Consider the following 144,179-nt stretch of genomic DNA (forward strand, 5'->3'; position numbering starts at 1 on the left):
CTCCAAGGACCCTTAGGATTGGTGTCACGTAGGACTTAGGAGCAAAGGACCTGAGAATCTGATTGTAGAACTTATACGAAAGTGTTGATGACTACTTATTTTTTAAAACTATTTATTTATTTACTTATTTTAAAAAACTGAGGATCTCAAAGAGGCCCCTTGTCGGTATGATGTAGGAGTGGTGGTGTTGACTGAGCTGGGGGATGCCATATATACCAGTAGCCTAATGAAAGGCTACCTTTCTCCTTCCACAGCCCTATTCTCTGCTCTTTACAGATGTTCTAGGTCCTTGAATTTCCCTTTCTCACTCCTCTTATGACCCTCTATGTTCTCGTTCTTCCCTGTCTCTCACTTAATCACAGTGAGAACCAGTCCCACATTTTGTCTCTGGCACCTTACCTGGGATGTGACTTCTGGTATTTGCTCCCTACCCCAAACCTGTGTTGGAAGGACCAGCAAGAGATGTCTCATCTTTGGTCCATGATGCAAATCAGCTGCACCCAACATGTCCAGCCTCCCCTCCTGGACCTCTGTGGGGTAGGAGGGACAGAGGAGGAAGTGATGAAGACTGTGTGGTCCTTTGGGATCCAGGAAGACTCCTCTTCCTCCCAGCTGACTGCTCCTTCTTTGGAAGAGGCAAAGGCCCCACCTGATAGTACAAAGTGACCCATGTAGGTAGGCCACCCTGCTCCCTGGGGTCGGGAACCCTCATCACCTCCTTGGTGCTTGTCCTATGGTCCTGGCCTATTGTGAATTCTGACACTGTGATCTGGCTATCCCAAATGGAGAGGCCAGCCACAAAAAAAGCCATGGGGAGAGATGAGGGGGGCCACTCCTCAGTGGCTCTCACATGTGGTGTTTATTATTCCCAAACCCCAGTGCTGGGGTCAGCCATGCTGGGGGTCGGCCGTGTTGGGGGGTGACCGTGCTGGCCTCTGCCTGCAGCTGTGGCTGCCTATCTCTGTTCCACCAGCTTCATTCCGCCTAATGACTGCTGGCCACCTGCATGGGAAGATAGATGGCTGCTGTCACTCAGGCAGGTGTGCGATGCAGAGGCACAGACTGTGGGCCACAAGGGCAAAGGTGGCAGTTGCAGTGAGGTTGGGAGCTGGCTTGGGGCTTCGGCGAGGACAGAGGCTCTAGCATGCCCGTCTGGTGGAATGCAGTTGTCACTCTGGCCCTCTCGCTTTTTCCTCTTCACTTCCTTCCTGGAAGCCAGCCAGCTCCCCCTGTCCGGACCAGGGAGCCAATGAGGCAGAGGCATCGTGGGCTGTCCACAGTTCCTCTACTTACCCACTTCCTTCTTCCCAGGGGTGAGAGGGGAGGCCCCCCCCCCCAGTCTCATGTGACCCAAGTGCTGGCTCTGGCCTTCCGTCTTTAGCCTGTTGCCAGCATTACAGTGTCCTCCCTGGCTGTTACCAGGAGGGGAGGAGGAGGAATAAGAGAAGGAAGAGGGGAAGGAGGAGGAGCAGGAGGAAAAAGAAGGGGATGGAGGAGGAGGAGGAGGAGGAGGAGGAGGAAGGAGGAAGAGAAGGGGTCATTGACTCCCAGGAAGCACTGTGGTGGGAGAAATCCCCCCACTCCTTGAGTGACCAGCAGGTTAAATTTGCCTGGGACCAAGGGGGTGCCAGGAGGTGGGACTTTGAGGTTTAAAACTGAGAAAGTTCCTGGTAAGCTAGGATGAGTTGGTCACCCTGAATGGAAAGTGAGGTTGGATGGGGCTGGAGACAGTACCTTGTTACCCCAGAAAAAATACCTGCTTTCCCTATTCCCTGGACTCTCTCCAGGAATGCAGCTTTTGGGTCACCTGGCTATGTGAGCCCAGGTATGGCTCCTGTAGTGGAGGCCGGGGTGGGGCGGGGGGTGGGGGGTGGTTGGTGATGAGGTCTTGTCTTTAGTTGCCTCCACATTGGATAACTCTCTGGTGAATTCCATATTCCAAGAACTGATGCTCTTGGAATCTTGGCAATGCCCCGAGAATGAGATTGCCCCATTTCACTGGCACCTTCCCACCCGGGGTGGTGGCCCAGAGCCTGTCCCTGAGACCTAAAGTTCCGATGCACTGTCAAGTCCAAGATTAAGGGTGGGAGACGAAAGAGTCAGGACTTCTGAGAACATGAGACAAAGCCAGGGTCAGGACTGTATTTGAGACTTATGTTGGTGACCGTCTGGTTTATGAAAGTCATTGTCACCTCCCCAAAACATCAGAGTGTCTATGGAGTAGGTGCTAGCACAGAGGACAGGGAAGAGTGGGCTGAGCAGTGCCTTTGACACTGGCTTTGCAGAGGATGCAGCCAGGCATCCAAGCTGGGCTCTGCGCAGTGTGGTCAGCTGGGGTGGCCTGCTGTGGCCTTTGTTTCTGCGAATCAGCTCCCTGCTCACCTGAAGCTGAGATGAGGATTTCCACCTCTGATGCTTGCCCACTGTGGGTGCTGTTCTGGATGACTCCGTCTAGCCACCCTCCCCCAAATTAGCACGCCTGGTCATTCTGTCACAGGGAACATGGAAAAGAAAGTCCAAGACCTCAGGCAGAGATGTTACCAGCTACACAAACAAGCTTCAACTTTACTCACTAAAAAAAACAAAAAACAAAACAAAACAAAAAAGCAGATTTCCGGTTTGCTTCAGTGAAGAGGAAGTTGCAACTTCTCAAATCTTTTAGGCCCTAGGGCTGGCTCTTCTCCCCATGAGGCACCTGCAGCCTCAGCCCCGGGTTAAGATGTTCCTTTATACAGTGGGCATCAGCCACATTCAACCTCTTCATATATAAGAAATATATATATTTCTGAGAACATGAAATGGGAATGTATATCCACACAAAGCTTGTACCCAAATGTTCCTAACAGCCAAAAAGTAGAAATAACCCAAATGTCCATCAGTCAATAACTGGGACAAAATCTGGTAGGTCCATACAGTAGATTATTCAGCAATAAAAAGGAATGAAGTACTGACAAATGCTACAGTAAGGAGGAGCCTCGAGCACTTTATGCTAAGTGAAAGCAGCCAGTCAAAAAAGAGCCACATATTCTGTGATTCCATTTATATGAAATGTCCAGAGTAGGGAAACCTATATAGACAGAGAGGAGATCAGTAGTTGCCTGGGAAGAGGTAGAGGAGAATGGGGAGTGATTGCTAGTGGGGTTACAGCTTTTTCTTTAAGGGTAATTAAAATGTTCTAAAATTGACCATGGTGATGGTTGCACAACACTGGGAATATACTATAAGCCACTGAATTTTATGCTTTAAATGGGTGACTTATATGGTATGTGAGTCATATCTCAATAAAGCTGCTTTCAAATGTCTTCCAGCAAGACACATATCAAAGACAAATGTCTTCCTGGCACATATCAAGCACTAAATAAGAGTGAGCTAGTATTATTTGGAGCTAGGAAAATAGGAATGCAAAAGATGAGCAGATTCTCTGCTTTGTGAAGCTTGCACTCTAGAACTCACCTCTGTGTCCCATGTATCCTGGAGCGTAGGGCTGGCACATGGCTCACACTTGCCATTGTTAGGCTGTGTGCATTCCGTAAAGTCTCATCATCTTACTTTATGTGAAGATGTGACTTTTAATGTCTGACTAACACTATCTGTTCCTTCTTGTCCCTTAATAAAGCTAACCACCCTCTCATGGCCCACACAGCTGACTTGCCAGTTTTGCTTCTAGATTTTCTCTACTCTTGACCTGGTTTTGTCCTCTTCTGTAAAGCAAGCTCCAGGAACTCAACGTTTCCTATAGCCTTGCTATTCGAAGTGTAATTCTGGGACCAGCAGCCTCTGCAACACCATGGAACTTGTAAGAAACGCACCCAAAGCTCAGGCATTGCCCTAGAACTACTGAATCAAAACCTGTGTTTTGACAGGATTCCCAGGTGATTCATTTGTACATCGAAGGTTGAGAAGAAACTCTGAAGCCCCTTCTGGCTATAAAGCTTTATGATTCTGTGGGAAGGCATCCAGTAACACCAGCCAAAATACATGGAGCCTTTTCCTCTGTGCCAGGGCCTCTCCCAAGATTCCATCTCATTTCCACACAAGCTCAAAGCAGGGGCAATCAAACTGCTATATTGCAGGAGAGGGAGCTGAGGCCTGGCTCAAGAAAGCTGAGCTTTTCTGCTGAGGTCACCTAGCTAATTGGGGACAGAGCTGGATCCCAGATTATGTGGGCCTGACTTCAACTACCCTTCATGCTGCGTTGCCTCTGGGGTCCGAGTGATGCTTCAGAGAGGCATTAGACATTAGAATTTTGCATTGCCAGATGATGAGGAGTTTGGCGGGCAGTTTGCCAGTTTGCCATGATGGGAGACAGCCATTCCAGGGGAAGACAAGAGCAAGGGCAGTGGTCCAGGGCCAGGAGAGAGTCTGGCAAATCCAAAGAGCAGCCTGAAGTTTTGTTTTAATAAAATGAATGATAATTTGGCAAGAGCTGGTTTCTGCTGAGCACAGCATGGGAGGAGGGGGAGACAGTCAAGTTACCTAAATTATCAGCAAGTTTCAATAAAGTCTAATGACATTTTAATGTGTTTTCTGAAGATGCTATTTACTGAGGTGAACTGCATCATAGTGAGCAAATGTATCATGCTCACTGTGCTGGAGAACGAGCTTGTGGACTGAATTTGCTTTTTATAATTTAGCTGCTACTCCTTAAAAAGGGTCAACTTCACTATAACCAGGTAAAGCATCACCAGGGTCACAGGCCCAGGAGTCTCTCCTTGGGTGAGGAACCATCACCCAGGAATGCCAGGCTTGTTGGAATACTCCCTGTTTTTGCTCTATCTGCCCAAGGTTCTGAAGTTCTCCTCAAGGGGTCCCCACATCCCTGGGCGAAGCATCATAGAGTTACAGTGGTGAGGCCAGAAGTCATTTTATAATGGATTGTAGCATGGTGAAAACCCTCAAAATCAAATCTCAGAGGCATCCATTGGAATGAACATTTTAAAGCCCACCTTTAACGATTTTGTTAGTCTTTGCTCCAGTGGTGAATCACTTGGCAAAACCAAAAGAAAGAAAAGATAATCAACACATCCTTTTCTTAACTTGGATTTTCTTCTAAAGAAGTAACTGAATCAGGAAGAATTGAGCTGTAAGGCATAGAAACTGCAAGGAAATGTGGTCTAAACAGGAAAGGGTTGTGACAAGTAGCTCCAAATTAGGGCTGCTCCAAGGGCTTGCAATGGGATGGCTTCTCAACAATACCCTAGCCTCAGGCTCTTCCCAATGTCTGCCTCAGAATATTGGTTTGTTCTCTTGTGGCTTCCCTCGTGGTTCCAAGATGGTAGCAGTGGTTCCAAAAATCTAGTGATAAAAAAAAAAAAAAAAGGAAACATCACTTTATGGGTTTGTTTTAAAAAGGATTGAAGCCTTTCTAGAAAACCTCTCATCAGGCTTCTAACATTTCACCGGCCATAACTGTGTTATATGCTCTTTCTCAAACCAATCACCAGCAAACTACAATTGGCTTTGATCAGTGGAGATTTATCCCCTGGGAATGCACAGAACACTTTCTCTGATCACTTGTCTGGGCTGGGCAAGGGTGAGATCTTGGAGAAAAACAAAACAAAACAAAACAAAACAAAACACCCAAAGCTCTACCAGGAGGAAAGAATAGCAGGGGTCATGGACTTGGGTGGGCAATCAATAGGATTTGCTAATCACTCATTCATGGCAATGAAACATTTCTTGAAATTCTGACAAGGGATGTGATACTCAACTACTGATACAAATGTGCTGTATAACCACAAAATTCCAGATGCTATCAGAAAATAACCATTTATTTAACTCACTGGTCTGTTGTCGAATCTAGCCTGTGTTTGGCTAGGGTGGCTCCTCTATACCTGACACTTACCTTCCTCCTGTGACCAGTGACTAGCTTGAGCACATTCTTCTCATGGAGGTGGCAGGGGTATGAGAGCCCAAGCCCCAGTGTGTAAGCCTGTTTCAAACCTCTACTTGCATCATGCCAGCTAATGTCCCATTGGGCAAAGCGGGTCACTTGGCCAAGTGCAACCTCAAGGGGGGTTGCTTAGTGGGAGGTGCTTCAGAGTCAGATGGCTGAGGGCTGGGATGCATACAAGGGGACAAATTGGAGTCAATGATGCGATCTTTTTTTTTTTTTAAGATTTTTTTTTTTTTTTTTTTTTTTTTTTAATGATAGGCACACAGTGAGAGAGAGAGAGAGGCAGAGACACAGGCAGAGGGAGAAGCAGGCTCCATGCACCGGGAGCCCGACGTGGGATTCGATCCCGGGTCTCCAGGATCACACCCTGGGCCAAAGGCAGGCACTAAACCGCTGCGCCACCCAGGGATCCCAATGATGTGATCTCTAATGGGGAAATAAAATATTAAATCAAAAAGGAAACAAAGGGTAACTTTAACAATATTTTTGCTTTTAAACTGCACTTTATTTTTAAGATTTTATTTATTTTTTTGACAGAGAGATGTGAGTGGACAAACTGGGGAAGAAGAGGAGGAGAAGCAGGCTTCTCACTGAGCAGGGATCCTGACGTGGGGCTGGATCCCAGAACCCTGGGATCATGACCTAAGCTGAAGGCAGAAGCTTAAACGACTGAGCCACCCAGGTGCCCCTAAACTACACTTTAAAGATTCAAAGTTTTCTTTTCAGAATATAAAGGAATTTAAGGATATTCAAGTGAACATAAACGTTAAAAAAATTATGTGTGTGTAGATAGCAAAGAGTCTCAAAAAGCATATTTTTCTAGCTCTGAATATCAGCTTCTGTGGTTGTATTAACATCATATCTGAGAGTACTAGTTTCCTCAGAGCTAACTACTCTCATTGCCCCATCCTTCTCTTAAAAAGTGGTACCTAGGGACACCTGGGGGGCTCAGTGGTTGAGCGTCTGCCTTCGGCTCAGGTCACGATCCCAGGGAGCCTGCTTCTCCCTCTGCCTGTGTCTCTGCCTCTCTCTCTCTGTGTCTTCCCTGAATAAATAAAATCTTAAAGAAAAAAAAAGCAGTACCTATGGCCTATACTGAGGAAATAAATGCAGACCACATATATGAGAGCAAACAAGCCATGTACTTAGAGCAGACACGCAAAAGCAGGCAGGGGAATGGGAAAGCTTTATAGTGAGGAAGAAGGAAGGCTCAGAGTGCCCCCAGTTGGAGATTGTTCAGGGAGCTGGAGGTCGGTAGCTGGAAATGAGGTCTTTTGTGCCATTGATCCTGAGCTGGAAGCATTGGCAAAAAAAAAAAATAGGGAAGCTGGCAGGCATCGACTGAGCCACTGGCCTTCCTGGCTGGATTGCTGCAGAGGCTGTGCTCTGGCTTCCTGGGCAGGTTGCTGCAGAGGTCATGGTCTGGCCATCGTCTAGCTGTATATTAGTTTCTTGGGACCAATGATGGGAGATAGCCCCAGCGCCTCAGCATGGTGAAAAGAGTCCTTCACTCCAGACTCCAGACTTTTTCTGTGCTGCCTTCGGACGTCGGCACCAATCAGCACCCCCAGAGATATGCACAGCTTGCACCTCTCCTACCTGGCCACAGGGGCAGCTCCATGGTCCCAGAGTACAGTATGTTCTCCATACCATGACCGCTTTACGTCTGTCCATTCAGGTTGTGCTGAAGAGCCTGACCCCTGCACCTCTCCAAAGCTTTTTTCCTCTTTCCCCCCCAAGAAAGAATGAATTGTTCTGCTTTTGTGTCACCCAAACAGTTTGTGGGAACATTTATTAGAACGGGGATGGATCACACTGTGTGAAAGGCATTTGTGTAACAGTTTGTCTCCTTCCCTATGCTGTGAAGAATACCTTGGAAGAGAGTGTCCAGTTTTATTTGTGTCTAGTAAAGGACTTTCCAGTGAGTAGACTCAAAACAAAGTTTTTTTGGAAGGAAGGGTAGGAGAGAAGGCCATAGAGAGAGTTGACAGATAAAATGCAGGATGCTCAGTTAAATTTGAAGTTCAGATAAACAATTTTAAAAATATATGTTCCAAATATTGTATTATGGGGCACTTGGGTGGCTCAGTTGGCCAAGTATCTGCTTTTGGCTCAGGTCATGATCCCAAGGTCCTGGGATCTAGCCCCACAGGAGGCTCCCTGCTCAATGGGGAGTCTGCTTCTGTCTCCCTCTGCCCTTGCCCCTGCTCATGGGCACATGTACTCTCTCTCTCTCTCTCAAAGAAATACAATCTTTAATAAAAATTTGGGGTGCCTTGGTGGCTCAGTGGATGAGTGTCAGCCTTTGGCTCAGGTTGTGATCCCGGGGTCCTGGGATTGAGTCTCACATTGGGTTCCCCACAGGGAGCCTGTTTCTTCCTCTCCCTATGTCTCTGCCTCTCTCTTTGTGTTTCTCATGAATAAATAAATAAAATCTTTAAAAATTAAAAAAAATATGGCATTATATGTTGATCGAAAAAAATGGATGGGGGCATACTTATACTAAAAAAACCTACTCATTGCTTATCGGAAACACAAATTCAACTGGGCATCCTGCTTTCTTATTTGCTAAATATAGCAGCCCTGACCACAGGGCAAATGTCTAGTTAAACTTCAAAATGGTTTGACTTTGAGGCCAAGAGGAAATCTCCCCAGTCCAACTCTTCCCTTCCCTGTGGGACCAGAACTCTGCCCCTGGGGTTGGCCAGGCTGTGCTCCTATTGTGCCCACTGATAAAGCCCCAAATGGCTGGCTCCTTCCCCAGAGATCAGAAGCCAGGCTGCTAGTTTTCTGGAAAATGCTTTGACGATTCCTAGAGGAGAAGAAATGCATGGAAATGGTAGTGGAAAGACAGGAGGAAGGAGCCTTATGATCCTTAAAGGGCAAGAAATCGCTTCACATTTCCTTCACGTGGGAAAACAGAGGCGTTAATCCTGAACAATGATGAGGAAGTATTTCTTTGCATGGGGAAGTCTTCTGTGGTGAAGCATGGTGTTCAGAGGAGCCCTGCCTGGTCCTGAGAGAGGAAAAGGCAGAAGCTGGTCCACACTGTACCTTTGACTCTCGTTCCGGGATCCACTTTATCTGTAAAAATTGTGGGGAGGAAAAAAAAAAAATTGTGGGGAGGATGTGCACAGTGGGTTGAACGGTGACCCTCAAAACCTGCAAATGTGACCTTATTTGGCAATGGGGTGTTTGCAGATGTAACTAAGTTAAGGATTTTGAGATGAGAAGATCATCCTGAATTATCGGGGTAGACCCCAAATCCAACGACAAATGTCCTGATCAAGAAGACAGAGAGGAGAAGAGAGACCCGTGGAGGAAAAGGCAATGTGAAGGCAGAGCCAGGTGACACAAGCCCAGGAATGCTGCTGCCACCAGAGGCTGGGCAGAGTCAAGGCGGGGGATTCTCTCCAAGGGCCCCCAGAGGAGGCGTGGCCCTGCAGACACCATGATTTCTGACTTCTAGCCTCCAGAACTGTGAGAGACTAAGTTTCTGTTGTTTTAAGCCATCAAGCTTATGGTCTTTGTTATGATAGCTGCTGGAAACTAATACAACATAGGACTAGAGTCCTAAAGCCTGGTGCATGGAGTTAAGGCTGGAGGTAAGCCTGGTGGGCTGGAGTTAAGGAAGTCCTCCAAGAGGGCCACACACTGATGCTAATAGGAAGCCTTTCTTGGTTTCTTAGGAGCAAATGGCCTATGATCCCACAGACTTCCAATTTTATCTAAGACCAAGCCCTTCTTAACCAGATACTTTATATGAGCTATTCAGTTGTTACAAATATTGGTTATAAGGCATTGTTTTTTTTTTTTTTTAAATTTTTTTTTTTTTTTTTTTATTTATGATAGTCACAGAGAGAGAGAGAGAGGCAGAGACACAGGCAGAGGGAGAAGCAGGCTCCATGCACCGGGAGCCCGATGTGGGATTCGATCCCGGGTCTCCAGGATCGCGCCCTGGGCCAAAGGCAGGCGCCAAACCGCTGCGCCACCCAAGGCATTGTTTTAAATTTGAACATCATGTGAAAAATTTCAGATGTACATTTTTAAAAAGATTTATTTATTTATTTTAGAGAGACGGGGAAGGGGCAGAGGGAGAGAAGAATCCCGACCAGACTTCCCGCTGAGCGTGGAGCCCGACAGAGGGCTCCATCTCACAGCCTTGAGATTATGACCTGCATCAGATGCTCAACCAACTGGACCACCCAGGCCCCCCTCACATGTACATTTTTAAAATCAAGTTTAAATATGTGTCTATGGGGAATCCACATGAACATGAGATTCTCATGTTGGTTTTTGACAAAGCAAATCAGTGGTCTCCAAGTCGGGGAGTTCAGCACAATCCACTGGGTTGCAGGAAAAATAGTAGAGCTTTAGGTCAAAGAAAAAAGAAAGCAATTATACCTTCCCAGTCTTTTATATTGAAGCCCTAACCCCGAATGTGATTATATTTGGAGATAAGACCTTTAAAGAGGTAATAAATGTTAAATGAGGTCATGAGCATGGGGTCCTAATCTCATAGAATTGATGGCCATATATGAAGAGAGAGATGGATCTCTTGTAAGCCTACATTGAGAAGGCAACTGTCTATAACCCAGGAGGAGAGCCTCACCAGAACCTGATCACGTTGGCACCCTAATCTTAGACTTCCAGCCTCTAGAACTATGAGAAATAAGTTTCTGTTGTGGAAGCTTCCCCGTCTATGGTATTCTTGCAGTGGCCTAAGCTCACTAACACGGGGATGTGTTATCAGAAATATCTGGGGACTCCTGAAGTACACAATATGGGGTTCCTATATATTCCTTCTCTAATTCTTCCCAAATTCTTTTCCCTCTGGAAAGTGGAAATGGCTTAGAAAGATTGACAGTGGCAGTGATGGCTCCTGTTTGATCTTGTTTCCTTTGTTCATTACCTGTGGATGGTCCCCTCCCATACAGACTTTGGCCTTGGCCTTGTGACTTCCTCTGGCCAATACAACGATACGTAATATGTCATAAGGAGAGGCTTGGAAAATGCTTGTGAATTGGAGCTTGCTTCCTCTCTTACGTGGGACCTTCCACCACTTAGTGAACAAGCCTTCTGTAGTCTCAGGAGCCTGAGAGACCACGAGGAGGGTGGCTGTGGACATCCCTGCCGAGGCCTGGGGACTGTGCATGGGGCCACCCTGGACTACCCCAGTTCTGACCAGCTGGACCTTATCAGAAGAACTGCCCAGAGAACCCACAGAGTCATGAAAAAGAGGTTTGTCATTAGAAGTCACTACGTTTTAGGGTGGTTTGCCATATGACAAAAGCTAAGTGATACATAAGGTAGGTAGACCCTATAGATTATAGGGTCTTCACCCAGTTTAGAAGAATTACAGTCCAAAATATGGATGGTCACCGGATGGGATAATTTCTAAGTCTTTCCAGCTTTGTTATTTGTCTCTGCAGATGTTAGCGCATATTGAGCACATATTAGATGCTCAACAACAGTTGTTGAGTGAAGATGGATCTTAGCAAACACGCATCAAGCATTTCCTAAAGATGCTTACATGGATGATTTTACTTAATCCTTCACCCCAAATATGCAGTAGGTACTATGATTACCACACTCATTTTAAGATGGGGCAACCAAGGCTTAGGGAGGTTAAATAACTTGCCCAAGACCAGACCATTGAAAGCAGCCACATTGGGATACGATCTCTCCCATATGTCTGCCTTCACAGTACCCACTTCGGTCCCATGCAACACTGCAGATTCTAAACTGCCTATCCTTGTACACTGGGTGAATTCTGATGAAAGCTAGAAACAGAAGTTTCAGAGTCCCTCTGTTGCTTATGTTGTGTTCACTACACACATCCTGCCCCTGCAGGCATACAGTGGTGGATGGGGTCTGATCACTTAGCTCCGAGAACCCCGTTTCTCATGACGGTGCAGCTGTGGGCCTGGTGGGCCCTGCCTGATTGAGAAGAGGTCACCAATGGAGGTTGTAGGGGGAGATGACACACAGCCCAGGAGCTGGCAGGTTCCAGCACCACTACCTGGGAGGAGAGCCAGGGTGCCCCTGCAGCTTGGGCTCACTGAAAACTAATTGATGCCAACTGCCTTCCCTGGGACCCAGGTGGTACCCATTATGCAAAGAGACAAAGCCAGCTTGGTGGAAGGTCTGTGCCAGGCAGGGTCTGCAGCCAACAGCTTTCCCTACTGGTGGTCTGTGTGAGGCCTTCTGTCTGTCCATCCTCTTGCCATCCATCCTCAGATGGACAAAGCACAGATTGAGTTACTCTGGTTGGAGCTGTGCACAAGCTGCATGGTGGGAGGGTGGAGGCACTTGGGCTCTGTGAATGGCGGTTGTCCCTTTAAAGGGAGTAGGGCAGCTCCTGGGCAAGGGCTGTGATAGTAACTGGAAAGTGTGCTCAGAGCTTTAACATGAGGTTATTCTTTTAGTCCTTACAGGGGATGATTTCCCAGATTCCTGCGCCCCTGCACCGTGTTATTCTCCATCACGATGAACTGTTTACTATGATTATTTTGTTTGCTTATTCATTTGCTTTTTAAATCTATTCTTCCTTGTTGGATATGAAGCCCCATGAAGGTTGAAGCCTTGTCTTTTTCTCCATGGCATCTCCAGCATAATGGCACATAGGTAGCAGATGCACAATAAAAATGTGTTGGGTGGGCTCTTCAAGACAGACATTATTCTTTTTTTTTTTAAATACAGACATTATTCTTATTAAATAAAACCGAAGACTAAAGCTCAGAAATGCTGAGTAACTTGATTGAGATTACACAACTAATGAATCTTAGAAACCAAATTCTAACCTGGGCTTGCCTGACTTTGAAGCCTGTGAGGTTTCTCTGAAACATGAGGCAGGTACCACCTGTGGTAGGAGAAAGACTTTAGTGCCCAAACACATTTAAATGATATTGAGTCATAATGTGAAATTCATTTCCTTTCCATGTATTTTTCAATCCTGATTATCTCAGATAATTTTTCCAAAAAAAAGAGCAGACCCCAAGCTTAGAGCCAGACTATCAGCATGCTGTTTGGCTGTGAGAAGCAGAAAGTTTGAAAAGATTGAACAAATAAGGTATGTTTCTCTTTCACGTAAATGAACCATAGGCAAGTAGCCCAGAATGGGAAAGGTGGTTCTATGATTGTCAGGAACGCAGATCTCTACTCTGTGGTTCTGGCACTTTTATCACGTATAGTATACTTTATAGTCTAAAGTAGTTGCTGTGGCTCCAGCCATCACGTTCACCTTCTAGCCATCAGAAGGATGGGAAGATCCTGCCCCATCCATTAAGGGCCAAATTCCTGGAAGTCATGTGCAACAATTCATTTTTTTATTCCTTGGCTACCGAAGAATTTTATTTCTGGTGCTATGTGAGGAGCCTGGCTTTCACAAGGTCCAGGGGCTCATCACCTTTGGCAGAGCCTCCAAGCTTTGATAAGGGGATCAAGAAGTGCTCTGTTGTTGGACAGGCTCTAAAGTAGGACTTGCTCCATGGCTCTGCGCCCAAGACTGGTGAGGACAGGGAGCCGATCTGTATGGGGCTGTGTGAGGGAGGGCTGTGAGGGGCGATTTCCTTTCCTTCCCAAGGTGTATGTGGGTGCGGGGGGCAGGGAGCTGTTCCACTGTGTTGCTCCCCTCATTGTGCTACTGAGCCCAATGAAGGGGAAAGGTTTCAAAAGAATCCATTATGGGGACTAGGGTGCCTGCGGGAGGGGGAGCCTGGCACTGCCTCCCGATCAGATTGTGCTCAGGCCCTGGACATGCTGATCTCCAGATGAGCCTCATTGAACAAGGGGGAAGAGGGCTAAAGAGACACCTGTCTACCAATGTGTGCTCTGAACACCCACGTGTATGAATTTCTCAGGAGTCCAGGGGACGTGGTGGGAGGTGGCTGCCTCTGGGAAAAAGGACTCCAGAAGTAAAAGGCTGTGGGTATAAATGCCAGTGGGGGCAGCTTAGGTGCGTGGTGGAGTGGAACTGAATCACTTAGAGAACTGCCAAAGCAGACGACCCCACTGGATCCAGGAGAACTCAAGCCTACACCCACGCACTAGCATCTACAAGCTGCCCCCAGTAAGGATTAGCCAGGCAAGCAGCACCTACTGATCCAGAGAAGACTGCAATGTGCCAGCGACAGCAGGAGGCCTCTGTCCTCTCCCCTGAATTACCGAGTCCCAGCTCCCAGGCCCAGACAAGCTGGAAAAGGGAAGGGTTTTTTCAAAGGCACATCAAGTTCCCCTTCACTCCTAGGTGTGGGGAGGAGGAGAAAATAGACTGCCTGTCTTCACTCTCGTCCCCAGATCCCAAGCCCAGTTTTGACCAGGGAAGGGGTGGCCTTGGAATCACACAAGAAAATAGCATTCTAAATCAGACTGGGCTGTTTTATTTTTTAATTTAATTTAATTTTTTTTTGCTCAGACTGGGCTGTTTTAATAAGGAAAGGGATCTGAAAGCTCTGAAATATGCCCAAGATCTCATTAAGGGATGGGGAAGGGGCACTCAGCAGAGGCTAGTTCATTCTTTTATCTGCCTTATGTACTTACCACCTATTTACTATCTGCTAGCCATTGCCAGGTGCATAGGTCCTTGCACTCACCAGGGGTTGTGGGAGACAGGTGATAGAAGATAAAGCCACACTGCTGGGCTATGGGGGACTTTGGAAGGAGATAGAGGGAGGTAGCAGGCTCTTTGGAGGCAATCTTGAGCAAGGGCTTGAATGAGCAATGGAGGAACACCTGTGACTGTTGGGGGTTGAGATCTGAATTTTTCTCCCCGTTTTCTACTGGAGAAAGTCTAGCCAGCCTGGTGGGGTCTCCCCAAGGGTGTCAAAGCTGGTGACATTGGAGATGGGCCAGAACTGTCCTGAAAGCTTCTCATCTGATTCTGATCATCCGAAGGTCTGAGAACCAGATGAACTCAATGATCACATCAGCTGCTCACCATGTACCTGTGGGGTTGAGGAGGCAGCTGGAACCATAAGAATTGAGAGCTCTCACTGTGTCTCAGGAACCCCGCTAAGCACTTGGCTTGTAGTATCTTTTATATGTATATATCTATGTAGATATAGATATAATATTTGCAAGAACTCGGAGGTAGGTACTATCATTCTACCCATTTTGCAGATGGGGAAACTGAGGCTCATTGATGTTAAGTCACTTGCTTGAGATCACAAGATGGCACGTGGGGGTGCCAGCTTGTGACCCTGGCTTGAAACTGTGGTAATGCCTTCTCTCTGCAGAGATGAGATAAACACTCACTAAAACAGGACCCAGCCACACAAGGTGGTAATTCCAAGAGACTGATAGAAATGGACCATTAAAACTTTGAAGGTGACAAAGAAGCCAGTGAGGTCTGGATTTGGAGGAATAAGGGCTGGACTGTCCCCAGTGGGGAGCTAAGTCTGGGAGAAGGGAAACAAGCAGAAAGCAGTGTCTGCAGTGCAGAGCATGGACATTGCCCAGAGAAAGGAGAGACACTACATGGGCCCTGGATGGGAAGTGGAGATAGTACTGGCCTTGGTGATTTATGGCAATTTGGACCCTCAACCCAGCTTAGAAGGAGATAAATGGAGCCTAAGGGCCAGAGTTTGCTGAAAACAAATATCAAATAGTGTAAAACTAGAGGTTTCATGTTCAATATATGTAAAAATAATAACTCAGAATAAAACTGAAACAGGAAAAGTTGTCTACCTGTGTCTTTGTAACTCTCTCACTGACTGGCACTCAGGAATCTGTGTCCTTCTGCCCTCCTTCCCTGCCATGCCTCTGATTGTTTGCATGATGCTTGGATATACTTTTTCTGTTCCCAGAGTCCATGAGATCCCAGTAGTCTCTTGACAAATGCTTCTGCTAGTTTGAGTGGTTTCTGATCCCGGCCATCAACATATTCTTGTCTAGAATAGAAATGATGAATCTGGTGTCCGGTACAGGCCAGTTGAGATGTTGGGGAGGGATCATGCAGGGCAACCTCTATTAGGAAGCTGGAGATCAAGAGATGGAATTTGAGCAATATATTGAAGATAGTGCCGGCTGCTGTGACAGACAAACCCTGAAACCTTAGTGGCTTAACACGATAGAAGTTTATTGCTTTACTTACACCATTGTGTGTGCATGTTCCTGGTCAGGCAGGCTTTGTCCAGGGACCCAGATTCCTCCCTGCTGTGACTCCTCCCTCCCGTACAACACTGGAGTCTCCAGTGCTCAGCCAGGACTGCGCCCAGCCTGTGGGAAGCACCCCTGCCCAGACATGATGATGATCCCTTCCACTCACTTGCCATTGGTGAAAATGAGTCATCAGTTACACCATCTCACCAAAGTGCAAGGGGGCTGATGCTGTGGAAGACGGTCTGGCAGTTCCTCAAAAAGTCAAACACAGAATTACCAAATGACCCAGCAATTCCACTCCTGGGTATGTACCCAGAAGAACTGAACACAAATGTTCACACAAATGCTTATACATGAGTGTTCACAGCAGCACTGTGAACTTGGCAATAGCCCAAAGGTGGAAAACAGCCCACGTGTCCATCAACAGATGAATGGATCAGCAAATTGTACAGATATCCAAACAACAGAATATTATTCAGTCACAAAAAGGGATGAAATGGTTATATGCTATACAACATGGGGAACCTGGAAAACTTAGGTTAGGTGAAGGAAGCCAAGCATACTGGACAATTCCTCTTGTTATAAGAAATATCCAGAATAGGTAAATCTATAAAGAAAGCAAATAAGTGGTTTCAAGAGGTTGAGGAGAGGTTATATCCTTGAGAAGTAATTGCTTAATAGGTATGGAGTTTTCTTTTGAGACGATGAAATGTTTTGGAACTTGATCTAGGAGGTGGGTGTACAACACCGTGAGTGTTTGAAGCCCTGCTGAATGGTACATTTCAACATATTAATTTCATGTTAATGTGATTTTCACTTCAATTTAAAAAAATGCAAAGGGGCTGGGAAATGTCATCCCAGGGACAGCTCCACACCCACGAAGGGTGTCGGTGTCCTTGCTGACGGGCTAAGCATCTGTGTGCATCTTTCTCCATCCCTCCCCTAGGACCCATCTCCTACCCAAGACCTCCCAGGTCACCATCTCCAGCTTCAAGCTGAGGAAGTCCAGTCCTCTCTTGAGTTTAGGTGCGGCTTCCCTTGCTTTGGTGACATATAGACTAAAAGGACAAGGAGTCTGAATCCCCTACCTTCACAGCCAATATGCGGAGCAGGAAGAACAGACTACGATACAAACAGACGCAGAAAGGGGAAGACTGGCAGAGCAGCCCCTGGCCCCTGGCACTGCAGGACTGGGGAGGCTAGGCCGGTGGGAGGGACCGTGGGTGGAGGATTTCCCTGATTAGACCCTATTCTAATTCCTGGGAGGAGCTCTCTGGGCCATTGTTCTTTGTGGCCCTGACTCCATCCTCTGGGAGATTTTGCCTTGATCATTATCTCCTGGGCCACAACTGAAGTGAACGTTGGAGAGTTTGCCCTACTTTGCAACTGTGCAGCTTGCACAAGCCGACTTCCTGCCTGTGCAATCTCAGGGCCCCAGGGGTTGTTTAGTGCTTGAATGGTCAAAATATTTGCTGGTTTGGCCTCGTCAATTCTTTGGCAATAAAACATATAAAAATTGTAGCAGGCTTCTTACCAGACACAGAAAAAGTACATTGCGTTGTACGATGTCCCAGACAGGCAAAACGAATCCACCTTGTGTTTGATTGGAATCTCAGGGACAGGAAGACTCAGAGGGGCTGAGTGGTTTGCCTAAAGTCACACAGCCAGTTTGAGCAGAGGTGGGACAAGAACCCAGGTCTCCAAATGTACAGCCCGGGAAGCCCCCTCTCTTGCTTGGTTCACACAGGGAGTGAATAGACACAGCAGTTTCCGAACGCAGCTTTTTCTTTTGGTGCTTTTAATTAGCATATATGAAATACACTGCCAATCTAATTTAATTATAATTAGGTAACCAGAAGGCTGATTATGTTGTAAATTTAGATTAAAGAGCTGTTGTTTTCAATTAGGTTTGATTGTAAAGTGCTTTGACACTTTTCCTGGCCTCATGGAAAGTTCATTATATAACTTCCCACTCATTCACTTGCCTTTTGTCCACAGGTCTGGGGTGGTATTAACTGGACTAAAGTTCCCAGGACACCCCAGCCTGGTGAAGATTTGGACCTGGTAGCTACCCATTGGTGGCAAGGACCACCAGCTGCTACTGGGCTGCTGTATCAGGGTGCTTTCGGCTGCCTATAATACAGGGTCCAACTGGAAAAGCTCACACCTCCAGGGGACTTACAGTCTCACACGATAAGACATATGGAGGCCCGCAGGTCCAGGGTTGGTTAATTTGCTTTCAAAACATCCTTGAGGACTCAGGCTCATTTCACGTCCCTGCTCTACCAACTTCAGCATGCTGGCTTCTGTTCTCAGGCTTGTCGCTAAGTGGCTATGTGATGGTTGCTACAGCCCCAAGCAAAAATTTCCCATGGCCTCAGAAGGGGACATTCCTTCCTTGCATCCCTTGAGACTCCAGCAGCCCTCTCATGGCTCCTTGGCCAGGACTCCAGCACAGATCCATCCCAAGGTTAACCATCATTCCTGAGGAGTCATCCTGACAGGCACGGGCAAATCCAGATTCATTCTGTAGAGCTTTTCCTGGAGTCCATGGTTCCTGATGCCTCCCAGCGAATTAGTAGAGGCTGTGGGACAGGGAGTGGCTGTTGGCTGGGCTACCAATGGTCCTTGCTGGAAGCCTGTGTGGCCACACCCTAGGCAGATCTGACAGAACTCAGCGTGGGTTCTTGACTCTCCATCAGATATTTGCTTTCTCTCCATTCCTTAGGGCTAAGCTTTGGCATCGCTTGTAGGTGGTTTTGGCAGTACGAGGTGTAGTTAAGCAAGAATAAAGATGAAAGAGAGAGGATATTTTAGAAGATGCTGCAAGCCAACTAGAAGATGAAAGAGAAGTGCACATCATTGTGGGAGTGGCCAAATTGTCCCAGTTGTCTCTGGGGAACATGGAGAGCTCTGCCTTGGAAAGACAGCATCAGGGAGAATGGGTTTGACCTTCAACACCTCAGGTAATGCTCTCAGCAGTCCTCTGAGGTATTATCTGACCCAGACTCTACTGTTCTGTTGTACCAGGCTGCCTCCAGAAGTGACCATCCTCTTGCTGGTGGGTCACCTGAAGCTCCTACTTCCCTCTGCTGCCATGCATGGCCCACTCGTGGACAATGGAGTGTGGAGGACATATGGATAGGTCCTAGAGTCAGACTCCTTGTGCTCACATTCCAGTTCCTCTCATCCCTAACCTTGGGGGTTTAAGCTCTCTTAGCCTCAGCTGCTTCATCTGTAAAAACTCAATAGGGTTTGTTCTTGTGAGGATTAAATGAGGTAATACATAGAAAATGCCTTAGCACAGAGTCTGGCACCTAGTTAATGGGCAATGAATATTTGCTATTTTTATTACTGCTATTAGTAGCCTTAATATTACTCTTATTATTATTCATGGCATTCTGGGCCATGTGGAAAAGATGGTTAATGCTCTCACCATCATGACCCCCATAATCCTTTTCAGATTTGGTGTTAAGGGGAGTTCTGAGCACAGAGAAAAGGCAGCCCATGTGGATGGAAAAAGCCCTTGATATGGGCCTGGCACATAGTAGGTACACAATAACCATTAGTTGCTGTTTCTGTCTTAAAATTATACAAACAGCTCAATGGCCTTCCCATTCTCTCCTGTCAAGCCTCCAGAGTGATGCTTAAACAGTCGCCTTGGAGACAATGTGCTCCAGGAGAGAGGTTTCCATTTTGAATCTCTAATGACTGCTCAGGCAACTTCCATTTTTTAAAAAATCGTGTTCCTCAAAATGTTGGGGGCATTTGAATACATCAAAGTTGAACAATGGATCGCCATAGTTGTAAAAGGTTGTTCCATTCTCAGAAAGGTAGAAATATAAAATCCTCGATCATAACTGTCTGTTTCGACTGTCCTTAATGGTATTTTGTTGCCTTCTGAAATGAATTTTGTTCTTTTATTTTGCAATTAAACACACGAGTAACTGGCTGAAGTCCAGTGAATGGCCAATAGAGATTAGAGTCTCTGCAGCACTCCTAATGGTTTCCATCTGTGTCTAAACGGGATTAACTTTACAGCTTTTTAAAAATCACTGGTATCAGTTCATCCAGTTTTCCATTTTCCCATTTTTACAAAACAATAAGGCAAAAACATGCAATTTTCTAAACATATACCGTTGACCAGATAATGAAAGGGACCTGCCAAAACTGACCTGGATGGCTGGCAGGATGCACCAATCTTGCCAAAGCTGGAAATGTTTGGGTTGAGTATGAAAGGCAGTTTGGGGTATAATGTATGAAAGTGCAGATTATGTGTGAAAAAAATGGAGTCGAGACCCATTTGTATCTGCCCCTTCTTAAATATGACAAGATAGCTATTAACTCCTACCAGATGATCAGCATGGTCTCTAAAAGGCCCTGGCCTTTGCCCATAGCTAATCCACTGAGGATGCTGGCCCCATGATCATGATGCATCTTGGTCCAACCACCTGGAATGCCAATGAGAATTGCCCAGATTGACTGGCCATGAAGAACCAGGTGTTTCGTGCTCATTGCTGCCAACCACAGACATGCCCACGGCACCTGCCAGTGCTGGCTGATGGCGGAGGGCCAGTCCTGAATGTCAACCACAGGAAGGGTCTCACTTCCAGGCCACAGCTGAACTATGTTGGGCCCAGGTGTTCCCTTCCCCCAGGGCTCCACTGGGGTTGGATGCACTGGATCTTTCAAAGCTGTTTCATCACTCAATGCGCAAACCATGACTTTTAATAAACTTCTGAATTTTCATCTCCAAAGTTCCCTTTAACCTGCTCCCCTCACACAGTCCTTTACCTCACGTCTCCTTCACAAACCTCTTTCACTGCTACATGGTTAGCACATTCTCTTATATATTTTTTTTCTTCAACTGTTCCCTTCAAGTCTCTGCTTTAAACCAACATAGCTGTTTTCGGAGTACAGCTTCTCTGCGACCTCTTAAGGAGACAGGTTTCTCATACTTTGTATTTCTCTGATGGTGAGGTGGTGCTAGCACTCTTCTTCTTCCTTCTATCCCCCTTTGTGAGCTCACCTGGTAAGGCACATAGCATTGGAGTTTCCCACTCTGCTCCTGCATGGCGACCATCTCCTGGTTATTAGCATCCCTCACTGTTGTTTCTGGATGACCTTTATCTCCACGTCAACTCCTGCCATCATTCCCATGAGGGAAACTTCAACACACATGCGGGTGGCTCTTCCAGTCTTCTGAACTTTTACATCCCTAGCCCCCCAACCAGGCTGGATTCTAATATTTGCAGCAGGAGTACAAATGGAGGCTCATCTGTATGTCCCAATATTTAAACGATATATATCCAGGTAACCAACTGTGTGTGTTTTTTTTTTTAACACATCCTTTTCCCTTTCTTGATACAAAAAAAGATACATGTAAAGTTATGATAAAATATCAAAGATGACTGAATTGAGCTGCATTTGTATATGTCTGGGCACTCTTTTGAGGAGCTTATAATTTGGATAAGTGATAAAATAAAGTCATACATAATTCATAGATTATATTTATTCCATAAAAGTTAATTTTCTTGCCTTCATTTAAGTAAATTACTAATTATGTTGTTATAATAAAGAGTTTCACATAATTTGTGTTCTATTGAGAGTAATGACTAATTAGACAACTTTCTGAGGACATTGTGGTTCTTAGGGTGTTTTTCATTGATTTCAAAGTGGAGAAACTATGTTTGGCTGAGGTTGAAGCAGCTAGAATTGTCAATTAAATTCTTAAGGCAATACTCGGGTTGGCAGGGGACCATGAGTTTAATATATTACACTTGTATGATCATGATATATCATGAATTTGATATATATAACATTTTTGGTGGGGTTAATTTGTATATGAGCAATTATTGTCACTGATAATAGTACAAAATATTTTGATCTCATTATATAAATCACTAACCACCAATATCACAAGATTCATTGTCTCTTGAAAGAAATATCAAGGTCCATACAGTATTTTAAAGTATTTTCCTTATGAATTCTTCAGGACTGCCAACAGCACCATGTTTTTAATGTGTTAAAATTTTTCTCCAGATTACAGTTAGAACTGTAATGGCCCAAAATAGTCTCAAAAGAAATTCGCTTGGGGGAAGTTTTGTATGAATTTCCTTCATAATCATGTCAACTTCTTTGTTTCCATAAAAATTTTAAAAATTAATGCTTTAAAAAGTGAAATAGACAAACTTAACTCTGGTTTTCTTTTGTAAGCAACAGCGCAGAACAGATAGCAGTGGGTAGTGCAAATATACTTTCTACAAACACATTTTCTACTGAAGACTATACTTCACTCATAGATAAGGATCTTCTGTTTCACTTAACTCTTCATGTGCATCTTAAATATCTTGTCTAAATTACATCAAATTTCTTTAACACAGCGAATAGCTCTAAGACCGTGAATAAGAGCATGAAAATGGACAGTTGGCACAACTGGGAAATGTTACTTCGTTATGCAAGAATCCATTGTATTAATGCCAAGTGGAAAGGATTTCAGAAGTTAATTAATTTGTCTTCTCTTTCAGTTAAGTGCTTCTGTTGCTCAAATCCTCCCTGCATCCTGATATATCTCTGTCTTGTATGTAAGTGGTGGACATCACCCAAAAGCCGCAGGCATCCAGGAGTGGTCACTTGTTTTGAGGACATAGGGTGTAGAGAAGCAATACCAAATTGCTAATTCAAACATTCTACCTTTTGGTTATGACCTATCCTGCTGGTTTCTTAATTAAGGACAGACATCCTTGCAGTAGCTCTTCAACCTCACAGAGACTTCTCATCCATAAAAAACTTTACCTTCTCTCTAGCCATCTGCCCCATCTGGTCTTTATTTTCTCATCCAGCTTGAAGTCTCTGGCTGATTCATCATTTCTATCACTCACTCAATTCTCCTTCCATTGCATGCATCTGATAAAACCCCAGCTATGGATGAGCATGATCACCTACCAAGGTCTGTATCAGAGTGGCTGAATCTTCCTTAAAACCTTTCCTTCCCTCCCTTCAGCATTTAATGCATCGAGTTCTGTCCAGCCTAACTCCAAAATCAATCTGCCGTCCACCACCTCTCTCCATGCCCATTGATATCCCCCTGGTCCAAGACAGCATCATGACTTGCCTGAAGTATTGCCATAACTCTGTAATTGGTCTCTCTGTTCACTCTTTCCTTTCCTATAAGCCCACTCCCCATCATCCTTATAAAATGTAAAACACATCACAGCACTTCCCTACCCCTTTTCCACTCAAGCAGAAACACAAAATCCTCAATAGGACTTGTATTACCTAGCTATTACATCCTCTCCTTTACCTTTTCTCCATATGCCATATCCCCTTCCCTCTCCCTCACTCCACTTGAGTCTCATTACTTTAAGTTCCTAGATGATGACAAATGCCTTTTCTCACATTGATTCTTCTATCTGGAATGTTCTTTCCCTAAATTGCTGATTTATGAACTTCCACCCTCCTGTCATCTTAGCAGAAATATGCTTTCTCAGAAAAATTCTCCTGATCAAAGTAAAATAATTTTGTTATGTCTTCTCATTGCATCTAGTATTTTCCTTGTCATGCTTTGGGTCATGTGGTTAATTGTTTAATACTTGACATCTTGGTGGAATGAAAACTCCATGGGAGGCAGACACACTTTTTGCCTGTTTACTCTCCTAGCCCCAGCATGTGCCTGGACATGGAAAGATTTGTGAATGACTGAGTGAAAGGCAGAGGCCTGCAACAAGGTGCTGATATGAAGGACTTTAATTCTGCAGCCTCCTTCAGCCTAAGCCATTTTCTTCAGCTTCTAAATTCACCATGTTTACAGGGAGAATCTGTATCACTATCTGTTTCCCTGCCAAGATGAAATTTAGGATTCAGATGCTAAGATGTAAAAGGAAGGAACAAAATTCAACATGGAAAGAAATACTGAATAGTGAATACTCCCCCGAGTGGCTACACATTTTCACTGTAAGCAGTAATCTCAGTGAAACTATTAAGGCTTGAGTTATTTTCTATGTCTCTAATCCTCTTGCCTTCTAATCAAGATCATTCCAATAGCTTTATACATTTAGACTTCCAATTGCATTATACATCACAAGTCATTTCTTTGTCAAATGCTGTATTGGTCCATTATAATCTCCTAGGGATTAAAAAGAGCATTCTTCTTTATCCTGATATAGGTTATCTCTATCAAAGTCATGTTTTTAAGTTTTCCATGCTAATGTTTTCATGAAATTAATAGTAAATTTAAAGTAAAACAGCAATTAAAAGAACTCATTTATATGCTCTGTGTTGTCTACTACATCTTCTTTGATTCAATTAGTTCTTGGCTACCTAGATGAGGCATGTCTTTGGATTTTTTCACATATTTTTTTCTTGTCTTCTTTCCTCTTCTTGTTCACCTCTGAGCAATGTCTTCCTCCACTAACAATGCAAGAATTAGGAGGGTAGAATAGATAAAAAGATGTAAAAATGGCAATAATAAACTTTGCTTTCTCTTAGGGAAAATATATCTTACCTTACAGATAATATTTTAAGAGCTGACTAAAGAAAGAAGAACTGTTAATATGAATAAGATTTCAGGTAACTTCAGCTAGTCACGCATGTATTTATTCAAAAGTACTGAACAATCACAATGAACTATTCCACGAGAAAAGTGACATGAATGTACTTAAAACCGAACAAAGACTAATTCTTAATGACAAAGTCTCTGTGCTCCACCCTCTCCAAGTTTTAACTATTTTAGACAATTAGCCATATTTTTATCTAATTAGTTTGTACACAAGTTTGCATACATATATTGATTAGGGAGGTACTAATGGAGGGGGCAGAGTGGAGAGGCTTGGATGAGGTTATGTAGTGGATAGGCTCCAGGAGCTCAGGTACTTGGGCCTCTAATGGGCACTGTTGCATACCCAGCATCTATTTAAACCTCTCCACTTGGCCCCAAATTTTGTTCTGGTATCCATTCTTCATTTCTCAGCCAATGTACTTAAGGAGAAGCCGATTCCACTCTAGGATCCAGGTGTGGGCCTTGTTTTCTAGGAATAAATCCATACCCTTTCCAGTAAATGGCTCTGGAATATGTCTACATGTCATGTGAATCAGTTGTGGAAGAGGAGCCAGTTCAGCACTAGAGGAAGTTTGCAGGGGGCTTCTGGGGAAGAACTTGCTTGCTCAGAATAGACCGCTAACAGAAGTTATGGGTCCTCTTATTTTTTTAAAAGATCTTATATATTTATTCATTTATTTTGAGAGAGAAAGAGATAGATTGCAAGTGGGGGGTGGGGCAGAGGGAGAGAGAAAATCTCAAGCAGACTACAAGTGGGAGCGCAGAGCTGGACTCAGGGCCAAAATCACGAGCCAGTCGCTCAACTGACTGATCTACCCACGTGCTCCAGGCCCTCTTCTTCTTGGCATTTTATCCATGTTGAAGAGGCCCGGGGCTGTGACGGTCATTTTACCAATAGCCTGAGGATGGAACTAATGAAAGAGGAGAGCAAGACAAAGACCATGGCAGAAAATGGAGCTGGAGCCCTGGCTGAACTACACTTTTCCTTTGCCCTGCTTAGACCTTGTCAGTCTGGTAGTCAATGAATAATAGCCTTGATTTTTACACAATTTTTACTTGAGAATTGTGTTTCTGGGAGCCAAAAGGTACATTTTAATGTATAGAATCCCGATTTATACACCCCCCCCAATATATACTTTTAAAATGTTGTGTATTTACTATTTATTTTCTAAAATAATTTACTTTTTTGAGAGAGTGAAAGCACAAGCAGGGGAAGGGGCATGGGGAGAGGGAGAAGCAGAATCCCTGCTGAGTGGAGAGCCTGATGCAGGGCTCAATCCCAGGCCCCTGGGATCGTGACTTGAGCTGAAGGCAGATGCTTAACTGACTAAGCCACATAGGTGCTCCTGTTGTGTTTATTTTTTAAACTTAAAGGTTTAGAATTTTTTCTGATTATAAAAATACACATTCATTATAGAGAATGTAGAAAACATTGAAAGATACAAAGAAGATTAAATCCACCCATAAACCCATTATCCTAGATAACTGCTATTAGTATTTTGAATCAGCCTTCTCTTTGTGTATACAAACTTATGATGTAGGTTGGCCAGGTCAGAGGACCCAGAGCAGGTCCCACATGACCAGCCAAGGGGTCCTTGGCTTTGCACAGGATGGAAATCAAGTGCAAGCCAAGAAGAAAAGCAGAGTTTATTGAAGACATAGAACAGACACAGAGTGTTCAGAAGACTTAGAAAGTAAAGGGAGCAGGAGTCTTGTCTTTGCTCAGGGTTCTGGAGTTTTTATTAAGGCTGGTGATGTGGTGTACATGTGCTCCTAGGCATCCAGAACAGGAACTGGTAGATCAAGGATGAGTACTCAGGTGTCCTCTATAAATCACTTATGCCCTGGAACCAGGGGTCTTGGCATTAAAGGTGTTTGGAGTCAGTGGTCTTGGAGAAGTTTATAACCCTGCCCTGTTACCCCTTAGATGTTATGTATTGTGGTGAAGATTCCAAAGAAATCATTAACTCCTTGACCTTTACAAGAAGGACCTACATTAAGGCTTGTATAAGGCAGGGGTACAGGCCCTAGCAAGAATAGAAGCAGGAAAAGGAGCGAAGAAAAAGACGGCTTTTTTTCCCATGGGGTCCTTTTATGTATATATTTATAAATGTACATACATATATATGTATATATATAATTAATATATTTTTATTTATATATATGAATACATATATTGGCTTTTTTCCATGAGGTCCCATATATATACATATATATATATAAAATTATATATATCACATCAGGATATATACATATCCTGGTTTAATGAAACTGATAACCTAGTGGGAAATAGAAATCAACCAACCAGGAATCCCTGGGTGGCTCAGCAGTTTAGTGCCTGCTTTCAGCCCAGGGTGTGATCCTGAGACCCGGGATCGAGTCTCACATCAGGCTTCCTGCATGGAGCCTGCTTCTCCCTCTTCCTGTGTCTCTGCCTCTCTTTCTCTCATGAATAAATAAATAAAATCTAAAAAAAAAATCAACCAACCTAAAAGCCAAACGAATAGATTAATACCTGCAACTATGGGAGCTTGTAGTAATTATTAACCTGTGTTATAACTGTCCATTGTTGGGTCAGTGGCTGCTAGTAATGTTATTCCCTATCTTCATATCCTAGAACAAATTATCTAAGATTTGAAGTTAATAACTATTAAAATACAATATGCTTTTATGTGTAATTTAATAATGTCTCATAATGTCCATAAAAACAACCAGTTATCAATATATTCATTTGGTTTCTCTTTGGTAGGTGGTATTTCTTCTTATTTATGGCAAATTGCACCCTGTTAGTGATTGCTTAGCTCCAATCATCATTAGATTTTCCCCCAATGGTGCATTTAATTACAACTAAAATGAATGTCTTATACTGGTCATTTTGGCAGTATACATACAAAGGGTTCAGTGTTCAACAGTGTGCTGGGTAAAAACCTCTGGAGTAGGGCCTTGCTATGATGGAAGCTACTTTCCTAAGAGAGTACCAATCCCTTAAATTCTAAATGTTTTCCAATTTCCGTTATGATTTTTCTGACCCATGAGTTGATTGGAAGAAAGAGTAGAAATATGAAGGTTTACTAGCTGCCCGTTGGTTATTGATTTCTACTTTAAATACATACTGGTCAGAGAATGTGGTTGCTATGATACCAATCCTTAGACGTTGTAGAGAGACCTGCTTTATGACCCAGTATGTTCAATTTTTGTCAACTTTTCACATATTCTTGTGTATTTCTGTTCTACGGTTGTTGAGTGCAATGTTCTGTTTGTACTCATTAAATCAAGCTTGGTAATTGTGTTATTCAGCTCTTCTAGCTCCTTAAGGACTTTTTGTCCCCTTGATCTACCTATTAGTTTCCTGCGGTACTGTAACAAATTACCACAAGTGGTATGGTAAACAACAGAAATGTACTCTCTCACAGTTCTGGAAGCTAGAAGTCTGGAATCAAGGCGTTGGTAGGATGGAATTCTCTGGAAACTCTAGAGGGAGAATCCATTCTTTGCCTCCTCCAGATTGGGGTGGCTGTTGACATTTGAGTGGGAATGTGGCTCTATCACTCCAATCTCTGCTTCTAGGGTCACATTATCTCCTGTTTTGTCTTCTCACATCTCCCACTGCCTTTCTCTTAGGACACTTGTCATTGGTTTTATGGCCTACTTTGCTAATCCAGGAAGATCTCATCTCAAGAGCTTTAATTTCATCCTCAAAGACCCTGTTTCTAAAATACGGTAAAATTCACGGGCTCTAGGGATAAGGACAGGGACATATCTTTTGGGGTGCTATTCAAACCAAACCACTGCAATCCAAAGAGATGTGAAAATAACCTACCGTGATGGTAGATTTTTTTCTTCTTGTGCTCCTGTCAACTTTTGCTTCATATATTTTGTGACTGTCTTATTAGAGATATATTTATGATTTGTATTTTCCTTGTGTATTGAATATTACGTAGAGACCTCTATCTCCAGTCCACTAAGCCACTCCCCTAAATAGAAAGTCTCTTGATGATAAATGATCAGTTGCTGTTTGTCTGCAAAAGATTATGTTTGCCTTTTTCCATCCTCTTTTTTGCTGTGCACAGAATTCTAGGGTTACATTTTTTCCCACCCTTAGCATTTTACTCAATTATCTTTCACTTAAAAAAAATATTCTCCAAATTTCCCAGGGCCAGAAAATCAGTATAGTTCCAGGCCCAGGGAATTAAAAACAGGCACTGCTTCAAAAAAAATATGTGCCATTAGTATGTGGGAAGCACTGTCTAAAATTAAATCATCGTTAAGTGATTGGTAAACAGTTCCACTAAGTATAGCACAGAATATAGTGGGAAAACATATGCAGAGAAGCCGAAATAAATGTGGACATTGAAATACATCCGAGACCATGATTTCTCAGTGGCTGAAGTGATTCTTCACACTCATTACACATCTGTGGAAATACAGATTCATCACCTGCTAGAGAAAAATGTAACAACAGGCTTTTCTGACAACTTTATCAGCCAGTAGCCAGGACGAGCTCCGCAATAAACAATTATAACGTTTAACCTCATATAATATACTGCTATTGCTATAGCTCGGGAATGCAGAGAAATTCAAGAAATTATAGTTACATAACCTCTCCTTTTTTGCCCCTCAGGACTCTCATACGTAATCTCAAATTTGTAGTCACATTTGTTGAACACTGTGTGAAGCTTGGCATTTAAAAATTCAAAATTCCTGGCCTCAGTGTATGGAGAAGTTAAGGAACTTAAAAAAAAAAAAATCCACAAATAGCTCTAACGCCTTTTTTTTTTTTTTAGTCACCTTGCTATGTTTCGGTTTTTATTCTTGGTTTTGAGAGTTTCGGTAGTGTGGGCTGAAGCCCACGAGCTAGAGCATCAAGGGCCACCCAGAGCATCCCTCCCATTTGTCATGTGCGGACCCAGGCCTCTCGGGAGCCCCGTCGCCAACCAAAGGCCCGGCCGGCGAGACCCTTCGCGCATGTGGTGTGCGAAGACCCGGTAAACCCGGCGGGCGGTAAGAAAAACCCCACCGAGACGGGGGCCGGCGCCGCCGCGAACGCCAGCGGGTTCGGGGCGCATCTTCAGCTGCCGACCAGACTCCGGTCGTCCTGGCAACCGGGCAGAGGACGCGCGTGCGCAAACTCTCTTGTCACGTGGGTCCGGCCTGGGCGGGGGATCGACGTCGGCGCCTCCGGACCCGGGGCCCCTCCCCTCTCAGCGCGGGGCCAGCCGAGGCGGGCCAAACCTCTGCCCTTTTGCGTGGGGGTGACTCACAAGCTCCTGCCCCTTTTCTGCTTTCTCCTGGCTCGGTCCTCGCACCACGTGCCCTCCTGGCCGCGCCCCCAGCTGCCCTTTCCAACTGCCTGTTGGACGTTGCTGTAAAATGTCGTGAGGGGCGCTGCGCTTTACGGCTGCCTCTCCCAGGCTAGAGCCCGGGAGCGCCCACCGCCGTCAGCCGTGTCTCTGTAGAGTCGGCCCGGCGGACGCGGGGAGCCCCGGCGCGCCGCTGCCTGCCCCGCCGCGCCCGCGCCGGCCGCCGGCGATGTGAGCTCGCGGAGGCCGCGGTGCCCCCCGGCCCGGGGTTGCGACGGGCGGCAGGTGCCTGTGCGGCGGGCGGGTGCTGGGGGCCTGCAGGATGGAGGAAAGCATGGAAGAGGAGGAGTGGGGCAGCTACGTGGCGATGATGGACGACCAGAACCACAACAACTGGGAGGCCGCGGTGGACGGCTTCCGGCAGCCCCCGCCGCCCCCGCCGCCCCCCTCGTCCATCTCGGCCCCCGCGCGAGAGCCGCCGGGGGGGCCGCTGCTGGCGGTGCCCGCGGCCTCGGTGGACAGGAAAGGCCCCAAGGAGGGGCTCTCGATGGGGCCGCCGCCCCCGCCCGAGGCCAACGGGGTGATCATGATGTTGAAGAGCTGCGACACGGCCGCCGCCGTGGCCAAGGCGGCCCCCGCCCCCACCCCCAGCTCCACCATCAACATCAACACCTCCACCTCCAAGTTCTGTGAGTCCAGCCTCTCCCCAGCAGCCTTGGCTTTTCTCCTCCCCGCCCGGACGCCGAATCCACCCTTGTCGGCCAGCCCTCCTGCTTCCTTTGTTTCAGGCCTGGGGCTCCCCTCCCCTCCCCTCCCCTCCCCGCCCCCCCCCCCCCCCCCCCCCCCCCGGGTGTCTGCGACCAGCGCCGGAGCGGCCCTGGCTCCTTGTGTTACCTGGCCTAGAGAGGCGGCCTGGTGCGCACGCAGCCCCAAGCTCTCCCGCAAATGCGAGCCTTAGCACAGCTGGCTAGCTCGCGAACATTAAGGAGCTCTTTTCTTCTCCGTTCCCCCTTGAAAGTTTCGCCCTGAACGTAAGGGGGAAAACCAGGCCCTCTGAGCTTCGTTAGCAAGAGTCCTTTTTTTTTTTTTTTTTTTTTTTGTGTGGTAGCCGGAGAGAAATCTGGCAATTGTATTCTTGTGCTTTTAGCCAGTCTGCGTTAAACAACTCAGGAATCGGAGACCTGAGCAATGTCTACACCTCGTTCTTTTTCCTCCTTCGGTGTGCCCCTTCTGTGTCCTGATAGGGGAAAAAATGTAGGAGGTGCTTCTTGGGGGTGGGGGGGACACACCAGTGTGGTTGGGAGCGACATCCGTTTTGAAGCCAATAACGTATAAAATCAGTCTTGAAAGCCTACACTCCTAAGAAAAAGCCATTTTTAGCGTGTGTCCCAAGTCCAGGATCATGTTGAGGGTTGAACTTTATGTTAGTGAGCTGTCTTAGCTGTTCAGTTGCCAGCAGGAAGATTGAAGACCAAAATCTTGTTTTGTAATCCGAAACTGCCCCTGAGAGGTAGGCTTCTATAGCTAGGGGGAAAAAGTGCCTTTTTTTTTTTCTTTTCTTTTTTTGCTTTGAGTGGGTTTTCTGGAGGTGCTGGTAGTGGTGAAGAGTGACCATGGCAGCCAGATTTTTACTCTCCTATTAATAACTGCAGGTTTTGAATGGCATCTGGTAAAGCAACTGGAGATTTCATTTCTAGTTACTAATTTTATCAAGCAGTACCAGTAATTGTCCAATTAGCTGTGCAGAGAAAATATCTGCCTTGATTCAGATATACAATTACAGCTTTACACTTTTAGTTTTTTTTGGTGGGAACAGCACATAACCTAATTTATTTGCCTTCAGGATAAAGCTTTGGTCAAAGACATTTGTGTGGACGTATGGTTGGTAAGATTCGGATAGGCTTTTTTTTTTTTTTTTGTATTATGCATTTGTGAGAATAATACATAGCTTGTGTATTGAAGTCTATATAAGTGAAACCAGGCCTTAAGTGGCCTGGTGACTTATCTAAATGCTGACGGAAGCTTGTTTTAGTGCTTAAAGGGTTCAGTTAAAGAGTTCAGAAAACACCATCAAGTTGAGAGCAGAAACCAATGAAATTAGGAACAAAAGAAAGATTTGCTAAACCAAAGGATTGTTCTTTGGAGATTAATAAGCTAGATAGACTTCTGATAAGATGGATCAAGAAAAGAAGACGCAAATATAAAAAATGGGGAATAACTACGAGCATGAGAATTTTTCAGAAAAACTTAATGAACTCCTATAGGTTAATAAATGTGAGAGCCTAGATGAAAAGTGTAAATTCTTAGAAAAATACAAACTGAAAGTTGGTATCAGAAGGAGTGGATAGCTTGAACTAATAAATATTTAGCAAACTGAAATGGTAAAGACCTCCCCTTTCGAAAACTGGACAGAGGTCAGCGAGTTGCATTGAATGTTAAGTAACAATTCCTTTTTACAAGTCCTTCTAGGAAATAGGGAAATAAAAAGATGCCTAGCTCAGTTTACAAGGTTAGCGAAATCTTGATTTTAAAACTAGGTAAGGACAATATGAGAAAATTATAGATCTGCTTCGGTTATTAGCATAGATATGAAAACCATATGTCACGTTTAACAGTATGTTAAAGGAATCATGATCCGTGGAGTTTTAAGAATGTAGATATGAGTATCTCCTTTTTTTTTTTTTTTTTTTTTTAGATATGAGTATCTCTTTACTGTTATTGTATCTCATTAATAAACTTGAGAAAAATCATGGATATCATAAAAACATTAGATAAGATCCAACAACTGTATGTGATAAAAACTCTTAGCAAGCTTGGAATATGAGATAAATAGATCAAGGTCATTACCAAAAATCTATAGCAAATAATAATACTTAATGGAGAAATTATATAGATAACATTCATTTTGAGATCAGTAACAAGGATGTCCTCTCTCACTATTATTGTTTAACATGGTAAGAAAACGCCTAGCTACTACTACAAAGGGGAAAAATAATAAAAGGATAGGAAGGGAAGCATAAAAACTCATTATTTGTGAATTTTATTTTATTTTTTCAAAGATTTATTTATTTATTTATTCATGGTAGACACAGAGAGAGAGGGAGGGAGGGAGGGAGAGAGGCAGAGACACAGGAGGAGGGAGAAGCAGGCTTCATGCCAGCAGCCCGACGTGGGACTTGATCCCAGGACTCCAGGATCATGCCCTCCGCCAATGGCAGGCGCCAAACCGCTGAGCCACCCAGGGATCCCCTATTTGTGAATTTTAATACTTAACTAGAAGGACCATTAGAATTCAGAGAAACTATTAGAACTAGTAAGAGTTTAGCAGGGTTACTGGATTGAAAGGCAAACTACAAAAATTTGTAGCATTCACTGCACTAGCAATAACCAACTAGTAAAGGTAGTCAGAAGTAAATATTGTATACAGTAAAAGCATCAAAATTATAAAGTGTCTAGGAATTAACACAAGAGTACGTAAGAACTTTAAGAAGAAAATTTTAACAGCTTTGATAAGGAACTAGAAGAGGATCTAAATAAGGAAAAACTTCCCATGTTTTGGGATATGTTTGTTTATTATTATGAGGGTCAGTTTTCTTCATTTTAATCTGTAAAGTTCGATTAACACTGCCATCAGAATTTCAGTCGGTGTGTCTAAACTGGTTTGTAACCTAAATCTGAAATCCGTATGGCAGATGGAATAAAGTTTGTGAAGAGCTAAAGCAATCCTAAAGATTTGTTTTGGTGGGGCTTGCCTTATCAGAAATTAAGATACTGTTTGAAGGCTGTGGTAATAAAAACTGTAGTGCAAGCGTATGAACAGAAAAAATAGTCTTGGGGATCCCTGGGTGGCGCAGTGGTTTAGCGCCTGCCTTTGGCCCAGGGCGTGATCCTGGAGACCCGGGATCGAATCCCACGTCGGGCTCCCAGTGCATGGAGCCTGCTTCTCCCTCTGCCTATGTCTCTGCCTCTCTCTCTCACTGTGTGCCTATCATAAATAAATAAAATAAAATAATTTAAAAAAAAAAAAAAAAAGAAAAAATAGTCTTGGAGAACAAATTAGCAGAGCTTTACCCATATGTGTTCAGGAACTTAAGATAAGGGTAGCATAAATCATTGGAGAAAGGAGTCATGTTAGGAAGAGTGGCTCACTATATGGAGGGAAAAAATCTTACACTACAGACAGGATTGGTTATGGATAAATTTTAAACGTGAGAGAAATTATAAAATTAATGGGAGACATTGTTGAAGAGGCTCTTTGGAGGACTTCTTAGGACGACTCTTAAAACTTCAAAAATTTATAAAGGTAAAATAAATAATGACTGATTATATACAAATTAAAGATTTTTCACTCAGTGAAAGACAAGAAAGAATGAGAGAAGGTATTTGCAGTGCCCAAACTCGATAAGGAGTTAATATGTAGACCAGACAGGGAAGTACACATCAGTAAAAAGAGGGCAGCAACGTCTGTAGGAAAATAGGCAAAGGGTATTAATAAGTAGGTTACAGAATAGCAAATGTTAACATGCATAGAAAGATGTTTGGAATTATTAAGTAATCAGAGACCTGCAAATTAAACGAGTAATAGTGCCTTCCTACCTGTTAGGTTGGCAAAGAGTAGAGAGCTGGATGGCACCAAGTGTGGGTGGGGATACAGGATTTGCTGGCTGAACTAACAATGTAGTGGCCCTATGAGGTGTCGAGATTCCCACAGTCTCTGTGGACCAAATAATGAAAGCTGGAGTGTTGATGAAGCCCTGAGCTATGACAGTCAAAGTGAATTTCTGGATTGTAAGATGAAAACAGCTTCTGGTGGTCTGTTTTTGGAATAGGTAAAAAGAAAGCATTTTTTAGCTTGATGGATGCAAACTAGGTGCCAGGGATTGTGTTTATTTGTCCTAGTAGAGACCGTATCTGGAACGACTATGATTGTAGTCACCACTTCATTTGGTTTACTATAATCCACAGTCGTTCTCTAAGATCCATGTCCTCTGCACTGGCTCAGTAGGTTAGTGAAACAAGGTTCAGACAATCCCCATCCCACCATCTTTTTAAGCCTTTGAAGTTGATATTGTCCTCTCCAGTTTCAGAGATGTACTTTGGCTTTGGGTTTATTATTTTGTTAGGAAGGGGCGCAGCTAGGGGATTTTACTTGGCCCTTCTGACACTGATGATAACCCTTACTCCATAGTTTAGGGAGCCTTTAACTGTGTGTTCAAGGACTGGGGAAATTATAGGGTGGGTCCATGGATTCGCTGGGCCTACTGTAAGATGGATTGAAGCCAGAACAGTCTTTCTCGATATGACATCACAGCTTCTGATCTGACTGGTTTACCACAGTGACGATCTGGTCCCTAAGAGTTAGTTTGGGCTTAGAGCCAGTGTTGAGTAACCCCTAAAAAGCCCAAGTGATTTTGTTTCCCACATGCACTGTCTCCTTGATGAAAACTTCCATATTCTATTGGAACCTCCATTCCTCTAGGAGGAAGACTTCAAGTATGCTCCTTTATGCAAATTTTGTAGGGTCCTTCCTTAGTGGAACCCATTGTCTCCTTTTCTCCAAGGGCTCTGTGTCTTTGAACAAACTCAGCCTGTATATTAGGTGGCATGCTATAATTCTTACATTGTAGCCACTTAAGTCAGGCCTCAGTTTGATATAGCTAGGGTTTTTTTTTTTTTTTTTAAGATTTTATTTATTTATTCATGAGACACAGAGAGAGAGGCAGAGACATAGGCAGAGGGAGAAGCAGGCTACCTGCGGGGAGCCTGATGTGGGACTCCATCCCAGGACCCTGGGATTATGCCCAGAGCCAAAGGCAGATGCTCAACCACAGAGCTACCTGGGCATCCCGAGTTTTTTGGTTTTCTTTTCTTTTTTTTCTTCTCATCAGGTGGTACCTTCCCATCAAGAATATTGCCCATGTGTTTTTCTTTAGATCACCATGGTTAGGTACTGCCAGCGATCCAAACCATTCTAATTACAGTTTTGGTCCTCTTGCATATTATAACCATGCCTACTTTGTAAATCTCAGGATTAAGTGCTTCTACTTATTCTTTGTCACTCTGGGAATCCCACTATCCTGTTGAAATCAGGGAGCCCTTTTAATGGCACTATTGCCCATCTATAACCTAGAACTACAAAGGATAGCCACCACAGCAGTTTTCACTACATCCTTCACCAGTATATTTATTAATTCCTTGATGAAGGGTCTTCTTGGAGGACATTTAAGTGTGTGTGTGTGTGTGTGTGTGTACGTGTGTTGAATATGATAAAAATACACATTATTGTCTTTGTAAGTCTGGATTGATTCATTCTACATACTGAGGAATATCTGATGTTCCAACCCCTTCTTTCCTCTTCCTCATTCTCCTTCACTTCCTCCTCTTTTTCCTTTGTCCATTTCCTCCTTTCTTATACACCTTTTCTCCTTTGTCCATTTACATCCAATAAATTGTACTCATTTGAGGCATAAAATTTTATCTAGGATATAAGCAAGCTAAAAGCTAGCCTGTTACTGTTACTACTGAATGCTGGAATAAGCCAGGAGACCTTTTTTTTTTTTTTTTTTTTTTTTTGCCAGGAGACTTCTGAACCAGAGAAAGAAATATGTTATTCATGGCTAGCAAATAGTGTGAAAATGCATATTTGCATAGGTTCCCCTGCCCCCAAATCTCCCAGAGGCAATACAGTATGGCCAAGGTGGATGCTCCCTCATTGGGTTTGTGTTGCAGCTGAAGAATATTGAACTTGGGGAATCCACTGCTTTTATAGAAAGCAGTAAGCGATCTTGCTCTTTGTTCAGGGGAAGACATTACCTCATCTTTCAAGGTTACCAGCTATAGAATGACTCAAGTTCAAGAGCAGTTGGTCTGGGCTTTGCAATCTTAGCACACTCAGGAAAACATACAGGAGTGCAAGAAGCCCAAGGAAGACTATCTCTCCAACGGTAACCACTAAAACAATCAATAGATCATTTTCATCACTAAAATCCTTTTTATGCTCTTTACTTTCAGTACTCCTGCCCCTACCCTTCTGCTTTCTGTTACTGAGTTTTCTTATAAATGGTATCTTACAATCTATATTATTTTATGCTTGGCTAGTTTCCTTCACCCTGTTTTTGAGATTCATAAACATTCTTGCATGTTACTTTTTAGGACTAAGTTCTGTTTTGGCAGGGGTATAACACAAATCGTTGATCTGTTCATATGCTGGTGATCATTTGTATTTCTCCAATTTGGGTCATTATGAATAAAGCTGTTATGAACCATCATGTAGGTTTGGTATAGACCTATGTTTTCATACAAATACCTGTAAGTCGAATTGCTTGGTATTAGCTGTGTATTTAACTTTATGAGAAGCTGCTTACTTGCTCTTTCTCTCTCTGTCAAATAAAAAAAAAAACTTAAAAAAAATAAGGAATGTGTAAAAGTTCCAGTTGCTCCACATACTTATTTATATTGGGTACATTTCACATCCTTGGTATTGTAAGCATTGTGTATTTTAATTTTAGTCTTTTTAGAGGGAGAATAGTAATATCTCATTGTGGTTTTGTTTTGCATTTCTCTTTTATACATGCCATTGGCTTTTTCATGTGCTTATTGCCCTTAAATGTAATTTTGTTTGGGAATCTCTTTAAGTTTTTCTTGGGTTGTTTTATTGCAATAATTCATCATTAATTTTGGATATATATTTTTGTGAGGTAATATGTATTGAGAATGTTATCTCTGGCTTTTCTGTTTTAAAAATTTTTGTTAATTTATACATGAGAGAGACAGAGTGAGGCAGAGATACAGGCAGAGGGAGAAGCAGGCTCCCTGTGGGGAACCTGATTCGGGACTTGATCCCAGGACCCCAGGATCATGACCTGAGCCAAAGGCAGATGCACAACTGCTGAGCCACCCAGGCATCCCTTGTCTTTTTATTCTTGACAACAGTCTGTGAAGAACAGAAGTTTTAAGTTTTGATGAAGTCCGACATCAATTTTTCTTCTATGGTTGTACTTTTTTTTATCCTAAGAAATACTTGCTTACCTCACAGGGAGATTTTTTTCCTGTATTTTATTTTAGATGTTTTATGATTTTAGCTTTTATGTTTAGATCTGTGATCTAAGTTATGAGTTGTTACCTGGTATGTCGTATGAGATAAGGATTGAAGTTCCTTTTTTCTTTTTTTGGTATGGATATCCAGTTTCAGCACCATTTATTTATTTATTTATTTTTAAAATTTTTATTTATTTATGATAGTCACACACACAGAGAGAGAGAGAGAGAGAGAGAGAGGCAGAGACATAGGCAGAGGGAGAAGCAGGCTCCATGCACCGGGAGCCCGACGTGGGATTCAATCCCGGGTCTCCAGGATCGCACCCTGGGCCAAAGGCAGGCGCCAAACCGCTGCGCCACCCAGGGATCCCTCAGCACCATTTATTAAAAAGATTATCCTTTCCTCTCTGAGTTACTTTGTTGAAAAATAACTGACCATATATGTATGGGTTTAAATTCCATTAATCTGTTCTTTGGTGTATCATATTTAGTATTGTTGAGTCTTCTTAATCGAGTGGTTGTTTGATCATTATAGAATATCTGTCTTTGGGATCCCTGGGTGGCGCAGCGGTTTAGCGCCTGCCTTTGGCCCAGGGCGCGATCCTGGAGACCCGGGATCGAATCCCACGTCAGGCTCCTGGTGCATGGAGCCTGCTTCTCCTTCTGCCTGTGTCTCTGCCTCTCTCTCTCTCTCTCTCTCTCTCTCTCTGTGACTATCATAAATAAATAAAAATTAAAAAAAAATATCTGTCTTTATCTTTTGTAATATTCCTTACTGTGAAGCCTGCTTTTTTTTTTTTTTTTTTGATTGCCGTGCCAATTATTTTATTTTTTAGGATCATTTACACAATATGTCTTTTCCTATTTTATTTTAACCTGTGTATTTAAAGTGCATTTCTTGTATACAGCATATGGTTTTGTTTTGCTTTTTTAAATCTAGTATGACAACCTCTCTGCCTTCTTTAAAAAAAAAGGTCTTCTGTGTTTTGAGAGAAAGTGCAAGTCAGGAGAGGGACAGAGGCAGAGGGAGAGAGAAAATCTCAAGCGGGCTTCCCACCGAGTATGGAGCCTGATGTGGTGTTCAATCCCAGGACTCTTAGATCATGACCTGAGGTAAAATCAAGAGTTAGATGCTTAATCAGCTAAACCACCAGGTGCCCCAGCCTCTGCCTTTTAATTGGAGCATTTAGACCATTTATATGTAATGTAATTAACATGGTAGTGTTTAAAGCCACCATCTTTTGATTTCTTTGTTCCCTCTGTTCTTTTGTTTTTCATATTTTCTTTTCCTGTCTTTTTGCTTATTTTTTATGATTAATGTTTATGTTCAGTTTGGCTTATTATCATGCTTTTCTTTGCCTTTTTTTAGTGCTTATTTTAGTATTTATAATATGAAAAATAAACATATACTTTCAAATATCAGACCACTTCACATATAATGTAACAATATTATATCAATATACTTCATTTCTTCCTCCCATCCTTTATTCTGTATTGCCATTGCCATGATCATCTACATAAAACACGCATCAAATATACAGTTATTAACTTTGCTTAAAACATCCATTTATCTTTTAAAAAAATTGAGGTGAAATTCATGTAGCGTAAAATGAATGAAGCTTTTTAAAATGACCCATTCAGTGGCATCTAGTACATTTACACTGTTTTGCAGTCATCCCTTTATCTGGTTCCAAAACAATTTTAAAAAAATATTTATTTATTCATGAGAGACACAGAGAGACAGGCAGAGGGAAAAGCAGGCTACCTGCAGGGAGCCTGCTGTGGGACTCAATCCCAGGACCCTGGGATCATGCCCTGAGCCAAAGGCAGATGCTCAGCCACTGAGCCATCCAGGCGTCCCTGGTTCCAAAACATTTTTATTGCCATCAAGTAATGTCTGGTACCTGTTTAGCAGTTACTTCTCTTTTCCTCCCTCCCCAAGCCTCTGGCATCCACAACTTTCTGTCTATGGATACACCCGTTCTGGACATCTCAGATAAATGGTATCATCATATATGAAATATGTCTTAAATAATAAAAAACTGGAAAATAATTCTTTTTTGTTTAGTCAGATAGTTACTGTCTCTGTCACTCTTTTTATTCCTTTGTTTTGACACAAGTTTCCGCCGCTTTTCTTCTACTTTGAGAGCTTATATTAATATATCTTATAGCACAGTTCTTTTGGCCTTGAATTTGTTCAGCTTTTCTTTGCAAAACTATTTTACTTTCATTTACTAAGGATATTTTTGCTGGATATAGAATTCTAGATGGACAATCTTTGTTTTTGTTTTTGTTTTTCAACACTTTCAAGATGTTTTTCCATTGTCTTCTGGCCTGCCTTGTTTCTCTAAGAAATGCCTGTGTAGTCTTATCTTTGTTCCTCTCTCCAACTTGTCCTTTTTTTCTGGCTGCTCTTAGGATTTTCATTTATGGCTTAAGTTTTCAGCAACTTAATTGTTAGGTTCCTTGGGTTAGGGTTTTCTTGACGTTTATTCTTTTTATTGTTCACTGAGCTGCTTGGATTTGTAAGGTTTTAGAGTTTGTCAAATTTGGAACATAAATTATACATATAATTAATTACATATTAATTATAATTATATATAATTAAAAAAATTTTGTTTTAAATCATTCACCCCTTACACATATGTTAGACTAGTTGTTACTGTACCCAAAGTCACTAAGGTTCTGTTCATTACCTTTTTCAGTCCCTGGCCTCATGCCTCAGTTCAGATAGTTTCCATTGCTCTGTCTTCCTAGGTATCTAATTTGCTCTGTTAATCCTGCTTTTATTCAGCAGGAGTTCCAGCTGTTTTTAATGTAAGCTGTCATTGAGCCCAGATTTCAAGTCAGTTAACTGAGCAAACTGTTATAATCATATCTAGTTGCTTGAGGTAGTACAATAAATAATCTTTGGTAAGTGTATTCCTTTTGATAACTTAAATCTTATCTGAAGTTGTTTTCTTTCTTACTTGGTAAATCTAGAATCTGATCCCACATGCAGTTCTCTAAGTTGCTGTCAACATAAGGTATTAAAGTCTTTGGAAGTCTTTTTTTTTTTTTTTCTTTTAATTTTTTAAGTCTTCGGCCGTCTTGAAGTTTTCCGAAGTCTAGTTTTTTTGGAATGTAAGCTGACTCCTGTTGGTTTAAATTTGGTACTTGTTCTGCTGGGGAATCTGACTTAATTGGATGCTTAGGGGCAGTGGGCTGCTTGCATGGAAGGCATGAAGAGGATCTGCATTCCCTTGTCGGTTTCAGGTACTGTCATGACAGTCTTAGTTGGGTAAAGATTAGTCTCATGTTGTGGAGGAGGGGGGCTTAGGGAAAGCACAATGACTTTTGTGAGGTCAGGGTTCCCAGATTGATCAGATTCCACCAAACTGGTCCCGTTTCAGGTCTCAAGATGCTGCTGTTCCACAGTCATTACCCTTTCACTTAAGAGATTTGTGTAAGGCTTTATTTTTCTGTGGTAATGCTCTTTTGGTCTTTGTTCATTGAGCTAATCATTTTCTTAAAGTTCTCACCTGTTAACAGAATCAGTCCACTTCACAGTCTTTCTCATTTCCATCGTAACTGCCAGAATAGTCTGCCATGTTATTTCCTCAAGAAGAACTTTATTCTGGGTATGTACAGGTGACAATTTGAATAACTCTTTGCTGCTGCCTGCCATGTACTATTGCATTATGTTATCTGATGTTGGCACTGTCATCATTGCCGTTAAATCCAACTAGATTGGAAAACCAAAGCCAGCTTCCTGGCTTTTGAGAATGTGTCCTTCACTACTCCAGTAGTTCATCGATTATAGTTCAGTGCAAGAAATCACTCTTGATATCCAAAGCAAGAAGAGACTTAATACTGGAAATCAGGTCCTTTCAAAATTGTTAAAAAGGTTGGAGGTGTAGGAGTCAGTGGGACCTCTGCATCTCAGCTGAGGGCAGGCTCCCACCGCTGCTGCGCCACAACCATCTTTATGTCATAGCTGCCTCTCTCCTCCCTGAAGCGGATCACCAGATACCAGAACTTGGAATTTGGATGTCACAGACTCTCATATCTCTAACTTTACTTGCCAGAATCACCAGCAGCAATAATACGTCCTTTGCCTCACTTTGGCCTTCCAAATTTCCCTCAAATGTGTCTCTGGTGGAATCTGATTTGAGAAGTGTAATTATTTAGTTCAGCTTTCCATTCTCCATTGGTTAGCTTTTTATGATAATAACACCCCTCACTGCCTCAATCTCAGGAGCTTATGGAACAACACAGATTTTTTCTTGCTCATGTTTTATTTGTGGCTGACAGTTAGCTGTGGCTTTTCACATGTCCACATTCACTAGAGCAGCTCTTTTTTGGGTCCTGTCCTTAGCAGAGGCAGACAGAAGAATGTGGACAGAAGCACTAGATGGTTTTTAAAGCTTTTGCTCAGATGTAACATGTGTTACATCTGCTCGTATTGCAAATGTACTAAATAGAATAGAATAGTTCCCTGTGATGATGTGTTGGGGATGCATGTGGGACTGGGTTATGAGGGTGATAGGCAAGGAGTGGATAGAGACAAGGAGGGTGGAGGGATCCTGCATGGGTGCCAGGGGCTCAGGAAAATTATTAACCCAGTGCATCAAAAGTTTCTCTTCCTCAGATGAACAAAAGCTTCACAGTATTTTAAATTGAATTTAGTGAAATTATTGTTTTTTTTTAAATAATGATTAAAAGATGTATTAAAGTTGGCTTTTGAATTAAGTGAAAGTCTTAACTGATTTTGATAAATCCTGCCCTTTACATCTGCCAGTTTCCAGATGGGTTGATCCTTTTACAGTATGTCAGTTAATGCAGTCAGGTCTTAAAATATGCATTGTTTATAGCATCTGTGGTGGTTAATTTGGTATCTTCTTGCCTTCCGGCTTAGTGGAATTGTGCTGCAATAAGTGGCACTACGATATTGATTGATGGGCTGAATTTCAGGGTCTCATTGGGAATCTTGTCTTGCCATTTTTTTTGACATGTATTGCACAAAGTGACATTGGTGAAGCTTTAAGAGAAAGGCATTGTAATGCTTATAAAAGGCTCAGTCCCAAATCCCTAAAGGAATTGAATGCTTACTTGCCCTTTAAACTGTAGCTCTGTAAGCTGTAGACCATATGTAATCACATGGTAAACTGTTAGACACCATTACTGTTTGATAGTGTGTCTTAGTAGGACAAACTGGTCTTCCATTTTTCTTTCTACTTGTGTAGTCATTTGGCTGCTAATCTCTATAGATAGAGTTATGGATCTATAATTTGTAGTCGCATTCGTGCTGACCATCTGAATGGCATTTTATTCAACAAATGCTTATTTAGGATTTTCTGTATAGCAGGGTAATATTTTCACCCCTAGTGATGAGATAGAGTTTAGTGTGGGAGAGGACAGATAATTATGTGTTACAATTAAGCACTGTAGTAAAGTTACGTAAATACATGGTAGAGGAAAAAGAATCTTTAAAAAAATCAAAGTTTGTCAGGAGAGGGTCCTCTGGGTGGCACAGTGGTTTGGGCGTTGGGCTCTTGGTTTCAGCTCCTGTTACGATCTCTGGGTGGTAGGATCAGGCTCTGCATCCAGCTCCGTGAGGAGTCTGCAGGGTTTTTTCTCCCTTTGCCCCTCCCTGTTCTCTCTCTCTCTCTCTCTCTCTCTCACACACACACACTCTCTCTCTCTCTTTCTCAAATAAACAAATCTTTAAAAAAAATTTTTTTTGAGGAGGCGAGATTGGCTAAAAGAGACTTCCTTTGCAAAGGAGGCATTCTGTGCCTAAAACCCAGAGTTGACATTTTTGGAACGGAGTGGTGCAAATTAAATCTAAATAGAATGGTGTCTAGATAGTGAGGGACATGAAATATTTAAAGTAGGATTTTCTTTTGTAGGATAGGAGCCACTGAAGGATATTCAGAGAGTTAACTTGGCAAAATTTGTTTTACTGTGTTAATTTAGATTAGAAAGCAGAGTGAATAGGGGCCTTGAGATGAGTTAGGGGGTTGTAATTGTAGTCTAGATAAGAGATGATGACTTGAACAAATAAAGCATTGGAAGAGATCATGTTTCAGATTTTGGAAATATTTGGGGACTAGATTCTACAAAATTTGGGGGTGAAAGGAAGGATACAGATCTGGGATGGGTATAGGTAGGGGTGTGTGTGTGTGTGTGTGTGTGTGTGTGTAGAACATATGTTCTTGTAGCTTCCTGAGAAAATGTGTGTATATAATAAAGTTTCACATCTTCTGTGTCTGAAAATTCTGCCTTCCCTCTTGACAGTTTGAGTATAGAATTATTAACTGAAAATAACTTTTCCTCAGAATTTTTCAAGTGTTGCTTCATTGACTTTAAGCTTGTAGTATTACACTGGAGAATTCAGGTGCCATTTTAATTTTGGTTCTTTTGTATGTGACCTTTTTTCCCTTTGAAAAGGTTTCTGGGCTGTTTTCTCATAAAATATGTCAATATTTTTCTCCCTTTACATTTTTTCTAGAACTATTGATAGTTAGATGTTGAATTTCCTGTTTTTGACTTTTTTTTTTTTTTTTAAGATTTATTTTTATTTATTTATGAGAGAGAGAGAGAGAGAGAGAGGCAGAGACACAGGCAGAGGGAGAAACTGGCTCCATGCCGGAAGCCCGACGCGGGACTTGATCCCGGGACTCCAGGATTGCGCCCTGGGCCAAAGGCAGGCGCGAAACCGCTGAGCCACCCAGGGATCCCCCCCTGTTTTTGACTTCTATCAATTATCGCTATATTCTCTTAATGTTTTAGAAGAATTTCTTGATACTCTGTTTTTTTTTTTTAACAGCTGCTGTATTTTTATTTTCAGAATATTTGGATTGCTTCTTTTTCATGGCAGTGTCTTTAATTTTTATCTGCCTCTCCAAGGATGGTAATTACAGGGTTTTTTTTCAAGTCTTAAAATTTTTCTTAATTATCTTGATCCATACCTTCTAGTCATATGTAAAACTGAAAAAGGCTAATTGTGGTAGTTCTGTGTTTATAAGGGACCTTACCAAGTATAAGTATTGGCCTTCACTTTTGGCTAGTTAGATGCAGAGCTGCTGTTTTGTTGGGGAACTGCCACATATTATGTGAATGTCTCTTCTCTGGCACTGTTTACTTTCTCTAGGGGAGGATCTTCCATTCTGGGAGAATGGTTGGGTTAGCTTAAGTGGAACAGGAAGTTAAGTACATTTCTCTTGGTCCATGATATTCTACAATTTACGAGAGGAACAGAATTAGATGTTGAGTGTTTTTCATGTTGACTTTTGGCTCTTACTTAACCCACCAGCCCTGTGCTTCATACACATATGCTTGTGCATGTGCCTCCCCCCCCCCCCCCAATGTATCTGAAGGGGAATCCCAGATTTGTATCTTTAAGTTGTGCACAGATTAATCCTTCTCTTATCACTGTTTTGTCTACAGATTTGCAACCAGTCTTCACCTCTCCCTTCCCTACCCCCTATTCTCTGCCTCTAACCCACATTCATTGTATCCTGTCTTCAGGCCCTGTACTTCTCAGGATCCTGCAGGGCAAGATTAACTTGCTTACTGGTGTTTCCACGTCAGCACAAACTGCCTTGTGCTATTGCTACTACTTCAGAGTTAAATTTTCCTGGTTTTAACGCCACCGACAGATTGACTTGTTTAAATCTTGTAAGAAAGCAACAGACTTTTAAAACTATGGTAGACCTGCACTTAGCATGATTTACACAAGTATGTATTCAGTTGAGCAGATACTTTCTATATGAATTTAGGAGATTTTGGATTACTTAGGGTTAGAACTATAATAGATGATAGCCCTTGATGTTTTCTTTTCTTTTTTTTTTTTAAAGATTTTATTTATTTATTCATCAGAGAGAGGGAGAGAGGCAGAGACACAAGCAGAGGGAGAAACAGGCTCCATGCTGGGACTCGATCCGGGTCTCCAGGATCACATCCTGGGCTGAAGGCGGCGCTAAACCGCTGAGCCACTAGGGCTGCCCGCCCTTGATGTTTTCATATGCACTGTCATAACCTGTTCATTTTAGGAAGTCTGTCACAGTCTCAGGTGTGATGTAATTGTAGAATAATGTTGTGTAGTAACTTTCCTGAAGGTCTGTAGATTTTTTTTTTTTTTAATTTATGATAGTCACAGAGAGAGAGAGAGAGAGAGAGAGGGAGAGACACAGGCAGAGGGAGAAGCAGGCTCCATGCACTGGGAGCCCGACATGGGATTCGATCCCGGGTCTCCAGGATCACGCCCTGGGCCAAAGGCAGGTGCCAAACCGCTGCGCCACCCAGGGATCCCAGGTCTGTAGATTTCAGTCTTGCTGTAGGCCACTGTAGCTGGTTTTCTGAGATAGTGATGAAGGATGTTTGTACCATTACATTTTGTGAAACTGAGAAATGTGTGGATTTTTAAGCAGTAAAAACAATAATGAAATGTATTTCCTATACAACTTCTATAGTGTTTTGAGGATAGAAACATGTTATTTGAAGTAAGGCAAAGCAGATGATATCGTTTCATATAGTTAGTATGTTAACAAGCCTTTTGTAGACTAAAATGTATTCCGTTTGGGGAGGATAGGATAGGATGGAGTGGGAAGAACAGAACCCGTAAACAATGAGTTAATGAGGACTTACATGAAATAAGAATAAGATTAGTGTTATCTAATTGTTTATGTGAATGTAACTTCATTTTAACCTGGAATGATTTCTTAATGATCTCAGTAGACATTTTATATTGTCCATAGTATTTAATTGACTTAAACCACAAACTCTAAGACTTAGAAACTTCCTAAACAAATACCTGAAATCCGCAACTTTGAAAAGGTTTTTTGCCTGCTTTAGAAACAGTTGCTTCATTAGGACTTAACATTAGCCCCCTTCCTTTATTGGCAAATTGAAATATACCTGAGTAGTAGGGTGAGTTTTTTTTTTTTTCTCCTTCTAATAAAGAAAAGGATATTTAAAGTATTTGGTAATTCCTGTTTTGTTTTTTTTTTTTACTTTTTTTTTTTAATTACTAGTTCTGTTTACTTTTTTTTTTTAATTGCTAGTTCTTTTAGAAACACCAAAGTATTACTATCTCTTTTGTCAGTATCGAGTTATTTCCTTTGGAGAGAAAGAAATAATTGGATTTTTTTTTTCCAGTTTCTGTGTATGTATTGGAATATACTACCTTGTTCTGATTCTCCTGTTTTACTCTATTCCTTTTCTTCATTCCAAAGGCTTCCTCTCATTGCCCAGGCTTTGTTCTTGGCCTTCAGCTTCTCTGTCCATTACTTGAAAGTTCAGTCATCTCCTTGTGCTGCAGAGAATAGATCATTGTACCAGGTGGTAATGTTTTGGACAACATAAGCTTACCAGATTGTTAGATGGATGGACACACTGCGGCAACAAGAAGTCATAATTTTTTTTTTTTTTTTCCTGAGATCACATAATACTAGGCAAAGTTAAATAGAAACCTAGAGCTTTTTGTCCTGGTTCATTCTTTCATCTTACCTAGTTGTAATTGATTACAGTTAATCTAAAGTCATTGCATTTGAGACATAGTTTGGCATCCTAAATTTGGCTTAATAATTCATAATTGCCTTTGCTGTATTTTTTAGGAGTCAGTTCTGAATAAGGGCAGTGTTCTTGGTGGGGAGAAAAGGGATGTCGAAGAGTAGAACATTAAGGAATCTGATATGAAAACAGTTCCTAGCTGTTCTTTTACATTTTTCTTTTTTTTTAAAGATTTTATTTATTTATTCATGAGAGACAGAGAGGCCGAGACATAGGCAGAGGGAGAAGCAGGCTCCATGCAAGAAGCCCGATAAGGGATAAGATCTGGATCCTGGGATCATGCCCTGAACTGAAGGCAGACAACCGTTGAGCCACCCAGGCATCCCTAAAATTTTTGGTACATTTACACCTTTATTTGACTCCCAAGTTGTTCAGAACAGACTAACCATGTGCTGGCAATTGAGAACAGAACACACCTGTGACCCTGACTGTCCAGTGGCTCTCAAACTTGAGCAGGTGTAAGAATCACCTGGAGGGCTTGGTAAACAGATTTCTGTATTGTGAGTCACTCCCCATTCCTCCCCAAGTTTCTGATTTAGTAGTTTTGGGTTAGGGCCTGGCTTTTGGCATTTACAACAAGTTTCCAAGGGATACTGATGCTGTTCTGGGTATCCTCACACTTTAAGAACCACTGATACAAGGTTATGAGAGGTCTTTGCAGTACACCAATTGTAAATTAATAATATAGGGATGCCTGGGTGGCTCAGTGGTTGGGTGTGTCTGCCTTCAGCTCAGGCCATGATCCTGGAGTACCGGGATCAAGTCCCACATCAGGCTCCCTACATGGAGCCTGCTTCTCCCTCTACCTATGTCTCTGTCTCTCTCTCTCTATATTGAGAGATACAGAATAAACAAAATCTTTAAAATAAAAAAAGAAAAGTTATTTAAAAAAAATAATACCTGATATAATTTCTGAATATATTTTCCTTTTATAAACAAGTAACAAAGAAATTCAAAAGAAATAGGAGAGCTTCCTTGATTTGCTTCAGCCTGTGTGAAATAAAATATACTTTAAGCTTTAATTTCAGAATGACTAGTGGTAGGCCACCAATTGTTTTTATAGTAAGCATTATTTTGACTTTCATTAAATTAATTTACATATGTTATTGTTTATAATTATTAATTATAATAATATAATTATTATTGTAATTATTGACATATGTTATTGAGTACTTATCATAAGCTAGATGCTGTTTGGAGTTGGGGCTCTAGCAGAAAGTTTCTTCTCCAGGGGTTGTATGTGTCGTTTGAGGGAGATTGGTAATAAATGTTAAGTTTTAATAAATTACTCAGATAAAAAAGTATGAACATATTTACTCCTGCATGGTATAAATTATATATTTTTAGTGGTTTCTTAGTAACCTGCTAATAAATCCCTGAACCTTAGATTTCAGCTATTCCATGTGTTTTAAACTTTATTTCATCATAGTAAAGGTCAATTAAACAACTTTCTGAGGAAGTTTTAGGCTGCATGAACTTATCTTCTGTGTTACTAGGTTTAGGTTTTGTGGTATGATGTTTTGAGGCTGCCACTAGGGTTTTTACATAGTTTGAACTTAACTCTTTCCAGAGGGCAGTACACTGTTCAGTTCTTCGAGGTGCTCATTTTATTTTTATCTTTACATGAGGCTTCCTTTACTCATCTATGTTCCTGGTCTGGACCTTGTTGGCTTTTGAGTTTATGATATCTTCTTTAAACTGTTTGAAAAGAAGTTCATTATTTTTTTTTAAGATTTTATTTTTATTTATTCATGAGAGATACAGCGAGTGAGAGAGAGAAAGACAGAGAAAGAGAGAGAGAGAGAGAGAGAGAGAGAGAGAGAGAGAGGGGCACAGACGCAGGCAGAGGAAGAAGCAGGCTCCATGCAGGGAGCCTGATGTGGGACTTGATCCTGGGTCTCCAGGATCACGCCCTGGGCTGAAGGCGGTGCTAAACCGCCGAGCCACCGGGGCTGCCCAGTTCATTATTTTCAAGCTGGAAAATCTAACCTAGATAAAATTTAGTAATTTAGTGATAATTTCATTTTTGTTTCGTTTCCATGCTTTGTGTTTCTTTTGGTCAATCTGAACTTTTTTTGTGGACAGAGTTGGAAGTGATTGACTACACACACTTCTCTAACAACTAGTTTTAAAATTCAAGACTACACACCACACACATTTACATACATGCTTTGTATATATTTGTATATATTTTTAAATCAGGGGTGGGTTGAGATTAGCAAGGAAATAACAAATACCTTAAAGTTTTTTGGACTGTTATTTTAAGTGCTGACTGCAGATTGGTATGAAAAACCTTCCTAATCTTTGGCTAAGAATATATACCAGCAGGTGTTCATTCTTCAAACTACCTCTAGTTCTAATATCATCTTTATTTTCCTATTCTTTTGCTACTGTGGTGAAGATTGGCTGGTTTCATAGAAGAAAGTTATTAGCTCGTCCATTCAAGCTTATATAACCGTATCAGAGACTGAGTGGCTTGTAAACAGCAGAAACTTATTTTTCACAGTTCTGAAGGTTGGGAAGTCCAAGATGAAGGTGCTGGCAAATTCAAATCTGGTGAAGGCCTGTGTCCTGGTTCATAGTAGACTAGTCTTGCTTGTCCTTACAGGGTGTTGGGAGTGAGGAAGCTCTCTGCAGGCAGTAATTCCATTTGTGAGGACCTTACTCCCAAGACCTAATCACCTCCCAAAGGCCCCACTCAGTACCATCATAGAGGAGGTTAAAATTTTACCATATGAATTTTGGGGGAAGGGATACAAATACTCAGTCTACTACAGCTAGCATTTAAGGTGAACTGAACTGGCTACCTATTTATTTTTCAAGCAAAATCTATGTAGAAATAGATTTTTTATTACATATTATATGGAAATGTAGAGTAGAAATAGATATGACTTTTTTTGATGTGGAAATAGGCTTTAAGATTTTTACCCTGATCATATCTTTTTCATTTTGGTGTTAAAGTCTCTTTTCAGAGATACTTAAAAGCAGAACATAAAAAAGAGAAACAACCACACCACATGAAAGATACCTGAGAGGCATCAGCAATTACCACTTCTTTAGTGGGACTCTGTTCTGTACTTACAGCTGCAGGACTTTACATTTTAGATTCTTCTTCCTCCTTTGTATCTTTGACTTTGTAACACTAATCCTATTTTTATTTCATGTAAGTCCTCATGAAGTGTAAAGCCCATGCTTGAGAAGTAGGATTACTCCCCATCCTTGGCCAGGGGTGGAGTCATTGAATGCAGCACTCAGAGTGCCCATGAGATTATGTTAATTCTTGGCTTCTGTACTTGAAGTTTTCTTTTTGAGCATGTCACCTACCTTCTTCAAGCTTCAATTTTTGGTGTAGAGCTGGTATGTGATACGATTTAGGTGATATATTGATTGGAGATTGAGTAGCCTAGAATCCCATAGTTAGAAAGTGATGTTCTTTCCAGTTTTTGTTTTCAGTTTTCTTTGAGTCCTTCAGAAAGCAGAAAAGTGGTATTTTGGAGCTAGTGTGTAACACTTCTCAACATTGGTCCATCTCCATTTTTCACAGAGAAAGCAAACTCCAGGCTCAGAAGCTCCTTTTAGCAGGCAATAGGACATGGCTAGAATTTAATAACACTGTATTTATTTATTTATTTATTTATTTATTTATTTATTTATTTATTTTTTTAACACTGTATTTATTTTTATATCACCTTTTGTTTAATGGAAAACAACACTGCTTTTCTATTTTTGATAGATTGCTTTTTTTTCTCTCTTTTTTTAAGCACAAATAGTTTTAAGCACAAGAGGTGATTCCCCTGCACCTGCAGGGGAGTGGAGACATGAGACAGAAAAAGTAAGGAAGCCAGTAAAGAGGTCACCACTGTGGACAACAGGAGGGTAAGCCCAGTGGGGAGCTCTGGGAGTCAGCCTAGGACATGGCACCTTAGCCTTGTCATACTCCAGAGTAAAGGGAGATACTGGCAAGTATATACCCATTCTTGGTAGTTGTTATTGAAGCCGCCTGGGGTGGTTAATTCTTTAGAACTTCCAAGCTGCCCCTCCTTCATTCAGTCAGAGCACCTCTGACAACACCGCATTGGTGTTGACAGTGGCCTCTGTGGACAGAGTGCATGGATGGGACACCAATAATTTCTGCTGTCCTCTCAAGTATGCTCAGCTTCTCTTTCGTCCTCTTTGTCCTGGTGAACAACAGCCCCATCCTTTGGTGCTCAGGCCACAAACTTTGGAGTCATCCTTTACTCTTCTGTTACTTCCTCCATGTAAACCATCAGCAAATCTGGTTGGCTCAGCTTTTAAAATATATTCCAAATCTGACTTTCCTCATCCCTGCTGCTACCTGGTTCAACCTACATCATCACACAACCTCCTGACTTTGCCCAGTTATGCCTTAGCAGCTGGATGAGCCATAGAAAACCTAAGTCAGATCACGTCACTTCATCTAAAACCCTCCAGATGTCCCCATCTTACTCAGAGTAAAAGCCAGTCTTTAAAAGTGCTTCTAAAGGGCCGCCCAGGTGGCTCAGAGGTTTAGTGCCAACTTCAGCCCAGGGTGTGATCCTGGAGACCCAGGAACAAGTCCCGCGTCGGGCTCCTTGCATGGAGCCTGCTTCTCCCTATGCCTGTGTCTGTGCCTCTCTCTCTCTCTCCGTCTGTTTCTCATGAATAAATAAATAAAATTTTTGAAAAAGTAAAAAAAATAAAATTGCTTCTAAGGCTCTCTGTGCTCTGGCCGTCTCCATCCTTGTGTATGTGTCTTTCTTTGCACATGAATATACAGTTCCTTTGGTTTTTAGCCTTATACGTAGTCAAAACATTTGTTTCTTCATTCCTTTCAGTGTAGGAATTCATTTGTCAAGATTTTCATTCCATCTTTACTAGTACATCCTGGTTAAAATTTTTTTTTTTTTTTTTTTTTTTTTTTTAAGATTCATACAGTAAGTTTTTATGGTATGTTGGTTTTGACAAATGCCTGGAGTGCTGTGTTCACTAGGACGATTCTACGTAAGAGTTCATCCCATGCTGCCCTTTGTAGACAGTCCTCCCTACCTTAGAGCCTCCAGTCTGTTTTCCCTTTTTATAGTTTTGACTTTATTAGTATCATATAAGTGAGAATCTTATAATATGTAGTCTTATATAATATAATCTTATAATATGTGGTCTGATTCTTTCAGTTGGCAGAAATGCATTTAAGATTATTCTGTGTTGTATGAATCAATAGTTCATTCCTCACGTGTCCTTTAGAACAAATTTAAGCAAGAAAAAGTGAATTGATTTAAAGAAAATACTGAACAACAATGACAGAGATGGCATATACATGTGAGAAACATTTTGAACCTGAATCTGGAAATCAGTAATGTGATGGACAGGTGCTAGATAAGGCTTTCTTTATCTGGTACTCCTGGCAGTAATTAACCATGTACTTTTGAGGAAATCAACTCTTTGCTCTCCAGTTTTTGATAAAATACCTGATGTAGTAGTTGTTAGCTCCTGTCTCCTGAGATAGTGGTGTTTCATAAGACACAGAGTATTTTGGATGCCTGGGTGGCTCAGTCAGTTAAGCCTCAGACCTTTTTTGTTTGTTTGTTTTTTAAAGATTTTATTTATTCATGAGAGACACAGAAAGAGAGGCTGAGACATAGGCAGAGGGAGAAGCAGGCTCCCTGAGGGACTTGATCCCAGGACCCCCGGAATAACAACCTGAGCCAAGGGCAAACATTCAACCACTGAGCCACCGAAGTGCCCCAAGCCTCAGACTCCTGATTTTGGCGTGGAGTGTGATACCAGGGTTGTGGGATCAAGCCTGGCATTGGGCTGTGTGCTTAGCACAGAGTCTGCTTGTCCCTCACCTGTCTCTTAAATAAACATAAAATCTTAAACTAACGGGGGATCCCTGGGTGGCTTAGCGGTTTAGCGCCTGCCTTTGGCCCAAGGCCTGATCCTGGAGTCCCGGGATCAGGTCCCGCGACGGGCTCCCTGCATGGAGCCTGCTTCTCCCTCTCCCTCTGCCTGTGTCTCTGCCTCTCTCTCTCTCTCTCTTTCTCTGTGTGTCTCTCATGAATAAATAAGTAAAATCTAAAAAAAATGTCTTGAAATTTTAGGTTCTTTGGATAGCTCTTTTATCCATGGGAGGCGGGGGTAGTAGCTCTTTTTAACGTTAGCATTTCATTGTTGTGAAGCAGCTGACACCCTGGATTGTTAGGACCAGCTGTTATAAAGCTTTATGAAACCTTGATTAAAGGAATAAGAGCCAGACAGTAGGAATGAGGTAAGCCTCATTGTAAGTCTCCAGTTCGTTTATGTTTTTTCTGTTGGGCTTATCAAGTGTAAGATAGGTGGAATCTGAGTCAGAGCTGTAGTAGTATCTAGGAAGTACTGGAGGTCCAAAGATCCCTGCAAGTTTCTGACAACTTCTTTTGTTACTGTAGCATTTGGACTTTAATCCCCATAGTCCTATTGTTAGGTAAATTTGTTCAGGGATGCCTCTGAAGATTGATTGTTGGAGTTCATAGTTTCCTAGGACTTTATTGTGGCTCATGGATAGGCCATCTTGTCACATCATTGACAATGTATTTTGGAGGGTGAGTGTGTGTTTGAGACTCAGCCACTGTTAACAGATAACTGGAAAAGGAAACCAATGATACTTGCTTGTTTTGTTTTTATTTTTAAAGATGGACCCATGGTCATTCCTTTTTACATCATAATTAATGGCTGCTTTAATATCCCTGACAAGATTGCTGTATTCATTTTTTTGAAATAGGTTAGTAATTTAGTAGTATTTAGGTGATAGAGCGTCAAATTAGATTAAGTGAAAGGAATTTGAGAGCACAGAATTGCTGTGATTTGTGCTTACTTTACATGTGGTATATAGTAATATTTATTTTATGTTTTACTTTTAGTAATGAATGTTATAACTATTGAAGATTATAAGAGCACATACTGGCCAAAATTGGATGGTGCCATAGATCAGCTTTTAACTCAGAGTCCTGGTGACTATATCCCCATATCCTATGAACAGATATACAGGTAAGTCAAGATTTCATTTACCTGGGTTTGAGAGGGTACAATAGGGTTCATGACACCTTGAAATATGGCAGTATATATACATATAATATTCATAAGGTGACTTTGTAGGTTATTTGTATATTTCACACTTAGAGGCTAGAGGTTTGGTTTATACTTTCTGCTTCAGAATTGGCTTTCAAATCAAGGTAGAGTTAACCCTAACTCACTTAGACTTCCTCCCATCTCAGCCTGCTACCCCTGCTATACATAATGAAGAAACTTTGTAGGTTAGCGAAAAAGAATGACAAGTACCTGGTGTAAAAATCTGTATTTTTTGATCTCACAGAGAGACCCTAGCTTAGTTTGTTGATGTTTATTGACACACAGTTCTGTCTTTGGTTACTTTGTTTCCCAGGTCCTTGTAAGTGGAAGCAGTGAGGACTTGGGGTGGGACCTGAGTTCAGCGCAGTCACAGAGGAGGAGGTGATGATAGTTGTGTTGTTCTACACAAGTGATGCATAAAGAGGTTACATTACAAACCTAATTTTTATGAGTTAGAAGCTTGGTGTGAATTATCACTCTCTCTCCTTTATTTTGACATGCATTGAAATGAGAGAGTGAAACTGGTTTATAAGTAGTTATCATAGTCCCAGTTTCAGATTATCACCCAATACTAAATTACCTAGTACTGCCAAAATGTGTAACACAGTACTCAGAAAGATTTGCAGATAGTGGTAGTAGCTCTTTTATCTGAACACTGATTGGGGCAAGGTAAATTTCTGTTTAAAAGTTGTGATTGGTCGGGGTGCCTGTGTGGCTCAGTCAGTTAAGTGTTCAATTCTTAATTTCTGCTCAGGTCATGATTTTAGGGTCATGAGATTGAGCCCTACGTTGGGCTCCCTGCTCAATGCAGAGTCTGCTTAAGATCCTCTCCCTCTGCTCCTCCTCCTCTCAGAAAAAAACCACACTTCCTTGCTCTCTTTCTCTCTTTCGATTAAAAAGTTGTGATTGGTTACTTTTATTAGGCCTGAATTATTTGCCCCGTGACTGTGTATCCGAAGTATGCATTCATCTTAGGTTGAATGCTTCACCGTTAACTTGGTTTTTCTGTTTTGGTTTTCCCCCCACAGTTGTGTGTATAAATGTGTCTGCCAGCAGCACTCAGAACAGATGTACAGTGATCTGATTAAAAAGATAACTAATCACCTAGAGCGAGTCTCCAAGGAGCTGCAGGTAAAGAACTGATTGTTACTGATTTTTGCTTCCTTGAGATTTTTGGACTGTTTGGAATTAGTCTGTAGAATACATATTTGGAGGCTTGTTAATTTGATTATAGTATAAATTTATAAATATTTTCTAGATGAGTATTGACCAAACTGTCTATCCTTTAGAATAAATTGGTAGAAAATTAGAAATAAATTGTGGAGCTTTTTAAATTGAATAGATGTTAACTGATTCCATTTATTACCATGTCAATGTTTCTTTTATTTAAAACTTTGTTATTTCTGCTAACTTCAGATTTTGATGACTTTTATAATGTAAACATATGTATATTTTAAGTTTTTATTGTAACATTTTTTGGTATTCTCTGTGGAAAGTGGTGTTTGCCTGCTAGTTTCTGATATTTGCTAATATAAAAACAGTTGAAGTCAGCATTTTGTTGATAAGCCCTCTTTAGATGAACATCATCCCAGCTGTAAAATCTGGATGGGGCAAGCTGTAGAAACATTCTGTTTAAGGAAGCACTTGGCTTCTGCTCCCTGCCCCTCCCTGCCTTGGTAAAATTTCCAGTGCTTGAAGATCTGGGACTGTCTTTATGCCAGGGCCAGATAATATTTTAGTTCTGGTGTAGAAATAATATGTTGTGTAGAAAAGTCATTCAGCAATAGATGACTAGGGTCCATATCACACTTAGGAAGTGTTCCAGCAATTCTGAAATACCCAGTTTCTAGCAACTGTTGGGGCCTTCTTTGGCCTTGGATATTGTTCCTCACTTACCTTGTGCTCTGAGGTATCTTGGTCTTGTTTACCCGAAACAGTTGTTATACTAATGCAGCTTTTTTTTTTTTTTTAAATTATAGTGAGAGGAAAAAAAAATTATAGTGAGAGCTATGTTTATCATAGCCAAAAGTATACTTTTCCTATTGTTAGAGTGTAAACTGTTTTATTAATCTTTTTTCCACTTAAATACGCAGTCTTTGCTCATTTAACAAATATATTTAGTACCTAGGCTTGTATTTAAGTTGTAATTGAAACCCAAGATCTGTGCATTATAGCTTTGAGTTAATTTGCTTACTAATTCTTGCCTCTCCCTTTGCCCTTATTTCTCACATCCAGTTCATTACCGAATCTTATTTGCTCCTCATTTCTCCCTTGGCTCTTGTCTGCTTCTGTTCACTTGCCACTGGCAGTCCAGGCTACCATCCATCCTCTCGTGTTTTACTGAAATGCTAATCCTCGCTGGTTGCTCTGCCTCTGGTCTTCACGTCTCTTGCTTATTCTACATTTCTGTCAAAGTGGCTGTTTCTAAAGCATAATCTGATTATCTTTTTTCTCTTAGATTGAAGTTTAAACTTTTTAATATGCTTTAGGAAGCCTTTCATGATCTGATTCCCGCTTATTTCTGTGACCTCTTATATTACGTCTCTGCTCCTGCATACTGAATTTATTTCAGCTCCTTGAACAGTTATTTAGCACTCTCTCTCACTTCTTGGCTTTTACCATGTTAACTTCACCGCCTAAAACATTCTTTGTTTTTCTCTGCCCTCTTATTTTTTTGGTCAGTGTGAATTTACAATTTTGGCTGACCATTTATCTGTGCCTCTGTAACACCTCGTATATTATTGTAGTTCGTTTGTGTATTATAATTTCTTATTTAGCTGTGTCTGTACCTCCCTCTGTCCCCAGTATTTTCTGAGAGGGCAAGAAACATGTCTGACTTCTTTGTTACTGTGTTGTTAGTACCTAGCCTAGTATCTGATACATATGAGGCATTAAATACCTTTTGAATGAAATGTATATCACATGTTTACCAGTAAATAATTCTTGTTTGAATAAAATTTTTCTAGTAGAAATCTGAATGTGATCATGTTTTTTAACATCAAATATTAGGTGGGCTTTGGGGTTTAGGGAGTATCAGAGCTTTCCTTAGATCAACAAGGAACTCAATATCCTCAAAAAGGGTTGTTTTATGAACACTGACTTGGTATTATTGAAGTAATACTAAATAATCTTCTAAAACAGAAAGCAAATCATTTTGCTTCAAATTATCAGGACAAAATATGTAACTTGTCTTATTTGTATCTATGAAATGTGAATTGGAAATTTTATACTGTTTGTTATACTTTTGGGCTCTGATTTCTTATTAGATCATGAATTTGACCAACAGAATTGTGATTTGCTAAATTAATTTATCATATTAGAGTTTTTGGGTGAATTTTTCTCGTATTTAGTTTTACTAAGCACTGTAAGACCTCTTTTCATTCTTACAGTTAGAATGTTGTTTTAAAATATTTTGCGAGGGACACTATAATATGGTGTTATCAGTGATAGCTCAGTCTAACTGATAGTTTTGGAAGGCCCCTTGGCTACATTTTTGCCATGAGTTTGTTTGCCCAGTTGTCAGTAATGAAGGTAACTTGTAATTTGCCCAGCTGGGCTGTCTGGGGTACTAGTACTTTGGAGTCACTGAGGTTCAGAGAGTAAGTTTTGGATATTTTGGAGAATGAGCCCTGTCATTGTGCCTAGAGTTCCTTTATTCTTTATCATGAATGTCTGATTGTTCTGTTGCACCTTTCTTTATTGATGTACCTTCATTTATTTAACTGTTTTTTGATTGAGGAATATTTACATTCCTTCTAGTCTTTGGCTATTACTTACTAACAATGTTGCAGCATTGACTACATCTGACCATATCGTAGTTCGCAAAAGTAGTACCAAAGTAGCATTCCAACCAGTTATGTATTTATCAGTGAAGTGCCTATTTTCCCATATCCTTGCTAATACAGCTATATTATAAGAGTAAATAGTTTTTACATTACACAGTAGGAATTTTTATTAAAAACTAAAACATAAGAGTGCTCTCTCTTTTGATGTTAGTATTTTGGAAACTATCCTGATAAATGTAAAGGTAACCTATGATGTAAAACCAGGGAATTTAGTTGATTTTTAGAATCAACACATGTTCTACTTAGAATTTAGCAATATGGGCTATAAAAAAAAATCTTACTTCAGAATGGTATCTTTTGTAAGATTATAAAGTCTGACCATTGTTAAATGGCCTAGTGAAGTGGATAAAAACACGGGGACCTTGGTTTTCATCTTAATTCTGCTATGCAGCTGCTGTGTGCCTTTTGATTAAACATGCTAATATTCTTATAAATTTTCTCAACACTGAAATGAAATGGCTTTACTGAAATATCTGGTTTCTTTAAGCAGAGTTCTGAGATACTTTGTCTCCTACTTCCTGCTTGGCCAATCCTCTGTTGTTTCCCAGACTTAAACTCATTAGCGTCCACCTACGTGGAGTGTTCTGGAGTCCTCGTGCTGTCCTCAAAACAAAACAGACCATTGGAATTTCTTCTTTCATGGACTTATAGCATCTTGGCAGTAACAACCCTGTTAGCAGTGATTGTGTTGTATACAGGTCTGCATACATGTCTGGCCACCTTACAGGTCCTCCATTGAACGCAGGGACTCTGTCATGTGTGTCTTTTTATGCTTCATGTCTGGCACCATTACAGCTCAGCAAATGATTGTTGAGTAAATTGCTCAGCAACTAAATTTGACCTTTACCACGGAAAGAGTAGCATAATTAGCTTCACAGGATTACTAATCTTTATGTTCTCTAGGCATTTGGGCATTTTATTTATTTAGAGTTCAGTTAATTCGATTTATTAATTTATTCAGTGTCACAAATATGTGGCATAATCTTCACATGATCTCTACTTTTATAGAGACCTTAAGAGCACTTCTCATATGGAACAGAATGGGATCCATTAGCCAGAAAAGTTGTATTTTGGTTGGAATGTTTTGTTTGCTGCTCTGATTTTAGAAACAAAATACTGTTGTTATGAGCTAAAACAAGAGTGGGATGAGTCGCATTTGGCAGATAATCAGAAATGTAGTGCTGGTGTTGATAATCAATAAGTTGGACCTTCAGGGCATGGGCCTTTATCTTTCAAGGACATCTTAAAATAGCTGCTGGTTTGTATAGTTTACATGTCAGAGTGATTTATTCATCTCCATCAAAAGGCATATCCTGTTGGTGAGACTGAGTGAAGAGTATATGAAATAATATTCCATATTCTCCAGTTATTGACTTAAGAGCTTGATAAGACTATTTTCAGAGATTTCAAAAGATTTTAATTTGTTAAATCTAAATGTTCTTGTGTAAGAGTGTAATCTAACATGCCACCTCATAAAAATTTTGTTTCTTTCATTTTATTTTATTTTATTTATTTATTTTTTTTAAAGATTTTATTTATTTATTCATGATAGTCACACAGAGAGAGAGAGAGAGGCAGAGACATAGGCAGAGGGAGAAGCAGGCTCCATGCAGGGAGCCCGATGTGGGATTTGATCCCGGGTCTCCAGGATCGCGCCCTGGGCCAAAGGCAGACGCCAAACCGCTGCGCCACCCAGGGATCCCTGTTTCTTTCATTTTAAAAGAAACAATGACTTTTCCACCTTAGTAACTTTATTTTTCTTATTTTTTTAAAGATTCATTTATTTATTCACAAGAGACACAGAGTTGAGAGGCAGAGACACAGGCAAAGGGAGAACCAGGCTCCTCACAGGGAGCCCAATGTGGGACTCGATCCTAGCTCCTGTGATCAGGCCCTGAACCAAAGGCAGGCGCCCACCTGCTAAGCCACCCAGGCATCCCCACCTCAGTAACTTTAAAAAGCTTTTTTGTTATTAAGTTTATTAAGTTACTAAAATCACTTAAATAGCTAACCCCACTTAGAATTCTTCTTACTATTATGTTGTATGTAAATCTATACTTTTTAAAAAATCTGTTACCAGATTAGATTGTTTGAACTGTAAGCAGTGTATTTTGCCTTAGTGTTTTTTTTAAACCATTCTTCCCCGACCCTGTCCCTTGCACTTCTCTTTTTCTTTAAATGTGATAAATTCTCTGTTAATATATTTTCCTTTTTTCACGTCTCCAAAGCCTCAGACGTTAATTGCCAGTCCTGATTTTTTTTAACATACCAGTGAATGGAAATAGATGACTGGTTTCCTAGTTTAGTGAATAATATTGTTAGTTTTTGGAAAATTCTGTTGAAATTTTTAGCAATCATCATGCTTCTGGTAAGGGCTCAGACCAGGGTCTCTAAATGTCTATTGAAATTTCAACTTGGATTTCTTCTTGTGGATACTTCATATTTATGTCTAACTCTGAATTCCTCTTCACCCAAGTCATTTTCACTCTTAGACTTGAGATTTCATGTTTATCTTTGACTCCTTTTTTCTCCTTTACCTCTTGTTCCCAGGTAATTGTTAAGGTTGATAGAACACTGTTGTTTCACTTACCTCTGTCTCTTTTCCTTCTTCACATCATTATTGGCACGTGTCTGCAGTAATCTCCTAATTGGTTTGTTTTTCTCCACTCTTTGTTTTTGGCTGAGTAAACTAAAAACACTAATTTGATGGGCATACTTTCTTGTTCAAAAACCTTAAATACTCCCTATTGCCTTTCTCAGTCACAGTTGATTTTGTAGTTAGTATAAAGAACTGAGCTGGTTGATTTATTGCAGGGGCTACTAGAGGGAAACCTGATGTAGCCAGTGCCTTCCATTCAGGTGTGCAAGGAACTCTATTAGGTATAGCAGCAGATATGTGATTGGTAAGACTAGATAATTTGGACTAACCCTCCTACTGATTAATGATTTTGAAAATGATTAAGGTTGCTATAAAAAGCAAAGAATTAAAGGACCAGGATCTGAGAAGAAGGAAACCCAGAGAGGGCAGTCTAGCATTTGAACCATTTCTCCACAAGGAGCACCTGTTTATTCTGGAAAAAGAGGCTAATAGGCTGAGCAATTTAATAGCGTTTTGATGGGCTTATGGGAATAGGATGATCAAAATTGAGAGTTTAGGGTCCATTAAACCTGAAGGATCACATCCCAGGAGTAGTAAGAATAATAAGTTATAGACCATTGTCCCCGGAGCCTGATTCCTGACTGCATTAAAATGGTCTGGATTTACTGGTACTTCTAGTTGCTTACCAGAAGCAAAAGTAAATTGTCTCCAGAGAAAGATAACATTATCCTAGGCATCAAATTCGTTGTCTGATTTTTCATAAACAATATCTGGCCTTCAATCAGAAATAACTAGTCAGGGGATCCCTGGGTGGCTCAACAGTTTGGCATCTGCCTTTGGCCCAGGGCACGATCCTGGAGTCCCGGGATCGAGTCCCACGTTGGGCTCCCAGCATGGGCCTGCTTCTCCCTCCTCCTGTGTCTCTGCCTCTCTCTGTCTCTATGTCTATCATAAATAAATAAATCTTAAAAAAAAAAAAAGAAATAACTAGTCATATTAGGAGATGAGCATAAAAGTAAGAGAAATGGTAAAATATATTTTTAGATAAGAATTGAGAGAATCCATCACCAGTAGTCTCTCACCTTAAAGAAATTAAGACTATTCTTCAGATAGAAAGAAGGTGTTCCTAGATGAAAACTTGGGAGAATCAGGTAGGAATGAAGAACAACGGAGAAGATACATATGCAGGTGTAGAATAATAATGATAATGTCTTATAGGGCATAAAATACATATAATCAAAACACATGATAATTGGATATAAGATGGAAGGGAGTAAATGGATTTAAAATGTCCTAAGGTCCTTAGATTGTATAGGAAAAGGTAAAAGTACTAATTTAGTTTAGACTGATAGAACAGGGATGCAGTCTATAATTTTAGGGTAACCACTAAAAGAATGATAAAAGAAAATGTAATTAATAGGATAATGGAGAAAATGGAATAATTTATAAAATAATAAAGTCAAGAAAAAATAAGGTACAGAGAACAGATGGGAAACATAGAAAACGAATAGTAAGATAATAAATTTAAGCTTCATATATCAATTATGTGAAATGTCAAAGACTACTGTACTGAAAGAAGTAAGCAGATTATCAAACTGAATGAAATTGTGCAACCTTATTCAGTGCTGCTAATATGAGGCAGTGTACTTAGATAATTTTAGGCAGAAGGATTGCCAATAAATGATGGAAGATGTACAGACATTAGCCAGAAAGAAAGATGATATAACTACATTGATTAAAAAAAAAAAAAAAAAAAGTAGTAGATTCAGAGCAAGAGGTATTATTGGATATAAAGAAAACTTTTTATAAAAAGTTCCAGTTCCTGGAAGTTAACATTTCTAAATGTGTATGCACCCAATAATACAGCCACAAAAATTAACAGGCGCAAAGAACGGACAAGTCCACAATCATAATGAGAAGTTAGTGCATCAATGACATTAGTAGCATTTATCTCAAGAAATTAGAAAACGGGGGGATCCCTGGGTGGCACAGCGGTTTGGCGCCTGCCTTTGGCCCAGGGCGTGATCCTGGAGACCCGGGATCGAATCCCACGTCAGGCTCCCGGTGCATGGAGCCTGCTTCTCTTTCTGCCTGTGTCTCTGCCTCTCTCTCTCTCTCTGTGTGACTATCATAAAAAAAAAAAAAAAAAAAAAAGAGAAATTAGAAAACGAATGCAAAGGAAACTCAAAGAATTAGGTCACAATCTTTGCTAGTAGGCCTTTGGAATGATAAGTATTCAAGGAATGGTGGTACAAAGCACAATAAGAAAAGTGCCCTGTCTGAGAAAAGGTGTAATAATCACAGCCAGATGGAGGAATAAAGAAGAAGTGGCATTAAAAGTGAAACGCCTGGGTAGCCCCGGTGGCCCAGTGGATTAGCGTTGCCTTTGGCCTAGAGTGTGATCCTGGAGACCCGGGATTGAGTTCCATGTCCGGCTCCCTGCATGGAGCCTGCTTCTCCCTTTGCCTGTGTCTGTGCCTCTTTCTCTCTCTGTGTCTCCCATGAATAAATAAATAAAATCTTAAAAAAACAAACAAACAAACAAAAAAACACCATGAGGGGCACCTGGGTGTGACTCAGTGGTTGAGTGTCTGCCTTTGGCTCAAAGTGTGATCCTGGGGTCCTGGGATCAAGTCCTGCATCAGACTCCCCATGGGGAGCCTGCTTTTCCCTCTGCCTATGTCTCTACCTCTCTCTCTCTGTCTTTCATGAATAAATTTTAAAAAATGAAATGCTATGAAGAATGGGTAGATGTTTGGGGAGGAGTCTATTTAGGCTGAGGGCACTTCATAAGTAAAGGCAGTTTTTGGATAGGCTTGGGTAGTAAGGAGTGGTCCTGTGAAGATAGAGTGTGACATTTGAGAGAGATTGGGAGGAGATAAGGCTGAAAAAAGGCAGGTTGGAGCTAAATTGTAGAAACCCTTGAATGCCAGGAGTTGTTTCTTAGAAAGATTGATGTGAAATACAAGAGACTACAAGATGGGTTGGAATAGGAAGGAATGAGATGTAGGAAAATAGTGGTTGCAGTAGACGAGGTGAATTACAGGTCTGTGGTTCTTTATCTGCAATTCCAAAAAAAAGTTTTGCAAATGGATTTTTCTTTTTGTAGGTTTGGTGTCAAAACTCACATGGTAGTAAAACTTGGTCTAAACCCGTGAGGAACTTGAGGGGAGCATTCATATATTTCTTTTCCAGGTATTTTGATGTGTTTTATATTTTCTCCTAGAAATACCAATGCATTGATATTCCCAGTCTCAAGATTACCTTCTAAATCAGAAAAGTTCTGAATTATGGCACATATCTGGCCCCAGGAATCTTGGATGAGAAATTGTGGACTTGGTGGTAATGAGAAAGGAGAAAGAAGTTTCTAGGATACATTGCAGGGATCAGAGAAACAGTATGTAGCTAAAACCATGGCCAGTTGGAAGAGAGGCAGGGTGAGAGGATTGAGAGATCGATTTGGTTTCCATAGAAATGTTGGCTGTTGCTAAAGGGGACTTGAGGTGTAGAGAAGGAGGATGACAGTGGTTTGAGAATGTTCAGGTCAGCAAACACAATGTCCATGTGCGAGCACATGTGCTAGATGCTTAGGCTGCAGAGATAATTAAGATGTGAGTTTATTCTGCTTAGGAGAAAGGTATAATGATCATTTTAATACACTGGAATGTGATGAGTAATAGGATAGAGATTGGAAAGGAATCACAAGTCTTGATAATTTTCCCCCTTAAAAAGAATCTCAAATTTATCCCATGCCACATGCCTAGTTTAGGTCCTCATTGGTACTGAGCTGAAAAATAGAGAAAGGTTTCTAGTTTGTACCTTGACTGTGCACCTTGCCTCAGTCCATTTTGGTTTTTTTTTTCAGACTTACATCATTTTTTTAAAAGATTTATTTATTTGAGGAGGGAGGGGCAGAAGGAGAGGGAGAGAGAATCTCAAGCAGAGTCACTGACAGGGAGCCTGATATAAGGGCTCCATTCCACGACCTAAGATCATGACCTGACCTGAGCCACCCAGGCACCCCCTCACATCCTCTGTTTTCTTAACCTTTGAATCTCTATTTAGCTAATGAGCAAAAGACCATACTCCTAAGCAAGGATTTCAGGGCTCTTCACACTGAACTCAGCAAGATAATCTAACATTATTTTGCTATTAAGATTTAAACAGGCTGTGTGTTTTCATATTTATGTATTTTCTCATTTGGTTTCTTTTGCCAGTATAGTTGACCTTTGAACAATGCGGGGGCTTGGGGCACCAACCCCCATGTAGTTCAAAATCAGAGTGTAACTTTTCACTCCTCCGAAACTTTACTAATAGCCTACTGTTGGTGGAAGCCTTACAACAGAAACAGTCGATTAACACAGATTTTGTATGTTGCATGTGTTATATACTGTATTCTTACAATAAAGTAAGCTAGAGAAAAGAATATGTTAAGAAAATCATAAAGAAGAGAAAATATATTTACATACCATACTGTATGAAAAAAAATCCATGAATAAGTGGACCCATGTAGTTCAAACTGACCATGTTGTTTGAGGGTCAACTCCCCTCTTTCTGCAAAGGGGGCATTCTCCTTGTCTTAGTTAGGGTTTGCTGAGCTTTTAACTTCAGTGTTCTGGCATGCTTTTAATGAGTCACTTTCTCTTCCTTGCTTCTGTAGCCCTTTGTGTTACTACTGTCGTCCTTAGTTTAGCACTTTGGCACTTGTTTAGGATGCCATCTTTGCAGCATTGTGAACTGTTTTGAGAGCCAGAATCCCGATGTACTAGTGTTGGTTTCTTTTGGCCTATTGTAATCTCGAACTAGTTAAGTACTCATTAAGTAAATATGCTGATCATATTACTATTGACCAAATGTTTGCATTTCTCTTACTTTTGAATGCATGGAAAGAGTATATGTCTATGTTCCATTGAAATTAGACTTAGCCAAGTAACTGACTTTGGCCTGTGAATTGTGAAATAAAGTGAGGTGTGTATGGTGAAGTGTGTACCCAAAGATCTGAAGCTCTTAAAGATCAGCTCTCCAATTTTCTGTTTTCTTTTGTCTGCCAAGTGTTTCAGATGGTAGAGGCTCCCTTATCTTGGATCCCAAGGGTAAGTATGACATGGGGCAGACTTTCAAGATGAGCCTGTAACCCGAGAAAGAAAGTATTGCTATGTATTTTTTTTCTTGGTTTTTAATCCATTAGAAAAATTTTTTTTGAGATACAATCACATACCCTAACATTCGCCTTTTTAAAATGTACAAACTTACTGGTTTTTACTGTAGTCATGAAGTTGTGCAGCCATCACTGCTAATTTCAGAACATTTGAGTTACCGTAGAAAACCCAGTCATCATTGGCAGTGATTCCCTGTCCTTCCCCTTCTCTCAGCCACTGGCAACCACCAATCTACTTTTTGTCTCTGTGGATTTGGCTATTCTGGACATTTCATAGAAATGAAATTAAGCAATATGTGACCTTTAGTGTCTGGCTTAATTACAGTGTTTTCAAGGTTCATTCACATTTATATCATGATTTTCTTCATTTCTTTTTATGAATAACATTGTGTTGTACTACATTTTATTTATCCAAACTTTGTTAAGTCACTGAGACTTTAGGCATTGTTTTTTTGACTGGTATGATAAGTATGTGAATTGACAATATTTAGAATATCCTGTTTGCCTCACCATTTGGATAATTGAATTTAATGGATATAACATTCTTTACTCTTTAAACTGTCTTAAGTGACACTTCCATATTTTGGTTATTCTTATGTATGTCTGAATCCAGAACCCTTTAGAGCAATCAGAAGGCATTTTTCTCCCATGTAGGTTGATAAATTTATGTATTAATGTGCTTTATCCTGTTGAGAGTATATTTTCACTTTCACTGCATAAAAACTATTTTGATGTTTTGATCTGCTAGCTTTACAGCCATCAACCCATTAACAAGTGTGTTCCTTTCAGCAGTTTGTCAGTGATTTGTAACTTACATTATACATTATGTACATGTACAGAGTGTTGAAACAGACTTGGTTCCCGTACCAGGCCAGTAACATTAAAGCGTTAGGAATACCACCACTAATACTAACCTGAGTTCAGGTCCCCAGAAGAGACCACAAACACAGGTGGAAGAAAAATGTGCAAGTTTTATTCTCCCAATAGGACTGAATTTGGAGCGATTTAAATGAGTATTTGTCAACTAATTACATTTTAACCATTTATTTTAGTAAGATTAGAGTAGTTTTGATGTCTTGGTTGAGGTACATATAATTTGACTCCCAAACTTATTAGTAGTAATGGAAATGAATAGAAACTAAGCCATAATTAGTCAACATTAACTTTGTTTTGCTCTTCCCAGACACCAGATTACACATAAAAGCTTTACTTTTTTTTTTTTTATTGAAGTTCGATTTGCCAACATATAGTATAACACCCAGTACTCATCCCCTTAAGTGCCCTCCTCAGTGCCTGTCACTCAGTTACCCCATCCCCCTGCCTGCCTCTCCTTCCACTACCCTTTGTTGCTTCCCAGAGTTAGGAGTCTCTCATGGTTTGTCTCCCTCTCTATTATTTCCCATTCATTTGCCCTCTTTTCCCTTATAATCCCTTTTACTATTTCTTATATTCCCCATATGAATGAAACCATATGATGATTGTCCTTCTCGGATTGACCTACTTCACTTAACATAATACCCTCCAGTTCCATCCACGTCTAAGCAGGTGTGGGTATTTGTCCTTTTTGATGGCTGAGTAATATTCCATTGTACATATAGACCACATCTTCTGTATCCATTCATCTGTTGAAGGACATTGAGGCTTCTTCTACAGTTTGGCTATTGTGGACCTTGCTGCTATAAACATTGGGGTTCAGGTGTCCCAGTGTTCCACTGCATCTGTTTTTTTGGGGTAAATACCCAGTAGTGCAATTGTTGGGTCGTAGGGTAGCTCTATTTTTAATTTCTTTAGGAACCTCCACACTGTTTTCCAGAGTGGCTGCACCAGTTCACATTCCCAACAGTACAAGAGGGTTCCTCTTTATCCACATCCTCTTCAACATTTGTTGTTTCCTGTCTTGTTTATTTTCACCATTCTGACTGGTGTGACTGTTGTTTCCTGTCTTGTTTATTTTCACCATTCTGACTGGTATAAGAGTCTCTGATTAAGCTTGGAAAACTATGTAGTTTAGCTAAGTTCTTTTGTTATCATCAGGGTGGTACTGATGTATTCTCCAAGCTTTCTGCATTTGATGTGGATGTGGCACTTCACTTTTTAATAACTTTATAAGCACTGAATTTGGCAGCAGTATCTCATTGTGGTTTTGATTTGTATTTCCCTGATGTGCATAAAAGCTTTACTGCCAAACTGCCAACAAACTAAGCCAGGTTCTTTTGGTGTTAAAAATCAGAGCAAGGTTTGCTTTGCTGTTTGTGTTCTGTCCAGTGGGTGGCAGCATAATTCAGCTGGTTGTCTTGCATGTGGTCATTTGATATTTATATATTTTTTCAAGGCTATAATTTCTGTATATGTTGAATCTACAAAGTGTGTTTTTAGAAAAACTTTCATTCCCCCAAATACGTTACTCACTCCTCACCAATTGAGGATTACTTTAGATAATAAGAAAATTGCCTGTTATCTTTATGTAGATTTCAATATAAAATAAATATTGCCAGCTGGTCAGTAGCTCTTCATATGTGTATTTTACTGATTTTTTTTTTTCTGGATAACTTATTTGGATATCGTTTTTTAATCCAAACTAAAAGTTTAAGCAGTTATAGCAAAGTTGTACTTGTCTCATAGAATTTGCCAATGAGAAACTTAGTAGACCACAATTTTAATAAGTTCACTATAATTTTTCAAGATAGAGACTGTGTTTTCTTCTTATGTCTTCATTGGGCTTAACATAGTGCCAGATCCAAGAGAGATCCAATAAGATACTTATTGATAAAGAGCGTATTAGAACCAGCTGAGATTACTAGAACCATCTACTTACTCAAGTTAAAGCAGCATCTTGGAAATGGAATTTGTGATGAGCAAGAGAATGAAATCACTTAAAGAGTAGTTATTTGCGGTTGTTTATATCATGTGCACAGAGTGCACTATGAGTTGTATTCTTTTCAAAATAAACTTTGTTTTGAGATAGAGTTTTGTACTTAAATTAGGAAAGATAAAGAGGGCTGCCCTGGTGGCTCAGTGGTTTAGGGCCACCTTCAGTCCGGGGTGTGATTCTGGAGACCCGGGATCGAGTCCCATGTCGTCGGGCTCCCTGCATAGAACCTGCTTCTCCCTCTGCCTGTGTCTCTGCCTCTCTCTCTCTGTGTCTCTCATGAATAAATAAATAAAATCTTAAAAAAAAAAAAAAAAGAAAAGATAAAAAAGTTTCCTTTAAAATATAAGCACATTAGGGGTTAGTGGTAATTTTTGCCAAGTGTTAAAGGAGGTGAGGTGTGTAGGAAAGTGAGAAGTCGTCCTAGTCCATCTGACTTCTTTAGATATTTTCGTCTATTAAATAATCCTTGGACCTTTTGTAACTGCTGTGTCACCTAGCTTAGTCATTGTTGTATGGATAAGCTAAAGGAATCCAGGATCACAGAGTCTGGACTTTTAATTCAGTTTTTTCTTAAAGACCTACTGCAAACGAGCCCTTGTGTTGAGGCTCATGGGGATTCTGTACTGTTAGTTTACACTTGGCATTTAATGATTCATTATAGCTTCTATTTTCTTAACCAGCTTTATGGTAGCCAACCGATGGAGAAACTATCCATTCTTTCCTTAGAAGAGATGTACACTTTTTATTTTTTTAAAAGATTTTATTTTTTTAAGTAATCTCTGTCCCCAAACATGGGGCTTGGACACATAGCTCCAGAGTCTCATGCTTTACTAACTGAGCCAGCTAGGAGCCCCAGACCTGGTCACTCTTTAGAATTCATTTCATCTGGTTGGACAGTACTGTTATAAAACATAGAGACCTGAAGTCTCTGATTGAGCTTGGAAAACTATGTAGTGTAGCTAAGTTCTTTTGTTATCATCAGAGTGGGACTGATGTACTCTCCAAGCTTTCTGCATTTGATGTGGATGTGGCACTTCACTTTTTAATAACTTTATAAGCACTGAATTTGACAGCAGTCAAGAAGCTGTTAAATTTAAAAGAAAGATTCATGTAGGGTCTTATCACTAATGTTAAATATGTTGTATCATATTTTTACTAATTTCAGTATAGTTTGCATCTAAATTGTCGCTATTGTCCTGCAATAAATGCCTTATGTTGCATGGATAATTACTGCTCAGCCCTCTCTCCAATCCTCTAGATATCCTTCCCATAAAACTTCTTTTCCTTTGAAATGGTCTAAACTTGAGTTTTCTAAATGTTTAATGGCTGCTGAAATGGCTGTTTAAAGAGTCCCCTGCAGTTCTCATTCAAAATATACCCTTCTGGAAAGTTTCTGAGTCAAGATTTTGGGGTGTGGCAAAGGACTCTGTATCATTAACAAGCCCTTCAGATGATTAGGAGAACAACATTCTTTGAGATTGTGGAAATGCACATGGTCCTGAACCTGGTCTCTCTTAAGCAAGGAGTGGCGTCATCTTATGTTTAAATATAAGATTGTGTTGTTGCTAAAGCCATTCAGCACATTTTGCCACTCAACACGTTTGCACCACTGAAGTTCTAATCTGGATTAGAAGTATCCATGCAGACCCGGAAAGTAAAAACTGTGCAAGTTAAGCATAGTTTAAGTATCTCATGAGAAGGGGCAGAAATAGACAGTGGTGTGTCCAGATTTTTATTATGTTGTAGAAATATACTTGACTTGGCAGATGTTGATGATATTATAGCTGAATGATAAAAGCAGATTATAAAATAATGTAATCCTGTATTTGGTAAGATACACATACACAAGAACCGAAGAAAATGTTAATGGTAGTTATTTACTGATGTTGGTAGTTATTTACTGATGTTGGTAGTTATTTACTGATGATGCTTTTCTATAATAGTATTTTTGATCTTTTAAAAATATCAGTAAACATGTATTACTTTTGTAAAGATACAGGTTAGTAGCCTTGTTATGTTTTTTACTCTTCCTTCTCATCCTTCCTTCTGCCCTGTTTCATTTTAACATGCAAAAGTCATTTATTTGAAGACAATTAGGATGTTTTTGTGAACAAAAAAGCACATATTCCTAAAATTTTTTCATGTTTCATTTTGGTAGGATGGGGCTGGAGGCAGAGGTAGAAGAGGAGGTATATAAATCTGAAGTTGAGGAACTTGTTTGTATTTTACATCTTTTGTATTCATTCTGGTAGCCCCTAACCACATGTACGTATTCAAGTGAAAATGAAATAAACTCAGTTCCTTAGTTTCATTAAATACATTTTATGTGCTAAGTAGACCTACATGGTTAGTGGCTACCATATTGGACAGTGCAGATAGAGGACAGTTAGAGTGCAGAAAGTTCTGTTGGGCAGTATTGACCCAGATCATAGTATTTTCAAGTCTATGGCTAGAAAATTATTTAAATAAATCATGTTGTTATAAAATTAAATATGCATCTAATCAGAATAACTGCCCAATCTTCTTATCTAGCTTTCAGAATTAAGGATAACAAATTTGTTTTCCTTCCATTCTATGAAAGCTTGGCGTGGTATATCAAATCTGATCCTTACCTCCTTGCTCTAAGGAATATACTTAATAACTAAATATATATAATATGTATATGTTACATATTATATATATATATATATATAATGCTAGTCATATTAAGCAGGGTAGGTCTTCAAAATTAGGTGTCAAATTATTTTGTTTCTATGCAATGATCCATAAGGTTATCATCTAGTTCTTTATTTCACTTAAAAAATTTTTTAAAAAGCACTGTCTACAAAATAACATCTGTATGAAGTTATTAATTGCAGCATTATGATAACAGAGGATTAGCAACAAGCTATCAATTAACAAGCTTGGTTAAATAGTAAATTTCATTTTTTTAATTAAAAAATTTAATTTAAAGGAAAAAAAATATCAGAAATTGTCTGAGAAAACAGCAGAGCAAATGAATTCCTGAGGAAAGAGTTCTACATCCTGGTGATCACATTTATTGAAAGAGTTGGAAAAAAATTTAAATGCCCTTTAGCTTAAGAATTTTTGAATTATCTGCAAATCAACTCATTTCAGGAGTGGAAGAATCCTTGGTCATTTTCTTTTAAAGATATTATTTATTCATTCATGATAGAGAGAGAGAGAGAGGCAGAGACACCAGCAGAGGGAGAAGCAGGCTCCATGCCAGGAGCCCGATGCAGGACTCAATCCCAGGACTCCAGGATCAGGCCCTGGGCCAAAGGCGGCGCTAAACCGCTGAGCCGGGGGCAGCCCAGGTGACTCAGCGGTTTGGTGCCGCCTTCGGCCCAGGGCATGATCCTGGAGACCCGGGATCGAGTCCCACGTCGGGCTCCCTGTGTGGAGCCTGCTTTCTCTCTCTCTCTCTCTCTCTGTGTGTGTCTCATGAATAAATAAATAAAACCTTTAAAAAAAGAAAAAATAAAAATAAACCTCTGAGCCACACAGGGATCCCCCTTGGTCATTTCTTAATATCAAAATATATGCAAGTTTCTCTTTTGGATGTCTTCTACATTTAAAGAGGCAATCATACAAAATCTCCTATATTCCATACACAATAAATTCATTGTTTCAGCGAACTCTTAATGGAGAAGCAACTAGTACCCTACCATCTCTCCGGACAAAAAGCATCGGAATATTCCATTTTGTTGATTTATGTATCTCTTCATATGTTTCTTCATCAATTTCTATAGTAGTCACAGTTTCTTCCACATCTCCCAATATCATATATAAATGCTGATCATAAGCATGTAATCTGCCTCGAAGCTCTCAGTCATTTCTCATTTCACATAAATTCATTCATCCAGGCTAAGCCTGATGAGATCCAGGGGCTCTTCTACAGTGTTGATAGTTTGTTGCTGGTCCACTTCATCTGCCATTTTTCAAACCCTGCGCCCTTTCCCTAAATAGTACATTTCAAACTTTGGACTTAGAGGAACAGATTTCTTTCTTTCTTCTTTTTTAAAAATTTTATTTATTTATTCATGAGAGACACAGAAAGAGGCAGAGACACAGACAGAGGAAGAATCTCCATGCAGGGAGCCAGATATGGGGTTCGATCCCAGGACTCTGAGATCAGGCCCTGAGCCAAAGGCGAACACTCAACACTGAACCACCCAGGTGTTCCATAGGAACAGACTTCTTTTTTTTTTTTTAATATTTTATTTATTTATTAATGAGAGAGAGAGAGGCAGAGACACAGGCAGAGGGAGAAGCAGGCTCCGTGCAGGGAGCCCGATGCAGGACTCGATCCCAGATCTCCAGGATCAGGCCCTGGGCTGAAGGCGGCACTAAACCGCTGAGCTATCTGGGCTGCCCAGGAACAGACTTCTTAAAATGTGGTTTGAGGACCACCAGGATCACTGAAATCCATTCAGGGGGTTTGCAAAATTGAAACTTTCTTGTACTACTAAGATGTTATTTACCCTTTTCTGTGTGTTGATATTTGTTCTGACTGTTCACAAGGAATGGTAGGCAGACTGTTAATGCCTTTCCACAGATCTTCACTTCCACATATTTGCAGTAGAAAACAAAATCATTTTACTTAAGAATATCCTAGATGAAACAGTGAAAATTTTTATTTTTATTTCACCATTTTATTGTGACTTTGAGTATACTTTAAAAAATAATCTGTGTGAAGAAATTGGAAGCTATATACCAAAGTACAGTGATTGTTTTATGATATAGCACTTGTGTGGTTGTATGAGTTTTGAATTAAACTACCTGGGTTTTCTTTTCCCCTATAGAACATATAAAGGAGGTGAAGTGTGTAGGAAAGTGAGAAGTCCTCACTGGGTTTTTATTTGGAAGAATGGCTGACTGCTGACAAATTATGGTTATTTAACTAGACTTTGGTATTTGATATTTTCTCAGAAATGAAGCCTATCACTTCAAGGAAAGCAACTGACAGTATTTGTTGCCAATGATAAAATTCAAGCCTTGAAGTGAAAATTAGAATTTGGAAAGCCTGTATCTATTACCATGACCTCAATGGCTTCCCAGTACTTAAAAAGACTCTTCGGATAAAATAGGTGGTGATAGTAACAAATATAATTTTTTCTTCTTGATGTGTGGTGAAATATGTCAACATATGGAAAATGTATGCAACTCAGTATTTTACAATGACCAATTTCTGATGTTATAAAATGTATTAAAGGATCCATTCAAAGTAGAAGATAGACCAATAGGTTTTAATGTAGTGAGTACAGAGCTCTCATTGATAGTTTCAGACTTCTTGTTGCAACTAACCTTTAAGAAACTTGTTATGTTTCAAAGAAAAATATCCACAATTATCTGAAGAGGATATTAAAATACACCTTCTTTTTCTGCCTATATAACTGTGTGAGGCTAGATTTTCTTCATTTACTTCAACTAAAACAACATACCACAACTCATTCCATACAGTAGCAGATATGAGAATGTAGCAGTCTTCTATTAAGGCAGATGCTATTTTTCTTACCTTTTTGAGAAGATAGTTATTTACATATAACTAGCTTAAAAATATGTAAGAATTTTAACATTAAAATGTTAAAATGCACATTTTATCGTCATTTTAGAATAAATTAATACATATTTTTAAAACTCAGTTTGGATTTCTAATATAGTAAATGTTATTAGATATAACCCATATAATAAACAAAAGCTTTTTGGAATCAATAATCTTTAAGAGTTATAAAGAGCTCCTGAGACCAAAATGTTTGAGAACCACTAGAATAAAAGTCTCCAAGATCTATTGTTAGGAAAAGTATAGATTGGTGTGGTTTTATGCTAGCATTTGTGTGTAAAGGGATATAAATGGGGAGACTTATCTTCATGTATGTATGTAAAATTCTTCTGGAAGGATATAAAGGAATTAAGTGTTGGTTCAGCGAGGAAGGAATAAAGGTAAACTTTTTACTTCCTTTTGAATGCATTTGAATTTTAAACCAGATGAATGTATTACTCATTTAAACAAAAACAAGAAATTGAAGCATTTCCACCAGCTATGTTACAAATTTCAGGGAATCTAGCTTTGTTATGAAAAGTTGGAGCAAGTTTAGAGCAATGGGTATTTTTCTGGCACTTTTTCTTTTTCTTTTTCTTTCTTTCAAGAAGGAAATGAAGCTTGCTTATTTTAACGTAAAAAAATTCATTTAATGTCCAAGCCAAATACATTCATGTTGAAATAATATAAATCAAATACGTAGCAATTTCCCCAATGGGGCCCAGGGTATACTGAACTTAAGTTTTAAGGAGGAACAATTTGTTATTTTTTTTAATGGCAGTTATTTCTAGTTCCTCGTAAAGAGATTGGATTTATTTTAAAAGACTGTTATAATTTATAGTCCTGTCATTTAAAAGGTTTTGAGTAAGTGCTGCATGAAATGTAGAACTAAAAAGCTAAGTAAATGTTCTGACATTTGATTTAGTACAAAAAGTGCTTTTTAATACTCATAACCTTTGAGGCTTTGGGAATTCTTGAAAAGAATAACTAAGGAATTTAATTTTATTTATTCTCTCTTCCATTAAGTGTGCCTTTTGATCAATGTTCATACTTTTAACTTTTGAATAAAGTGTCCTTTTATGAAGAGGGAAAATTATTTTAATGCAAAAATTCTTCAGATTTTCTTTTTCTCATATAATACTTCTAAAATTTATTTCTTTGAATGCTGAAATATCATTTCCAGAGTTCTTTGCAGCAGTTTAGAAAAAGATACTACATGTGATTCTGTCCATTAGTTATAGTTAAAAGTTTGCCCACAATGTAGAACCATTTTCCCCAATTTCTTTCGTTAACAAAGAATGACTTTAATGATGTTAATAGGTTTTTCCAAAGTACTAGACAAATAGTTAATTCATAAGTTTACTTACCCTCAGTAGTTGCATGTGCATTTATAATGTTTGACATTTGTCAAAGCATATGCATATTATTTTCTTTGATTGTTGGCACATCTTGGAAGTAGTACAATTTTCCTATTTTATATTTATGGAAATTGAAATTCAGAGGGTTAAATGAATTGCCTAATGTCAATACAAGCTTGTTATATAATTTGAAAGCCGTTTAGATCGAAACAAGGCTAGGTTAGGTTAGATTTAGATTTAAGCAAATTTAGATTTAAGCAGGACTTTTCCTTGCAAAGAAATGCATTTATGTGTACATGCTGTGTTCCAGGTTCTGCGGTCTGCTCTGGAGGTATAAAGATAAGATACAAGTCTTGCTCTCCAGGGCTTGAAGTTTAGTGGCAGAGACCACCTAGTGCGAAAAGTGAAGAAGTGGAATGGTGCCCTAGCTGAGGGCCGTATATCTCATACACAGTTTTGAGGAAGTGACACATAATTTTGAAGAGTGAATAGAAGTTAGCCAGGGTGACTGATTAGGGGGTGATGATAAAGGCATTCGGAAGAAAAGAGTTGAGGGGATCTAAAACAGCACACCAAACTGTTCATAGTGCCATGGGTGTGCTATGCTGGGCTGCATGTGAGAAGAACAGGATATGAAAACAGACAGCATGACCTAAATTTTTCTAAAGGTTACAGGGTGCTAAAATGGAATGTACTGTAAATAGATGGAAGGACTCAGATTGACCAAGGTTTGAGTCTTAGTCCTTGGGCTTATATGCTGTGGCACTGTAGACTCTTTTGAGCCCTAATAGCCTCATATGTAGAATGGAAATTACATTCAATTTGCAGGTAATTAGGAGAACTATGAAAAATAAAGGTAAAGGACTTAGTATGTGCAAATTTCTCAATATGTAATAATGGAAGATGAATTAGAAGGACAGGGGATCCCTGGGTGGCGCAGCGGTTTGGCGCCTGCCTTTGGCCCAGGGCGTGATCCTGGAGACCCGGGATCGAATCCCACATCGGGCTCCCGGTGCATGGAGCCTGCTTCTCCCTCTGCCTGTGTCTCTGCCTCTCTCTCTTTCTCTCTGTGTGACTATCATAAATAAATAAAAATTAAAAAAAAATAAAATAAAAAAAAAATAAAAAAAAAAAAAAAAAAAAAGAATTAGAAGGACAGTTCACTACACATATTCTAATATCTAAGTAGAACTGAAAAAAATATGAATTAAATCTTATTTTAAAAATAATATTGGGACATTTGGACATTTCTAAAACAGGTTAGCTGAAGTGGTTTTATAATTTCATTGTTAGGAATCTCTCAGTGTGACATTTCCTTGGTTTCCTTGTTTGAAAGTAAGACTTTCTGTACAGGGTATGGTTATCAGGTAATGAGACTGCCATGGGTTGGAATCACTTTCATTTGCATGATGGTTTGTGCCATGCCCATCTCCCAAATTCTGTGGCCCTGGAATGAATTCTTACCTGGAAGACTTGAATCTATCCTCTTTAACTCTAATCTTAGACATATGACTTGTCCAGTTGTGTGTTTCTTCAGTATTAAAGTAGTGCCTAATTAATTTAGCTTTAGAGAATAAAATGAAGTAGTAGATGGATGTGCTTTCATAAAACACAGTGCCTTAGTCTGCTGGGGCTGCCATAACAAAGTGCCACAGACTCTGGGTAGTTTAAACAACAGAAATTTACTTCTCCCTGTTCTCAAGGGCTGGGGAGTCTACGATTAAGGTAGCAGCTGATTTGGTCTCTGATGAGAACTCTTCCTGGCTTGTAGACAGCTACGGGCTTGCCGTCTACTCACATGGCCTTTCCTCTGAGTGTGCTAGGGGGTGAGTTAGGATGGAGGGAAAGAGAGAAGAGAAGAGGAGGGATAGTGAACTGCCTGGTCTCAATTTTTATGACACTAGTTGCAAAGGATCAGGGCTTCACTCTTACGACTTCATTTATTTAGCCTTAATTGCTTCCTTACTCCAAAGACAGCCACACTGGTTTGGGCTTCAGCATGTGAATTTGGAATTTAGCCTATAACACACAGTAAAACTGGAAGTGTTCTTTTGATGGCTTTATGATTTGAATTTTTGGTAACAATGAGTTAAAAGCCGGACATGTATTATGTTTATTTTATTGTTCTCCAGAGCTACAGATGTATGTGAACCATTTAAGTCCCTACTTTCTGGCTAATTGGTTAGCTATAGAAGTGGCTTACAACTAAGTTGATAGAGAACTCAGAACATTACTGTGCCTAAGGTAATTATAAAAATTCAACATCCATTCTAATAGTATATTAAGCCTATACCATTTCCTGGAGGTTTTTTTTTTTCTTTCTTTTTCTTCTTCTTCTTGGCCCAAATCTAGTTTGGTTCCTATAGGAAATGTCCATAGTTAAGTGATAATTTTTAAACTCATTTATCTTAGTAAATACAACTTGTGAACTTTTTACCAATTAACCAAGCAAGCCTTTTAACTAACATGGTAAAGTTACACAGTTTTTAATTAAAAAAAAATTTTTTTTAAAGATTTTATTTATTTATTCATGAGAGACACAGAGAGAGTCAGAGGAATAGGTAGAGGGAGAAGCAGGCTCCCTGCAGGGAGCCTGATGTGGGACTTGATCTCAGGACCCTGAATCATGCCCTGAGCCGAAGGCAGATGCTCAACCACTGAGCCACCCAGGCATCCCAAGTTACAGTTTTTAAAGACCGCTAAACCAAACCTTAGTTTTGCATAGCAGAATTTGGAACAAAGATAGAAGTGTTAAATGACTTTCAGAATATAAGCTTTCTCCTTTTCTTTATTGTGAATTTCAATAAGAATTTTAACTCAGACTTCTGAGTCTGTTTGCATTTTAGATTGTGGTGAATGGAAGGTCTTTACCTTGGTTTCCCAGAATGATTACATTTATGTTCTTTCTCACAGGCCAGCCCTCCAGATCTCTATATTGAAAGATTTAATATAGCTCTTGGACAGTATATGGGAGCATTGCAGAGCATTGTGCCTCTTTTCATATATATGGTAAGTTAGAGCTGTTTTCCCTTTCCAAATATCTCAGTTTATTGATCTAAGTACAGATAGATCCAGTTAATAAGCATGTTCTGTTTATCTTTTCTATGTATTGTGTTAAAAATGAAAATTAATCTATTTCAGTAATGTTTGTGTTGACATAGAATTGTTTACCCTTTTACTGTTTAAAAATTCCATAAATAACACTGCTGAATAGACAATTAGGCATTATTAATCAGTACTCAGCATTTGTTTTATTTCTGCCATATGGAAGATACTGTGCTTGGAAAATAAAATACAAGAAAGAAATCTTGTCCTCAGAAAGTAGAGAGTTAAGATGTCTATCTAAAAACATGGTATATGATAAATGCCAAATAAATCATTACATAAAAAAAATAGAACAAAATTTTCTTCCATTATGATGATCTCTTTCATTTGGAGAAATATGCCACGAGTATAATTTATGGACTATTCACTTTGTTGATTAGCCCCTTCTCTCTCCTAAGAAGGCAGGGGCCCTTAGCAAACATTATCCCAATTCCTGTTTATTAGATTAGGAAATGGGATGTTTGGTTGATCCTACATTCTTTAGCATAAAGATTTCTATATGTGGAATACTAATCTTCAAAATGATTTATTCTCCATAAAGTAAACTTTGCTGAAAAGACAAAACAGAACATTGAAAGAAATCTGTACTATCAGCAGGGGACTGTTACTTAAATCATTTGTGGGAAATATTTACAGTAGAAAAATAAGCAGTTAAAGGTAATGACATGTACATATGTTTAGAGAGAAATCTTCTCCAAATACATTAGGTGAAAAAGCAAAATGCAAAGCAATATGTGATATTTCTTCATAGCAAGTGTTTTTTTTTTTCTTTATTAGGGGGAAAAAAGGCATATCCATATACATGCCAGCAGCATTTTAGAAAGATATAAAAGTTTTCCCAGCCGAATGGGACTTTTAGGAATGCAACAGAGGGTCTGCTGTGGGAGACTGGTTTTTATTGAATGGTTTTATTTTGTTGCTATGTGCATGTTATTTTTATAATTTTCACAATGTGTTAAAGAATTAAGAGAATCAGTGAATAACTTGTTAACGTTGTTTTTATTTTCCACATCTATACATTGAGTTAACATTTAAACATGAACAAAATCTTGACTTGCCAGTCATTCTGATAGGGATGCTTTTGGCTACAAAAAACAGAACCCCTATTCAAAGTGATTTAAGTAAATAGGGAAAAGTATTAATCTCTTGTAATAAAACCCCACAAACACGGCAGTCTCTAGTGTTGGTTGAATCCCATGGTTCAATAGTGTTACTAGGAACTCAGGTTCTTTCTTGTCTCCTTGATGTACACAACATCAGTTTTATCTTGTTCTCATGGCCATGAGTATTAAGATTTTTTGCACTGAAGCTTAGGCTTCTCTCAATCTGATTGCTCTATGTTGGGTCATGTGTCTGCTTTTGAACCAAAGACCATTCCTAAGAATGCTATAAGCTGAATAACTTAGACTAATCAGTGAAGTGGATTGTATGTTGAGTCAACCAGTGCATGTCTACTGCCTGCTCTCAGCCTAGATTATTGATAAATGGAGTACCTTTTATTAGCGTTTCCTGTTGTTGCTTTTTGATGGTGATGTAGTCTTTTTAAAGGGCGTATTATGTGCCTGTCACACAGTGTGGTCCATTGGCCTCTACATTTCTGTTTAGTTAATGTTGAGTGTCTTCCTTTGTTCTTTTGGAGGTGTATGGTTCATAGCATTTTATCTTTATGTGCTTTAAGCCCATGCCAGAAAGACAGAACTGATAGTAGCAGAGCTTTTGTTTTTTGATACTGAGTTTTTATGTTTTAATTGATACCTTTATGAATTGTTTCCTAAAGTAATTTATTTTTTAAGTGCTTCAGCTCATTAAATCATTTCCCCCTAATTTAAGCACTAAAAAATAATTTATTTTCTTTTTCAGAATAAGTTTTACATCGAAACCAAGCTTAACAGAGACCTAAAAGATGACCTTATAAAGCTGTTTACGGAACATGTTGCAGAAAAGCACATTTACAGCCTAATGCGTAAGTAATTCAACCCTTGGGGATGAGATAACTAGCAATGATCTTTTTGATTTTTGATCAGAGAATTCATGTACAGTCCAGTGTTGACATCTTCTGAATCATATAGTAAGAGGTGTTGAATTCCAGTTCTCTAGAAACCCAGAGGAATTGAAAATGTGACTTGAAGTCCCCCAGAGAGCTGGGAGCAACTTAGCCAGGTCATAGGACAATGCCTTTATATCTGGCCTGATACTTCCTTTTTTTCCTCCATGACAATGGGGGAAATATTATTAAGGGATTCACCCCTAACTTTGTTACTGGTAATTCTAGAAGGAGTACAATGTTGTATCTTTGAAATGGTAGCACAGAACTCTCTGATTTTTACTCTCTGGTGTAAAATCCCTTCTCTTTTCTGACTATCATTTATTAACTATGTCTTAGGCAAGCTTCTCAGCCTCAGGAGTTTTTTTCTATGAATTGGGATTTGTAAAAGGTTTAACATAGTAACGTAGATTTGTAAGTAAGCAGATAAAAATTCAGTTAGTTTTTCTTTTCCCATTATTCTTGGGCCCTCTACCCCCCTCATTTATCCTACCTTTCCTAAAAGAGTATACCTCTCTAGTGGAGTTAGGAAGTCCCTACAACCTAATGTCTCACTCAAGCATCTTTTAAAAGTTCATATTTTATGTGACATATCATTGAAGTTATTTTTTAGAATTTGGCACATACTTGAATTTATATTTTTATTTATTTTTTGCTTTTCTAATTGTCATAATTAGTTTCTACCACAGTGAACTTTTACCAGAATTTACAGAAGAATTGTTCTAAGCTTGACCATAAACTTTTTTTTATTTTTGAGTTTAAATTAAGAGAAGGAATTATTAAACATTGGTCCAGTATTTTAAAAAGGCCAAGTTTTCAAATAATGTGGTAGATGAAGGTAATGTTTATTTCATCATTATCTTCCCAACAGATTTTTTTTTTTCAAGATTTTATTTATTCATGAGAGACACAGAGGGAGAGGCAGGGTTCCTGCAGGGAGCCCAGTACAGGACTTGATCCCAGGACCCCAGGATCACACCCTGAACTGAAGGCAGACAGACATTCAACCACTGAGCCACCCAGGCATCCGCATTAAGGATTTTAAAATCAGAATAGAGACCAAAATCTTGGGAGCATGACTTTTTTAATAAAAGCTGGACAGATATTTATAAACATCTTTAAACATAATCTCATGAGATTTTCCAGCTGTTAATAACCTCTTAAGTATTATCTCTGATGTTGACATGGTCTTTGCTTTCATTGTAAGATAGAACACAGCATTTTGAAGTCTTCCCTATTAAAATTCTTTAGAGGAATGACACAATTTCTCTAAAGTACAAAAGCTTTAATTTTCTCTGTGAATATGTTTTTATATTTGTCATTAATTTGGAAATCAGTTTTATTGGGCATATGCAAAGAGAATATTCAAAGAGAATATAGTAGTCCAAATCTGGCAAGAGAAATCTCTCTTCTGATCCATGTGAGCTTTCCATAGATTCATGGTCATTTTATGAGATCACACCCTGTGAAGTCTCCATATAAAGGCCTCTCCACATAAAGTCAGGAAAAAAATGAATTTTTTTTTCCTTTTAAACCTTGATTTAATTTGTACTTTATTTTCTTAAAAAAAGTAATCCTCTTCTTGTTTATTACATAGTTTGATTTTCACTCAAAAATATACTTAAAGGTAGATACACCTTTCTCTTCCATGTAAACTGTTAAGTTCTTTAAGCTTTTTAATTTTTTTTTTTTTTTTGGAGTAGGCTCCACTCCCAGCATGGAGCCCAATGCAGGGCTTGAACTCATGACCCCAAGATCAAGACCTGAGCTGAGATCAAGAGTTGGACACGACTGAGCCACAGGCACTCCAAAACTTTTGTAAATTGTATAAAACTGAGCCTATCGCATATTTACTGAGCAATTACCAGGCAATCCTTTAAAGTAAGAGATTCAGACAGTGACCCCTGGCTTCATTGGTTTGGCCTCTGTAACAAGGGATATTCTTAAGTGTTTAGTAATGCTATGTAGATGGTCTTCAAGAAGATTTTTAAAAAATACATATATTCACTGCTTATTATGTTAGTGGGACCTGTTCTAGATACTTTACGGATACTAACATTTATTTCTCATAACTCTAAGGTATAGTAATCATTACTTCCATTTTAAAGATGGAGAAGTTGAGGCATAAAAAGATTAATATTAATTAAATTGGAAAAACACAGCTTATGAAGAATTGATTTCTTGTCTCTAGTTGTGCATTTTCCTATACTTGTCCCTCCCTCATGCCAACAAAACAACTACACTCCAAATCTGTATTCTAAATTCTGATCAGTTAATTTCCTTTTGTGGCTTTAGATACACTTGAAAATGCTGGTGTTTCATTTTATTATTAACTCTATTAAACTACCCCAAAACATAGTTTTCTTTTCTTTTTTTAAAAAGATTTATTTATTTTTTCATGAGAGACACAGAGAGAGAGAGAGGCAGAGACACAGACACAGGAAGAGGGGGGAGAAGCAGGCTCCATGCAGGGAGCCTGATGCGGAATTCGATCCCGGGACTCCAGGACCACGCCCTGGGCCAAAGGCAGGCGCTAAACCGCTGACCCACCAAGGGATCCCCAAAACATAGTTTTTTTTTATAAAGTCTTTCATTTTGCTCACAGATCTGCAATCTGGGCAGGGCTTGGTAGGTAGGGCACTTTATCTCCTCTGTACTCTGCATTGGTGGATGTGATTCACCCAGGGGTTGGGGACTTTGAAGATGACTTACTTGTATGACTAGCGAGTTATAGTGGCTGCAGTTTTTCCTCTCTTGTGTTTCACTCAGAGCAAGTGTCCCAAGGTAGAGGAAATGGAGTCAGCCAGTTCTTTAAGTCCTCGGCCTGGAAACTGGCAGTGTCACTTTTACTGTGTTCTGTTAGGCAGGTAGTTCTAGAGCTCAGATTCCAGGTGAGTGGATGTGGACACACCTCTCCATGGGAGGCCTTCTGAAAGAATTTAGGGACCTGGTTTTACAACAAAGCAAAATGAACACCCTCTCTGGTAAATACCCTGTTTTTTTTTTTTGTTTTGTTTTTTGTTTTTAATGCCCTGTTTTAAGAATTGTTTTGTGAATGAAGACAGTGACTTCTTGCTGCAAATAAAAGCTGTTTTCTGCCATCTTTCTGTATACATGTGCTTACAAAATAAAACGGCTTCTACTTTTGGCTGGTAGTAAAATTGTTTTCCTTTGAAAGTAATTTTTACTTTGCATTAAACTTTGAAAACAGAAATATTAGGATCTCCATTAGCCAGGGCATCTGTAGTATTTCTATATTGATGATTCAGAATAAATATGACAAAATGGGCCAGTTAATGGTAGAAGTTTCTTGAGAAAATGTAATATATTGAGTTGTAGTAGAAGATTTATATTATACTTTGACAGAGGGCTTTAAAAACTTCTGCGATTATCAGTTATTATCCTTAGATTCTGCCTTTTAGTTCAGACCCTTGTAGTTTGAACTTCTTGGAAGTCAAAAATATTTTTAATTTTAGTTTTGATTTTAAGAATTCTCAAATTAAAACAGAAGAGAAGGTCTTTGGTAAGTTGATAACTCTGAGGAGTAATTGAAAGAGTTGAGGAACTTGGTTCTGGTTCCAGTTCAGCTATTAAGAAGCTGTGTGACTTTTAGGACAGCACTTAATCTCTCTAGACTGCAATGTCATGAACTGTAAAGAAAGAGATTAGTCCTGGAAGTTCACTAAAGCCCTATTCTAGTTTTAAAACTGTTAACTTAAAATTGACAGTCAGTGGAATTGTTGGAGGATCCTTTTTTTTTTTTTTTTTTTAATTATGTGATTTTGGGGAGAAAACTGTTACACTAAGATGACACCTTACTGGTACCTGTTACATATACGATCTGTATTTCAGTGATGGCATGGTAAACTAGAAAGAATATAGAATTTAGAGTGAAACACAGGTTCTCAGACCTCTCTGCTACTTGATAGCTCTGTAACTTTGGATGAATTATGCAGTGTTTTTAATTTTCTTTTTAGCCTCAGTTTCCTTATCTGTTAAAAAAAAAAGTAGATGATAATTAAGCTTGTGAGAAAGTAAATCCTAAGTCAAGTTTATGAGAATTATACTTGTAAAGTACATAGCACCTATTAAATCCTCAAGAAATAATTTTCTTCCTGGTCTCAAGCTGCTGTCTTACCCCACCCCCAGATTCTCTTCTTTTTCCTTAAAAGAAGAAACCAACTAGAAAATCTCCTAAACACTATTCTCCTAAAAATAATTTAGGTGGAGAAGATTTTAGTGAACTGTTAGACCTTCTCAATTCTGTAGTTATTTGTTATTGAATGTAATTCTTTTTATGAATACAAATTAATTTTAATGTATTTTATGTATAATTTAATCTGTGAATGCATCATTTTTTCATTTACAAATATATATTTGATTACATATTAAATGTGTGATTGAATGTGAAGTTTTAGTGGAAATAAAGCTTACGAAGGCCAAAACAATTGGTCAAAAAGTAGAAAAATGAATTAATAGAAATAGAGCCTACGTGTGTGGCACATGTTGAAATTAGAGGTAACCTTGATTTGAAGAGACTCCCATACCCTAAAATTTAAAATTGCAATTTTTAAACATTACATTCTAAAACATGATTTTCTGTAGTGCTTAACATTTGTCATCCTTAAAATTTATCTGTGCCATTCAGAGTTATTACTGTCTACTGCTGATATAATCAGAAGGATACACTTGAACAATACACCTCTGGCTTTCATCATATAAATTCAAATGTAACTCCCATTTTACGTTTGAAAACTATAAAATCATTGCTGGCCAAGTGAGGAGGCGTTTTCATTTTCGAAAAGGCAAAGAAGCCTGGCTTAGAATAAAATTATGCTAAGTCTTACGGGTTTGGGGGGTGGTAAATTGCAGGTGGTCTTTGAGAGAGAAAGTAAAAATGAACTCTTTGGAATTAGTGTTATCTGTTGTATCCACTAAGATGATGAAATACATTCATATCTGTTAATGATGTTATCTAGAGGAATTATTCCTATTTATTTAAAAATGTTTTAATAAAATTTTTGTTGGAGAGGATAACCTAAAAGAAAGCTGTGACTCTTGGTGTGGTCAGTTGGGGTCACGTGGTTGTGAGAGTCAGTAAAGTGAGGAAGAGCCAGACAACGTCTTGCCTTTACATTTAGGAAGGAAGAAGTATGTGTAGCTGTAGCATTTGGGAATGTGAGTTTCTGACACCTATTGCAGTTACTTAAATTACCAATAATGTGTGTTTCAGAAAAATCCCAAGGGGTTCAAATATGGTGATTTGGGGAAAGAGAAATGATTGGGGATTTAGAGAACATTTTATTTTCCAAATGTAAATCTTCTGACTCATGAACTTAATGGGAAGCACTTTCACTCACTTGCTAAGTATAACACTGCTTTCCAAAAGCTTATTTTCAGAACCTCCATGAATTGAATTATCTCCATTAGTGCTCCAACAGACCTGCATATATTTGCTTGTTAGATTGAGCTTTAGTGCATTGGATTTTTTAAAAAAATTCTTAGGGTATAGACTTGGTTAGTCCTTTGGGACTGTTCTGTTCTTGGACGTGTTTGCCTCTTGTCTTTGGAAGAAATAATAATAGAGAAACCTTGACAATCAGTGTGTTCTGTCACTTTATAACCCATTTTCTCTTCTTCTTTCAGCTTTACTTTTAGAAGCCCAGTCAACACCATTTCAGGTCACACCTTCAACTATGGCAAATATTGTGAAAGGCCTGTACACTCTCAGACCAGGTAAACAGTCATCATTTCTTTTGGGCTTGGACTTACTTGTTTATGACAGCTCCAGGCTTATCCAAGAGGGCAGTGTTTCCGTATGTGTTTTTTGAGACCTAATGGCAATTGGATTTGTTAGAACAAAAAAAATTGAGTAGATACTACACTCATCATTGTCAAATATAAACTCCAGACTCACCCGGAATTCTTTCTGTATTTTGAAAACTAACTAGTTTAGGAAATACAAGAAATAATTGGTAGCAGACATTTAGGATAAAATTGAATCTCATGTCTAGTGTTAATTAATCTCTGTCCTTTTTGCTGTGGAGTTTCTCCTTCATCTATACCCAACACTCCAGATACACATAGACATATATTGCCATGACTACATCTTCCTAGGCCTGTTTTGTAACTGGCAAGGCATCGAGAAGTGTTGGAAAAATTAGTCATTTTATAAGTATATTGTGAGGAGGAGAATAGCAGAGCCAAAAATCAAAGATTACTACATTTAAAGGCATGATTTGTAAATTATCTTAATGTATCTGTCTTAGAATTTAAAAAAGCCATTGTGAATTTAAAGGAAAGTACCTTCTTTCCCAGGCTACTTTAAGCAGTTAGGGTCTTCTAGAATATCCAGATGTAATGTTAACTTGAATATGCATCAGGTCTTCCTCTCTTCTTCATAACTTCATAAACAAGTTTTTCTTAGTAATTACCTATATAAATAGCAAAAATATTTTATTACACGTGTCCAATAAACTGATGTTTCTAGTTTCTCACAGTTTTGCGTTCATTTTACTAAATGTGATGAAAATGGCTCATGAATTTTTAAGTGCTAGGTTGTGAATGATCTTATTTTTTAATTTTGGAAGGCATCCAAGTACAGTATGACAAATTTCTAAATTCTGTCTCCCAAGTAGGTGGCTTTATCAGCTCAAGTAGGCAGCTTTATCAGCTCTGGTTTTTATCATAAATAACAAAATTGCAGAATAAAACTAATCACTAAAGGTAGAAAAACTTACAGATACATATTTATCCAAATGCTGTTTTATCCAGATTTAAGCTCTTGTAATAGGATTCTTACTACTTGTGAGAATTCTGTATTTGAGAGTTGTCCTTTTGAAAAGGAGAATTTTATCAGAGACTAACCTTTTGCTGCCCTAGGCATTTTCTGAGGTACTATTAAACATATTTTGACATTTACGTGTCTTGCTAGTACCCATTGTGTTCCTGGTTTGTTAAAGTAGTTTTATTCACCTGACAGATAAAGGTTAGAATATTATAAAAGTTGAATTTTAAATGTAAAAGTTGTGTTCATTGCAGTGGTTCTCAAGTGCTGGTCTTTGTATAATGAACGCATCTGAATCACCCAGGAAAGTTTTTAAAACTAATTCCTGGGCCCTAATCCTTGGAGATTCTTATGACTATTAGGATTTTTGGTGTGTTTCCGTCTGATCTTATCTTTAGAAGCTTAATTTAGAAACAGTGCCAGCTGTCCCATCCTGCCCTTCTTTGTTTAATACACACACTTTTCTTTGATTTCTTCATCTTTATTTTATTTTATTTTTTATTTTTTTTTCTTCTTCATCTTTATTTTAATGATTGCCTGGAGTTTCGTAAAATGGCAGATCAGTTTGACTCCTGCCACCTCTCACTGACAGATCAGTGGTTCTCCAGGACACTGAATGGAGACTCTAAAGGTACATTTGAATTGAGTTGGAAGGAGGGACACTATTGAGAACAGTTTGCCTTGAGTTTATACAAGACGTGAGTGGATTGGCTCTGGTATTTTTTTTTGTGTGGTACTTGTTTTTTTGTTGTTTTGTTTTGGTCATGTCTAACTTTTCTGTTGGACATTTTTTATTTAACCGATGACCCAACATTGCACAGCATTAAACATGTTTTTTTTTTTTTTCCAGATTTAGAATTATTTACTCAAATTTTAAAGTGAGTTCACTGGATTAAATCTAGATTGACATTTTATGGTTTTTGATTCATACAACTAAGACGTTTTCCAAAAGGGAAAATTTGAAAGGGTAGGATTAAAACAATCGAAAATGGGTAACAATGCTAAATTAGGACCAGCAACAGGGAAGTAGAGTGCTAGTTTTAGCATGCCCTTGATACAGGTGGGTGTTATTTATATTTAATGTTCATGGAATAAGGGGAAGAGAGTGTTTATTTTACCTTGAGTTCTGAATATTAAGGCTATTATTCTGGTTTTTTTCTTATATATTATTAGTCCTGTCTTTCACTCATTTATAAAGTGGTCTTACTGATTTATAAAAATGCTTTATAAAAAGGGTACTGACTCATCTATGTCACATATGATGCCTATGTTTTCCTTCATCTTCTCTTTGCCTTTTTTTGTTTTGATAGCTGAATGTTTATTTTTCTGTAGTATTCTCTTGATATTTTATCTTTTTCTTAATAGTTAGATAACCATTTTGATTCTCTTTTAATACAGTAGATATTTAATTTGCTATAATTTAATGTGGGCCAAAATAGGTTTTTATTTCAAAAAAACTGGTTATCTTTCAGCCCACTTATTACATGTTCAAACCTCATTCCCCATTTTTGTGGTACTTCTTCTGTATGTCTGCTTATTGACCTGTACTATTATGTATTCTTGAGTCAGTATACATGTATACATATGTGTATGTCTGTTTGTTTTTGTTTTTTGTAATGAAGTAAAGTTGATAAGCAATGTTATATTGGTTTCAGGTGTACAACATTGATTAGACAGTTCTGTCTGTATTACTCAGTCCTCACCACAATCAGCGTAGCTGCCATCTGTCACCATACTACTTTATTACAATATTATTTACTGTTTTCTGTGCTGTACTTTTCATCTCTGTGACTGTTTTAGAAGTGGAAGTGTGTACTTCTTAATCCCCTTTATCTATTTGGCTTATTCCTCCTCCGATCTCCCATCTGGCAACTACTAGTTCTCTGTATTTAAGAGTCGTTTTGTTTGTTTGTTTTATTTAATTAATGCTTATTGGGGCTCGTATTTCCACCAAGTCCTTGCCTCTTAAGTACCATCCGACTCAGAATTCTTTGGTTATCTCACTCATGTGTTTTCCCTCCCATATTTAGAATTTTCAGTAGGTCCGTTCACCAATTTTCAAGGGATTTTCATAAAGTTTTGTTAAATCAGCAAAATGTAAAAATATCTGCTTTCTTTGTACTATAAATTCTTTTTTAGAAAGGATATTTAACCTGTTTATATTCCTTATAAGAATGGAATTGCACTAATTCCCCCCCCCCCATTTTAAGTTTGGTTTAATATTTATTCTTTCTGTGAATAAAAGAAAACTTTCCCTTTTTCATTTATTTTGTCTTTATGATTTCCTTAATGAATCTTTTCCTTCCCTCCAGAGTGGGTTCAGATGGCTCCAACTCTGTTTTCTAAATTTATTCCAAACATTCTCCCTCCGGCGGTGGAATCTGAACTTTCTGAATATGCTGCTGAAGATCAGAAACTTCAAAGAGAACTTATACAGAATGGTTTTACGAGGCAAGCTTTTTATCCCCCCCCCCCCCCTTTTTGACAAAATATGTCCATTTCCTTAGTCCAGGGGTTAGGGCCAGGGTTCTTAGAATGGGAAAGAGCCACCAGGCAATCAAGGTGATGCTGCTGGGGGAGGTGGTTAGCTGCCTGTCTTTGGAAATGGTGAAGCTAGAATTTGGTTTTAATGGAAGCTGCTCTTCACTAAAAATGGATTTGGAAGAAAGGAGTTCTCATTGGGTGGTTAGTTAGGCTGGGAAGTCTACAAGCACTCTTCCAGTTGTGATCCTCTACATTAGTTCTCAATGTTTGGGAAAAGATTGGTGAAATTTTATGGTTAGTTATAATGTACTTTTATGACTGATCTTATTAGCAAATGACTAGTTGATGACTAAACTAGTAAAGCAGCTTTTTGATTCTGTTTTTCATATTTCTACTTTTGCCCCAAATTCTACTTATTTCTTCTTAAAAAAGTAGACTATCTCTTTAGATATGTTCAGAAAATTTGCCTTGCTTGCTTGGTTTTGACTGTGTGTGTGTGTGTGTGTGTGTATTTGGCTGACTTTTCTAAAATTTGCAATTCGGTATCCTAGCTGTATCCCAGAAAATCTTGCAAAGTATATATTTTCTTTTCTTTTTTTTTAAAAAAGATTTTATTTATTCATTTATTTATGAGAGACACAAAGAGAGAGAGAGGCAGAGACACAGGCAGAGGGAGAAGCAGGCTCCATGCAGGGAGCCCGACATGGGACTTGATCCCGGGTCTCCAGGATCACGCCCTAGGCCGAAGGTGGCGCTAAACCACTGAGCCACTTGTGCTGCCCACAAAGTGTATATTTTCAACTGAAATAGATTATGCTATGGGAAAACACCCAATTGTGTCACCAAATCATTGAAGGATGCAGTAAGGCCTTTTATTTTCATAATCCTTACTCTTAGCGCTTTTACATATCTTCTCTTATTTGAATTCCTTACATTAAAGGAAGAAAGTTATGGAAAGTTTAGACACCTGAGTTTCTCCCTGAGGTATCACAAATAGTAGGCTGAACATTGACTTGCTTATCTGACTAGGGCTGTGGATGAACAATCTCTTTTATAGGTTCTGAGGTCAAGCTAAATCTCAGAGTATCAGTCTTGAGCAAGATCGTTTTTTATTGTCTCTAGTCTCAGCCCAGGTCAAGAAAGAAAGCAGAAAATCTCTTCTCTGCAGCCTTACGCCTTGGTATTTATTCCCATTTTGTCCTGGTGCCATCCGTATTCCTGTAAGAATGGGGGCACTGAGTAGTCCACGGGTCATTTACCTACTCACTGGCAGCTCACATGGGAAAGACTCACGGAAGCTGTGTAGGTCCATCTAGTAGGCCTGACTTTCTTGGGTCAAGTTAAGGGAAGGCAAAGCCATAGAAAATACTGGAAAGTAGGCAGCTGATTATTCTCCCTGAAGCCCAGTGTTAGGTGTTCTCTGATATTAATTGCAGTATTTCTAATAGCAGAATTACTTTCATTCCAGACTGAGGCAGTTTAATGCCATAGTAATTTTACTTATTTCTGAAGTGCTGTTACATTCATGTGGTTCAAAAGTCATGATATAGAAAGTATACATTATGATTCTTTTCACTGCTGCTTTTTCATAGAAAGATACAAGCAGATACAATATATGTTCTTACTTGTACTCCTTCCTTACTCATTCTATTGTGTAGATAGAACTTTTTTTAACCAGTCCCCTGTGGATTGGCAACTTGAATTATTTCCTATCCTGCTGTGACAGAGAATGCTGGGATAAATACCCTGTAGGTGCATAATTTTGTACCCCTTGCAGGTCTGTCTAGAGAGTAAATTCCCATAAGTGAGATTGTTGAGTCAAGAGTAAATGTAGTTGTAACTTTGATTAATGTCACCAAATTGCTCTTCTACAGGGCATTATGCCAATTTGCACATCCAGTAGCAGTTTGGAAGTCCTCTCCATGGCCTTGCTGTAAGAGAATGTTACGCTTGTAGATTTTCACTGGTCTGGCAGGTGAAAAATAATTTCTCAGAGTTGTTTTAATTTGCATTTCTTTTACTATGAATGAGGCTGAGAATATTATCAGCTTTGTATTTCTTTTTCTGTAAACTGCCTGTTTATGCCCTTTGCTCACTTTTCTGTTTGTTAGCCTTTTTTTTTCTTGAATTCTAGCCTTTTCTCTTGAATTTTCTAGCTGTGTCTGTGGTGAGAGATTGATTCTCTGGCCAAGATAAGATAGTTAATTTTCTCAGTTTGTCTATGACTTTGTTTATGGTTGTTTTTTTGTTTTATTTTAAGTCATGGAGAAGTTTTTTATTTTTGTGTAACTTTATCAGATTTTTTTCTTTAGGGCTTAAGGATTTTGAATTATAGTTAAAAGTTTTTTCTTAATTAAATGCAAAATAATTTGAGTATACCTTTTATGGCTTTCTCTAGGCTTACCATAATGAAGTCTTTTATGCTTTTATTCATGTTTTTATTTGAATGTTTGCTTTTAATTTTAGAAGTGGGTTTATTGATGCCTTTAAAAAGTAAGCAGCCTTCCGAAAACTTATTTCTGTGAGGCAATATATGAAGATAGCTCTTGTGGATTTTTCTGAACACCTTGAATTCACCTTCCAGAACAGTGTGGAACTGTGTAAACATATCCAGAGATATTTTCCTAACCCTAATTTTGGAACTGGAAGAAGAGAACAGAGTGCAGGGCTGCATAGTGTATAGTAGTTCTTAAAATTTGCTTGGGATGAATGAGTAACTGACTCCATAAATAGGCTCGTGGAACATTGATACATGGCACCCTTCTGCCAAGGCCAGGTTGGTCATATTCAGGGAAGTACCTTGGATTTTTGGTGTAAATTGGAATTCTCTCGCTGGAATTCTTTCATACAACTTCTGCCTGAAATTTAAACATTAGTATTCCTAGAGGTGATAAGGTTAAACTGTTTTTTTTTTTTAAAGATTTTATTTATTTATTCATAGACACAGAGAGAGAGAGAGAGGCAGAGACACAGGCAGAGGGAGAAGCAGGCTCCATGCAGGGAGCCTGATGTGGGACTTGATCCCTGGTCTCCAGGATCACACCCCAGACTGCAGGCGGCGCCAAACCGCTGTGCCACCGGGGCTGCCCTAAACTGTTTTATTGTATAAATCAAAATGGGCCATTTCTAGAATTTCTGAGTTAACAACATATTATACATTCACTGTGAGGATTAAAGTCTGTCGCACAAATTATTTAGGCGGGTACTTTGCACATTGTTGGTCCTGCCTTACCTGACATTCTAGGACTTAGTCCATTCCACTGCTGAGCTGGCCCAGAACTGTCAGAAAGGATGTGCACACACCATGTACTTAGCAGCCAAGAGAAAGTTGCCTGCACTTCCAGCTCTTGTGTAAGGGCCTTCCGTATTCGGCACTGCCAGACTTGATGCTGTCTTGATTATTTGACCAGGATTGTTTTGGAAGAAATGGTGCCCACTGATGCAGAAAACCATGAGAATATAGTACAGGCTATCTAACAAGAATTCTGTTATTGGCTCTCCCAATTGAGCATTTTATGGTTTATGTCTAACCAGTCACATGATTCCTGTTTAGCTTGGCAGACTGGTTTTTTTCATTTAAGACTGTGTTCTGTTTACGTGGTATAGTCCTGAAAGGTAGCACCCAGCTTTGATGTAGATGGCACCGAATGTCTTCAGAGTGTTTTGAAATGATGTGAATGTTGTCAATTATATCCTTAGTTGCGGTTAATGGGCATTTGTCATTTGAACTGAAGTTTATGTGCAACATCTTTAGGTACATGGAAATATACTTACTTCTAAGCTAGAATTAACATATAAGCTAAAAGCAGTATTTTGTTATCAGTTACATGTGTAATTCAATTGATTATTGGAGGGCGGGGGAGTGCAAGTTGGTGTCTGAGATTACATTATGGAGGAAAGCTTGTTTGGGAACTTCTAACATGCATGCCCTCAGATGGAACATTCTCTTTCAAACCAGCCTATGGGCCTCTTCAAAGCTTGTACCAAATAGCTTTTAAAGGCAAGTATTTTGCAGGGTAATTGCTACTTGGATTTCTGGAACAAAATAGAACTTTATAGGGATATTGTTATCTTTTAGCTTAGAGGGTCACTCTAGAATTGGCACTTTTTCATTAAGTAACAGGTCCCGTTTTGAGGGCAGCCATAGCTTTCCAGACTTGGGACATTAGGTCATATTTTTGGCAGTCTCTAGCTATATCATATTTATATTCTCTCTCTCCGTCTTCTGTTGTTTTCACATCTGTATTTTTCTTCTATTACTTTTGCACGTTCAGTTTTTATTTAACCTTTCAGGGGTGGGAATGAAGATTTTCTGTAGAAGTTGAGATTCTGGAAATAAAATCCTATGTCTACCTTTTTGACCAGCATTAATTTATTTGTTTCAGAATATTTGGTGAATAGTGCTGTGATGGTACTCATATAAGATAATATGTAAGTGTAAATAATAATAATACAGGATACCAGCTGGTTTTGTAGGCATAGCGTTAACAGGAGAGGTGTTTAAAAAGTAGTGTTAAGGCACATGTGTTGAGACTTCCGTAGGCTGCCTAAGGCTGGTGCATACCAAATGTGGTGCATGTTTTTATCTAAATGCCCAGCCTAGAGAAGACGCGTCAGAGGCCATTGGGTATTTTCTCTTCCTGCTGACCATTGAGACTCCTCACCTCACCCAGCAAGAGGTTTCTGTCATGGTCTTGAACACAGCCAGAGAAGGGGAGTGGGAAACTTTGCTAATCTAGAAGATCACTCCAAAGCATGAAATAATTACTTGGGCTAGCATCTTCATAGTCTGTCTCTAGAGGCCTTTTATGAATTTTTCACTGATTTGTAAAATCAGTAAATATTTATTTTCTGCTAGATACTGTTCTAGGTACTGGGTAGACACGACTGCAAAGTTCCTGTTTTTATGGAGCTTATGTTCTAATGTTGGGAGATAAATAACAAACATGTAAATAAATTATTTCAAATAGTAAAACGTGCTGTGAAGAAATTGAAACAGAGCATGGGATAAAGAGTGAGTGAATGACCAGGGCATGTATGATGGGCTGATCCAGCTAACTGGAACATGAAATGTCTTCTGAGAGGGAGAATTCCAGTGAGTGATAAGTAGACTGCCACATGGCTAACTGGTGGTAAGAGTGCTACAGGCAGAGAAGATGGGAAGTAAGAAAGTGATGGCATGTCCTAGGGTGAAAGGAAAGCCAGCATGACTGACATAGTGAATAGAGGTATAAAATGAGGGTAGAGAGGCAAAAGCCATGTCTCACAGGACTGGGAAAATGAATTTGAATTGATTTTTAACTGTGATGGAAAGCCACTGAAGGACTTTAATCAGAAGCATGAAATAATCTTATTTATGCTTTTACATAAGATTGCTCTAGCTATGGTCCGGACTAATAATAAGACTTGGAGATGTGTAGGGAAGGGATGATAGCGGCGTGAATTGGGAGCGTAGCCATGTAGTTGATGGGGAGTGTTTGATTTTGGATTATGTTTTGCTACAGAGTGCTCTAGAGTGAGAGGAAGAAAGAAATCAAGAATAAGTAGGATTTTGGTGTGAGTAATTCGTGGCTAGAGGTGCCATTTGTTGAGGAAGACTGAAAGAATGGGGATGGAGTGGAGTCAGATTGCATTCTGGTCACAGTAAACTGGCAGCATTTATCAATCTTCCAAGTGACAGTGGTGATGAGATAGTTGGACCCACAAGTCTGAAGTGTAGGGAAGAAATCAGAGCTGGAGACAGAAATCTGGAAGTCATTGGCATATGGATAGTATTTCAAGTCACAGGACTGGTATGATCGCTGTCCTAGACTAAGGAAAATAGATAGACGGAGAAGAAACAGTGGCCAAGCACAGTATTGAGTGGAGCCAGAAGTGTTTCAGGAAAGAGGAGATGAACTGTGTAGAAGCTACTAAGGGACCGAGCAAGAAAAAGCTAGCAAATTAGTTATTACTCATTACTTGAGCATTTTAGTGATTTGCATGGATTATTGTCTGAGAAACTGGAGAGACAAAACTAGGATTTATAGGCAGCCTAGGACCTAATCAGGACCTCTATTTTCCTTATCTGTAAAGTGGAACTAGAACTTCCTATCGAAGATGAACTGCTTAATACATGTGAAGATTCATGTTTTTCCACCTGTAGGAAAGGTATATATATTATATACATAAAGATTCTGAGATTTTTCAAAAGCTGTAAGTAGCATTTGGTCTTATAATGAGGCTTTCTTGGAGGAGGATCACCTGGGTGGTTTAGTTGGTTGAACGTCCGATTCATGTTCTCAGCTGAGGTCTTGATCCTTGAGGTTGTGAATTCAAGCCCCATGTTGGGCTTCACACTGGGTGTGGAGCTACTTAAGAGAAGGGTGTTTGGGGGGAACATTTTGGATTATCCTGTATTTCATATCTGAAATTTGTTCTAGCATATGCAGGTCACTAGGGATGTTGGTAGCAGAATCCAGATTTATCTTCAAAGACGTTTTTAGCCTCAACCTGCTTCTAAAACCCAGTGTAAGCCTTTTTATAGATAACCCTTCCTTCGTTTAATAGCTTTCTATATTTAAAAGGCAGCACCCTTTAGATAAGAATATTCTGCTTATAAATGACCGTACTACTATTTAAGTTTAATGTCTGTTTTAAGATAGTTGTTAGAATTGAAATACCTGTTTTACTTCTGTTACCAGTTCTGTCTTTTCATGTCTCCTGTTTTGGTATATGAAGATGTCCATATGTTCTGTTGATCCCCTCTTCTTTTCTCATCCCCAGAGGTGACCAGTCCCGGAAAAGAGCTGGGGATGAGTTGGCTTATAGTAAGTAATGATGTTCCTTATTATTTCTGATGGTTTTGTTATGTAAGGCAGCTTCTGGTGGTGACCGTGTGGTGAGTATAATGAAATCTATAGTCTTGTTGATGATGGCCTCATGACGCACTCTGTGTGATCAAGGCCAAGGCCAGACTGTTCACAAGCTGTGGCAGCTCTGGAGTCTAGTTGGTGGCCATGGTTTTCAGCAGCTGCCAAGAGCCTCCCAGATTCTAGAGTTTCTACTAGAAAGGGATGATGGCCCCACCTTAGTCCCTGATAACACAGCCCCTTTCACTACAGTCTTTTTTTTTTTTTTTTAATCTCCTTTTGGGGTTTGAGAGAGGGGTGAGAAATAGATGTTAAATAAACAGATTCTTACCATTATCAAATGCCATCTGCTATTCATACTTTTTCCTGTTGCAATTTTTTTCCCAGACAGCTCATCAGCATGTGCAAGTTCCAGAGGGTACAGATAGTGAATGTATTGAATGTACTTTCCTTCTTGAAAAGAGGACACACTGGAGCTGCAGAGACTGTATTCAGAGCACAGTGGGGGGCCTGCAGACACTCAGGAGTCTGTTACGAAGTTGTTTTTGGAAGAGGATGTTGGACTTCTTACTTTGGTTTGTAATTTTAAAAAACAAAAAACTAACAAAAACAAAAAACAGTCAGTTGCTGCTAGACTTGGGGATGATTTTGAAATGGGACAATCTTTTAATGAGTTCATCTACAGATTCTGTGAGGAACAAGCATCTTGAAAAGTGACCATTGCTAAGGGAAATCCAGCAGCCAAACATCAGCAGCTTCCTCCAAAATTATAAGAGCAGAAGAATTTTTTTTTTTTTTAAGCACTTGTTTTGTTCATTTGTGGACTTGGCACTTCAGCATATTGGCTCTACACATCAGGATCTCTTTTGCTTTAAAATCAAACAGATCATTACGATACAGTGTTTTTCACCCATTACCAAAACAACCCCCTTTTTAAAGAGTTGGTCTTTGTTTAGCATTAGAAAGTCTTGTTAAAGGAAAATGCTAACTCTCCTTCTGCTATAACTTCCCCCTTACCAGTTCACAACTTTTTTCTACTCTGTGCCTTGAGCTTTGTGCACTTTGCAACTCTGTGACCATGTTGTTCAACTCACACATGCTTCCTGAAAAAGTTTATGGTATCACAGACTAACCCCCACTAAGTGTTCAAGTTGACTTTGTAGCAGGATGCTAAGTGGGGAGATAGAAGCATGTTGCTCATTGGTCAGACTTCCCTCTGCCTCCCCATGGCATATTCGTGTTCATGTTGGGGACCAACTCTTGTAGAACATATCCATTCCCTCTGTCACTTCACATGATTTCACCAACTGCTGTAGTATTGGCATTATGCTAGTGTAGGGGTGGGCTGTGTTTTAGCACTAAAGCTCCCTTTTTAGTATCGTGGAGAAATTTCCAGTGGTGACAGCTAGTTACTGTGATGCTGTAGGAAGCAGATATGGTTGTTAAATCCAAATATAATAATTGGTGTGGGATTCCTGATCCATTTCATTTTAAATGGGTGAGATAGGTACTTTAAAAAAGTCTGCAGTCTGCATATTTTTTAGCATTATTTTCAAGTATAATAGAGAAGTAGCACCGCTGTTTCAAGCTTCCTTCCAGCTGTGACACAGCTATGTATTTTTTTTTTCTACACCCACAGTTCTGTTTAGTTTCTTTTAGTTTCTTTTAAAGCTTATTCTAGTTGTTTTTGGAAGGCAAAGAGAAATAGATGTGGCAGGTGAAAATATTTTTCTTCTCAATTTTGTTTGAATCTAAATTGAGCATATGCTTGACTTGATTTGGTGATGTCACACTATATTTACCTCTTCAGAGAACTTAGGGGCAAAACAAGATCTATCAGGGACACTGTCACACTTCTGATTGTCAGGTGTTTAAAGTTGGCCTCTGCCAATTCAGTTTGTCTTTTTTTTGGGAACAGGCTGGTTGGGAGAAATTGAAGTGTGATGATAGGAGCAAGTAAGTCATCTAATAGAAGTCTCTGTACAATTATCGTTCAGAGAAGTAAACATATAAAGGTTGTCAGATTTATTTTTTAAGTACTTATCAACCAGAGTTGGTGGATTTTGCAGAGGACTTTGAATTAACTCTATGAGCATCTTAGATTGTATCAATAAACACTGAATTACTGTAAGAATATATACAGGCTCTCACTGTGCCCTGTACAGGTTGATTTGCTACCCCAGCGACATTCTGGGGTTAAGGAAGAATTCCATTCTATCATGAAGTCCAAATTTTACTTTTTGCCATGGAATGCTTGCTGTGGGCTTATATATAACACCTGTGACTAATGTCTCTACTGAGTGGTTTTAATAATAATTCTGAAAGGAATAAAATTGGGATGTTTCTTTAAATGTGGATGAATTCTTCATTATCCTAATAATGTGCCCAAATGCTTTTTTTCTGGGAGAGTATTCTTTGGCCAACAATGGAACTTTCTCTATAAAAGCACTGTATTATGTTGTGAATTGGCATTAAAATCTTCATATGCTTTTGCATTATTAAGTTAATGGAGAAATATTTCATACTGTCTTTTTATTATTATGTGTGTATTAACAAGTGGGCAAAGTTTGCAGAATTTAGCTTCTCTAAATATTTGCACAGTGACTGCAGCTCCCTCTGGGCCTGGGCTTGGCACTGCAGAGCCGTGAATGGAAGGCACTATAGAAAGAATACACACATCCTCCTAGTGCATGAGACTTTTGTGACTCACCGTGGCCCCTTGAGGTACATTGCAGGATGAAAAACCTATTTCTTTAAGTAGAAATTGGCCTTGCTTGTTTAATTGGGTTTCTAAACAAAATTCTAAGTTTGTAGCATGAGAGGAAGTAGATCTGCCCTCCATTTTGTATTGACTAAGCCCAGTTGACCAGAAAGTATTTTCTTCTCATGTTTACTTGTATTCTTTTTGCCAGTACAGTATCTAGTTTCTCCACCTCAGTTCAATACTGGCTTTTGTGAGGCTCAAATCATTGAGGACAGAAAATTGTGCATTGATTGCCTTATTAGTCAACACGTAGTTGATTTGGCGAGCTTGATTGGTGTGTACGTGCAGCCTGAAACTAGACTCTCCAAAAGAAAGTCAGTTCAGTCCCCTTAGAGTAAAGACATGTCATAGTAAATGACGATTGTTTTGAAAGACGGTACTTACTTGAAAAGTTGGCCTTACGCTCAAGTAATGGTGTCATCTCCTGTTCTCTGTGGTCACGGCTGCACCCTAGCCTGACACAAACTTCTACTTTGTTTACTGTGGTGCAGAAAGCAAAACCTGGTATAGTGACTCTTAATCAACTAGTACTTAGGTAGAGTTAGAAGAAACACAAACTTGGATGCATGTGTTGTGCATTACTAAATTTTGTGAGAAAGTTACTTTTTTTTTCTGTCTCTTTCACAATTCTGAGGCAGTTCCTTTCCCTTTCTTTGGGGTATAGGATGAAAACTGATTGGTTAAGTGAGGTTGCAAGAGAATGGATAGATGTCCATGGCCACTAACACTGCGTGCACGTCTCCAGTGCTACAGCCCCTAAAGCTGCCACTCCCCTTGCTATATATGCCATGCTTTCTGTCGGGTTGCAAATTTGCACACATGAAGAATTCCTCAGGAAGAGTTTGCACATGCATCGCCTTGCAATATTCTGTACTGACCGAACAGGGGATTTGAAGGTTTTTCAGCACAAAAGGAGAACTTCAGAGTGGTGGTCTGTGCACACGTACTAGCAAAGGTAATGGTGATCTAGCAAACACGATTGGTTTCTGCAGAATAAAGTGAGCAGGAGCATTTGTATCATAGTATTTAAATAAGCCTGTTTAATCTCTAGAGTAGCCCTTCCAGATTTTGCCTTCTTTTCTTATTGAGACTGGCTATATTTTTGTCTCTGTTTTTTCTGTTTTGTGGCAGTTAATTATTTTCATGATTATTATAGAGGCAATGCCCTTGAGCTAAAATTCAGTTAATAAGCAGCTATTAAAAATAACTGAACATTGTTTTATGAACATACACTAATCTGAGATTTCAAAACTAAAAAGCAAAACAAAAAAACCTATATTAGGTATCTAGTCAGTTTGGAAGTTTTGAGTTGTATTTTTTTATGGTGTCTCATTGGACTTTAGAGTATTATGTTTACTTTAGTCCAGGTCTAAGCCTCTTGAGGGGACTATAGATTGTAAGATCTGGATGTGAATCCCTTGACCGACACCTAGAATAGGTTTATAGGACCTTTTTGGTTGTGGTTGCAGTTTTCAGTAAGATTGCATAAGATGAAGTTCATGTTTATCAGAAGTTAAAATAGAAGTTATAGGAGTTCTTGGAGAAAGGGCTTTCTTGTTACTTTCATTACCTTGTTGAAATTTGCCCCAGTTTCTGGCCACCAGAATTGATGAAAGGAGACCCTGTTGTTTTTCAAAGGTAATAATTCCTGTTTTGTGCCCATCATTGATAAACCAGGTCACTGACACTTTCCCTTCTACCCTGGCCAAGACCCTATTCTGAACTTCTTTCCAGAGCCAAGTGGCACAAGTACATATATTATTTCTGCTGATGTTGATGGTGTGGCTGTGGGAGAATTCGACAAAATACTCATCAGAAGTACATTCTTAGAGGACCTCAGTATGCATTGTACCCCTGCTGGTTGGAAATTATCTTCATTTCTGGTTGGACTGCATTGTTTAGAAAAATGTTAATGGTTTATAATTCTAGGGAATTTATAGTGTGGCTCTGGGGTAAATTTTGTGGTTTGGAAAAAAATAAATATTTTGTATTGATTCTAACATGTCATTTCAATGTGGTAACGATGTACTAAATGCAATAAGATTGTAGATATTCTCTTAGAAGGGTATGTTTTGTTAAACAGATGGCAATTTAATTGCTCTCATTAGCCCTGTTTGTCAATATTACAACCATGCAATTCAGGAGAAATTATTCAAATGTGAAGTTGTGGGGAACTATGGCGGAAACAGGAATGCTTATGAATAAATGGGAAGTCAAACACAGGCAAGAGGCTCTTGCCACCCACCAACCCAGCCAGAGCAAGGATGACGCAATCAAGTCTAGTCCCTGGTGGTGCTTATTTGTTGGAAAGCATGGTGGAGCTTAGAACAGGGTGTTCTGTATACCAACTCTTTTATTCAAGAAAAACAAAATGGTGGATGAAACTCTTATTGATTGGGGATTAAAGCCACTGACTTTGGCTCTGACCTTTAACTTTTGATGGATTTGGATTCACTCCTTGTGTATTAGGGTGTATACCATCACTCAAAAACATTGTGGTTAATGAAATAAATCTTGTACAGATGTCCTTGCCTTGTTCTGTTGATACTTGGTTCACTGGAACTTTGTTATAATACAGAACATATGATTTTGCTTACAGTATATTCATAATGCCTCCTAAATGATAATGACACTCAGCACATGTCTATTCTGTGTTCTGTGAGACAGGGTGGTTGTCCATCTTGACCGCTGTACCAGTGATAAAAAAAAAATGTGTGCGTGTGTGTGTATGTATTTAATTATATACATTTAGTTACCTAGTCTGTGTATGTATGTAGCATTTATACACATATACATATATATGTCGTTTTTCTTCTTTAAACACAGGCACATTGTGGACCTTTATCAAAAGTTTCTGACTTGTGGTTTTTGCATTGATGATACCATGCTTTTAAAAAATAACCCTTTGTGGTTTCTTGCTATGGAATTAGTATTATCTCCTATGTTTTTTGAAATCTCACTTGACAGTTTTAGTTTTAGTTTTAGTCTCGCTTTGTCTTTGCGAGTGCCCTTCCTACTGTGTTCTCAGAATACTAGTTGTCATCCTCCTCTTTTTTAAAACCTAAGCTGTGTTATACTGGTACCTTCTTTTTGATTACCACACATGGCAGGATTCTGTGACTCTCTTGTCTTCTTCTCTGCATTGGAATCACTTGACAGTTTCCTCCTTCAGCTTTTTCTCTGTTTCAGCCACATAGGGAGTTATTTAAATCCTCTCCCTTCTCTTAGCAGATTTTTTTTTAACTGAGCATAAAACTTTACTAGAGTCATTTCTTTGTGTGTGTTGATATGTGTTTAATTTATTTCCTCTATTGGCTTATGTCTTCATAATCTAAAATTGTGAAACATTTTGGATTTCAAAGAACATGGTTTGGTAGAAGGAATATTGTACAGGTAATCTGAGAGCAAAAGTCTGTCATGGCTTAACTGAGTTGTCTGTTCTTTAGTAAGGTTATTTTCTCAATCTCCATCTCCCCATGTTAAGCCCTTTTCTCTCCCCAGATTACTCATCATAGAGAGCCTCTGCCTTGAGCAAGGGTTTCATTGGCTAGAAGGATAGAACAATTCTAAACTCCTTAATTATGTACCTAAGTGACTAGTAATATACCCCAAAAGATATTTAGGAAATGGCCACAACTACAAAGAGTAATAGATTAATCTACCAATATAATAGGCATCTTAAACATTTAATTAATAGATCACAAAGATGTCAAAATTCATGATGATGAAGGGCATGGAAGATTTAAAGAGCACAATTAATAAAGTAGACCTGATAGAGATATATAAAACACCCCTGCTCCCTGCTCCTTTAAATAAGAAAATAAGCATGTTTTTGCAAACCAAATCTCATATTGTATCTAAAGTATAATGGATGATGACCATATTGGATTTATCCCAGGAAGCAAATTGGTTAATATTAGAAAATCAAAAAAAAAAAGAAAGAAAGAAAAATAAAATCATTCAGTGTGACTCATCTGTTAATGGATTAAAATATGATCAGATTGTCTGTGAAAATCCTGAGTCTATAAGGCAAATTAAAAGACTTAAATTTATCAAGGTCGCTGGAACAAAATCAATATGCAGTCAATTACATTTCCATGCATCCAGCTATAAGCTGTAACATCGTAAAAATTTAAATGTAATTAAATAACAATTTACAGTAGGAAGAAACAATATAAAGTATGTGAGAATAAATCTTAAGAGCCATGTATACCTTTTAGTGAGAAAATGATTAAAAAAAAAACAAAAACCAACACCTTCATTGACCTAAATAAATGGAGAGACTGATGGAGAAGATCATCTTGGTCTCAACTCTTTGCCCAAATTGGTTAATAGATTAATGCAACTCCAACAAAAAGTCCCAATGATTTTCACTGTGGTACTTGGCAAGCTGATCCTAGAATGTAAAGTGGATGAAACAGCCAAGGATATTCAAAACATTATTTAAAAAGAATGAAGTGTGAGGGAACTAGCACTACCAGACTTTAAAACTTACTCTAAAATGAAACAAAAAAACTCAGACATTTTAAAGAAGTTAAAAAAAAAAATGTTAACTATCAAAATGTGATTAAAACAATGTGGAATCAGTAAAGAGATTACGAGTAAATGAACTGCTCAGAAACTGATCCACTTAGTATGAGAACTTAATTTTTAAAAGGGCAGTCGTGGCAGATTTTGAGGGAAGAATGGATTATTTAATAAATGGGGGCTTCAGTAGTTTTTCACAAATGAAAAAAGTGAATGGGACCTCTGCTTTGCACCAAGCACAGAAAGCAATCCCAGATGGATTAAAGGTTCACATAGGAAAGTTAAAGCTATAAAATTTCTAGAAGACAATGTAGAAGAATATTTTTATGACTTTGGGGAAGGGAAGGATTTTGTAAACAAAGGAGGAGGTGCAAACCAGTGAAAGATGAATAATTTGGCTACAGTGATAGTACTTTTGTTTACTGAACATTCCACAGAGTGAAAAAATAAGCCCAAGGTGGAATATGATAGAGATATTCACAATATATCTAACTTGTTAAAGAGCTATCTGCAAATCAGTAACAAAAAGAAGAGAAATGTACAAAGGTGCAAGTATTTCACAGAAGGAACAGAAATGGCCCATAATCCTGAAAAGATGGCTAATTTGATCAGTCATCAGGAAATGCACCTGTAAGTACCATTCCCTGGCCACCAAATTGGCAACCACTAAAGAAGTCAGGAAATACCAACAATTGGAGAGAATTAGAATAGCACATCTTTTTTCATCTGCTGCTGTTGGCATGTCAGTTACTGTCATTTTGGAAAACAGTATTATCTAGTTAAGTTGACCACAGATATATCTTACAGGCAAGGATTTACACTCAGAGAAACTCCTGTGTGGGTGTATACACCCAGGAAACGCATGGGAATGTCTCAACAGTTGATTATAATAAGGAGGAAGAGGGCCAATCCACGGTATAATGAGTAAGTGAAATCTATGGGTGCAATGGAATTCTGGAGAGCAGTGAGTATGATGTAGAGCTTTGCACATCATAGGTGAATCTCAGAAATCCTGTTAAGGACATCAGAATGATTCATGATTAGTAAAACTAAAGGAAAATTAACACCTCAGATCATGATTTCCTTAGGGGCGGGGTAGAAGGAAAGCAGAGAGGAACATAGGCTTATAAGCACTTGATAATAGGAACATTTTGATTTGACCGTTGTAAATATGTCAGTTCTTGAGTTAATATGTATATTCGGTGCAAAGCCAATCCAAATGCCAAAGAATATTTATTTTTAATATAAATTAAAAATTCATACATATGGAAGTATAACATGAAAATAGGAGGATCTTCATTGAAAGGGGAGAAAAAAGGGAACTTGCTGTACCAAAAAAATTTTTTTTCTTTCAAGTGCAATTAAATTTTTACACTTAATATAAAATTAGGCAATTCAACGGAAAAATAGTTTTAAAAATGAATTCAAATGCTTTTAAGAATTTAGAATACATTAAAGGTGGCTTTTTTGAAATAATTCCAACCATGATGGATTTTACTCAATAAAAGGTGCTGGTTTAAGTAGAGAAAATTAAATTTATTCCCATCAGACCATTCACCAAAACAAATTCCAGTTGGACTAAAATTCTGAGAATACGTTCTAAAAGAAGACAATACAGTTAATATTTGGGGGGATTGAGAAGTTTGTTCTAAGGATGTTAGCAACGGCATGAAACATTGCTGTCCAAACCAGTCACCCGAGTCATGTAGAGCACCTCCCCAGCATGTGTATATAGATATGTATATTTTTAAATTAATGTTTACGTACTATACTAATACACATAAGACAAAAATAGAAAAAAAGGTGAAAATGTTTTAAAATCTCTTTTGTGTGTATTGTAAAAATACCTTTTGCTCTTTCTAAATCTTTTTTTCTTATAGTGAGAGCTATATGATTAAAAAATGCTTCATTATTTTTGAAACTTCTAGTTTTAACATTTTGTGATAAAAATTACTTAATTTCTGGTTCTAAGGTAAGTTTATTTCAATGCTGGGTTTTAATGGCTATTGTAGCTAACAAAGCCACTTCATTTAAGATCTGTGGATCCAAATGACTGTGCTTACCAAGAAACAATGCTCATTTTCAATTCCATCTACTAGTCTTCAAAAGTGTTTGTTGAAATCTTTATAATAAATTTCCATCTTTCTCACTGTCAGTACCTTGTTGCTCAGTTGCAAGTGTGGCATTTTTATTGTTGGTTAAGAAAAAAAATGGGTTCAAAACTTACTGAAACTCATTTTTGGGTTTCATTTCCCAAGTTTTAAGTGTGTCCTTATGAAAGTTTTTACAGATGGCAGTTTTTGGTAATACATTTTCATGAAGCCAGAAACCTGTGTAACCATTTTCAAAATGCTTTCAACTGAATTTCTTTTGGAAAAGATAGCTACTTTCTCAGTGTCAGAGTATCATTTTTACCTTAGAGGGTCAGATAAAATCTGTTCTTTTTTAAAATACCTTTTACATTGCATATTACTGACAGGCACTTGTCACCACAAGAAAGGTCGGCAAATTGCAAGCATTTGTCTTTTGCTCAATAAATAATATGTCACCTTTAAGTTTGACAATACTTTTAAGAAAACTAGCAACCTTTTTTAGGATTTAAATTTCCCCATATTATGAAATACTATAAGCGTGCTCTTATGTAAGATAAAATCCGGGAGTCCAGTTGCCTTGATGAGGCACACAAACTACTATGTTCTCCATGAGGATGGCACCATTGTCAATGCCTCCGCATTGTGGAGCTCTGGCTGCTTCTTGCAACAGACCTCACGTTTTCTGCGTGCTCCCTAACCACTTACATGTGCACTGTGTTTATGAAGTTTGGGTAAAGCTCCTTTACTCTTAAAAATGTATATAGCTCATGTTATCTTCCTGTACCTCCGTGGATCATCTCGCTTATTACTTCAGAGACCACGAGCTTAAAATTAAGGGAGTTAAATTAGCTCACAGAAGTCCTAAGATTGGACAGCTCCAGGGTTGATAAATACAGCACCTCATTCACATCATCAGGGAGGCAGGTCTCGTCCAGCCTCAGGTTAGCTTCATTCTGTAATTGCACGCCTCAGGGTCTTCACTTGGCTGCTACGGCTGCCAGACACGAGGCCAGCCACTCGAGAAGACCTTGTTCTCCAGGTATTTTTTTCCCATAGGAAAAATTGGGATACATAGACATCCCCAAACTAATAACTGGGAAGGAGACTGGGACTACCACAGTAGACTTAAATAGGTCTCGCCTCTGGGGCTGTGGCTGGCCTCAAGGAAGATGGACCCTGAACTGAGCCAGGTCCCTGCCAGGAAGCGGAAGAGAAGAACGGCCGCTGGCAGTTGTTAGGTACTGGGATGTCCTGCACAGGGCAATGACTACTGCTACTCGGGAGCCTCTGGGAGATGCTAAAAGCAACCCTTCTGATTCTACATCAACTTTGTTTTCCACACAAGTACACAAGTGCCAACGTGTACCACCTCTTGTTCAGAATGAACTGATGTACTCTTGCTTCAAAGTCATGATGGTCCAAATCCAGAATCCATTACCAACAAGAATATAGGCATGCCCCTGGCTGGAATAGCCCAGAAACTAACAAAAAGCCAAAAAGAGCTTGAGCTAGCTGAATGTAGGCCCAAGAAAACCATGTCTCTGGCTGGGGAAAGTTCTCTCTTGGGTATGACTGGTTTCACCCATAACAAAGCCAGTTAGGGTGATGGTATTTAACAAGGTAAAGGTGAGATGGCATCAGGGAATAAAAGTAGGGCTATGTTAGTTGAGCTGGTGTTTGGTAAACACATTTATCAATGAAAAGATGGCTCAGTGTAGAAGAGGGAAAGGAAATAGATGTGAACCAAGCACCTACTTTATGGTAATGGTTGCAGTTTACCAGCTATCTGCCTGTATGGCCGGTGCTTCGTGGAGCATGAGGGAGTTATTAGCCCCATTCTACAGAAGTGTGGTAGGCAGCTTCTAACATGACCCTCAGTGATCCTCACCGCCTGGTATACATTCACCCAGTATGAGCTGGACCTCATAATGACTCACTTCTAATCCAACAAGTGATGGGTGCCACCTCTGTGATTAGTTTACAAAAGACTGTGACCTCTGTCTTACAGGTGTGCACTCCATTGCAAAGGCCTACATGGCAAGGAACTGAGTGTAGCATCAGGCCAACAGCTAGCAAAGAAGTGAGCCCACAAGGAACCAAATTCTACCAACTACTGAGTGAACTTGGAAGTGGATCTTGCCCCACTTGAACCCTGAGATGATTTTCCACCCTAGCCAACACCTTGATTACCACCTCGTGAGAGATACTGATGCAAAGAGCTTAGCTAAGCCGTGCCCAGATTCCTGAGCCATGGAAACGATGAGATATGTGCAGTGTTTTAAGCCACTAAGTTTTGGACCACTGCAACATCCCTTCCCTGCACGTGTCTGCCTCTCTGGTGCTTTGTTAGGTGGAGCTGAGGACACCCTATAAAAAGAGGTCAGGAGTGTGGGTTTGTCCTGCAGGGCCTACGTGAAGGTGGTCAAAGCCCACAGCTGTGGGAGGATTCTTGTAGGGCTGGAAACTGGGGCTTCTGCAGGCAGGGTCTGGCCTGAGTGACCATGCAGAAGCCAGCGCCCCCCACCCTGGCCCCCTCACAGGGGCACCTGTCATGGCTTCACTGTTTTCCATGTCAGAAGTCCTGGGTTTCCCAAGTCTGTGTCTCTGTGGGCAAGGTTGCTCTCCATGTGGCTGCTGCCTCATTTTCCTGATCTTCTAGGCCAGGAGCACATAATTCTCAATGGGGCCAGCCACTCAGGCAGCACCATCAGTTGGCATGAGGTCCAGTGGAGCTCTTGGGAAGCGAGAGATTTCAGGTGTGGGCTCCTTCACGGGCTGTGGTGTCCATAAGCCCAAGAACGCCTCTTGGAATATTGCTTGAGTACTTCCTGCTCCTCCAGGTACTTCATCTGTCCACTTAGGTAACCTGTACCCCCTGATAGGATGCAGAGAAAGACACTTCACACCTCTGATGTTTTCTCCAAAGTCCATGACCTCAGTCTACACACGAGAACGCCAGACAAATCCCAAGTGAGGGGCTTTCTGCAGCTCCCTCGTCAAAGGTGTCAAGGTCATGAAAAATGAGGGAAGACCAAAAAATCTGTCACAGATTAAGGTGACTCTGGAGGCATGGCGACTAAACATAATGTGGGATCCGGGATTGAAAAAGGACATTTGTGGAAAAGCTGGGAGAACTCTGAGTAAAACCTGCGGCTTAGTTAATAGTGTGGTACCAACGATTTCCTAATTTTGATAAACAAACCAAACATAAGGTTTTAACCCTCTGAGAAGCTGGGGGAAGGATTAACAGAAACTCTCTGTACTAACTTTGCAACTCTTCCATAAATCAAAAACTATTTCCCAAAAAAGAGTTTTTAATAACTCCCATGGGTTCTAAAGGGATATGAAAGAACAATTCTCAAGGAATCTGAGCTTCAAATTCCTCTTTCAGAAGCCACGCAGGGAGCCGCATGATCCCAGTGCGCACGTGGCTGTGGGGCCTGATGGCTGATCTCCAAGCTCCACCATGAACAATCTGCTTTGAGATGACCTCAGTGTTTGTCTTCAAATCAAAGGGTCTGAGCCTAACAAGAGTTGTGTTTTGTTCTTCCTGTCCTCTTGCTGGTGTCGACAATATATTTTTGGCTCCCAATCAAGGATTGGAGAATTGGATTGATGTTGGTACTACCAGCTTAGCTTTAGCTAAAACAACATGGTAACCCATCAACCCATCAGAGGAAGCTTTGAAAGAGGGGCAGTCGAAGTCCTTGGCGCTTAGGTCTCCTGTAGCTGGGGGGTCTTCCCTGAGCATTCGGGGGTGGGGGTGGGGGTGGCGTGTTCCTCTCTTCTGGGTTACTCACACCCTCTGCTTTCAGGCTTTCCAAGGATAACCTGGGTTTAGTCAGATACCCCCCACGCCCCACAGACCTGGAGTTCTCCAGCTGACCCAAGGTGGCAGCGTGAGGTGGGGAGGTGCTTCAGAAGCACACACTCAGCAAGAAGGTTAAAGACCCCAGCCCCTCATGCAGATACAGGCGAGGAGATCAAATTGAGGAAAGCAGATTCTTCCACTGGGGGCGCTATCTCAGCAGGGGTACAGGGGAGCCTTGGAGAGAAAAAATGGGAACATTCAAGTGAGAGGCAGGTGCTCCAGTGAAGGTTGGATGTAAAAGCATTTAAAAAAAAATATTTATTTGAGATAGAATGCACCAGTGCTGGGTGGGGCGGGGAGGAAGAGAGAACCTCAAGCAGACTCCTCTGTTGAGCATGGAGCCCCACCTGGAGCTCGATCTCACGACCCTGAGATCGTGACCTGAGCAGAAATCAAGAGTCAGTCGCTTAACTGATGAGCCATCCAGGCGCCCCAGATATAAAGGCATTTTTAAGAGCTGAGACTAAAAAAAAAAAAAAAAAAAAAAAAGAGCTGAGACTGCCAGTCACATCAGGCCATTCTGGGCCAGGGCCCCACAGGGAGCCATCATGGCCCAGAGACACAGGGTGGGGGATGCAGGGCTTGAGACTCAGGTTAGGGGAGCAAGTGGCAGAGCTGGGACTCCGACCAGGACCTCGGAGAGGCAGCGTGGTGCAGTTGAAAGAATATACACAGAGGTGCATTGGGCCCGCTAGCTCCTGGCCTATGACTGGTGTGTCCCTGTGCAGGTCACTTCAGTTCTCTGAACCTCGGTTTCTCCTGCCATAAAGCCGGAGGGCTCAAGCTTTCATTTTTGCCATGGCTCAGATGCTTCTCATCCTTCAGTTCTCAGGATAACAACTACCACCGGGGTTACTCCACTGTTCTATCACCGAGTGTGGGCTGTGTGCCGGGCACTGTGTCAAGCACCCTGTGCATCATCTCAATGATGGCCACAGCAGCCACATTTTCTGGTGACAAAGCTGGTGCTCACAGATGTGAAGTGACCTGTCCAAGGTCACCTGCTGGTGACATAGCAGCTGGTCCTCAACGATCACACACAGGATGGTGTAAAGGGCTGCAAGATGTAACCAGAACACAGCCAGGCAAGGGCAGTAGGTGCTCACTTGCTTCCTTGTGGGGGCCGTGCTCCTCGATGGCTCAGCTGTCCGGATGGCGGAGGTGTCCAAGGGGCACGAACTCGGCCTCCTGTCTTTGGTGCTGTGCCCTCCGCCTGCAGGCTGTCTCGTGCCGGCAGCATTCTCTGCTGGCCAGTGCCTTCGGAGCTCTGGGTGGCCGATCGGCCTGCAGACAGAGCCCCCGCTGAGTGCCCCAGCCTCAGAGAAGACCAGACTTTCGGGCACACAGAAGCAGAGGTGCCCAGCAGGGGTTCACGAGTCAGCTCTCTCAGCAGAGCCAAGACTCCCGAGGCTAAACTGATTGCCCTGCCAGCACAGCCAGAAATCGCAAAATTGAGCGGCTGATTATTATTTGCTCTTTGGAGGGAGAGAGATCTAAGCCAAGGTCAAACACACGCAGGGGAGACTGAACCCTGTTGTAGGGAGAGCCCGGCTTAGAACCTGGAGCAGATTTTTGGCTGCACCAGTAATTCACCAGGCAAGTCGCTGAACCACTCTGACCTCCAGTCTCTCCAACTATAAAACAAAAAATTGGCCCACGGTGGTGACCATCATTGTTTGGATTTTCTGCCCTTCCATTTCCCTTCTTCCTGTAGTTCACTTCGGGGGATTGCTTCTCCTGTTCCCCACAGTCTTGGGGGCACTGCTGGTGAAGCGCCGGGTGGGCAGGTAACGCGAGCCACTCGGGCTTTCTTCCCTGAGTTGGGATGGTGTGTGGTGCAATCTGAAGCTGAAATGGGCAGGAGCCAACCTTTGCCAAGAGCAGAGACAGCAGGAACTGGGTGGGGGTCCTGCCGCTGAGATCCCGGGGGTGGGGGGCAGGGGCAGGGGCTCTAGTGCTTGGCTCTCGGCACTCCTTTCACCTGGTGACCACCCTCCCTGTGCCCACTGTGCCCTTCCCCCATCTTAAGGGGTGGCAGCCAGTGACCGTGCTTGCAGCCCCAGTGCCCTGGCTTAGACCCCCCCTCCCTTGAAGATTTCTTGTGCGAGATCCCTTCCCCATAGGGAGGACTTTGTTACCCACTTTGCAGCTTTTCTGAAACAAGGTGGCGGACAGATACATTAACACGTCTAAGGGGCACCTGGGAGGCTCAGCGGTTGAGCAGCTGCCTTCATCACAGGGCGTGATCCTGGGGTCCCGGGATCGAGTCCCGCATCAGGCTCCCCGCATGGAGCCTGCTTCTCCCTCTGCCTGTGTCTCTCATGAATAAATAAAATCTTAAAAACAAACAAACAAACACCCGAACCACGCTTAAAATACAGAGACGATGATATCCTCCTCTGCATCTTCTCTCTGGGGAGTAAAGGGCGCCGTTATAGTGCATCCAGGAGGGAGTCACCAGGCTGCGGTCCCTGCTTTCCGACCGCAAAGCACCTCCGGCCGCCGCTCTCCTCCCGCTGATTATTTGTAAATTGCTTTTGCCCTGGTGCCCACGGGGCCAAAACCGCGTTTCCAATCCCCAGGCAGCAGTGGGCATCCTTCTGCCCCCGCCCCGGGAGCTCCAGGGGGACCTGCCACCATCGGGGCTCGGGGCGCGGGGCACCTCCTGGGAGAGCCGGAGCCAGGTGGGCCTGGAGGGAGGGGACGCGCCAAGGGGGCTCTAACAGCGGGGGGTGCCTCATTAGCCACCACGTGGCACCTGGAAGGAGCCCCCCGGAGCTCGGCAGCCCGCTGCAGGCCTCAGTTTCCATCTCTAAACAAGGTCATTCCGGGGAACAGCCCAGCGGGCGAGTCTTCTTGTCCCAAGCCGTGCATCGGGCATTTTCACGGGGTGTCACGTACCCTCGGCCCTGCTGTTCTCCACGTGAGGTTCGGTCCGGGGCCCCGGGCAGGGCTGTGTGAGCCCAGGGGGGCTTCTGTTGTGCTGCGGTCCTGGGGAGTCAGCGGGCCATAACTCCAGGCCTCCCCGCACCAGCCCCGGGCCAGCGCCCCTCCACCTGCTCCGGCCGTGCACCTGCGCCTGGCCCGGCGGCACCCGCGCAGAGGGGGTGCCTTGGAGGGGTGATGTCGCAGCGCTGTGTGGCACCCGTCATGTGTCCCCTGCCCCCTGGCGGGACGCAGCTGGTGCTGTGCTGGCTGCAGTGGGGTTCGCTTCCTGACGCTCGGTGCAGGCTGCCGGTTAACAGCTCTGCTCTTTGGAGGCAGGCGGATGTCAGGGCTGCCTCGCAGGGCAGGGTTGCTGGGGGCCGCTGCTCCCCCATCCGCACCGGGGGCTCAGACTGGAGGTGGGGCTAGTGGTGGTCCCCTGAAAAGCAGGGAGTGTGCGTGGCTTCTTCCCTTTAATGGAAAGTCATTATCACACGCCAGAGAGCGAGAGCAGTTAGGATCACACTGTCTAGCCAAAGTCCACTATTCAAGTTGCTTTTTAACTTTCTCTTCTTTGGGCTAAAATTAGATGCCTGTTTTCCTTCAACTCAATAAGCAGCCACCGAGCAGCCCCCACGGATTAGATTAGGCGGTCTCCATGGTAATCGATGCGTCTACACATCTTATTAGACCCATACCTAAGCTGTGGTCCCAGAATGGAAGTCCTTGGGTAAAAACAGTAGCTTTCAATTATTGCGTCTGTTGTCAGGCTGTGAGCCAAGCACTTTGTATACACGATGGGATTTGATCCCTAAAAGAGTCCCATGAGGGGCCCCACTAGCGTTTTCAGTCCCATTTTACAGAGGGGTAAGTGGGTTTCAGAGAAATTCAGTAACCCAGCTGACGTCCCTCAGCTACCAGAGAATAGAGATGTGGTCCAACCTGGGTCTGTCCCTAGAGCCTGTGCCTAGTCCTGGCCCACACTGCAGACCCCAGAGTGGGAATGGGGCTCTGAGCCACCTCAGCTTTTCAGGATGCTTCACAGGAACCAATCATTCCCCCTCACCCCCCTGCCCCGAAAATGCTGTGGGAGCTGGCTCGCTCTGCAGCTGTAACACTATGAACTCTTCATGGCCACCCTGGGAGTCTAATTTGAGTCTAATTGGCCCTGATGGGCAGTTAAAGATGTGATTAATGAAACAGAGGGTGAGTTAGCACTTAACTGCATGTGGGCAGGCAGCCTGGAGTCTGGGGAAGCTGGGAGCCGGGGAAGGAGGTGATGGAAGGACGTGGGATGTTCGGTCTGGGAGCTCCTGTGTTGCCCTCCGCCCCCTTGTTTGCACAGAAACAGGGAGAAATGACAGAGGGAGGCAGGGAACCAGAAGGGACCCGAGAGGCAAACACAGCTGAGCAGCCTGGGTCATCTCGGGCTCCCCCAACAGCTACCCCAGGAAGGAGGTCTGGCCCAGATGGCCAGGCCCTAATCAGAGCCCCACCTGAACTGTCCCCTACACTGTCCTCTCTGCTGCCACCACCTGGCAGGGGACCCCAGACCAGTAGCTGTGCTTCTTCCCCACTGGGAAGAACCTGCCTGCCTGGCTTGCTTCTGCTCCACTGGGAAGAGGGTTGCTGGATCCCCATCCGCTCACGTGCAGCTGAGACCTATCTTGCAGCAAAAGCCCAGAGCCTTAGGTCTACCTGCCCCCCAACAAACTGAGATCTGGAACCACCTCTCTCTGCCCCCCATTCATCAGAGCTGGGCCGCAGGCCTTCTCCTGACATCACCTTGCAAGGGGTCCTTGCCAACTGGCTGCCCTCTGTCTTCTCCCTGGCAAGAAGAGGGGGTTCTGAGCTTTGGGGCACACAGATAGCACACAGGAGGCTTGCTACTCCCCTGACCTCCCCCCTCTACGAATCTGATGCTGCAAGTCTGGAGCAGGGCCCAGACACCTGCATTTCAGCCTCACATTCCAGGTGCCTTGAAGGCACGTGGGGCCCACCACATGTCGGAAGGGGACGCAGGCTTGATGGGGTCTAAGATTTGAATTTCCATGTGGTCTAATTAAAGGCTATTTCTTAGTCACCTTCAACTTTTCTCATCCAGGGCTAAAATTAGAATCCCCAATTTAGTTGACCTTTTCATTCACCTGTCACCATGTGCTGAATACCCACTCTGGTGCCAGGACCTGGGGTGGGGGGCTGACGGGGGCACACGGTGGTCCCTGTCCCCCCGCTGTAGGGTTCTCATAACAGAGCCGTTGGCCACAGCCAGGAGGAGCCAGACACTCCAATGGGGGCCCAGCATGTAGGGTACACGAGTCCTGTTTTCTGGACTTGGCGGTGCTTTTCTTCCCAAGTGTTCTGAGCTTCCCCAGACAGGGGCTTGGCCAGGGTTCCCTCCTCTCCTGCAAGCCTCGTGAGCCCTGCTGCCGCTCAGCGTGCACAGACCACGTTTCAGTGGCTGCTCAGCTCAGGGGAGCCTGTTGTCTGCTGGCCCACTTAGGGTGGTGTGACAGCCCGGCTAGCTGGGGATAGGATGGGAAGGAGTGGGGGGGGGGTTGGAATTTGGAACAGAGTCCCCCAGAGCCCTCTGCAGTCAAGGGCCGTATTAATATAGATTAATGGGCATAAACAGGATTCTTGATTTCCTCAAATAAATGGATTTTGAATGGTTACTCTGGCAACGAGGCCTGGTTCCTTTTATCATCCAGGGAAGGAGATTGAGCTTGGTAGGATCCCTCCTCTTGTCCTTGTATTTCACAATCTCTGAGTTTGGGGTGGGGAGGACAGGGGGTGGCACGAGGAGGGTGTCACCCAAGGGGCTCCACTGGCCTCTTGGTATGAGGCCAGGCTCTGCAGGGAAATAAGGTGGGTCTTGTGTGGACTTTTAGGCTCCCCGAGTCCTGGGCCAGTGAGCCCATCACCAGGGGCCATGAGTGCTGGCAGCCGTGGTTCTGACATTCGAGGATGTGGAGCACTGACCCAGGATGCGTCCTGCCAAGAGGTTTTTTGGCTGCCTGGCACTGGATGGGGGGCTCTATTGGGCAGTCAGGGTCTTTATGGGGAGTCTCCCCATGCTGCCTTCTATCCTCTCTACTCTTGGGGCCCCCTATTGTGAGGAACCCCAAAGGCAAGAAGCATAGGATCTGGGGACTGCAGATATGCCAGGCAGGACCCTGGGAGCTCTGGGAAGGGGGACCCCTGGCAAGTGGCGCTGAGTGACACCAGGCCACACTACCAGCTGCTCAGAATTCTCTCTTCAGACACAACGCTGACCCAGCAGGAGCAGTGGGACCAGACTGATGTCAACGGCCCATCAGGTGGAAATCAGTCTTCCGGGGTCAGGTGCATTTCTCATCCTCACCATAGCAGCCCCCCTTTCTTGAGCACTTCCCGATCTGTTTCTGCCTCCCCAGAGCCATGTGAGGCTCAAAGAGGTTAGGTGCGAGGTGGCACAGCTGGCAGGCACAGTGCAGACCCCTGTGGTTGGGCTCCAGAACCCAAACCCGTTAAGTTAGTTGTTCCTTCCATTCTTTGTTGAGTGTCCTGTCCTTGAAACCAGGGGGAGGCCTAAAGCCTCTGAGCCTATGTCGGGGACTCCAGGGTCGGTCCCGTCCCACCCCTCTGACCCAGGACCCCAGGGAGGCTGACAGTGTCCCTTGGTCAGTATCATGCACCCACCATGTGGAGGCGAATGCCCCCCACTTCAGCTCATGGAACACGGCAGACGAATGGTCTTCAAGAGCCTCCTGTCAGGCTCAGGTGGGGAAATTGCAAGGGAAGAGCTAACCACCCTCCTCCCCTGCTCCACGCAGCCCCAGCACCCCCTGCCCTCTGAGCCAGGCCTTCAAGCAGGAAAAACAGCAGAGGCGGGCCTGGCTCCTGCAGAGGAGGGTGGATGAGGAGGGTGGATGGTCTCCTCGCCTGTCCTGGTGGAGGTTCTAAGTCTCTCCCAGGCAGCAGGTGGGCCCTCTCTCATGTCTCAGACTGGCTCTTGCTCACCCCTCCCCAGGGCAGCCTTATCCTTTGCTCAGGCGCACAGACCCACAGAAGTGCCTGGTCCGCAAGGCCGTGCAAGGAGGCAAGCTTCCACGGAGCACACTGGTGTGCGCACTGTGCCCCTTCTTCCCTCCCTCCTCCCTCTTCCTCCTACCCTCCTCCCTTCCCTCTCTCCTCTCTCCCTTCCTTGCTCCCTCTCCCATCACCTCTCTTCCTTTGACTTGACCATCTTTTTAGGCATCCTGTCTGAATGCCTTGCACACTTCTCTGCCTCATGACACCGTGCACCAGCTCGTGTGCAGCACAGTTTAAATTTGGTTTAAAAAAAATAAATTTGGTTTAACGATTCTTAGCTGCCATTCAGAACAGAAATGATTACAGACTGAAGAGCCAGATGCCATGAGGGCAGTGCTGTCCAGTACGTAGCCACTAGGTGCATGAGGCTATTTAATTAAATGAAATTTAAATTAAATGAAACATCCCATTGCTCAGTGGTCCCAGCCACCTTTCAAGCAGTCAATAGCCACATGCCACCTGGTGGCTTCCATCTTGCAGAGGGTCTCTTGGACAGTGCTGGCCTGGAGACTGCCTGGGCGGAGAAATGATGGAAGGCTTGGGGGCCAAGGGAAACCAGGAGGGCCAACTTTCTGTGGGGGTGAGGCAAGGGACTAGGGCACCGCTGCTGAGGCTTGGCCCCTGGAGCCAAGGGGGGCTTTCGAGGAGATGCTTACCTCCTGGAACTTCAGGAGGACCACAGGTGCCAGCACCTAGCACCCACCTCTCAGAGCACCCACCTCTCCTCCTGCCCACCAGCTCTGGATGTCTGCAGCCTGTCTTCTGTCTCTCTTTCTAAAAAAGGTGTACCCAGAATCTCCTCACCTTGCCTTTGTTCACTGATAACCAATCCCATTAATTAGCTTTGGGTAATTCCTTTATATTGAAAATATGCAAACAGAAGCAAATACACACTGCACGTGCATTCTAATTCATCCCCCTCCCTACGCTACCCTCTGCCTTGCTCAGACACCTCTTCCCTACAGGGCAGAGACCTCGGCCTCATTCCTTCCCACCGCTGCCTGGCATCCACCGCACTGATGTATTTGGCTGAACATTGGGGTTGCTTCCTGTCTTTGCCTGGTACATAGAGGCCGCAGTGAAAGTCCTGCACGTCTGCCATTTGGATCATGAACAAATTTATCTCTAGGATTAATTTCCAGAATTGAAATCACTGAGAAAAACAGCATGTGCATTTAAATGTGGGCTTGCTATTGCCACCTCTCCCTGCTTAGAAGGGGTAACAACCAGTTTCGACTTCTGCTGGTGTATTTGCGGCAGTCTGTCTACCCACAGCCTCTCCTACGGGTGCTACTAACTTTCCGGCTTATTCTCAGTCAGACAGGCAAACTACGGGAGCTCAGTCTAGTGTAATTTGTATTTCTCTGATACTGACCGATCTGAGCATCTTGTCACATATTTAGGAGCCGTTGTGTTTGTTTGCTTCATGGAATCAGCATTGTTTTCTTCCTGGTAATGGACTGAGGCCCAATTTTTTTCTATTGGAAAAAAATTTTTTAAATGCAGGATAGGGGCCCCTGGTGGCTCAGTGGTTGAGCATCTGTCTTTGGCTCAGGTCGTGATCCTGGAGTCCTGGGATCACATTAGGGAGCTGGTTCTCCCTCTACCTATGTCTCTGCCTCTCTCTCTCTGTGTCTTTTGTGAATAAATAAATAAAATCTTTAAAAAAAATGCAGGATAGTGGAGAGAACAGTTAGATCAAAGCTCTAGAGCAGCAGTGTCCAACAGAACTTTATGGGAAGATGGGAATGTTCTAGAGCTGTGCCATCCTGTAGGGTCACCACCGGTCAGGTGTGTCTTTCGAGCTCTTGAAATGTGGTTGGTGCAACTGAAGGACTGAATTTTAAATTTTACTTAATTTTAGTGCATTTAAATTTAAAGGTCAAGAGCCACAGGTGGTGGGTGGCTACTGTACTGGACATCGCAGCTCTGGAGGCATTAACTACTGGCAGCCGGAGGGCCCCGTGCTCCAGGACACTCGGAACCATTCTCAGTATTTCAAGATCCTCCTGGACACAAGCTGTTTGTGCCCAGTAAGGCTGTGCAAGCTGAGGCCATGTTGATGCAGTGACTTTGAACAGAATATTAGGAGGGCAGTGGAATCAGTAGCCAAGGTTCAAATCTCAGACCCCCCCCCCACCCCACACACACACGCTGTAGCTGTGTAGCCTTGAATGAATTACTTGATGTCTCTAAGCAGGTTTCCTAATCTGTGAAATGGGGTGGGGGCGGGTTTCACTAACATCTGCTTTTCAGCATTTGAAGATTAAAAGAGATAGTTTGGTAAAGTACCCTGGAAACCCGACAGGGCCCAGGCCCATAGGAAGTACGGACTTTTCTGGGTCGTCCTGACCACAGCTCAGTTAACGAGAGCCAAGAGGAGTCCCAGTGCTCCCAGCACCTGATGGATATTTTCTTATTCTTCTCCTAAGATTCTTAGGCATAGCTACTGTCCTTGGTCCACTTGGCAGGTAGGCACAAAGAGAAATCGACCCAGAGAGGTTAAGTAACTTGCTTCAAGTCACACAGCTAGGATGTGGCTGACCTGGGCTTCAGACTCAGGTTTAGTTGACTCCTGAGACTGCTCCACGAACCACCATGCTAAACAGTCTGTGGTTGAGGGGCTGCTTCAAAGTATATTCTCAAAGGCAGTGGCTCCCAAAGGCAGTGGCTCCATGGACCAGGAGAATCAACATCATCTCAAAAGGTGTTAGAAATGTAAATTCTTGGGCCTCACCCTAGAACAACAGAATCAGAAACTCTGGGTAGGGCCCAGCAACCTGTGTTTTAAGAAGCCTCCCAGGTTGATTCTGGGCCCCAGAGCTTGAGAAGGGTCGCTTGTGGGGCCTTCAGAATATTGGCTTTGAGTTCGACTGGGGTTCACAGCTCCTGCTCTCCCTGCTGGCCCCACACAGCTCTCCCCTCGACCAGGGTCTCCCTCTTGTCCCTTCATCTGGGGCCCTCCTCATCGACAGGAGTGTAGGCCAAGATGTGGGTGGTCACTGGGGGCTGGCCTTGCCTCTGTCCCCTCTCCTGCTGGCCCAGTTCTTGGTCGAGTACCATGAACCTGCTGTCTGCAGCAGGGCTTGCTTCTCACACTGTTATCTGCTCAGTAATTAGCCCCAAGGAAAGTGGTGTGGACAGAGTTGCTACTACTCAGCCATTTGCAAAGGGATGCATCTCTCTGGCTGATGGCTTCGTGTGACTATCAGCCTCAAGTTGAGGCTCCACAGCATGGAGCTCCCAGGCCCTCAGGGGAATGGAAGGGAGGAGGAGATGGAGAAATGTAGGCCCCAGACAGCACACGGAGCCTCGACTGCGGAGCTCATAAGTGAGGACCCTGGGCCTCACCCCAGGTCATGAACGCAGACCCTCTGGGGCTGGCACCTGCACGCTGATGGTTTTTAAAATCTCAGATGATTCTTTTTTCCATCCCAGCTTCATTGAGATACAATTGACATACACCACTGTATAAGGTGTGCAGCGTGATGACTTGATGCACGTACATGTTGTCAAGTGATGACCACTATAAGGTTAGTTAACACATCCATCACCCCGGTTACTAGTTTTTGTTGGGGGTAGGGGGTGAGAACATTTGAGATCTACTCTCATAGCAACTTCCAAGTGTACAATCCAGTATGGTAACCACCGTCACCACGCTCTAGGCTAGATGGGCAGAACCGACTCCTCTCACCTTACAGCTGGAAGCTTGTAGCCTTTGACCACCATCTCCTTCTGCCCCCACCTCCCAGTCCCTGGCACCCCCCTCCCCCATCTACACTCTCAGTTTCTATGAGCTCAGATTTTTTTGGATTTAGCATAATGCCCTCAAGGGCCATTCATGTTGTAGCAAAACAGCAGGATTCCTTCCCTTTTTTATAGATATCTAGCTCTACCACATTTTCTTTATCTGCTGATCCACTGATGGATACTTAGATTGTTCTCGTCGTGGCTATTGTGAATAGTGCAGCGATGAGCATGGGAGTGTTGTGTCTTTTCAAGAGACTGACTTCGTGATTCTAACGTGTAGCCGAGGCTGGAAGCCATTGCTGTAAATGAGCACGTCTCGCCCTTGAACAGAGGCTGGAATATCCTGGAGACTCTGTTTCAAATGCAGGCCCTGATTCGGGGAGTGTGGAGTCGGGCCCCAGGATCTGCGTTCTCAGAAAACTCACCAATCAGTTCACCAAATGACCAATTTGTCTGCATAATCGGATTTCCTGTTTGGTTTGGTAAATGCAATATTTGGTAGGTTATTAAAGGTTATTATTATTCATTTTGGCTTAGGAGATTTCATCAGCAGAGAGCCATTTACCGGCATTTCATTAGAGATCTTTAACATTTATGCTAATTTTCCATGTGAGATATTTTCAATTTATTTGCCTGGTTTCATATGTGGTAAAATGATTCTCGGTGAACAGGCTGCTCTGGTGTCCATAAAGAAGTCTTTTGGCCAGCCCTGGGGAGAGAAACCACACAGATAGGGCTTTGGGTGAGCCCCTGACTGTCCCAGAGCACCCCCTACCCCAGAGTTATCAAACTCTGCCTTCACTTCTTTTGTATTTGGGGAATCTACTGCTGAACGTGTTTGAAAACTAGATCTTTTTATCCAAATGCTGCAGCTGACAGCTGAGATACATGAGGCTCAGAGACGTCAAGCAACTTGCCTAAGGCAGCACAGCCAGGCCAGAGAGATGCTGCAGGCCCTACATCGCCCACTCACCACAGAGTCTCGACCTGGTCACTTGCCTTCTTGTTTGGGGTGGAGGGTTGGGGCTGGATTGGCGTTTCTAACTGTTCCTTCACATCTCGCCTTCGCTTCCCCTCCCCTGGTCTCTGGTGGACAGCAGAGTGAGGAACAGCCTGGACAGAGCAGATGTCAAAGGCTAAAAAAACCCTAGTAAACAGGCATGGAAATGACCGGGAACCTTCGACTGGGGTTTTGGGGATGGAGCAGCTGCTGGGGTATGGGGTTGGGCCTGTACCCCAATGGCTAATCTCTGACCTGCAGGGTTGGAGGTTTCCTGAAGACTGGGTCCCGTGGCCTCCTCCCAGGGAGGACGCTGGAACTTCTCTGGCATGTGCTCCATCTGGGCACAAGGCCTCCAACAGGTGTATAGAGACCCATACCAGGCAAGTCTGCCCCGTGCCCTGTGCCCTCTGAGCTGACGAGTGTGGGGACTTCTCCCTCCCATGACCCTGACCCGATCAAAGCAGCAGATGTGGGTGACATCAGAGCGGCACCCAGTGGAGGGGCTGCTCATTCCCACCCCAGTGAGATGCTCATGCCCCTAACTTGGGGCCTTCTGTCCCTCTCCTGCCCTCTAGCTCTTTCTGCATCCTGCTTGAGAGCAGGCACAGGGTTCAAAGCCCATCACCACCACCACCACCACTGTCACCACTGCCACAGCCACCACCACCAGTCCCTAAGCAGGCAATTTCCTTAAGCGGTCTGTATCTCCTCTCCTGATCTGTGGATGCGGACAGTATTATGACCTGTCACACGGAGACAGGTGGAGCATTAAGTGAGATGGTCAGGCAATGCCTGGCACGCAGGAGCTGTTCAGGGCATGGTTCTTGTCTCAGGGAATGAGGAGGGAGGGGCGCCCAGAGACACCCTGGGGGAGGGGAGGGCTTGGGGCTAGAGTCTCCGCTACTACCCTACTACCCGGGAAGAGGACTGAAGGTCTCAGCTGGAGGAAGGCAGTGTCAGGCTGGGCAGCTGAGGGCCTGCAGCTGGTTTTTGGGGCCAGTTGTGCCCTCCTGTGTTGGGGCCTCCGCTCTGGAGGCTTCAGGGTCTTTGCTCCCAGCCCAAGCCAGGTGCAGGCACCAAGGCTTAACAAGCTTGTGGGCTGGGGACTCTGTCATCCTGCCTCCTGTCCTGCAATTTTTGTCAAGAGCCCTGGTGATGGGAGCTGGGCTTCTCATGTCCTCTAATTGGAAGTGAGATTTTTCTATTTCTGAGAGCCCCGTGCTGGGAAAAGGTAGCTGGGGTGGGGAGAGGGGGGGTGGAGGATGGGATGGGGGAGAGGGGAGGGGGCAGTGCTTTAGGCAGCCAGCCTGGCTGGTGGTGGGGGGCATACTTTCCCAACCCTAATCTGAAAAACAGCTCAAAAACAGTCAGACCTCCCGTGTGACTCAGCACCATTATCCCTAATCACGTTGAGAATGCACTAACCTCTGCCTGGCAAGTTCCTATGGCAGCGCCTCCAGAATGATCCAGCCTTGAGGGAGGGAGGACGGGGGCTTGAGGCAGCACTGCTTGCTCCTGAGCAACCAGAGAGAGGGAAGCTCCTGCCCCCAGGAAGGAGGCCCCGGCTGGGTGGAGGGAACGGTGTGGCAGGTGCTTTGCCCTCTCTGTCCGAGAGAGCTGGGGGGGGGATGTGGGCTCTGCGGGGTGGCTGGGCCTGGAGCCTGGGTCCTCAGGCTCAGGATACTGCTCTCAGGGAGTCCCTGCCCCAAGACAGGAGGCATTGCTGTGACACATAAAAAGCCTCTATTTCAGAAATATTTAGTATATGTTGAACGTAGGCAATAAAAATGAGGTAGGTAGCCCTTACAGGGAAGGACCCTAAAAGCTGTCTACTGTGCACTATTACTCAAAAGCAGTTTAGGGGCACTGGGCGGCTCAGTCGGCTTAGCATCTGCCTTTGGCTCAGGTCATGATCCCAGGGTCCTAGGATCGAGCCTCGCATTGGGCTCCCTGCTTCTCCCTCTCCCTCTGCCTTTTCCCTGCTCGGGTTTTCTCTCACTCTCTCAAATAAATAAAATCTTTGAAAAAATGTAAAAAGCAATATATAAAATGTTGAGTATTGTTGTAGTCTGCTCAGGCTGCCATAACAGAAGACCACAGGTTGGGTGGCTTCAACATTTACCTTCCTGCCATTCTGGAGGCTGGGAGTGGAAGATCAAGGTGTTGGCAGGGTCGGTTCCTTTGAAGCCTCTCTTCCTGGCTGGTGAAGGGCTGTCTTCTGCTTTGTGCAGGCCTCACGTGGCCTTTCCTGGGCACACACGTTGGGGTGGAGAGACAGTACCTCTAGTACCTCTTGGTCCTTGTTATAAGGATGCCAGTCCAATTGGAGCAGCACCTCCCATGGCCTCATTTAACCTGAATTACTTCTTTAGAGACCCAGTCTCCAAACACAGCCACACTGAGGGCAAAGACTTCAACATAACCTGACTTCAGGGTGGTGGGTACAAACGTCCAGTCCATATCCAGGAGCAAGCCCCTTAGCAGGACCCCGGGCTCCAAGCAGATCCTCTGTATACATGTTGGATCACTTAGGTGGAGTCATGTGACTTCTCTGCGGTCCTCAGTTTCCCCTCCTGTGCTCTTGGGAGAAATTGTATATCTGCCTCCCACCTTCCAAAACTGTCATGAAGATGACAATGATCGTGAGGCTGTGAGAGAGCCTTGTAAATAGTCAAGGGCCCTGAAATGGGAGGTTGTCTTATGAGAAAGGAGAGCTGGGAACCTGGGGGACCCCCACCCATCAGCCTCACCCCATCGGGAGGGGCAATGAGAGTGTCCCCCTCTCCCTCCCTGATGCTCTTCAAGTGCAGCTCAAACATGAGTACTTGAAGGTTGGGCTAGTCCACCCGAGGGGGTGAGGGTGGGGGACGGGCTGGGGAGGGAGAGTGGGTGGGAGCTGGTGGGAGGCTGTGACAGCAACAGGGCCCTGGGGTCGGTAGGCCCTCCACATCCTGCTCCAGCCAGGGAAATCAGCTGTTTTCTGGATTTTTCAGAATTATCAGGACAAGATGGAAATTTGACTCGTCTGCTGGTAAGTAGCTGATGAGAGCCTTTAAAACACTAGCAAATCAAACCAAACTGACCCAAACTGGCCTGCGGCCCATCCGTTCCTGACTTCGGCCATCAGAGCTGCTGCTGAGATGGGAGGTGGCTGGGGTCAGGTTTGGAAAGGACCAAGGAGCTGAAGAGAGAGGGGGCTGGGGGGTGTCCCTGAGTCTACGGGGCAGAGGCCGGAGGTGTGCTGCTAACAGTCCTCCCACGCATGGGCCAGCCCCCACAACAAAGAATTAACAGGCCCCAAATGTCAGTAGTGCTGAGGCTGAGAAACCCTGATGTATGCCAGGTTGGGCAATTCCTTTTTGTTCGGGGCTGTTCTGTGCATGCTAGGATATGCACACATGTGTGCACACATGCACACACACACACGTGTGTGTGTGTGTGCACTCTGGACTCAGCCACGCAGCAGGGGATTATCCCTCAATGCCATCCGAGGCCACCTCCCCACCTGGAATACAGTCAGGCCAGCGGCAAGCTGCCTGCTTCTTGTTCAGAAAGCAGCTCTGCGACAGAAGATGTTTCTACACGTTTCGTCCCCTCCCTGTTTGTTCCTAGCCTCTCTAGGAGAAAAGTACAGCCCCAATATTGGTCATTACCTTGGGGACAAGATTACGGGGAGATTGTCTCTAAAATGTCTTATCCCAAGTATGATCAACGCTGTTCTTCAAGAGAGAAACGAGCTCATTTCATTCATTTGGAAAGCTTCCCATTTGGGGCCCAATTCCCTGCCCACCCCCACCCACCCCAACTGGGATCACACTGCCTTCGCCCTCAGCCGAGGGGAGGCTGTAAAGGCAGGTGCACAGGCCCGGCTGTCTGGGGCTTAGAGTCCTTAACAGCTTCCAGGGCTACTTCTCCATGAACCAGCAATCTCAGGAGTGTGTCTGTCATTTATTATTTGATTAGTCTCTCCAAGGGCATCTTAATTTGTCCTTCCCAGGCACGTACTCTAGCCAGACGGTTTGAGAAATTATGTCTCTGAGTCTGCTATAATAAGACAATTATTCCAGCAGCGTCCCACACCATGGCAATAAGTCCTGAGCTTGGTCACGGCCTTAATTTCCATCTAGGGGGAGGACTCACGGAAATTTTGAGAAGCCATAGCTTTCAGACGACCGGGGCCTAGAGGGAAGACTCAGGCAGGGCCTTGTTTGTTTCCTTGGCCAGCTTGTGTTCTTTGGACACCTGGGAGTAGTGTGTGGGAAGCACACGAACTCTGGGACATGCAGACTAGAGCTGGAATCCCAGTTCTGCCCTAAGTGTGTGGCTTTGGGAAGATGGTTTCACTTCTCTGGGCCTCGCATTTCTCCTCTGTAAGATGGGTGTGTGTCCTGGGGCCACTGGTTGTTTAGCTACTGTTCAATATCTCCTTTCTGTCCTGTGCTAACAGCTCCTTAATTTTCTTTTGGGCGATTACCATCCTCACCATGTGCAGGATCAGAGGGACATAGATGAAGGTGTCTGCATGCAACCCCTCCAGCCCCCTGCCAGGGTGACCGTGTGACTGAAGGGGCCAATCCAAGTGCCTTCAGGTAGGGACAACCTCAGAATGACTGGTGCTCCTCCTCTGGCAAGACCCCGGAGAGAACCTGCTTCTCCTAAGACCCCTGGATGTGCCAGGCTCCAGGTCCTCTTCTGATGCTGGTTCTCTAGCCTCCTTGTCACTCTCATGAGCCAACCAGTCTTCCAGCAGATTCCTTATTGCTTAAATCTTCCAAGGTTAGTTTCTCTTGCTTGTTACCAAAGAGCAGGTTTGTTGGGGGATGAGAGAGTGGGTCTCCCAGTATAATTATGTGCCTGCCTCAGAGCTCGGTGTACGTGGGCACTCAGCCGACAGGGCTCTCTCCCAGTCTCTGCTCAGAGGAGCAGAATTTATTGATACGGAGGTTATAAGCTGAGACAAGCACCCAACGTGAGGTGGGGAGCCGGGGCTCCATCTGCTTCGAGGACTCTCCACTTCCCTCCCTTGGTGTGCCTGTTCCCCTCAGATCCTTTTCTCACTCACTTCTGACTCCTTGAGGTGAGGGCGAAGAAAGCTCAGGGAGGGGACCATGGATACTGGTCTGTCCCTCCCTCTGGCTCTGGCACCTGTTCACCTCCCCCCAGGATCGTGAGCCTGCCCCCTCCCCCTGGTCCACCCTGGGGAGACTCAAGGCCAGGAGCAGAAGCTCTGATGATTTAAAATTGCATCTCCATATGCAGAGATGAGCTATGAAGCCCCATAAATTTGCCTAAACTTCAGGAGAGGCAGGATGTGTGGGGCCCCTCCGGACAGCAATCTTTGGATCTAAGTGTGTTAGCGAGCAGCAATTTGAGTTGCGTTAAACATGCAAAACCACTTCAGAATCACTCACCTCCGCCTCTTAAAAGCAAAAATCTATTTTGTGAGAAATTAAATTCCACAGAAAAGCAAGCACAGAAAGAATAGACTAATACCCATATTGTCAGCACTTAATAGTTGTTAAAACACCCTATTTTCTTACGTGCCTTTTTTTTTTGAAAAAAAGATTTTATTTATTTATTTTGAGAGAGAGAGAAAGAGAGAGAGCACAGGGGTGGGGAGGAGCAGAGAGATGGGAAGAGGGTGAGAAGCAGATTCCCTGCTCAGTGCAGAGCCTGACTTGGGGCTGTATTTCCTGACCCTGAGATCATGACCTGAGCCAAAATCAAGAGTCAGATGCTTAACCAACTGTGCCACCCAGGTGCCCCTTTTGATGCTTTAAAAAACAAAATAGTATACATTAGCTGTGGAGCTGAGGTTTTTTCAGCTATCTTCCCCATTCCATTTCTCTCCTTCATGCCCTTGAGGTGACCTCCGGCAAGGCTGCTGTAGACCCTTCTGCACATAGATAACACACATACTTCACTGTAACTTCTGTATTCACTGTCTGATAGACCACCCTCTGCTGCTCCTCTTCCTGGACGTGCAGGTGTAATTTCCCCCAATTCTGGGCACCTGTGCCTGCACCTGTCTCCCTGAGCATGGGTGTGAGTTCCTGTCAAAAAGATCCGGGTGTGCATTTCCAGCTTTACCAGATCCTGCTGGATGCCACCGTCGTGTTATTCCCTCTTTGCTCTCCCTCGCTGCTCCCTGCTCCAACCTCCCTCGGGTTTCCTCTGGTCGTACCCAGGGGCTGCTGGCCAGCCTCGGCTTCTCCGCTTCTCGGGCGCTGACCGGCCACACCCACCTTCCTGATCCCACCCCCAACACCCTCCCCTTTTTTTCCTGCTTCCCTTCCAGGCTTGTCCTCTCCCCACCTCTCCATCCAAGGCTGTGTCACCCTTCGTTTATGGGACTCCCAGCTCAGAGAGAGAAGCAGATGTGGCTGAGACCGTTCTCACCTGCCAGCACGATGTTCTTGAAACATTTAGAATGTGAACCCCAGACACCCCAATTTCTTACACCAACCATACTGAGGTTACCCTCCTGGCACCTGCAGTGGAGATGTAGGCTGGTCCACTCAGCCTGTTTCAATGCCCTTTGGGGTTAGCATCCTCCAGAGCAGAGAGACTGGGAAGCTGAGATCAGTGTTTCCCAAACTCCCTGCAGGTGTGCGGCTCCCGAAGCCTTTCAGATTCACTGAGCCAGATGCATTTGCTTGAAACTTGAATTCAGAACTGAGGTAAGTGGGAGATTCGCAGCACCTGTTGGGCTACAGCGTTTCCATCAGGCACAGTGTGGCTCTGGAGCTGGTAATTCTAGAGGCAGCATCTTGGCCTCCAACCACCCATGGTGTAGACCCGAAGCCAGCAGTCGCCTCCTGCGTCCGTAGCTCCCTGGTCACAGGTAGCAATTCCTTTTCCTTGGGGAACCAGTTCTGTGAAGTTTTTTGGAATCTCTTCTTAGCCTCAAGGTATTTATTCTTCTGTCCCTTCCGATGACTCTGTAAGCACTTGATTCCTGGAATTAAAATCACTTCGGCTTAAACTAGCTAAAGTGATTGTTGTGTGCGACTGAACCTTGACTCACAGGGAGGCTGAAGGATCAAGGGTTTGACCCCTGATTTATTCCTTTTCTTTCTCTGAGAGCACATTCTGACTTCAGTTTGATATACTTATTTTTTGAACCATCCGAAAATATGAATTAAGCAGCTACTAGGTGCTTATGACTGTGCTGAACATGGGGGATAAAATGCTGAAATCAGATGGTACCAACCAACACCCCTACTCCAGTCTTTGGAAATGCCATTCTCCTGTCTTCTGAACTAGGAACCACACATACATCTTTGACTCTTTTTTTTTTTTTTTTTTTTTGGTAACACTGCCACCAACATTCCCATGGCTTCTCTATAAGTTCTGGCTTCATAGTGAGCTTGATTTTATTCCATAGGACCCTGAGGCCCTATCCTATCCCCATGTATCCCTGTGCAGATGAAATGACAGATAAGCCAAGAGGAAGGAGGCTGTTACCTGAGAAGGTCGCCTGTGTTTCTGAGGCTTCCAAAGGGCAGCATTAGCATCTGTCCCCCAATCCCAGGGATTTGGGTGTAAGAGAACTGATAAATTGCTGCCTTTCCCCAAGACAAAAGGCATTATCAGCCAAGCTGACAGAAATAGCTGCTTCTCTTGCAGTCAAGTTGCAATCACATCTGGGAAGGTTTAAACCAATCAAAACATTCTTTTTGCATAAACGAGTGTTCTGAGTGTTGAGATATGTCATGTTCCAAGAAAGGAAGTGAAAAAACCCCACAGAATATCTTTGACTTTAAATGAGCCAGGGCTGCTGCAGGGACACACATGCTTTCTTAACTTTTTCTTTTTTAGACTCAGAGGGAGTTTATGGATTATTTAATCTAGACTTTAAGACGAATATTGTGAAGACAGAGAGGGACCTTTCATAATAATGAAAAAGGCCAATTCATGAGAAGGCATAACAATCCTAAACTATATGTATCCAATAAGGGGTATGATTATTAAAATACAAGAAGCAAAAATGACAGAGCTAAAGGGAGAAATAGAATACAAAATACAAGAAGCAAAGTGACAGAGCTAAATGGAGAAATAGACAAATCTATCATAGCAGGAATTTTTATTACCCCCTCTCCATAATTAATGGAGCAAGTAGATAAAGCATATGGAAGATCTGAACAAAACTATCAACCTACTCAGCCTGGTTGACATTTATAGACTCTCTGCCCAACAACAGGAAAGTACACATTCTTTTCCATTGCAACTGGAAGATTCTTCAAGATAGACCATATGCTGGACCACAAAACAAGTCTCAACAAATTTCAAAAAGGTAAAATCATATAAATAACGTTCTCTAACCAAATGGAATTACACTTGAAAAAGATATCTAGAAAACCTCCAAATATTTTGGAAATTAAGCAACACACTTAAAATATTTTATTTATTTATTTGAAATAGCATGAGCAGGGGAGCAGAGGCAGAGGGAGAAGCAGGCTCCCCACTGAGCAGGGAGCCAGATGTGGGGCTCCATTCCAGAACCCTGGGATCATGACCTGAACCAAAGGGAGATGCTTAATGGACTGAACCCCCCAGGCATCCCTAAGCAACACACTTTTAAACAATCCACTGGTCCAAGAAGAAATCAGAAGGAGAATAAGAAAGTATTACAAATTGAATGGATAGTCAGGTTCCTTTTCACTGTCAGAAAGTAGAGTGATCAAACGTCATGGTCTGACCAGGGCTCTCCCAGTTTTATTACAGAAAGTTGCATGTCCTAAGAAACTCCCCAGTTCTGGATAAACCAAGACAATTGGTCACCCAATGAAATCTTTGCATCCAGACTATAAATTATGTGGTCACCTTAGGCATAGGACTTCTCTCTCTTTCTTTTCCCCAGCTTTAATGAGTATAAGGGAAAGCACACATTCTTTTCCATTGCAAAAAAATAGATGTACAAGACTGTGTCAAGGCTGATAATGCCTTCTGCTCAGGTCATGATCCCAGGGTCCTGGGATGGGGCTCTGCCTGAGGATCCTATATATTTAAGTTATGCGAATTGATGCTTTGATAAATGTATCCACTGTGAAATTATCACCATAATCAAGCTAATTAACATACTCATCACCACACAGAGTTACCTTTTCTTTTTTTGTAGCGAGAACATTTGAGATTTATCTCATTTTTCTCTATCTATTAATCTGTTGATGGACAGAGATAGGTTGTTTCCATATCTCGGCTATTGTAAATAAAGCTACAATGAACATGGGAATGCAGATATCTCTTTGTGATCCTGATTTCATTTCTTTTGGATATATACCCAGAAGTGAGATACTGGATCATTGAGTCATTCCATTTTTAATTTTTGGAGGAAACATATATTTTTTCATAATGGCTGTACAAATTAAATTCCCACTGACAAAGTTCCCTTTTCTCCACATGCTTGACAACACTTGATACTTTGTCTTTTTGCTAAGAGCCATTCTGACACATGTGAGGTGATACCTCATTGTGGTTTTGATTTGCATTTCCTTGATGTTGAGTGATGCAGAGCATCTTTCCATATACCTATTGGCCATTTGTATGTCTTCTTTTGAGAAATGTGTATGCAGGTCATTTGCCCATTTTTTAATTGGGTTGTTTTTTTGCTATGGAATTGTAATTATATTTTGGATGTTAACCCATTATCAGACATATGCTTTGCAAATATCTTTTCTCACTCCGTAGATTGCCTTTTTGTTCTCTTAATTTTTGCTATGCAGATGCTTTTTAGGTTGCTACAATCTTGTTTATCTATTTTTTGTTTTTGTTTCTGTTGCTTGATCTTTTGATATCCTATGCAAAAAATGTGTTGCCTACACCACTATCAAGAAGCTTTTCCCCTATGTTTTCTTCTAGTAGTTTTATAATTTCAAATATTATGTTTAAGTCTTTAGGGACACCTGGGTGGCTTGGTTAAGCATCTGTCTTCCTCTCAGGTCATGATCCCAGGGTCCTGGGATGGGGCTCCGCCTGGGGCTCCTTGCTCACCTGGGAGTCTGCTTCTCCTCTGCCTCTTTCCCCACTTGTGCATGCTCTCTCTCTCTCTCTCCCCCAAATAAATAAATAAAATCTTAAAAAATAGTCTTAAATCGATTTTGAGTTGATTTTTGTATGCGGTTGTGAGATGAGCATCCGTTTTCATTGTTTTGCACATAGATAGCCAGTTTTCCTAACACAGTTTATTGAAGAGACTGCCCTCTCCCCATTGTGTGCTTTTGCCACCTTTGTTGAAGATCAGTGGACTGTTGATGCTTGGATTTATTTCTGGGCTCTCTATTCTATCAGTCTATATATTTATTTTTTTGTGAGTGTTGTGCTGTTTCAACGGGGCTTCTTCATTTTTTTTTACAGAGATGGCTTCAGTGGGATAATGAGGAGACCTGGTTTTCAATTCAGACTCTGCCATTTATTAACTGGCGACCTTGGGCAAGTTATTTCACCTTCTGGGCTTCAGTTTTGTCATCTCCCAAACAGGGTCTAATATCACCTGCCTTGCAAGGTACGTCTGAGAGGTAAATGAAATGTGACTCTGGTGCCTGGCACATAGGCGTGCTTCATAAACAGTATTTGTGATTGTTAATATACCTGCTTGTTACAAACACTATTTTGCTTATTCCATTACAAGTTAGAGAGAGGCCTTGGAAACGAGCCATTAGTCCATGCCCCATTTGACATTATCATTATCATTGTCATAAAAATAGCTAATATTCATGGAACATTTTCCACGAGCCTCTCACTATGCTAACTGCCTTTTGCACATCTTCTGAGGACAGTAGTCACAGAGGAGGGTTGTAATTTACTATAATCACACAGCAAGTCACAAGCAGATATGGCATCAGCTTTCAGATCTCGTTAGCTCAGGGAATCTTTCCACAATATCTTGGAGGGTCTCCTAGCTCTTGGGGAGCATCAGAAAGCGGAGGGCTGAGGGGTTGCAGAAGGTCCCAACAACCATTGCATGGGCCCTGTCCTTCTCTGAACGTCTGCTACATGCTCAGAAATGAGTATGGAAATGGACTAGCAGAATAATCATTCCCACTGCTCCCTGCGAAAGCCTGGAGAGATGCAAGGGGGAGACGAGCTCCATTAGTCACAGAGTTGCTGTCACCAACTCTTTCCTGGTCCCAGATTCAGCACAGCTGGTATGTAGGCCAGCTCTGAGCCATGGCCCTATTCCCAGTGCTACCCTTCTTGCTGTGGGAAGAGCAGAAGGCACAGACCCCACCGACCTCCAGCTGGCTTTCTTATGACCTTCCCATTCTTTTTCCATCTAAGGCTTTTCACAGAATTTTCATGCTGGCTGTGTGAAGGCAGTTACGCCCCCAAAGAGTCCTTATTTTGGTGCGATAAAAGAGCCTGTGTAAAGCCACTCTGACCTGGCAGGGGAAGTGGTTCCCTGGGATCAGGGGCCTCAGGTTTTCTGTTTGCATTTTCTCACTGAAAGAGCGGCAGTGCTAATTCAGAGCTTATTTCTTTGGTAAAAATGTGCTGATCACCCTGGTGGTTTTCTGGATGGCAAAAAACGTCTTCAATTCCTTCCTCACCGCCCCCCAGAACTGGCTGATCCCCATGACTCAGATGCTCCAATTGCTCCCAGGCTTCAGGAGTTCCCTGCGACAGCATGCTTGGCAGATGGTCCATGCCCATGGCTTTACCTTCCATCTGCACAGGAAAGCACCCATTGAACCTCCTCATAAACCCATATGGCATCTCCACCTGGTTGGATGACAACACCTTAAGCACAGCATGCACCAAAGTGAAACAATCATCTTCCCCCCAAGCGCGCTTCTCTTACCATCACACAAGCCAGAGCCCCTGGAATCTGCCGCCTCCTTCCCTCTCCTTGGCCAGAATCTATTTTCACCACATGATTGATAGGACTGTTGATCAGAAAGCTAGCTATGAGGCAGGATGACAGAGAGGCATTAACATCAGCCAGTTGAAAGAGGAGCTCAACTGATAAAACCAGGAGAAGTTCAGTGGTCCAGCCAGACCTTGATGAGAGAAGGACTTGGAGGGGGAGAGGGGAAAGGATGGAAGGCAGGGGGACTAGAAGAAGACAGAGTTGGGCATCAGCCCCCGGGTGCTTTTGAATCTGAGGCATTTGAGTTCCAGGAAATGTCTGGGTGGGAGCTATTAAGAAAAAACTGTTGAGATGCCAGGTGTTGAGGCGGCCATCAGGACAAGGAGTCAAACTGAAAGTATCACTCAAGCCTTTATTCCTGTACTGACAGTCACACCAGGGGTAAGGAAGAGAAAAAGAGGGAGGGAGAGAGAGAGGCTCCCCAGCAGAGTGCTGGGCGGGGTGGCAGAGACAAGCTGTGCAGCAGCCTGAAGGGTAGACGGGAATCTTCTTACTGCTGAGGGGCCCTGAACAAAAGTCTCCGGCCTTTTCCTGAACCGGAGTCGCTGGAGGAAGGAGAAGGACAAGGGTAGAGTGGGGAAGTACTGAGTCAGTGTGGAGGAAGGGTGTCAGCTGAGGTGCAACCCTCCATAAGAAGGCCGCTGAATGAAGGCACATTGTGAGTGTAGGCATAGCATGTGTTAATTCATGCAGACATTTGGATATTTGGACCAAAACTTCCCATAGAGGTGACTTGCTGAGTTTTGTTTTATTTTTTAGTGCGACTCCCCAAACTCCTGAAGGTGAGAAAAAACACGGTAATTATTTATAAGGTGTTAAGAAATACTGAAATGTAAGGTCACTGTGGAATTGAAACTATCATAATCTGTATCTTAGTCTTTTGTGGGTTCTTTTTAAAAAATATTTTAAAAATTTAAATTCAGTTAATGAACACATAATGTATTATTGGTTTCAGAGGTAGAGGTCAGTGATTCAACAGTCTTATATGACATCCAGTGCTCATTACATCACGTGCCCTCCTTAGTGCCCGTCACTCAGTTACCCCAACCTGCCCCCCCTCCAGTGACCCTCAGTTTGTTTCCTATGATTAAGAGTCCCTTTTGGTTTGTCTCCCTCTCTGATTTCATCTTGTTTTGTTTTTTCCCCTCTTCCTCTATGATCCTCTGTTTTGTTTTTAAATTCCACATGTGAGTGAGATCATATGATAATTACCCTTTTTCGATTGACTTATTTCACTTAGCAAAATATTCTCTAGTTCCATCCGTGTTGTTGCAAATGGCAAGATTTCATTTTCTTTGATGACTGAGTATATGCCTTTGTGGGTTGAATCTTGAGGAGCACAGTATAGTCCATTTGGTGGAAGATATATAAGACATAGCAGTTGTTCTGTAAACTTCCTGCCTGGAAGTTTCAGAATTACTTTACTAGGCCCAAGTACAATTTGGGGTAGACTGATCCAACAAGGTCGTCAATCTCAATGGCTTCATACAGTAAAACTGTGTTTCTTGCTCATGTCACCATCTACTGTGGTTCAACAGTGGTCATTGGGAAGGGGGAGGAGGGTTTCATCTGTTCTATAGGATCATTTAGGGATCCCCTGTATCTTCCATGATATGGCCTTGCCTTTTTATATTCAGCTGGCAGAAAGGAAAAGAAAGATCACGAAGGAAGGAGGTGTTTTAGGAGCAGACCTGGAAGTGATGTTCAGCAAGCCCACCTGAGTTCCATTGGCCAGGACTTGGTCACATGATCAACCCAAGTGCACAAGAGGCTGGGAAATGTAGTCCAGCTTGTGTCCAGGAGAAAAAGAAAATCGGGTTTGATGAACACAGAGCAGTCTCTGCCACAACACATTTCTTAGATGACTTTGGATATTAATTTGATGCTCTTCTTTTGATAGTCTTGGTTAATTTAAGGAACTGTGGGCCAGCACTAAGGTGGGTATCCACAGTCCTCTGAGAAACTAGATAGGGCTTTGCACTAAAGATGCTCGTGACAGAAATACAAATGAACAAAAGTGAAAACAAAAATTAAAGGAGAAAAGAAAATTGCGATCCTGGGATATAATAAGATAAATATATATTTTGGTCTTCCTCCAAGTTTCCTGGAATATAACCCTAAAAATGCTTCCAAATTCCTAAGTGATAGGAGCTGTAGGGGCATCTTTTGTTATCATTATATTTAGTTTTTGTTCCCAGTTCCTGAAATAGCTCCAGAGTGATGAAGGTAAAATCTTCTGTTATTCATAGTGTGTCTCTTTCAGTTTCAGACTTTAAAGTTAATGACTGTCTAGGGAGGGGGCTGGTTGCCATGGGAACCACTCCCTCCCCTTAGAAAGTTAAAATTTTCAGCCCTACCTCCTGGGAGGGGAGATGGGCTGGAGATCTACTCAATCACCAATGGCCAATGATTTAGTCGATCATGCCTATGAGATGAAGCCTTCATAAAAATGCGGGTTTGGTGAACACACACAGCATCTGGGGAGGGCCTGGTAGCTCTGCACTCCTTTCTCCATACCTTGCTCTACTCACTTCTCCTGTCTGGCTGTTCCTGAGTTATAATATACCCGTGTTATGCTCCTTTCATTCTAGACCCCTAATCTAGTTAAGTAAATGGTTTCCCTGAATTCTGTGAGCTGCTCTGGCAAATGACCAAACCCCAGGCAAGTGTCTTGGTTTGTCGTGGTAGTGATAAACCTCCAATGTATGGCCAGTCAGAGGCACAAGGCACAAGCAATAATAGGGCAGCTTGTGGGACTGAGCCCTTCCTCACCCTGGGGGATCTGATGTTGTCTCCAGGTATATCAGGTCAGAACCAAGTTACATTGTAGGGCACCCTGAGGGGTTGCAGAATTGCTTGGGGTGGGAAAAGAAAAAGCCTGCACATCAGGTCACAGGATTGTGAACCTGATAGAAGCCCAGTATGAGAGTAAGGGAGAAAGAGACTTTTTTTTTTTTTAAAGTTCAAAAAGATTCAAATATGGAGCTCCAGTGGAGAAAATTAGAGGAGGATTTTGAACAAAATCGTAGAAGCTGATATTTTGTATTTTCTCCCTTTCAGTTGTATCTTTTGTTTAAGTGCTTGGAAATGTTTTTTTAAATTACACTGGATGCTCTGTACCTTAGGGCTCCTGGGTGGTTCTCTGGGGGGAGGTTTGGGTTTCTCTTTTCAGATTGTTGGTATGCAAATGATGCTCTAAGACAGGTGATGCCTACACCTACATGCACTTCCAAGTCAACTCCAGAAAGCCAAGCCAAGAATTCAAAGGACCCAAGGAAATGGAAATTTGTAGGCCTCAAGGGAAAGAAGCATAGTTATTTAGACACAAGTTCTGTTTAGCTGGGAGATTAATGGGCGGTACTTATGGGAAAGGTGGATTATGTTGAACAGGGTGATGAACCCTGTAAGAGGAGGTGGGTTGCTGAGTAATGGGGTCCTTTCTGTGAGCTCATTTGGTGGACGGTGCCTGTGGCTGATCCTGAGGCTGACAGTGCTGCTGGGTGTCATAGGTCCCCACGGTCCCCACCAAGAGTCCGGGACTGTTATGGGAGGGCTGGGCCAGAAGTGGATGCGGGGCTGGGTCCTGCCCTGCTCTGAGTATGGCGGCAAGGAAAGTGAGGCTGTACCCCAAGTCCTTGCCAGGGAAATGGAAGCCCATCTTGCTTCCCGACTGGAAGCTGAAGCAGTGGCCCCTGGAGACAGGACTTGTGGAGGAGGTGACACGATGGGCCTGTGTGCATCATGCTGCCTGGAAGCCCCTTGGTGCTGGAGGCCTGTTTGCCCCAGGCTCTGTCACCCCCCACCCCCTGCACTCCCACCTGGGGGATTACTGGAGGTGCCCCAGTGGACGGACAGGCAAGAGTTCTGTTTGGAGGAGCCAGCAAGCCAGAGTGTTCCCACAGTGTGTTGTTCTGTTCCTGCCCTGACCAACAGGTGCATTTAAGGACATCACTCTTGACATCTCAGAAGGCCCTGAAATGCAGTGGCAAAAAATGATGTAGCCTTTTCTCCTCGTGAAAGAAGCTTACCTTGACAATGGGCAGCCTGACACTTAAAATACCATTGTGAGAACTGGCAGGGGTTGTGAGGCACACAGAACAAAGGGGCAGAGAAACAAGTCAAAGCCCTCCATCTGCAGTGGTTAAAAAAAAAAAAAAGCTCCTTGGTATAGCAATCGGGCTGGATAAAGAGAGTGTCCCTCTGCCGAAGAACGGGTTTGGGAATGGATTATATAGCATAGTAAGAGAATTTATGTCAACCAATTATTTTACTGGCTGTACGTTTTAGTGTAGAACAACACAAGGAAAAAATAAAGCAGGTGGAGGAAATAATTGTTATTGAGCTCCTTTTTTAGAGAGTGGTGGCAAGGACTGAAGGGTGGGCCCTGCCTTGGTCCCTGCCTGGACCTCTGCAGCGGACAGCCTCCCTTTGGGCACTCCATCTCCCACCTTTCCCTATTCAGTCCTCTTGTCCTCCCCGCAATGAGCTTCATTCCCCTACAGAGGGCCCCCTCAGTGGGTCCCAGGTCCTAGAGATTAAAACTCCAGCTGCTTAGCCTGGCTTCCAGGTCTCTTTCAGACCAGGCCCTGTCTCCCCTGCTGGGCTTTTCTGTACACCTAACTCTCCTCATCCAAACAGGCCAGCCACCTGCACCCATGCCACCTCTGGGCTGGGCTACTCTGACCTCCCAAGTCTTTGGAGGTTTTATTCCCCCTCTTTCATCTCTCTCATCTTCTAGGATTCATTCTAAGTGTGTCCTGACCCATTCATTCAGACTAGAACTAGCTACCTCCTCCTGGGCCTTAGGAAGAGTGGGATCAGGTGCTGGGACACTGTCAAGATGCTCTCTTGGTCCATGTCCTTTGCCATTCCCTGCCAGTCGAGCTCTGTTCTTTCCCTGAAGGTGGGGGGACTTGTTTCACCTGGTGGGTGAAATAAGGCTCTATCTTAGGGAGGGCTTGTTCCCTTCCCAATTTCAATTTGAGAAGTCTTAGGGTAGAATTCTGATGGCCTTGCTTGGGTCAGGGTCCACCGTCCACCTCTGAATCAACCATGGTCAAGGGGATGGGTCATTATCATTAATAATGTCATCTAAATATCTGTAGCTTTCTTATAAGCCAATGTGCCAACTTATTTCTAATGACCTTAATACCAACTAACACAGTGAGTTCATACTGGACTTGTGGCCAGTTAAAACCCACACCTTTCCACCTCTTCCATATAACCTGCTGCCAGGCTAATTTACAGAAGATCAATTAGCTGAATATCCATGGTCAATTCAGCACATTGACTAAAAACCAAAAAAATAAAAAAAAATCAAATAAAGCTAGGTAGTTTTAACTTACTGATTTTCCATTTGTCTTCATAGAAGTGTTTTAAGGAAGTTCGATCGGTCTTTGCCCTCACTCCTTGTTGCTGACGCCAGAGGCTGTAGAACAGAGATTAATGATGACGATCAGAGAGGTGGGAGTCCCAGAGGAAAAGACGGGAAAATGAGGCGACATGAATATATTTATAAGAACATGTTTCCTAAGACTATAGCCTGAAGATGATATAGTCATTGAATACAGTTAACTCATTTAAAAATATATTCAAGAAAAATATATGCACAAAGAATATTTTTGCATTTAAACAATTCTGCTTGCTATATTCTTATGCGTAGAAGTACACTAATGAAGAATATATTTGTAGGACACTTTGTATTCAAGACAATCTCATGTGTACATTTTCTGGAACCCTCGATCTCTCCTGGGTCTGCCCGTAAGTCTTGTTAACTGTTCCTCTTTTGTTTCTTTTCTCTTCTTTCTTTTTTTTTTTTTTAATTTTATTTATTTATTCTTGAGAGACATACACACACAGAGAAAGAGAGAGAGAGAGAGAGAGAGAGAGAGAGAGGCTCTATGCAGGAAGCTCGATGTGGGACTCCATCCCGGAACTCCGGGATCATACCCTGAGCCAAAGGCAGATGCTCAGTCGCTGAGCCACCCAGGTGTCCCCTCTTTGGTCCATATCCTTTTCCATTCTCTGCCAGTCAAGCTCTATTCTTTCCCTGAAGGTGGGGACTTGTTTCACCTGGTGGGTGAAATAAGGTTCTATCTTAGGGAGGGCTTGTTCCCTTCCCAATTTCAATTTGAGAAGTAGAATTCTGATGGCCTTGCTTGGGTCAGGGTCCACCGTCCACCTCTGACTCAATCAACCATGGTGCAACCTGCAGTGTTTTCCACTTTCCTCCCGGATGTAGCTTATAGGTTTTCCATCAGTTTGCACTTCTTGTCGTTTACACACTAGCTTGACTGCGTCTTTCTTCCTGACTGGCTCCAGAGCAGTCAGGTTGAGCCATAAGTAAATAAGTGAAATATTGGGACAGACAGTTCCTTAAACTCAGACCCTATGCTTCTGTTCATCATCATCATCATCATCATTGGAATTATTATCATTAATGCTGTCTAAACATGTGTTCTTTTTCTTAATGACTGCCCATCACGGTAAGTTAGGGCTGGGCCTACAGCCTGGTAACTGCCTCACTCCTTTTCCACATGACTTGCCTCTGTCCTGGGGAAGATTCTCTACTCTAGACCCGTGACCCTTAAAAAATAACAGACTCCATCTGTGTTTTCCAAGCCCTTATCTTTGAGTGGGAAGAAAAGATTTGAGATCTGGCATCATTTGAAAATGAGAGTTTATACTACTGATGTTTTAAAATTGTTTTGGAAGCATCGGGTCCTCTTCCATAGTTTGGCCACAGTTCTAAAATTTGTAGACTGTGCTTGCTACCAGCTTTATGGAAATCCTGGCAACACCACGTCTTGATGGCTTGAATCTGTTTGTGTGTGGTCCTATCGCACTTGAACATTCTCCTGTTTATTAAATCACATCATGTTTTCATTGGAGCTCTCATGGCAAACTCTGGGACTTAATTCGATTTTTTATTTAGTCACACAAGAAAAAAAGCACATAATGTTTCCAGACAGTGTTTTCACCTGAACTTGAAAGCATTTCCCTTCCTAGTCTAGGATCCAAGTGTGCTTTCAACCTGCTTATTTCTTCCTGACTTTCCTTGCTCAAGGCACACGTCAGAATTAGCCTTTAAATACTGATTTAATCTCTGTCATAATTACACGGCTCTTTACCCTTGAGACGTAAATTCTAGGTTTGGGCTAAAAAGCAACAAAGCTGCTGGAAATAAAAATACATCTATTTAATATTTTTAAAAGAATCCCATGATAGTAGGAGGCATTATGCATGGATTCAGTTAGATGGAGGTGGTTGCTCATTTGGGCAGGCGGCTGACGCAGGGACTGACACACTCCAGCTGGCAGATCTAGTCTGGAGCAGATGGGCTAGGCCCTTAAGGGATAATGGGAAGAATCCTACAAACCGAGCTTCAAGCCCCTGCTCCTCTAAGCACTCAGATTCCCATCTGTAAAATGTGGATTGTCACAGCTACTGTTCATTGAGAGCTACCTCTGTGTCAGGTGCTGTTCTAAGCACTGAAGTCATTTGATCTTATGAGCTAGAGATGCAAATTACTGTGTCCATTCTAGACATAGGAAAACTGAGGCCACCTAGAGCTCAAGTAATGGCCCACAGCCATTTACCTAATCTGTGGTGAAGTCTGGAGATGAACCTAGCAATCTGGCTCATAATCCCTTCTCTTAACCCCAAGCTGTATAGCATGAGAGCAGTTGCCCTCTCTATTTTATGAAGGAATTAAATGAGGGACTCTGTTTGTGCTGGATGAACTGCTTTGCAAGGTCAGAAGCTCCTTGGTGTTCTTAGGAGCACCCACTGCCCTGCTGTCCAGCCTCATGTGGAACAGTGGGGTGAGGAGGCTGATGCACCCAGCGTGCAGCCAGGCTCTGCCCCTCCAGCCATAGGGTCTTCAGAAATCATTCAATCTCTCTCAGCCTCAGCATCCAAGTCTTTAAAATGAGCACAACAATCTTACCTAACTCCTTAAGGATACTGGGGGATAGAAACAAAACAATGAATGCCAGGAGCGCTGAGGACACTATAATGAGCTGATAGGATTGCTAGCATGTCCTGAGCCCTAACCACGTGCAAGGGCCTGCATGGAGCCCGTTATGCAGTGTCTCGTCTAGAGTCACAGGGCTGTTATGAAACCGATTTTATGGAAGAGGGAACAGGCTCAGACAGGTAGGGTGACTCACCCAGCATTACAGTCAGAAAGGGGGTTAGGACATTTGAGCTCATGTCCTCAACCCCTGGGGTACTCTGTTCCTATCACAGACCCCCACAGGAAGTGGCTATGAAAGCTCTCTACTCCTTCCACGAAGCCTTCCAGTTGACCACCTCTGGGCCCCCACTCACCTACCCCAACGCCTCCTCCCTCGGGCTTGTGTTCCAACCACTACAAGCTTATCCCTGAGTGTGATGCGTCTCCCAGGCCTGCCTCATCTCCCCCAGGAAACTTTCAGAGCAGTTTTTTTTTCTTGGTGGGGGGATGGCGGGAGAGGTTCAGTGAGAGTATTTTCCCATTTCTCCTATTCCTGTCTCTGGGTTCTGGCCCAGAACTCTGCCCAGACTTGGAGGTTCAGGGTTTGTACCACTGGGCTTAGAGATGGCTGCTCTGGACACCAGACCTTGCTTGGGGGCGCAGTAATAATTAACCAGGGCAGGCAAAGGCTAATGCAGCAGGAGATATGCGTTACACTCTTGGAATTAATTCAGAAGATGTGCTGCATTAATGCTACTCGACTCTGGACTCCTGGGATGGTGGGGAGGGAGCCGGGCTGGGGAGGGGGTGAGGGTGGGCAGAGACACCTGTCAGCAGCAAGCCCTCTTACCATTCATTGCAGGGACTGTCCCACACTCCTGACATCTTAGAGAAACCAAAGCCCACCTGCTCTCTGCTCCAGCTTGAACTCCTCCTCTGCTTCAGCTCAAAGGCCAGTTTCAGTAAAAAGAAGGAAGGTGAACGGACATTGCACAAATCAGTCCTTTCTCTTATAAAATCAGTGCTTCTCAAGGGATGGAAGGAAACAGGCAAAAGTTGAATTTATAAAGCAGATACAATCTGTTTCACTCTATCTCCAGGGAAAGCTTTTTTTCTTGACGCATCCCAACTGACTGGAGCCAACATCATGTCTTCTGGGTGCGCTCCTGCTCACAGCGGCGGCTCCAGCTAAATCGGGAAGTTGTCAAGTCGGCTTCATCTGGATTTAATTCAACCACAACTTATGGAATACTGTGGGGAACAGGAGAAGGATGCAGTACTGTCCCCGGCTGATCTCACGGGGACAAGCAACCAAATAAACAAAACTGCGAGAAGGAGGAAGCGCTACACACAGGAGAGAGCTGACGCCGGGGACAGGGACACGGGTGGGCAGCAGGAGTTGGAGTGGCTGGGAAGTGGGAGAGAGGTCAGCGTGGACTCAAAATGCAGAAAAGTGCTTCAATTTCCTCCTGGTTTTATAAAATAGACAGGATTTTCAAAACTAAGCATGCTCTGACCCGCTGGGGGTGGGCACACAGCCTAGCCAAAGACGTCAAGCGGGGAATGAACCAAGCCCACTTCTGTCTACAGCTCTTTTCTCTACTCTTCCTACCATGTGAGCACAACCAGCATGGATTTCTATTTTGAATGAATGGAAGAGGCATGTCATAAAGGTGTGGGAAACCAGACGGAAGCGGTTACTCTTCCAGGTGGTCAGTGGCATCAGGAAAACACCCTGTACCCAGAGGAGAAAGCAGAAGGTGCGAGCTCCAGAGAGCTGGAGGCATGACTTTGCTGCACCCCTGAGTAGCTGGGTAACCTTGGCCTGCCATTCCACCTTGGCCTCAGTCTCCCCACCTGTAAAAACTCCTTTTGCCCTCAAGGTCCAGGTTTGTGTATCTCCCTGGGCTCCTTCGGGAGGGACATTGTGCAGTGGCCTAGCACAGTTCAGTGGAGCCAGCGACCCACTGCAACATGTCCTCAGCAGTCGAGACACCATCTTCCCCAAACCAGAAGGATTGAGGCTGGTTGTAACACGTGGAATTTCAACCTGAAATGACCGAGAGCCCAGGGACAGCCTCTGCTGTCACCTCATACCCAAGCTGCGTACCAGACTCAACACTCTTGGGTCTGGTCCTTCCTTCCCCCACT

The 144,179-nt window shown here is 42.0% G+C and overlaps 1 protein-coding gene, 1 long non-coding RNA gene and 1 pseudogene across 10 annotated transcripts; 1 reads left to right on the forward strand and 2 right to left on the reverse strand.

Moving 5' to 3' along the window:
• Positions 1 to 2,488: 2,488 nt before the first annotated feature.
• On the reverse strand, positions 2,489 to 30,258 carry LOC140620792 (uncharacterized). 6 transcript variants are annotated; one of them, XR_012020490.1, is made up of 5 exons: positions 29,816 to 30,258; positions 16,164 to 16,249; positions 15,584 to 15,786; positions 12,700 to 12,758; positions 2,489 to 5,295 (listed from the first exon to the last, which is right to left on the reverse strand). It is a non-coding gene; the product is annotated as an uncharacterized lncRNA (long non-coding RNA). The 6 variants fall into 6 exon arrangements; XR_012020491.1 differs by lacking the exon at positions 29,816 to 30,258 and adding an exon at positions 17,086 to 21,017; XR_012020489.1 differs by having other exon boundaries at positions 2,490 to 5,295; positions 16,164 to 16,239; positions 29,816 to 30,257.
• CACUL1 (CDK2 associated cullin domain 1) lies at positions 21,092 to 102,486 on the forward strand. Of its 4 annotated transcripts, XM_072805144.1 has the most exons (10): positions 29,739 to 30,543; positions 54,343 to 54,469; positions 55,579 to 55,681; positions 78,838 to 78,933; positions 80,890 to 80,992; positions 86,720 to 86,809; positions 90,173 to 90,311; positions 96,767 to 96,854; positions 97,110 to 97,153; positions 97,583 to 97,663. In XM_072805144.1, exons 1-9 carry the CDS (start codon positions 30,177 to 30,179, stop codon positions 97,113 to 97,115), a joined length of 1,119 nt encoding a protein of 372 aa, XP_072661245.1. In that variant the 5' UTR covers positions 29,739 to 30,176; the 3' UTR covers positions 97,116 to 97,153; positions 97,583 to 97,663. The 4 variants fall into 4 exon arrangements, with proteins under 4 accessions (XP_072661247.1, XP_072661245.1, XP_072661244.1 ...); XM_072805145.1 differs by lacking the exon at positions 96,767 to 96,854 and having other exon boundaries at positions 29,744 to 30,543; positions 97,583 to 102,486; XM_072805146.1 differs by lacking the exons at positions 29,739 to 30,543; positions 90,173 to 90,311; positions 96,767 to 96,854 and adding an exon at positions 21,092 to 21,310 and having other exon boundaries at positions 97,583 to 102,486.
• On the reverse strand, positions 72,583 to 72,962 carry LOC140620540 (U6 snRNA-associated Sm-like protein LSm3 pseudogene; annotated as a pseudogene).
• Positions 102,487 to 144,179: the final 41,693 nt, after the last annotated feature.

The sequence above is a fragment of the Canis lupus genome, chromosome 29 (assembly GCF_048164855.1).
Source record: "Canis lupus baileyi chromosome 29, mCanLup2.hap1, whole genome shotgun sequence".
NCBI classification, from domain to species: Eukaryota; Metazoa; Chordata; class Mammalia; order Carnivora; family Canidae; genus Canis; species Canis lupus.

Bases quoted from the DNA above. Each gene is read 5' to 3' on its own strand.
- CACUL1 (XM_072805143.1), top strand. From the start codon at position 30,177: ATGGAGGAAAGCATGGAAGAGGAGGAGTGGGGCAGCTACGTGGCGATG. The intron at 55,682-78,837 runs GTAAAGAACTGA...TCTTTCTCACAG, and splicing joins GAGTCTCCAAGGAGCTGCAG to GCCAGCCCTCCAGATCTCTA. The intron at 97,154-97,582 runs GTAAGTAATGAT...TTTTTTTCCCAG, and splicing joins TGGGGATGAGTTGGCTTATA to ACAGCTCATCAGCATGTGCA.